Raw genomic sequence first — 116,315 nt, forward strand, 5'->3', positions numbered from 1 at the left:
AGGGATTCCAGTGGTTTTTCAAGAGCTCTTTTCTTTGTGCCAGGGGTTCTGACACCATTTATTCCCAGAGAGAATGCAGGCCAGCAGACAGTAGATAAAAAGAGGAATAACAAATACTGAGGAATCCTCAAGTCAAGGAAAGAAATCACTCAAAGACATCAGTTGAAGGTCCCTTGACTGCTTATCACCCACTCTCTTCTTTACATACCCATTTCCAATAAGGATCACATAACTTGAGCAAACATTGCATATTCACACTTAGGTGAGGAAATACACTCCAGAAAATGTCTAAAGACTCACAGATATGAACAAAATTTCAAGACTTAAAAGCTATTTGAGGAATTTCAATAGCATAACAAACATCTAACTTAAAAATCATAGAACTAATCCCTGAAGAATTAAAAACAGAAAAAATGTTAAATAGAACATCATCAGATAAATTTAATCAAATAAAAAGTTAATGGAAAGATGAAAAGCTTTTGTTAGTTAAGAATGTGGTTGCAAAAATGCTTTTAATAAACAGATATGCTGAGTAATAAAATAGCTTTGCCTGCAGGTTGACTTATTTTATCAGGAAGATTCAGGGGGAACAAGGGTTTCCACAAGAACAGAGTACAAAATAATAATGATAAAAACTGTAAACAAAGTTGAATGATATGGACAATAATTCTAGAAATTCTAGCAACTCTACCACAGGAGTTTCAAGGAGAGAGAAAAATAATCAAATGTATTAATAAGCAAAGGAAATGGAATAAATTTTTCCTATAATGATGAAAGATCCAAAGTACCCACCAAGTTCTAAGCAGGATTAAAGTGAAAAGACCGACACTCTCAAAATCTTGTGAAATGTGAGAACATCAAGGAAAACAAAAAAAGCCTAAAATGCTCTAGAAAGTTAAAAGGAAATTATAAAGAATCAGACTCAATTTAGAATAAATCTTTCCATACACAACGCTTATAAATGATAGATAATACTCAAGTAAAGCCTTCAAAAATTCAATTTGAAGGCAATTTTTTACTTCAATTTAAATTATTATTCTACACCAGATAAACTAGAATTTAAATATAAAATCAAAATATAGATATTTGGGGGGCTTCCCTGGCAGTCCAATGGTTAAGACTTCATGCTTGCACTGCAGGGGGGCATGAATTTAATCCCTGGTCCAGAAACTAAGATCCCCCCTGTGTCATGGTATGGCCACAAATAAAACAAATAAATATAATATAAAAAAATTTTGGACATGTAAACATTCAAACATTTTATAATATTGAAACCATTTCTGAAATAATTACCTGAAGAAAAAGTCCAACAAATAAAAATATATCCCAAAAAGGGAGAATGTGAGACACAAAAATAATGAGGTGCAAAAGGCAAGTAAAACTATCAAGTCCAAATATGACTGATAAGTGGTAGCAAAGCTTAAAGAAATTATCATTAGCTTTCATAAGGAAAGGGAAGCTAAAATTCTAGATGTTTTCAACAAAATCTGCAAATGATATAGAATGTAGGGAGTTCCAGCCTTTTGAGAGCTGTTGGTTTTACTCTCGTGTGTGTGTGTGTGTGTGTGTGTGCTCAGTCATGTCCGACTCTTTGCAATCCCATGGACTGTAGCCTGCCAGGCTCCTCTGTCCATGGGATTCTCCAGGTAAGAATACTGGAGTGGGTTGCCATTTCCTCCTTCAAGGGATCTTCCTAACCCAGGGATTGAATCCAAGTCCTTGTGTCTCCTGCATTGACAGTCAGGTTCTTTACAACTTGCACCATCTGAGAGGCTACCGGTACTAATTCCCATCTCTGATTATATGAACAGATAAAAACAATTACAATATAAACTTTGCTAATAAAACTTGATATATCACTTAAAATGAAACATCTTTCATTTTAATAGGAAAAGCAAAATTAAATAAAGAAAACTTGATCTCTCCAGTTAAAGACAATATAAAAGCATGAGGTCTATTAAGCATGAGATAAAAATCATCAAGTGAAGCACTATGACTTCTCATTTCCTTCAAATATTTCATGGGTTTTTAAAAGACGCACCTCCTGAATATACTATCCAATGACCAGTAAAGACCAAATAAATAGAAAAACTGAAGTGAATCGTGTACGAAAACCAAGTGCAGAATAACAATGACGAAAATTGCAAAGTGGTATAAACAATAGTTGTAATCAGATCAGATCAGATCAGTCGCTCAGTCATGTCTGACTCTTTGGGACCCCATGAATTGCAGCACGCCAGGCCTCCCTGTCCATCACCAACTCCCGGAGTTCACTCAGACTCACCTCCATCGAGTCAGTGATGCCATCCAGCCATCTCATCCTCTGTTGTCCCCTTCTCCTCCTGCCCCCAACCCCTCCCAGCATCAGAGTCTTTTCCAATGAGTCAACTCTTCTCATGAGGTGGGAGAACTGGACTACCTAGGACATCTGACACATCATATACACCAATTATAACTTTAAAAAAGAAGAAAGTGAAAGTGAAGTTGCTCAGTTGTGTCTGACTCTTTGTGACCCCATAGAGTGTAGCCCACCAGGCTCCTCCATCCATGGAATTTTCCAAGCAAGAATACTGGAGTGGGTTGCTCTTTTCTTCTCCAGGGGATCTCCCTGACCCAGGGATTGAACCCAGGTCTCCCGCATTGTAGGCAGACACCTTTACCATCTGAGCCACCAGGGAAGCCCTAAAAAAAGAAGGGTGCTCATACAACAGCAGCCTGGAGGGAATGAAGTCCCTCTCCTAAGAGCCATAAAACCCAATGCAGGACACCCAATGTTACTTGGTCATCTCCATGGCTTGTGATACAGCAGCAGGAGTCAGCCTCAGAGGAAATCAGCAGGCAGGTCCTCAGCAACCAGAGCTTCCCTCCACAGCTTCTTCAGCAGCAGAGGAGCATGGTTCAGGGTGGAGGCTGGGAAACTAACCACATCTAATAACACCCCAAGTCTGAAAGGCCACCATGTCTATATTCCACAGACAAGAATATAATACATTTAGATCAGTGCCTAAATGTAATAAAATCAAAATTGAACTTTATACCACATAAAAGAACCAAATTTGAAAGCAGTCTTCCATTAAACCACTATTAAATTTTTTGACATATTGCATTTATTTATTTACTTTTAATACAAATTTATTTATTTTAATTGGAGGCTAATTACTTTATAATATTGTATTGGTTTTGCCATACATCAACATGAATCCACCATGGGTGTACACATGTTCCCCATCCTGAACCCCTCTCCCACCTCCCTCCCCATACCATCCCTCTGTGTCATCCCAGTGCACCAGCCCTGAGCATCCTGTATCATGCATCGAACCTGGACTAGCAATTCATTTCACATATATTATATTATACATGTTTCAATGCCATTTTCCAAAATAATCCCACCCTCACCCTCTCCCACAGAGTCCAAAAGACTGTTCTATACATCTGTGTCTCTTTTGCTGTCTCTCATACAGGGTTATCATTACCATCTTTTTAAATTCCATGTATATGTGGTAGTATACTGTATTGGTGTTTTTCTTTCTGGCTTACTTCACTCTGTATAATATGTTCTGGTTTCATCCACCTCATTAGAACTGATTCAAATGTATTCTTTTTAATGGCTGAGTAATACTCCATTGTGTATATGTACCACTGCTTTCTTATCCATTCATCTGCTGATGGACATCTAGGTTGCTTCCATGTCCTGGCTATTATAAACAGTGCTGCGATGAACATTGGGGTACATGTGTCTCTTTCCCTTCTGGTTTCCTCAGTGTGTATGCCCAGCAGTGGGATTGCTGGATCATATGGCAGTTCTATTTCCAGTTTTTTAAGGAGTCTCCACACTGTTCTCCATAGAGGCTGTACTAGTTTGCATTCCCACCAACAGTGTAAGAGGGTTCCCTTTTCTCCACATCCTCTTCAGCATTTATTGCTTGTAGACTTTTGGATCGCAGCCATTCTGACTGGTGTGAAATGGTACTTCATTGTGGTTTTGATTTGCATTTCTCTGATAATGAGTGATGTTGAGCATCTTTTCATGTGTTTGTTAGCCATCTGTATGTCTTCTTTGGAGAAATGTCTGTTTAGTCCTTTGGCCCATTTTTTGATTGGGTCATTTATTTTTCTGGAGTTGAGCTGCAGGAGTTGCTTGTATATTTTTGAGATTAATTCTTTGTCAGTTGCTTCATTTGCTATTATTTCTCCCATTCTGAAGGCTGTCTTTTCACCCTGCTTATAGTTTCCTTTGTTGTGCAGAAGCTTTTAATTTTAATTAGGTCTCATTTGTTTATTCCTGTTTTTATTTCCAATATTCTGGGAGGTGGGTCATAGAGGATCCTGCTGTGGTTTATGTCAGTGAGTGTTTTGCCTGTGTTTTTCTTCTAGGAGTTTTATAGTTTCTGGTCTTACATTTAGATCTTTAATCCATTTTGAGTTTATTTTTGTGCAAGGTGCTAGAAAGTGTTCTAGTTTCATTCTTTTACAAGTGGTTGACCAGTTTTCCCAGCACCACTTGTTAAAGAGATTGTCTTTTCTCTATTATATATTCTTGCCTCCTTTGTCAAAGATAAAGTGTCCATAGGTGCATGGATTTGTCTCTGGGCTTTCTATTTTGTTTCATTGATCTATGTTTCTGTCTTTGTGCCAATACCACACTGTCTTGATGACTGTGGCTTTGTAGTAGAGCCTGAAGTCAGGCAGGTTGATTCCTCCAGTTCCATTCTTCTTTCTCTAGATTGCTTTGGCTATTCGAGGTTTTTTTGTATTTCCATACAAATTGTGAAATTATTTGTTCTGGCTCTGTGAAAAATACGTTGGTAGCTTGATAGGGATTGCATTGAACCTATAGATTGCTTTGGGTAGAATACTCATTTTCACTATATTGATTCTTCCGATCCATGAAGGCGGTGTATTTTTCCATCGATTAGTGTCGTCTTTGATTTCTTTCACCAGTGTTTTATAGTTTTCTATATATAGGTCTTCTGTTTCTTTAGGTAGATATATTCCTAAGTATTTTATTCTTTTCATTCCAAAGGTGAATGGAAATGTTTCCTTAATTTCTCTATTTTCTCACTATTAGTGTATAGGAATGCAAGGGATTTCTGTGTGTTGATTTTATATCCTGCAACTTTACTACATTCCATGATTAGCTCTAGTAATTTTCTGGTGGAGTCTTTAGGGTTTTCTATGTAGAGGATCATGTCATCTGCAAACGGTGAGTTTTTTTTTTGTTGTTCTTTTCCAATTTGGATTCCTTTTATTTCTTTTTCTGCTCTGATTGCTGTGGCCAAAACTTCCAAAACTATGTTGAATAGTAGTGGTGAGACTGGGCACCCTTGTCTTGTTCCTGACTTTAGGGGAAATGCTTTCAATTTTTCACCACTGATGATAATGTTTGCTGTGGGTTTCTCATATACAGCTTTTATTATGTTGAGGTATGTTCCTTCTATTCCTGCTTTCTGGAGAGTTTTTATCATAAATGGATGTTGAATTTTGTCAAAGGTTTTCTCTGCATCTATTGAGATAATCATATGGCTTTTATTTTTCAATTTGTTAATGTGGTGTATTACATTGATTGATTTGCAGATATTGAAGAATCCTTGCATCCCTGGGATAAAGCCAACTTGGTCATGATGTATGATCTTTTTAATGTGTTCTTGGATTCTGATTGCAAGAATTTTGTTGAGGATTTTTGCATCTATGTTCATTAGTGATATTGGCCTGTAGTTTTCTTTTTTTGTGGCATTTTTGTCAGGTTTTGGTATTAGAATGATGGTGGCCTCATAGAATGAGTTTGGAAGTTTACCTTCTTCTGCAATTTTTCTGGAAGAGTTTGAGTAGGATAGGTGTTAGCTCTTCTCTAAATTTTTGGTAGAATTCAGCTGTGAAGCTGCCTAGACCTGGGCTTGTGTTTGCTGGAAGGTTTCTGATTACAGTTTCAATTTCCAGGCTTGTGATTGGTCTGTTAAGATTTTCTATTTCTTCCTGGTTCAGTTTTGGAAAGTTGTGCTTTTCTAAGAATTTGTCCATTTCTTCCAAGTTGTCCATTTTATTGGCATACAATTGCTGATAGTAGTCTCTTATGATCCTTTGTATTTTTGTGTTGTCTGTTATGATATCTCCATTTTCATTTCTAATTTTATTGATTTGATTTTTCTCCCTTTGTTTCGTGATGAGCCTGGCTAATGGTTTGTCAATTTTATTTAGCCTCTCAAAGAACCAGCTTTGGGCTTTGTTGATTTTTGCTATGGTCTCTTTTGTTTCTTTTGCATTTATTTCTGCCCTAATTTTAAAGATTTCTTTCCTTCTACTAACCCTGGGGTTCTTCATTTCTTCCTTTTCTAGTTGCTTTAGGTGTAGAATTAGGTTATTTATTTGACTTTTTTCTCGTTTCTTGAGGTAAGCCTGTTTTGCTATGAATCTTCCCCTTAGCACTACTTTTACAATGCCCCACGGGTTTGGGGTTGTTGTTTTTTCATTTTCATTCATTTCTATACATATTTTGATTTCTTTTTTTATTTCTTCTGTGATTTTTTGGTTATTTAGCAGAGTGTTGTTCAGCCTCCATATGTTGGAATTTTTAATAGTTTTTCTCCTGTAATTGAGATCTAACCTTACCACATTGTGGTCAGAAAAGATGCTTGGAATGATTTCAAATTTTTGAATTTACCAAGGCTAGCTTTATGGCCCAGGATGTGATCTATCCTGGAGAAGGTTCCGTGTGTGCTTGAGAAAAAGGTGAAATTCATTCTTTTGGAGTGAAATGTCCTATAGATATCAATTAGGTCTAACTGGTCTATTGTATCATTTAAAGTTTATGTTTCCTTGTTAATTTTCTATATAGTTGATCTATCCATAGGTGGGAGTGGGGTATTAAAGTCTCCCACTATTATTGTGCTATTGTTAATTTCTCCTTTCATACTTGTTAGCATTTGTCTTACATATTGTGGTGCTCCTATGTTGGCTGCATATATATTTATAATTGTTATATCTTCTTCTTGGATTGATCCTTTGATCATTATGTAGTGTCCTTCTTTGTCTCTTTTCACAGCCTTTGTTTTAAAGTCTGTTTTATCTGTATTGCTACTCCTGCTTTCTTTTGGTCTCTATTTGTGTGGAATATCTTTTTCCAGCCCTCCACTTTCAGTCTGTATGTGTCCCTTGTTTTGAGGTCTCTTATAGACAACATATATAGGAGTCTTATTTTCGTATCCATTCAGTCAGTCTTTGTCTTTTGGTTGGGGCATTCAACCCATTTATGTTTAAGGTAATTATTTATTGATAAATATGACCCTGTTGCCATTTACTTTAGTGTTTTGGGTTCGAGTTTATACACCCTTTTTGTGTTTCCTATCTAGAGAAGATCCTTTAGCATTTGTTGGAGTGCTGGTTTGGTGGTGCTGAATTCTCTCAGCTTTTGCTTGTCTGTAAAGCTTTTGATTTCTCCTTCATATTTGAATGAGATCCTTGCTGGGTACAGTAATCTGGTTGATAGGTTATTTTTTTTATCACTTTAAGTATGTCCTGCCATTCCCTCCTGGTCTGAAGAGTTTCTATTGAAAGATCAGTTGTTATCCTTCTGGGAATCCCCTTGTGTGTTATTTGTTGTTTTTCCCTTGCTGCTTTTAATATTTGTTCTTTGTGTCTGATCTTTGTTAATTTGATTAATATGTATCTTGGGGTGTTTCGCCTTGGGTCTATCCTGTTTGGGACTCTCTGGGTTTCTTGGACTTGAGTGATTATTTCCCTCCCCATTTTAGGGAAATTTTCAACTATTATCTCCTCAAGTGTTTTCTCATGGTCTTACTTTTTGTGTTCTTCTGGGACTCCTATGATTCAAATGTTGGGGCATTTAACATTGTCCCAGAGGTCTCTGAGATTGTCCTCATTTCTTTTAATTCGTTTTTCTTTTTTCCTCTCTGATTCATTTATTTCTACCATTTTATCTTCTACCTCACCAATCCTATCTTCTGCCCCCATTATTCTACTATTTGTCCCCTCCAGAGTGTTTTTTATCTCATTTTATTGCATTATTCACTATATATTGACTGTTTTTTATTTCTTCTAGGTCCTTGTTAAACATTTCTTGCATCTTCTGAATTCTTGTCTCCAGGCTATTTATCTGTGATTCCATTTTGTTTTCAAGATTTCTGATCATTTTCACTATCATTATACGGAATTCTTTATCAGATAGATTCCCTATCTCTTCCTCTTTTGTTTGGTTTGGTGGGCATTTATCCTGTTCCTTTACCTGCCGGGTATTCCTCTGTCTCTTCATCTTGTATATATTCCTGTGTTTGGGATGGCCTTTCTGTATTCTGGCAGTTTGTGGAGTTCTCTTTATTACGGAGTTTCCTCACTGTGGGTGGTAAACCACTATTAAAATTTTAAGTAATGTGCCTAGAATTTTAAAATGCTTTTTTAAAAGAAAATAGATGAGTTTTCTTAATTAAAAAATGGTAATCTTTTTTAATTTACTTATTTTTAATTGAAAGATAATTGCTTTACAATATTTTGTTGGTTTCTGCCATACATCAATATGAATCAGCCATAGGCATACTTATGTCCCCTCCCTCTTGAACCTCCCTCCCACGTCCCACTATATCCCACCCCTCAGGTTAGGGGGATGAAGGAGCCATTGAAACAAATGGAGAGAGTAATACGGAAACACATACACTACCATATGTAAAATAGAAAGCCAATGGGAATTTGCTGTATGACTCAGGGAACTCAAACCAGGGCTCTGCAGCAAAAAATAATAATAATAATAATAATAATAATAATAATAATCTTTTTATTTGTAGAACTCTGAAGTTTATGAGCACTTCTGTGGCTATCTTATTATTTGACTCTCATAATCAACCCATACAACAAATATTTTAAAATTCATTTTACAGATGAGGCAAGTGAGAATCAGAACTGAAGGACTTCACCCAAATTTCCATTTCTAAGACATGGTGACGATTCCAACTCTTGCCTTATAACTTGTGAACTCTGCATTGGAAAGTATTTCAATTTGTTTACATTCCACATTTGTTGAGTAATTATGGTGTATCTTACAATCTCATTTTGGCATAAAAATCTGTTTAAAATTAGTTATTGAGCCAGTAATTTCACCATGATTAAATAAAAATGAGAGTTCAGAACAATTTGGCCCTTTGTAATATTTAGAATTTCAGGAAGCCAGGATCCAAAGATTCAAAGAACTTGATTTCAAAGAAATGCAGTTATTAGCTGTCCCGTCCCATAACTAATATCCACTGCTTTAGGACATTTCTGGTCTTGAAAGAAGAGTAGATTTTTTTAAATGATTATATTTCTTCTCTCACTCTCTCTCAATCTCTGGTACTGGAAAAATAGCAAATTTTAAAACAATTTTACTCTTCCTCTCTCTTTCTCGCTCTCTCTCTCAGCATCTCTTCTAGTAATTTTTTTGCCTAAGAAACTTGTGTCTTAACTTTTTCTATGCAATCTTTCTGGGTGCTCATATGCCTGGCCATTTTACTGTTCGTACAAAGAAGAACACATAGAAATGATTGAGGTGGAACAGATCTTAGAAATCACATAGTTAAATGCCTTATTTCCAAATTTAAAGAGCAATGTGACAATGGTTCAGAAAGGCAGACTTCTGCATCTAGTCACACAGTGGGTTAAAATCAGAAATGCCAGTTGAAAAGTCTTTGCTTCTCAAATATGTTTTAATCATGTGAATCTGAAGAAATTGTAAACATAATATTAAATGTAAGAAACACTTGCTATTAAATATTAACTTCTAGTACACAAACATGAGAAAGCTGAAAGGTTATGAAAGTTTGTGATAACCTGTCTTACTCCAGATAGTAGGGACCTTAAAGTTTAGTAGGCAACAATCTTTTACCAGATGCCCTCAAGCAGAGTTCAAAAAGCACTAGGTTGTTAATTGAAGACAAACTCTCTTGCTCTTTGCTCTCAGTGACCATCAAAACTCTTAAAGAATATGTGGAAATATTTGAGTACAGAATTTACTTTCTAGGTCTCTTACCAGGATTCTAATTTGTGAATAGGTAGAGGATGGGTATTGCTGCTGCTGCTAAGTCATCTCAGTCGTGTCCAACCCTGTGCAACCCCATAGACAGCAGCCCACCGGGCTCCTCCGTCCCTGAGATTCTGCAGGCAAGAACACCGGAGTGGGTTGCCATTTCCTTCTCCAATGCATGAAAGTGAAAAGTGAAAGTGAAGTCGCTCAGTCATGTCCGACTCTTAGTGACCCCAGCCTACCAGGCTTCTCATCCATGGGATTTTCCAGGCATTAGTGGAGGTTAAAAATCATGCCACCCCCCCAAGTCAGCAGTGTTCAGTGCCAAGAAGGAACATCCCAGCTAGAAAGAGGTCCCCTCACCAGGAAAGGGAGAGAAGACTGAGCAACAGGCTTCTCCAGCGTCTGGGGTCAGTGTACAAATGTCCTGCTTTGATTTCACTCTGCACAGACTCACAAAGCTGAGATGTATAAGGATGGTGAAGAACAAGAAGAAAAGCAGGGGTTACTAACAGCAGCCACATGGTGGGAGTCACTGCAGTTCATAATGACCTACTCAGGAGACAAACTCAGCAGATTTCACCACTGATTAAACCAACATGCTGCAAGCCACCTGGCATCTCCTGAAGATGAGACCAGCTTTTGAACCACAAGTATTCACTGTATTCACATTCACAATTGTGAATTCAAATATTCACAAATTCACAAGTATTTGCTGATTCAGCTACTAGAGTCTTTCCCCACTCCCTGTCCCCAGACCCCAGCCAGAGACCAAGAACCACAAAAAGCCAGCTCAGGTTTCTGAGGCTATGTGTGTGCAAGATGCAAGCCTAGACTCCCCTGGCTGATACCCACTGGTGGGCATACACTTAGACTAACCCAATCCCTCCAACTGAGCACTTGCATGCCCCCAATCTGAGCCCTGCCTGTGGTCTCCATTGCAGTGCACATGTCTAGGGGAAAGTTTGCAGCTGTGGGAAAGCACACTGATAGCCAGGACCCCTGCAACTGCCAGTGAGCCCTCAGTTGGCCCAATCCTTTCTGCCTACCCCAGCCCCCACGCACTGTATGTGTGCCTGCACCCAGCCTCTGCCCCAACTAAAGACCGCAACTGGCCCCTGCAGCTGAACCTGTGCCCACCACCAGCTCTGGCCACCACCAACGCCTGTCTTGATCCCTGGTTGCTGGGCCTTGAGGTACTACTAATGGCCGCTATTGCCCTTGCTACCACTATGGAAGCCCAGCAGTGCTCACTGAGGTTCATATAGTTGTCAGTGTTGTAGACTCCAGTGCCTGAGCTGAGCCTTCCCAGACACAACTGTATATCTTTTTTTTTTTTTAAGTTGGAGTATAATTGCTTTACAATGTTTCATTAGTTTCTGCTGTACAACAGAGTGAATCAACTCTATGTGTACATACAGCCCCTCCCTTTAGAGCCTCCCTTTGTTGTTGTTGTTCACTAAGTCATCTCCAAATCTTTGTGATCCCGTGGGCTGCAGCACATCAGACTTCCTTGTCCTTCTCTGTCTTCTGGAGTTTGCTCAAATTGATGTTCATTAAGTTAGTGGTGCTATCTAACCATCTCACCCTCCGTCACCCTCTTCTCCACCTGCCTTCAATATTTCCAAGCATCAGGGTCTTTTACAATGAGTCGGCTCTTACCATCAGGTAGCCAAAGTATTGGGGCTTCAGCTTCAGCATCAGTCCTTCCAATGAATATTCAGGGCTGACTTCCTCTAGGAGGAGTGACTGGTTTGATCTCCTTGCTGTCCAAGGGACTCTCAAGAGTCTTTTCCAGAATCACAATTGGAAAGCATCAGTTTTTTGGTGCTCAGCCTTCTTTATTTACGATCCAACTCTCACATCCATACATGACTACTGGAAAATCCATAGCTTTGATTATACAAACGTTTGTCAGCAAAAACGTGGTCCACTGGAGCAGGGAATGGCAAACCACTCCAGTATTCTTGTCGCCAGAATGCCAGAATGAACAGTGTGAACAGGCAAAAAGATATGACACTGGAATATGAGCCCCCCAGGGAGAAAGTTGTCCAAACGGTACTGGGGAAGAGCAGAGGGCAATTACTAATCGTTGCAGAATGAAGAGGCTGGGCCGAAGCAGAAATGACACTCAGTAAAGTAATGCTCAAAATTCTCCAAGCCAGGCTTCAGCAATACATGAACCATGAACTTCCAGATGTTCAAGCTGGTTTTACACGTGGCAGAGAAACCAGAGATCAAATTGCCAACATCCACTGGATCACCAAAAAAGCAAGAGAGTTCCAGAAAAACATCTATTTCTGCTTTATTTACTATGCCAAAGCCTTTGACTGTGTGGATCAGAACAAACTGTGGAAAATTCTGAAAGAGATAGGAATACCAGACCACCTGACCTGCCTCTTGAGAAACCTGTATGCAGGTCAGGAAGCAAAGTTATAAGTGGAAATGGAACAGCAAACTGGTTCCAAATCAGGAAAGGAGTACATCAAGGCTGTATATTGTCACCCTGCTTATTTAACTTATATGCAGAGTACATCACCAGAAATGCTGGGCTGGAGGAAGCACGAGCTGAAATCAAGATTGCCGGGAGAAATATCAATAACCTCAGATATGCACATGACACCACCCTTATGGCAGAAAGTGAGGAAGAACTAAAGAGCCTCTTGATGAAAGTGAAAGAGGAGAGTGAAAAAGTTGGCTTAAAACTCAACATTCAGAAAACTAAGATCATGGCATCCGGTCCCATCACTTCATGGGAAATAGATGGGGAAACAGTGAAAACAGTGACAGACTTTATTTTGGGGGGCTCCAAAATCACTGCAGATGGTGACTGCAGCCATGAAATAAAAAGAAGCTTACTCCTTGGAAGAAAAGTTATGACCAACCTAGACAGCATATTCAAAAGCAGAGACACTACTTTTCCAACAAAGGTCCATCTAGTCAAGGCTATGGTTTTTCCAGTAGTCATGTATGGATGTGAGAGTTGGACTATAAAGAAAGCTGAGTACCGAAGAATTGATGCTTTTGAATTGTGGTGTTGGAGAAGACTCTTGAAAGTCTCTCGGACTGCAAGGAGATCCAATCAGTCCATCCTAAAGGAGATCAGTCCTGAGTGTTCACTGGAAGGACTGATGTTGAAGCTGAAACTCCAATCCTTTGGCCACCTGATGTGAAGAGCTGACTCATTCGAAAAGACCCTGATGCTGAGGAAGATTGAACGCAGGAGGAGAATAAGATAACAGAGGATGATTGGATGGCATCACCGACTCAATGGAGATGAGTTTGAGTAAACTCTGGGAGTTGGTGAGGGACAGGGAGGCCTGGTGTGCTGCAGTCTATGGGGTCGCAAAGAGTCGGACACAACTGAGTGGCTGAACTTAATTGAACTGTGGATGTCTCTGGGAGTGAAAGTAAAGTCCAATGCTGTAAAGAACAATACTGCATAGGAACCTGGAATGTTTGGCCCATGAATCAAGGTAAATTGGATGTGATCAAGCAGGAGATGGCAAGAGTGAATATCAACATCATAGGAATCAGTGAACTAAAATGGACAGGAATGGGTGAATTTAATTCAGATGACCATTTGGAGATATGGTCAACATTTATACTCAGTTGAAGGCTGGAGGAGAAGGGGATGGCAGAGGATGAGATGGTTGGATGTCATCACCAACTTGATGGACATGAGTTTGAGCAAGGTCCAGGAGTCGGTGATGGACAGGGAGACCTGTCGTGCTGCAGTCCATGAGGTCGTAGAGTCAGACACTACGGAACGACTGAACTGAACTGACCTTAAACTGACACATTAATTCATTCTAGATGCATAATATCCCAATGAAGTAAGTACTGTAGCGAGGCATTACATTTAACAGATGAAATCATAAGAGTTACAGAGACTAACTGACATGCCCAAAGTCACATGGTTAATAAGCACCAGAGCTGGGCTTTGAATTGATGAACTGGCTCCAGAGTCTGACTTCTTAACTATTAAACAACCCAATGCCACCTCTAAATCAGATAGGTCTGAGACTTCCCTGGCGGTCCAGTGGTTAGAACTCCACACTCTCACTGCCAAGGGCCCAGGTTTGATCCCTGGTTGGAGAACTAAAATTTCACAAGCCACGTGACCAGTAAGTAAATAAGTAAATAAATAAGATAGTTCTGTGTGAACTGGTATGAAACCACCTCCAAGTTTTCCTGGTAACTCGAAAACCAGGGCACAGATCAAGAGGCATAATAAGTAACATTTATGACCAAAGATGCCTAATTTAGTTTGATAATTATTTCCCCTGAATTTTATGAAATGTGTTTGTTGGCATCCAATTTTCTCTTGTCCACTCGGAAAGCTTTCTGACTCAAAATCTTTACAGATGGTTAGATCACTCACGGGCATGCAGGCACTCATTCTCCGCCCCCACCCCCACCCCCCCCACCCCACCCCACCCCGCCGCCCTCTCTCTCTCAGAATTTTCAAGGTTTTGAATCTCAGCATCAAGCGTTATGATCCTTGTGCCTTGAGATATTTTTTTTCTTTCATTGTACTAACAGCTTGGTGGACACTTTCTGTCTAGATGTCAGTATGTGGAAATCTTTTCTCTAGAGCAATTTAGTTTCTCTAGGGAAAAAAAATCCTACAATCTTCTCTTACATAGTTGCAGGATTACTGGGAGCAGAATGGAGGAAGGGGCTAAGGACCTCAGAATTCAATACATACACATGGCCCAAGGTCCATATTTTCATCCCTGTACCTCATTCTGCCTTCACTCTGCCAACTGTCCCAGATCCTAGGTATCTTTATTCCCTCCCACACAATTTTTCCAGTTAATCCAGCCCCCACTTAAGTCATTCAGACCTTGCCCACCTCCATTTAAGTTCTCAAGTAAAGCATCTCTTTCCTCATTACTGAAATTTCCTGCACCATTGTCTGCTTTCTTCCAAGTAAAGTAAATTAAGTGTTAGTATCACTCAGTTGAAACTGCTCTCTTAATTAGGGCTAACTAGGAAATCCTCTTCAGAGAAGGCAATGGCACCCCACTCCAGTACTCTTGCCTGGAAAATCTCATGGATAGAGGAGCCTGGTAGGCTGAAGTCCATGAGGTCGCTAAGAATCGGACACGACTGAGCGACTTCACTTTCACTTTTCACTTTCATGCATTGGAGAAGGAAATGGCAACCCACTCCAGTGTTCTTGCCTGGAAAATCCCAGGGATGGGGGAGCCTGGTGGGAGGCCATCTATGGGGTCGCACAGAGTCGGACATGACTGAAGCAAATTAGCAGCAGGAAATCCTCTTAACCAATCCAGAGACCAATCAGGTGGAAAGTTCCCACTTTTTCAATTAAATCTTATTTATTCCTTCTTTTTAAAATATTTCTCCTCCATTGGCTTCTTTGGGTGGGCCTATCCAACTAATTCTGGTTCCTTCATCATCAAACTTAATCATCAAACATGAAAGTGAAAGAGGAGAGTGAAAAAGTTGGCTTAAAACTCAACATTCAGAAAACTAAGATCATGGCATCCGGTCCCATCACTTCATGGCAAATAGATGGGGAAACAGTGGAAACAGTGGCTGACTTTATTTTTCTGGGCTCCAAAATCACTGCAGATGGTGATTGCAGCCATGAAATTAAAAGATGCTTACTCCTTGGAAGGAAAGTTATGACCAACCTAGACAACATATTAAAAAGCAGAGACATTACTTTGCCAACAAAGGTCCATCTAGTCAAGGCTATGGTTTTTCCAGTGGTCATGTATGGATGTGAGTTGGATTATAAAGAAAGCTGAGTGCTGAAGAATTGATCCTTTTGAACTGTGGTGTTGGAGAAGACTCTTGAGAGTCCCTTGGACTGCAAGGAGATCCAACCAGTCCATCCTAAAGGAGATCAGTCCTGGGTGTTCATTGGAAGGACTGATGTTGAAGCTGAAACGCCAATACTTTGGCCACCTCATGAAAGAGTTGACTCATTTGAAAAGACCCTGATGCTGGGAAAGATTGAGGGCAGGAGGAGAAGGGGATGACAGAGGATGAGATGGATGGATGGCATCACGGACTCGATGGACATGGGTTTGGGAGGACTCGGAGTTGGTGATGGACAGGGAGGCCTGGCATGCTGCAGTTCATGGGGTCGCAGAGAGTCGGACATGACTGAGCAACTGGACTGAACTAAACATCATCACACTTCTCTGCACTTCCATGGCTGTAGTGGTTGTCTGGACCATCAAGATGCTATGTCTAGAAAATGCAGACCTCCATCATCCTTTGAGCTCCATCCTGACAATATTCCAAATCATTTTCAAGGACTCCTGAATAATTTCTGTCAAATATTATCTGTACCGACATTCTTTTATCACATCTTCTTGCTCAAATTTCTATGTAATCATGTAGCTGTTTGGTAGAAGCCAATGCAATACTGTAAAGCAATTATCCTTCAATTAACAATATATAAATTTTTAAAGTAATTAGCTTCCAATTAAAATAAATAATTTTTAAAATAAAAATAAATTTTAAAAATGGGTAACTAAAAAAAAAAAAAGAATATGTGTTGACCCTGCAATCAGAAAAAAAAATATTTCTACCTAATCAAAATAAAATTTTCTAACTCAGTATTCAGATTACTTCCTAAATGCCAGCTCCAACTTCATATCAACCCAAGCCCCAACTTTACCAAACCATTTAAAGCCCTTTGCTCCATCTACTCAGTCTCTTTGCCAATCTACTTGTCCAGAGTTCAGAATAGTTCTGAAATCCCCATCTGAAATTCCCTTTCCTGTCCTCCATGACCAATTTATATCATCACTTCTTTTAAGATTTCACTATGCTGGATCATCGAAAAAGCAAGAGAGTTCCAGAAAAACATCTATTTCTGCTTTATTGACTATGCCAAAGCCTTTGACTGTGTGGATCACAATAAACTGTGGAAAATTCTGAAAGGGATGGGAATACCAGACCACCTGACCTACCTCTTGAGAAATTTGTATGCAGGTCAGGAAGCAACAGTTAGAAGTGGACATGGAACAACAGACTGGTTCCAAATAGGAAAAGGAGTACATCAAGGATGTATATTGTCACCCTGCTTATTTAACTTATATGCAGAGTACATCATGAGAAACGCTGGACTGGAAGAAGCACAAGCTGGAATCAAGATTGCTAGGAGAAATATCAATAACCTCAGATATGCAGATGACACCACCCTTATGGCAGAAAGTGAAGAGGAACTAAAAAGCCTCTTGATGAAGGTGAACGAGGAGAGTTAAAAAGTTGGCTTAAAACTCAACATTCAGAAAACTAAGCTCATGGCATCTGGTCCCATCACTTCATGGGAAATAGATGGGGAAACAGTGGAAACAGTGTCAGACTTTATTTTTGGGGGCTCCAAAATCACTGCAGATGGTGACTGCAGCCATGAAATTAAAAGATGCTTACTCCTTGGAAGGAAAGTTATGACCAACCTAGATAGCATATTCAAAAGCAGAGACATTATTTTGCCAGCAAAGTCCATCTAATCAAAGCTATGGTTTTTCTAGTAGTCATGTATGGATGTGAGAGTTGGACTGTGAAGAAAGCTGAGCGCCGAAGAATTGATGCTTTTGAACTGTGGTGTTGGAGAAGACTCTTGAGAGTCCCTTGGACTGCAAGGAGATCCAACCAGTCCATTCTGAAGGAGATCGGCCCTGGGATTTCTTTGGAAGGAATGATGCTAAAGCTGAAGCTCCAGTACTTTGGCCACCTCATGGGAAGAGTTGACTAATTGGAAAAGACTCTGATGATGGGAGGGATGGGGGCAGGAGGAGAAGGGGACGACAGAGGATGAGATGGCTGGATGGCATCACCGACTCGATGAACATGAGTCTGAGTGAACTCTGGGAGTTGGTGATGGACAGGGAGGCCTGGCGTGCTGTGATTCATGGGGTCGCAAAGAGTCAGACATGACTGAGCGACTGAACTGAACTGGTACTCAATCACCAATTATAGCTTCACTTTAGAGTATGAGCTGCTTCTTAAAAGTTATGATTCTTTCATCCAAAATGTAAGAATACGTATACTCTGCCTTTCTTCAGTTAGGCCTCCACCACTTACAAAACAGGGACTGTGTTTTACAATTCAACAACATAACAAAACTGAAAATCTCCCATGATGCTTGGAGCAAGTCCATGCACACAGTAGCTGCTGAAAGTGCCTGTCACATAGTACATACCCAACCACCTAAATGCCTCCAGAAAGAATTAACTGATAAACTTTAGAAGTCAGTTCACATTTTCCCTCTTCCATTTTAACCAGAAAGAGTCAAAGAAGTTCCAATGATTGTTACTGTCCATGAATTTTTCTATTCATTTAACTCTCTACAGTACAAAACTATTTGAATCAGCAATATTGCTAAATAACTTATTATGGCTTCCCTGGATATGGTAAGCTTAATAGAAGAAGCCTCACGTATCTATTTTTTTACATAAACTTATTGAGCACATTTATACCTACACCAAGCACTGCACAAGGCTTTGGGACTCTGAAAGTAGATATTGACAAGGTCTCTACCCTTGAGGCAAGATTTTTACTGTGCATATAAGATAATTCTCTATACTGGATATTTTTGGGGGGAAAAGACTAATTAAAAGCAGAATCATTTCTTACACTAGTATATCATTTTGCTGTCTATAATTAATTCACTCCAATTGTTTCATTTTTTAAATCAATTGTTACACAACCCTGAAATATTCAGTTCAGTTCAGTCACTCAGTCGTGCCTGACTCTTTGCGACCCCATGAATCGCAGCATGCCAGGCCTCCCTGTCCATCACCAACTCCCGGAGTTCACTCAAACTCACATCCATCGAGTCAGTGATGCCATCCAGCCATCTCATCCTCTGTCGTCCACTTCTCCTCCTGCCCCCAATCCCTCCCAGCATCAGAGTCTTTTCCAATTAGTCAACTCTTCCCATGAGGTGGCCAAAGTACTGGAGCTTCAGCTTTAGCATCATTCCTTCCAAAGAAATCCCAGGGCTGATCTCCTTCAGAATGGACTGGTTGGATCTCCTTGCAGTCCAGGGGACTCTCAAGAGTCTTCTCCAACACCACAGTTCAAAAGCATCAATTTTTCGGCACTCAGCTTTCTTCATAGTCCAACTCTCACATCCATACATGACCACTGGAAAAACCATAGCCTTGAACTAGACGGACCTTTGTTGGCAAAGTAATGTCTCTGATTTTCAATATGCTATCTAGGTATTAGCTGTTAGGAATTATTACAGTGCAGAATTAGCAGATAAAAACAGGGAGTTATAAAAATTGTGCAACTCTCTACAGAGCACATAGCTAAATTAGTGTTCTTTCTATTTCTACAAGATGACTCCGGAAATGGAATCACATTTCAGAAATAGGAAACTTTCTAAGATGTCATGAATTCCAACCTCAGATGAAGCAACCATGGACCACAGTAGATAAGTGATTTCTCTTGGATCACTTAATTACTAATTATGTAGAGTACAAGCATGTCAGGTCAGCACAGGGTAAAACTGTGACATGTGCCTCTGATTCCAATATACCCAATCATTTTAGCATTTCCCAACCCAGCTACATACTTGGAGGCTGCCAAGGTCCCAGCTGGAGCATCCCAACCCAGTCTAAGTCAGTATCACTTCCCCCAAAGTTTCTCCTTCCCCAAAGCTCAAGTGTCCTCTGTTTTAAGATGGAGCTTCCTGCTCTCTGGGGTAAGATCAGTTAAGTAGTTTGAAGATCAGGTATCTGAAATGTTGTTTAGAAGGTAACCTCATGGAAATGGAAGCATTTCAACAAGGTTATTGGGCCACTACAGACTGGTCTAGGCAGTCCTTTGAAAGTCCAAGAATACTTTATGGAGCCTTGGAGTGAAAGTGAAAGTTGCTCAGTCCTGTCCAACTCTTTGAGACCCCATGGACTACACAGTCCATGGAATTCTCCAGCCCAGAATACTGAAGTGGGTAGCCCTTCTCTTCTCCAGGAGATCTTCCCGACCCAGGAATAGAACCAGGGTCTCCTGAATTGCAGATGGATTCTTTCTGGTGAGCTACCAGAAAAGCAGAGCCTTGGAGTAGGGTGGAAAAATTAACAGAAGGCCTATAGTCTTGGGTTATAGCCCTATTTCCTACTCTTGTTTTCTCAAAAAACTTTAAAATATTTGCTTCATCTTTCCAAGAGTTAATTTCTTTAACCATTAAAGAACAGAATTAAGTATCCCCAGGGTCTTTTCCATATGGTTGCCTCTGAGCTCTGAGCAGGAGTTTTGTGTTAAAACACTAGAAGCCACAGGTTGGTTTAGATAATATTTAGATTTGGACAAGATGAGAATATGAAAGTTGCTCAGGAAGAAAATGACTTGGCCTCACTTGGACTCATGGCAAGCTCAGAATCTTGATGCTTTCAGTTAGTAATTTCTTTATCAAGCTAATAAAACTTTATAATGACCTTTATAATCAAAATGGTTCTGAAAAATACAGGAAACAGATCACACTATAGGTAACATAGTTCAGGAGAAAAAAAGCAGGATCAAAGAGTGAGGTAAAAATAGTGAAAAATATTTCTTTAATGCAATAAAGCATATACTGTAACTCTGTCTTTCAATTATTAACTTTTTAAACTCTAAAGAAATATCCACTAAAACAGTCGCATATCACCAAAAAAGTTAACGTGAATAAAAGCATATCAACTTTCCTTTAAACTTCAATTAACTGATCCATCCTTGCTCTTTTAATTTTGGTCTTCCAAATACCCATTCACACATTCTGCCTTATATTTATATTATTCTGTAACCAAAAGCTATCTGCAAGGCAAAAAAAAAAAAAACAACAAGTATTAAAAGAAGCTACTCTTTTAATTCCTCATACAAAGCAATTACATCTATCACCAAAGACTCATGGCTGTTTGCAAATTCTGGAAGCAATTAAATATTGATATAAGAAAGAACAGGAGAGTTAAGAATTATGAAACCTTTTAATATGCTGAGAACTGAAATAACTGAGGGTAGGTCTAGAAAGGAGGAGAGTAAAGAGAGAAAAAGAACGATGAAGTCAGACATCTGAAAGATTACAAGCTAGAAAGTAAAAGTTGTGCCTGTTGCTCTAGGAGAAAAACTAGGAAGAATGAGAAGAAATTACTAAAAGCAAGTTTATTTTTATTTTCATCTTTGGTACAAAAAGAAAGTAAAATAAGATGTTTTGTTTTGTCTTTTTGAACTACAAGCATAGATAAGAAAAGGAGGGGTAGGAAGCATTCTGGTTTTCTTGTTTCAATGAAGCAAAAAGCATATTGCCTTTCCAGGTCCTTTCAATTCTGCTTTAAAGGGAAGTGCTCGCCATCTTCTGAAATTTTAGGATATTGCCACATAGGCCCATTACCAGAACACAGTGATTTTAAACGCTTTAATACAGTTTAAAACTTGACCTTAATTTTAGCTTAATTCCTCTTTTTACAGACAAACTTATAAGGAATAAGAAAAGGTTCTTTTGAATATAAATTGCTTACCAGTGAGGAGAGGGAAACAGAGAAGGGCAATATAGGAGCACAGGATTAAGAGGTACAAACTATTATGTAGATTAAAAAAAAAAAAAGAAACGCTACAAGGATATACAGTACAACACAGGAAATATAACCAATATCTTATGATAACTATAAATGGAGTGAAAGTGAAGTCACTCAGTTGTGTTCAACTCTTTACAACGCTATGGACTGCAGCCTACCAGGCTCCTCAGTCCATGGGATTTTCCAGGCAAGAGTACTGGAGTGAGCTGCCATTTCCTTCTCCAGAGGATCTTCCTCACCCAGGGATTGAACCTGGGTCTCTCGCATTGTAGGCAGACACTTTACCATCTGAGCCACCAGGGAAGACCCAATAAATGGAGTGTAACCTTTAAAAACTGCAAACCACTATATTGTACACTTGTAACTTGTCTAATATTGTACATCAACTATACTTCAATTTTTTAAAGACTTTTTTGGAAAAGTGCACCTGTAAAGTATCACTATAATAATATGCTAGAAACTGATTTTTACTATCTTCCTTCATTTAGATTGAAAAATGAACTCAAAAAAGAGGAGGGACAATTTGGAATGCAAGACAACAATCAGAGCAACTATGTGAGTCAAGTCCAGATCCTTGCCTGAGCAAGAACCATATGGGTTATTAGAGTTGGTCTTGGGGGCTAAAACATTACCACTAAAGTTTTAACCCATTATCTAGTATGAATGTAAGATAAGCAGTCCTGATACTAGAACCAAATTATAGACCATGAAGAAAGTGAAACCAATGATTCTTAAATATATACATTTATACCCTGGTATTTATTAGTGAGTAATCAAATAAATTTGTTATTAATTTTCTTTTAAAGAAGAAAAAACACATGATTAGGTTTGCCCTGACTGGTACCTAGACAACTAAATCCATTGAAAGTTACCATTCCTTGTTTAGTTAGTAAGCCTGTCCAATTTTTGCAACTCCATGGACTGTAGCCCTCCAGGCTCCTCTGTCCAGGGGATTTCCCAGGCAAGGATACTGGAGGGGGTTGCCATTTCCTCCTCCAGGGGGTCTCCCTGACCCAGGGATTGAACCCTGTGCCTCTTGCTTGAATTCTTTGACACCAAGCCACCTGGAAAGCCCCAAAAGGCACTATAATTTGGCACCAAATCACCATAGGCGTAGACACAGAGAAAAACATGCAAACGTGTGTCTGGTCATACAAGTACAATCTTAACATAAAAGGTGGTAAATGCATCTTGTGTATATGCTTGTTTTATGCTTATCAGGATACGATAATGTCATTCCAACAATTTCCAAAAAAATAGTCACAGGTAGCTAACACAAAATTATTCTGTAAGAATACAGAACTGTATTCTGTAACTGTTGTGAAAACACATTCAGCTCACTTACTGGTGTCCAGGGAACTAAATAAGGCACTGGGGCTAACTCGCCAGCTGCCTACACCAGACAAGACTATCGTCTGCATCTGCCATCCAGCTAGAGCACGTGGTCCCTTGAGGTGGCCCTGGGCACTGCAGTGCTCCACTGTGCCCACCATCTTCAGAAAAGCCGCAAAGAAATAAACCAGAACTGGTCAGAACTAATAAGGCCTAAGATGGTGGAAGATTTGCCTTCTAGCAGACCCTGAGCCTTATTGTGAGCTCATTGTAATACATTAGCATATGTTAAGTGACACACCCACCAGCGCTAAGATGATGGACAATCGCCATGCCAACAGCTGGAAATGCCCAGACAAGGAATGAAAAGGAGTATTGCCTCAGTTCCCGTCCAAACGACACCTCTGTTCTCAGATTAGTCATGAATATTCCTCCTGCTACTTCCAGTTCCCCTATTTTACCTCAACTCTCCTATATATATGGTGTCTCCTCCCAAAGCTAGTTGAGAAGTTGATTTGTGAACCAGGTTCCTATTCCATCCTTGGCCATTGAATAAAGCTTGTGTCCTTCCAGTCTTAGCATCGGTTTCGTTATTGGCTGTGCAAATATTATGGAAAAAAGAACTTCCCTGGCCAAGACAAGGGGTGTTGGTGGGTGCTAGGACACTGGCGTGGGTCCAACCAATTTGGTAACAGATCAGAGTTTCAAATTCACAGTAAGAGGTTTTCTCTGTGCTGAAAGAGGTACCTAAAAAAGGTACCGTTGACATGAGACCTCTGTGGCTGCTCAGAACTCACTTCCTGTGCAGCCTGCCCTGGGACTTTTGTGTCGCAGGTGCCAGGCCCAAGGAACCAGGGCCCCCTTCTCCCATCCTGGCAGTCTGGGCCTGATTAAGAACTGAGTGCACGATCAAGTGTGTTTTATGGAGCATCTGGAAGGTGTCACCAACAAACCAGAAGCAGAAGATGTCCCCATAAGAACTACAGCTCCATTATTTCAAGATGCATGATTGTAATAGCAATAATTTGCTTGATGGCCTAGAACTCTTCACAGCCATCATTCATGTCCATAAAAAGGAAGGGAACAAACAGGTACCACTGTTATTGAGCCCAAGTTCCTTCCGCTGGTTGCACAACAGGATAATAAATCAGGAAACCAGTTGTTCGGACAAGAATTAATAACTTTAATCGGAAAGCTAGGAGACCAAGATGGCAGACTAGCATCTCAGAAAACCATCTTCCTTCAGTCCAAATTCAGGCTCCTTCTGTATACAAGTGGGGGGAGGGGCCCACTTTGGCACCATCCAGTGGCTAAGCCAAGCCACCAAGGGTAACTGTGCTGTGCTAAGTCAATTTCAGTTGTGTCTGACTCTTTTGAGACCCCATGGATCCTAACTTACTAAATTCTTCTGTCCATGGTATTCTCCATGCAAGAATACTGGAGTGGGTTGCTGCCCCCTCCTCCAGGGGATCTTGCCGACCCAGGGATTCAATGGAGTCTAGGCGGGATCTTTACCACTAGCGCCACCTGGGAAGTTAGTTGACAGTTGTTCACTAACTGTTGCTTGCTTGGGGGAGGGGCCCACTGTTGCGCCAGCCAATGGATGAGCAGGGCCGCTACAGCTGGTGCCTGCTTCACTGCCACTGCACGTGGAGCAGAAAGGGGCGGCTCCAGAAAGCAGCTGGGTAGAAAGAAGCACCCCGGCCCTTCCAGCAATGTCAGCTGCCAGCCCTTGGTGGAACCAGGCATGCAAGCGGCCAAGACCATGGTGGCCACAAGTAGAGGTTCTCAACTAGTCCATCAATCATGATCACCGTCTGAGTCAGTGAGTGCTGTGGACTCAGCCCACCTCTGACCCCAACAGCCAGTCTTTGACGTCCGAGGTGGCCCCAAGCTGGCGCCCCCCAGAGCGGAGCTCCTACCGGCTGGCTTGTGCAGGGGGTGAGCAGCAGGAGCTGGCCAGTCTGGTGAGATAGCAGCAGCTAGGTACAGAGACGTACCTCGACAGAGTGGCCCCTGACTCAACGGAACACATAGGTGGGCCCCAGGAAGGGAAGGGCACATCAGGCCTCGGGTTCTGATTTGGGAGGCCACCACTGTACCACCAATGAGAGAATATGAACTGATCAACTTAATACATGGTGTTTTGAGAGACACTGACAAAAAAAAATGACAGATACATTGACTATACCCAGTTCATAAATCATGAAGTAAGCATGATTTGGTGATAACTTTCCTCCTTACATGCAAATGCTGCTGCTGCTGCTGCTGCTGCTAAGTCGCTTCAGTCGTGTCCGACTCTGTGTGACCCCATGACGGCAGCCCATCAGGCTCCCCCATCCCTGGGATTCTCCAGGCAAGAACACTGGAGTGGGTTGCCATTTCCTTCTCCAATGCGTGAAAGTGAAAAGTGAAAGTGAAGTCGCTCTGTCGTGTCTGACTCTTAGTGACCCCATGGACTGCAGCCTACCAGGCTCCTCCATCCATGGGATTTTCCAAGCAAGAGTACTGGAGTGGAGTGCCACTGCCTTCTCCGTTATATGCAAATATAACCCATTATAATGTGTTGGAACGCTTTCAAGTAACTCCAAATAATTCTGTTCCAAAACACTGCTCAGATATTTTCATAAAGACTTGGAGCAGTTTGTTACAGTAGGGTGAGAAAGAGAAACCAAGAAAAATAAAAGGAGAAATGGGATATATTGTAGTCTCCAAGCACTATTAAATCTCTTATTGGGCAAAGGCTTGATTCAAGAAACATTTTAAGAAGATTGGACAGGGACTACCCTGGTGGTCCAATCATTAGAACTCTTTGCTTCTACTTCAGGGGGCCCAGGATTCTATCATTGGTTAGTTCAGTTCAGTTGCTCAGTCGTGTCCAACTCTTTGCGACCCCATGAACTGCAGTACACCAGGCCTCCCTGTCCATCACCAACTTCCGGAGTCCACCCAAACCCATGTCCATTGTGTCAGTGATGCCTTCCAACCATCTCATCCTCTGTCATCCCCTTCTTCTCCTGCCCTCAATCTTTCCCAGCATCATGGTCTTTTCAAATGAGTCAGCTCTCCGCATCAGGTGGCCAAAGTACTGGAGTTTCAGCTTCAACATCAATCCTTCCAAATGAACACCCAGGACTGATCTCCTTTAGGATGGACTGGTTGGATCTCCTTGCAGTCTAAGGGACTCTCAAGAGTCTTCTCGAAAGGAGGAGCCAATATGGCCGAGGAGTAGGACGGGGAGAACACTTTCTCCCCCACAAATTCATCAAAAGAGCATTTAAACGTCGAGTAAATTCCACAAAACAACTTCTGAATGCCGGCAGAGGACATCAGGCACCCAGAAAAGCAACCCAACTCTTCGAAAGGAGGTAGGAAAAAATATAAAAGACAAAAAAAGAGACAAAAGAGGGAGGGACGGAGTTCCCTCTCGGGAAGGGAGTCTTAAAAAGAGAGAAGTTTCCAAACACCAGGAAACCTTCTCACTGCCGAATCTGTGCCGAGCTTTGGAAGCACAGAGGGCAACATAACAGGGAGAAAAAAATAAATAAACAATTAAAAATCGCAGATTGCGAGCCCTACGGTAACTCCCCCAGCGGAGAAGCAGTGCAGACGCCTGCGCACGGCATTAGCAAGCGGGGGCTGGGCAGGGAAGCGCGGCACGGGCTGCGTCGCTTAGAGTAAGAATCTGGCCCGAATGTCCTGAGCGCTATCTGAGCGAAATAATTTGGGCTAGCAAACCAGACTGTGGGATATCTACCACGCGAAAAGCCAGCCCTAACCTAAGACATCGCCAGGCCCGCGCATGGAACAAAGGACTGAACTGAGATAGCCGGCTGCAGACCTTCCCCCTCCGGTGACAGGCAGCAGGAGCCGGAAGGGGGCAATCGCAGCCCCAGAGAGACACTATCTATAAAACTGTAAGCAGGCTTCTTTGCTAACTAAAACTTCTTGGGGGTCTGGACGGTCAACATCTGCCTGAGAAGGTGCACTGGTTTTACACCCAGATAACCGAGTGGCGGGGAGGCGATAAGTCGCAGCATTGGCGCTCGCCAAACACCTCATCACCTGAGCTGCTCGGACCTGGGAAGAGCACAAAACGCAGGCCCAACCGAGTCTGCACCTCTGAGGACTACCCGAGTGCCTGAACCTGAGCGGCTTGGACCTGGGAGCTCAGCCCAGGGCCGGCCTCAGATTGTTCCTGGTGGAACAACCTAGAGCCCGAGCAGTGTGGGCAGGGAGGCTACATGCGCCGTGAGCGGGGGCAGACCCAGTGTGGCTGAGGCACTGCGAGTGCACGCCAGTGTTATTTGTTTGCAGCATCCCTCCCTCCCTCCCCACAGCGCGACTGAACAAGTGAGCCTAAAAAAAAAAAAAAAAAAAAATAGTGTCCTCCACCGTCCCCTTTGTGTCAGGGCGGAAACCAGACACTGAAGAGACCAGCAAACAGAAGAAGCTATAACAGAGGGAAACGCCTTGGAAGCTACAGGCCATAGATTAAAACCCTGTGGTTACTATGGACTACATAGGAAGGGGCCTATAGATCTTGAGAAATATAAGTCGGACCAAGGAACTAGCCAAAAATGAACTGAACCCACAATACTCACAACAAAACCAGAGAAAGACCTAGATATATTTTTACTATTTTTACAATCAATCTTTCTTTTTTGTTAAAAAAAAATTTTTTTTAATTTTAAGTCCTCTATTGTCCTTTAATTTTCACTTTTATAACCTATTACTTTGCAAAAAAAAAAAAAAAGACCCTATTTTTTTTCTTCTTCAGCAAACTTCATATATATATTTTATAATTTTTTGACCATGTTTTGTTTTTTTTTCTTTTTCATCTTTTCTTTAACATTGTATTTTTGAAATTCCAAACTCTACTCTAGATTTTTAATTTTAGCCTTTTGGTATATGTTATCAATTTTGTACCTATAGTTTTTTTTATAATTTCTGTGACTTTTTTTTCCCCCCATTTCTTTCCCCTCTGTTTCTTTCTCTTCTTCTTTTATATAACATCGTATATCTGCAATTCCCAACTCTACTCAAGATTTTTAATTTATGCTTTTTGGTATTTGATATCAATTTTGTACCTGTATTTTCTTTATAATTTTTGTGACATTGTTTTTGTTGGTTTGTTTGTTTTCTCTCTTTATTTTTCTTCTTCTTTTTTTAACATTGTATTTTTGAAATTCCAAACTCTACTCTAGATTTTTAATTTTTGCTTTTTGGTATTAGTTATCAATTTTGTACCTGTAGTTTCTTTATAATTTTCGCAACCTTGTTTGTTTTTCTTTGTTCGTTTTTTCTCTCTTTCTTTTCCTTCTTCTTTTCATTAACATCGTATTTTTGAAATCCCAAACTCTACTCTAGATTTTTAATTTTTGCTTTTATGTATTTGTTACCAATTTTGTACCTTTAAGAACCCAATCTTCAGGACCCATTTTTCACTAGGGAGCGAGATTACTGGCTTGACTGCTCTCTCTCCCTTTGGACTCTCCGTTTTCTCCACCAGGTCGCCTGTATCTCCTCCCTAACCCCTCTCTACTCTACCCAACTCTGTGAATTTCTGTGTGTTCCAGACAGTGGAGAACACTTAGGAACTGATTACTGGCTGAATCTGTCTCCCTCCTTTTCATTTCCCCCTTTTATCCTTCTGGCCACCTCTGTCTCCTGCCTCCTTCTTCTCTTCTCTGTATAACTCCGTGAACATCTCTGAGTGGTCCAGTTGTGGAGTGCACATAAGGAAGTGACTACTGGCTAGCCCACTCTCTCCACTATTGATTCCACCTCATCTCATTTGGGTCACCTCTAACTCCCTCCTCCCTCTTCTCTTCTCCACGTAATGCTGTGAACCTCTCTGAGTGACCCTCACAGTAGAGAAACTTTTCATCTTTAACGTAGATGTTTTATCAATGGTGCTGTATAGAAGGAGAAGTTTTGAAACTACTGTAAAAATAAGACTGATAACTGGAAGTAGGAGGCTTAAGTCCAAACCCTGACTCCAGGGAAATCCTGACTCCAAGGAACATTAATTGACAGAAGCTCATCAAACGCCTCCATACCGACACTGAAACCAAGCACCACACAAGGGCCAACAAGTTCCAGGGCAAGACATACCAAGCAAATTCTCCAGCAACAAAGGAACACAGCCCTGAGCTTCAAGATACAGGCTACCCAAAGTCACCCCAAAACCATAGACATCTCATAACTCATTACTGGACATTTCATTACACTCCAGAGAGAAGAAATACAGCTCCATCCACCAGAACATCGACACAACCTTCCCTAACCAGGAAACCTTGACAAGCCACCTGTACAAACCCACACACAGCAAGGAAACGCCACAATAAAGAGAACTCCACAAACTGCCAGAATACAGAAAGGACACCCCAAACTCAGCAATTTAAACAAGATGAAGAGACAGAGGAATAGCCAGCAGATAAAGGAACAGGATAAATGCCCACCAAACCAAACAAAAGAGGAAGAGATAGGGAATCTATCTGATAAAGAATTCTGAATAATGATAGTGAAATTGATCCAAAATCTTGAAATTAAAATGGAATCACAGATAAATAGCCTGCAGGCAAGGATTGAGAAGATGCAAGAAAGGTTTAACAAGGACCTAGAAGAAATCAAAAAGAGTCAATATATAATGAATAATGCAATAAGTGAAATTAAAAACACTCTGGAGGCAACAAATAGTAGAATAACAGAGGCAGAAGATAGGATTAGTGAATTAGAAGATAGAATGGTAGAAATAAATGAATCAGAGAGGATAAAAGAAAAACGAATTAAAAGAAATGAGGACAATCTCAGAGACCTCCAGGACAATATTAAACGCTACAACATGCGAATCATAGGGGTCCCAGAAGAAGAAGACAAAAAGAAAGACCGTGAGAAAATACTTGAGGAGATAATACTTGAAAACTTCCCTAAAATGGGGAAGGAAATAATCACCCAAGTCCAAGAAACCCAGAGAGTCCCAAACAGGATAAACCCAAGGCGAAACACCCCAAGACACATAGTAATCAAATTAACAAAGATCAAACACAAAGAACAAATATTAAAAGCAGCAAGGGAAAAACAACAAATAACACACAAGGGAATACCCATAAGGATAACAGCTGATCTTTCAATAGAAACTCTTCAAGCCAGGAGGGAATGGCAAGACATACTTAAAATGATGAAAGAAAATAACCTACAGCCCAGATTATTGTACCCAGCAAGGATCTCATTCAAGTATGAAGGAGAAATCAAAGGCTTTTCAGACAAGCAAAAGCTGAGAGAATTCTGCACCACCAAACCAGCTCTCCAACAAATACTAAAGGATATTCTCTAGACAGGAAACACAAAAACGGTGTATAAATTCGAACCCAAATCAATAAAGTAAATGGCAACGGGATTATACTTATCAGTAATTACCTTAAACGTAAATGGGTTGAATGCCCCAACCAAAAGACAAAGACTGGCTGAATGGCTACAAAAACAAGACCCCTACATATGTTGTCTACAAGAGACCCACCTCAAAACAGGGGACACATACAGACTGAAAGTAAAGGGCTGGAAAAAGATTTTCCATGCAAATAGGGACCAAAAGAAAGCCAGAGTGGCAATACTCATATCAGATAAAATAGACTTTAAAACAAAGACTGTGAAAAGAGACAAAGATGGTCACTACATAATGATCAAAGGATCAATCCAAGAAGAAGATATAACAATTATAAATATATATGCACCCAACACGGGAGCACCGCAGTATGTAAGACAAACACTAACAAGTATGAAAGGAGAAATTAACAATAACACAATAATAGTGGGAGACTTTAATACCCCACTCACACCTATGGATAGATCAACTATATAGAAAATTAACAAGGAAACACAAACTTTAAACGATACAATAGACCAGTTAGACCTAATTGATATCTATAGGACATTTCATCCCAAAACAATGAATTTCACCTTTTTCTCAAGCGCACATGGAACCTTCTCCAGGATAGATCACATCCTGGGCCATAAAGCTAGCCTTGGTAAATTCAAAAAAATAGAAATCATTCCAAGCATCTTTTCTGACCACAATGCAGTAAGATTAGATCTCAATTACAAGAGAAAAACTATTAAAAATTCCAACATATGGAGGCTGAACAACACTCTGCTAAATAACCAACAAATCACAGAAGAAATCAAAAAAGAAATCAAAATTTGCATAGAAATGAATGAAAATGAAAACACAGCAACCCAAAACCTGTGGGACACGGTAAAAGCAATCCTAAGGGGAAAGTTCATAGCAATACAGGCATACCTCAAGAAACGAGAAAAAAGTCAAATAAATAACCTAACTCTACACCTAAAGCAACTAGAAAAGGAAGAAATGAAGAACCCCAGGGTTAGTAGAAGGAAAGAAATCTTAAAACTTAGAGCAGAAATAAATGCAAAAGAAACAAAAGAGATCATAGCAAAAATCAACAAAACCAAAAGCTGGTTTTTTGAAAGGATAAATAAAATTGACAAACCATTAGCCAGACTCATCAAGAAACAAAGGGAGAAAAATCAAATCAATAAAATTAGAAATGAAAATGGAGAGATCACAACAGACAACACAGAAATACAAAGGATCATAAGACAGTACTATCAACAATTATATGCCAATAAAATGGACAACGTGGAAGAAATGGACCAATTCTTAGAAAAGTACAACTTTCCAAAACTTGACCAGGAAGAAATAGAAAATCTTAACAGACCCATCACAAGCATGGAAATTGAAACTGTAATCAAAAATCTTCCAGCAAACAAAAGCCCAGGTCCAGACGGCTTCACAGCTGAATTCTACCAAAAATTTAGAGAAGAGCTAACACCTATCCTGCTCAAACTCTTCCAGAAAATTGCAGAGGATGGTAAACTTCCAAACTCATTCTATGAGGCCACCATCACCCTAATACCAAAACCTGACAAAGATCCCACAAAAAAAGAAAACCACAGGCCAATATCACTGATGAACATAGATGCAAAAATCCTTAACAAAATTCTAGCAATCAGAATCCAACAACACATTAAAAAGATCATACACCATGACCAAGTGGGCTTTATCCCAGGGATGCAAGGATTCTTCAGTATCTGCAAATCAATCAATGTAATACACCACATTAACAAATTGAAAAATAAAAGCCATATGATTATCTCAATAGATGCAGAGAAAGCCTTTGACAAAATTCAACATCCATTTATGATAAAAGCTCTCCAGAAGGCAGGAATAGAAGGAACATACCTCAACATAATAAAAGCTATATATGACAAACCCACAGCAAACATTATCCTCAATGGTGAAAAATTGAAAGCATTTCCTCTAAAGTCAGGAACAAGACAAGGATGTAGCATCTTCTTTTAAAAAAAAAATTATTTATATACTTATTTATTTGGCTGCACCAGGTCATAGTTGCAGCATGTGGGATCTAGTTCCCTGACCAGGGATTGAACACAGGCCCCCTGCATTGGGAACATGGAGTCTTAGCCACTGGACCACAAGAGAGGTACCCTATGCTTAACTTTTAATTGGTGGTTGACCAGTTGGACTATAAAGAAAGCTGAGTGCTAAAGAATTGATGTTTTTGAACTGTGGTGTTGGAGAAGACTCTTGAGAGTCCCTGGGACTGCAAGGAGATCCAACCAGTCCATCCTAAAGGAGATCAGTCCTGGGTGTTCATTGGAAGGACTGATGTTGAAGCTGAAACTCCAATACTTTGGCCACCTGATGCGGAGAGCTGACTCATTGGAAAAGACCCTGATGCTGGGTAAGATTGAGGGCAGGAGGAGAAGGGGACGACAGAGGATGAGGTGGTTGGATGGCATCACTGACACAATGGACATGGGTTTGGGTGGACTCCAGAAGTTGGTGATGGACAGGGAGGCCTGGTGTGCTGCAGTTCATGGGGTCGCAAAGAGCAGGACACGACTAAGTGACTGAACTGAACTGAACTGACCATTTCACTATTTCTTGTCTTTTTTCGAAAGAATCAATAAAGTCTAACAACAAGCATCCAATTTCACTGTTCTTACAATTACAGAGTTGCCCATGTTTTTCCAATGCTTTGTGCATTCCTTTCCACAAATAAGCCAAACCCATACTCCACTGGTGAATATTTTAATAACTGCCCTTCTCTATTGCATCAGAGCACCTGCACTGTATACCAGCAGTGACAGGGCACTCATTTCCGGACGGACAGCAGGTGAGCCAGCTCTAAATCCTACCTTAACATCTGCTTTCATGGACCACTCCCAATACATTGTCACGGGTTACTATATAGGTTTATTAGGGAGGATTTTTAGGATCCTCACCGTGGATAGGAGATAAAGTCAGGCCAAGCAGAAAGACAGATGAGCTGCAATGCAGCTTAACAAAGGTGTGGGGAACTCTGAAGCTATCACAGGCTTCCAGAGTCACCTAAAATTGGGATCTTGGCACTTTACACCTCGATATTGATCAATCATTGCATGTGTTACTCAGGAAAAGGGAATGACATTGGGTAATGAAAAGAGGGCTGATAGCTGATGTCTGTCAGTTGGCAGCACATCCAAAAGCTGGGCAAATAAGCCCTTTAGTCCTGATTGAAGACAGATTGGGACAGCATCACCCAGTACCTATTGCAACAGTCTACAACAGGCCTGGCCCTTGGGTTCCTCTTCAAAAGCATCTCCAACAACACTCCCTTTTTTCATTTCCTCTGGGCATATTCGCTTCCCTCTTGTCCCTGAAACACACCAGCCTCAGGGCCTTTGCACGTCCTGCTCCCTCTGCTTTGAATGCTCCTTCCCCACATGGCCCTGTGGCTCCCAGGCTCAGATGTCCCTCCTCAAAGAGGGTACCTGACCTTCAGCTTAAAACAGTCCACCCATCCATATCACTTTTCCCCTTGCTGTGCTCCGTCCTTCTCCATGTTGTTTCTCACTCTCTTACCATGAATTATACTTGTTTCTTTATTGTCTGTCTCCCCCTGCAAAGCAAGCCCCATGAGGGCCAAGCTGTGACCTATCTTGTCCACTATTATGGGTCCTTCCCTGGATCAGTGCCAGGCACAGGGTCAGGACTCAGCAGAAGTTAGGGAAGTGGATCAAGTCCCTCTCTCCTCCTCACTGAACCCTCGGGATGCTCCTATGAGGTTAGAGACACCCCCGTGTCTGTGCTAGGGAAATGGGCAACCTGACTTCCTGGGCCCAGGTCACCTCCTGCCTCTGAGTCTCAGCTGCTTTATCAGAAGCCACCACTCACTGAGGAAGAGGGACAGGCTGCCCAGTGGAGCCAAAGAGGAACTACCAGGTTGTGGTACAGTTTGTCAATAGAGATGGGTCGGTTTGGATGTAAATAAATTGTAATTGGTGAGAACTAAAGGCAGCACGCCAGGCTTCTCTGTCCTTCACCAACTCCTAGAGCTTGCTCAAACTCATGTCCATTGAGTTGGTGATGCCCTACAACTATCTCATCCTCTGTCATCCCCTTCTTCTCCTGTCTTCTATCTTTCCCAGCATCAGAGTCTTTTCCAATGAGTCAGTTCTTCACATCAGGTGGCCAAAGTATTGGAGTTTCAACTTCAGCATCAGTCCTTCCAGTGAATATTCAGGGTTGATTTCCTTAGGACTGACTGGTTTGATCTCCTTGCAGTCCAAGGGACTCCAACCTTCAAATAACACAACAGCCAGGTTCATGTATGATACACAGAGTTTGCACTTGCAAGTACTTACTTACATGGGAAAGTTATACTGAAGGAGATGTCACCCTAAACTAGCCAAGATAGGGTTCTTTTGACCTTTGGTGGGGTTTTTTTTTGTTTGTTTTTGTTTTGTTTTGTTTTGTTTTGCATATACAGCTAGAGAAAGCCAGCTATAAAGTCAGATAGACTGAATGAAATGTTTAGTTTGATTATATTTAGCTTCTAAAAGAGGAAATGATAATGTAATTTCTTTGTAGGACACCAACAAAAACCTGCTTGAAAACATATCAAAATTTCAAAAGGCCACTGATGCAGGCCGGGCCCCTCCTTCTGTTCCTCCCAGTTCCTCTAAGTGTCCACAGTATCCTCTCCTCCTTGCTATCCACCTGGCCCTGAACTTCCTTTTTATAACACTGAAACTGATTCCTCTCAGAAGGCAACAATATTTCTAAAGCACTGATTAAAATGTCTCTGATTCAGAACTACAACAAAAAATTTCACAATTCATATGGAAACACAAAAGACCTTAAATAGACAAAGCAGTCTTGAGAAGGAAGAATCAAGCTGGAGGAATTAACCTTCCTGACTTCAAATTATACTACAAAGCTACAGTCATCAAGACAGTATGGTCCTGGCACAAAAACAGAAATATAGACCAATGAAACAAGATATAAAGCCCAGAAATAAACCCATGCACCTATGGGTACCTTATTTTTCACAAAGGAGGCAAGAATATACAATGGGGCAAAGGCAGCCTCTTCAATAAATGGTGCTGGGAAAACTGGACAGTTACATGTAAAAGAATGAAACTAGAACACTTCCTAACACCATATACAAAGATAAACTCAAATGGATTAGACACCTAAATGTAAGATCAGAAACTATAAAACTCTTAGAGAAAAACATAGGCAGAACACTTGACATAAATCAAAGATCCTCTATGACTCATCTCCTAGAGTAACGGAAATAAAAACAAGAGTAAACAAGTGAGACCTCATTAAACTTAAAAGCTTTTGCACAGCAAACGCAACTTTAAGCAAGGTGAAAAGACAACCTTCAGAATGGGAGAAAATAATAGCAAATGAAACTGACAAAGGATTAATTTCCAAAATATACAAGCAGCTCATAAACTCAATACCAGAAAAACAAACAACCCAATCAAAAAGTGGGAAAAAGACCTGAAGAGACATTTTTCCAAAGAAGACATAAGATGGCTAACAAACACATGAAAAGATACTCAGCATCACTCATTATTAGAGAAATGCAAATCAAAACTACAATGAGATATCATCTCACACCAGTCAGAATGGCCATGATAAAAAGTCTACAAACAATAAATGCTGGAGAGGGTGTGGAGAAAAGGGAACGCTCTTGCACTGTTGGTGGGGATGTAAATTCATACAGCCACTGTGGAAGACAGTATGGAGATTCCTTTAAAAGCTAGAAATAAAGCCACCATCAGTTCAGTTCAGTTCAGTCTCTCAGTCGCTCAGTCTTTGTGACCCCATGGACTGCACTACACCAGGCTTCCCTGTCCATCACCAACTCCTGGAGCTTACTCAAACTCATGTCCATTGAGTAGATGATGCCAGCATATGACCCAGCAATCCCACTCCTAGTCGTATACCCTGAGGAAACCAAAATTGAAAAAGACACACGTATCCCATTGTTCATTGCAGCACTATTTACAATAGCTAGAACTTGGAAACAACCTAGATGTCCATCGCCAGATGAATGGATAAAGAAGTTGCAGTACATATACACAATGGAATATTACTCAACCATAAAAAGGAATGCATTTGAGTCCGTTCTAATGAGGTGGATGAACCTAGAACCTATTATACAGACTGAAGTAAGTCAGAAAGAGAAAGATAAGTATCATATTCTAACACATATATATGGAATCTAGAAAAATGGTACTGAAGAATTTTATTTACATAGCAGCAATGGAAAAACATATAGAGAATAGACTTATGGACATGGGGAGAGGGGAGGAGAGAGTAAGATGTATGGAAAGAGTAACAGGAAATTTACATTCAGTTCAGTTCAGTCGCTCAGTTGTGCGCGACTCTTTGCGACCCCATGAATCGCAGCACACCAGGCCTCCCTGTCCATCACCAACTCTTGGAGTTCACTCAGACTCATGTCCATCGAGTCAGTGATGCCACCCAGCCATCTCATCCTCTGTCATCCCCTTCTCCTCCTGCCCCCAATCCCTCCCAGCATCAGAGTCTTTTCCAATGAGTCAACTCTTCACATGAGGTGGCCAAAGTTCTAGAGTTTCAGCTTTAGCATCATTCCTTCCACAGAAATCCCAGGGCTGATCTCCTTCAGAATGGACTGGTTGGATCTCCTTGCAGTCCAAGGGACTCTCAAGAGTCTTCTCCAATACCACAGTTCAAAAGCATCAATTCTTCAGCACTCAGCCTTCTTCACAGTCCAACTCTCACATCCATACATGACCACAGGAAAAACCATAGCCTTGACTAGACGAACCTTTGTTGGCAAAGTAATGTCTCTGCTTTTGAATATGCTATCTAGGTGGGTCATAACGTTCCTTCCAAGGAGTAAGCGTCTTTTAATTTCATGGCTGCAGTCACCATCTGCAGTGATTTTTGAGCCCAGAAAAATAAAGTCTGACACTGTTTCCACTGTTTCCCCATCTAGTTCCCATGAAGTGATGGGACCGGATGCCATGATCTTCATTTTCTGAATGTTGAGCTTTAAGCCCACTTTTTCACTCTCCTCTTTCACTTTCGTCAAGAGGCTTTTTAGTTCCTCTTCACTTTCTGCCATAAGGGTGGTGTCATCTGCATATCTGAGGTTATTGATATTTCTCCCAGCAATCTTGATTCCATCTTGTGCTTCTTCCAGCCCAGCATTTCTCATGATGTACTCTGCATAGAAGTTAAATAAGCAGGGTGACAATCTACAGCCTTGATGTACTCCTTTTCCTATTTGGAACCAGTCTGTTGTTCCATGTCCAATTCTAACTGTTGCTTCCTGACCTGCATACAAATTTCTCAAGAGGCAGGTCAAGTGGTCTGGTATTCCCATCTATTTCAGAATTTTCCACAGTTTATTGTGATCCACACAGTCAAAGGCTTTGGCATAGTCAATAAAGCAGAAATAGATGTTTTTCTGGAACTCTTGCTTTTTTGATGATCCAGCAGATGTCAGCAATTTGCTCTCTGGTTCCTCTGCCTTTTCTAAAACCAGCTTAGGGAATGGCAAACCACTTCAGTATTCTTGCCTTGAGAACCCCATGAACAGTATGAAAAGGCAAAATGATAGGATACTGAAAGAGGAACTACCCAGGTCAGTAGGTGCCTGGAGATCAGTGGAGAAATAACTCCAGAAAGAATGAAGGGATGGAGTCAAAGCAAAAACAATACCCAGTTGTGGATGTGACAAGAAGCAAGTGATAGAAACAAGGTCCGATGCTGCAAAGAGCAATATTGCGTAGGAACCTGGAATGTCAGGTCCATGAATCAAGGCAAATTGGAAGTGGTCAAACAAGAGATGGCAAGAGTGAACGTTGACATTCTAGGAATCAGTGAACTAAAATGGACTGGAATGGGTGAATTTAACTCAAATGACCATTATATCTACTTCTGCAGGCAGGAATCCCTCAGAAGAAATGGAGTAGCCATCATGGTCAACAAAAGTGTCCGAAATGCAGTACTTGGATGCAATCTCAAAAATGACAGAATCATCTCTGTTCGTTTCCAAGGCAAACCATTCAATATCACAGTAATCCAAGTCTATGCCCCAACCAGTAATGCTGAAAAAGCTGAAGTTGAATGGTTCTATGAAAACCTACAAGACCTTTTAGAACTAACACCCCAAAAAGATGTCCTTTTCATTTTAGGGGACTGGAATGCAAAGGTAGGAAGTCAAGAAACACCTGGAGTAACAGGCAAATTTGGCCTTGGAATACAGAATGAAGCAGGGCAAAGACTCATAGAGTTTTGCCAAGAAAATGCACTGGTCATAGCAAACACCCTCTTCCAACAACACAAGAGAAGACTCTACACATGGACATCACCAGATGGTCAACACTGAAATCAGACTGATTATATTCTTTGCAGCCAAAGATGGAGAAGCTCTATACAGTCAACAAAAACAAGACCAGGAGCTGACTGTGGCTCAGATCATGAACTCCTTATTACCAAATTCAGACTTAAATTGAAGAAAGTAGGGAAAACCACTAGACCATTCAGGTATGACCTAAATCAAATCCCTTATGATTATACAGTGGAAGTGAGAAATAGATTTAAGGGCCTAGATCTGAGAGATAGAGTGCCTGATGAACTATGGACTGAAGTTCCTGAAACTGTACAGGAGACAGGGATTAAGACCATCCCCATGGAAAAGAAATGCAAAAAAGCAAAATGGCTGTCTGGGGAGGCCTTACAAATAGCTGTGAAAAGAAGAAAAGCCAAGAGCAAAGAAGAAAAGGAAAGATATAAGCATCTGAATGCAGAGTTCCAAAGAATAGCAAGAAGAGATAAGAAAGCCTTCCTCAGCGATCAATGCAAAGAAATAGAGGAAACCAACAGAATGGGAAAAACTAGAGAGCTCTTCAAGAAAATTAGAGACACCAAGGGAACATTACATGCAAAGATGGGCTCGATAAAGGACAGAAATGGTATGGACCTAATAAGAAGAGGTGGCAAGAATACACAGAAGAACTGTACAAAAAAGATCTTCACGACCCAGATAATCACGATGATGTGATCACTCACCTAGAGCCAGACATCCTGGAATGTGAAGCCAAGTGGGCCTTAGAAAGCATCACTACAAACAAAGCTAGTGGAGGTGATGGAATTCCAGTTGAGCTATTCCAAACCCTGAAAGATGATGCTGTGAAAGTGCTGCCCTCAATATGCCAGCAAATTTGGAAAACTCAGCACTGGCCACAGGACTGGAAAAGGTCAGTTTTCATTCCAATCCCAAAGAAAGGCAATGCCAAAGAATGCTCAAACTACCGCACAATTGCACTCATCTCACACGCTAGTAAAGTAATGCTCAAAATTCTCCAAGCCAGGCTTCAGCAATATGTGAACCGTGAATTTCCTGATGTTCAAGCTGGTTTTAGAAAAGAGAGAGGAACCAGAGATCAAATTGCTAACACCCGCTGGATCATGGAAAAAGCAAGAGAGTTCCAGAAAAACATCTATTTCTGCTTTATTGACTATGCCAAAATCTTTGACTGTGTGGATCACAATAAACTGTGGAAAATTCTGAAAGGGATGGGAATACCAGACCACTTGACCTGCCTCTTGAGAAATTTGTATGCAGGTCAGGAAGCAACAGTTAGAATTGGACATGGAACAACAGACTGGTTCCAAATAGGAAAAGGAGTACATCAAGGCTGTAGATTGTCACCCTGTTTATTTAACCTATATGCAGAGTACATCATGAGAAACGCTGGGCTGGAAGAAGCACAAACTGGAATCAAGATTGCCAAGAGAAATATCAATAACCTCAGATATGCAGATGACACCACCCTTATGGCAGAAAGTGAAGAGGAACTAAAAAGCCTCTTGATGAAAGTGAAAGAGGAGAGTGAAAAAGTGGGCTTAAAGCTCAACATTCAGAAAACGAAGATCATGGCATCCGGTCCCATCACTTCATGGGAACTAGATGGGGAAACAGTGGAAACAGTGTCAGACTTTATTTTTCTGGGCTCAAAAATCACTGCAGATGGTGACTGCAGCCATGAAATTAAAAGACGCTTACTCCTTGGAAGGAACGTTATGACCCACCTAGATAGCATATTCAAAAGCAGAGACATTACTTTGCCAACAAAGGTTCGTCTAGTCAAGGCTATGGTTTTTCCTGTGGTCATGTATGGATGTGAGAGTTGGACTGTGAAGAAGGCTGAGTGCTGAAGAATTGATGCTTTTGAACTGTGGTGTTGGAGAAGACTCTTGAGAGTCCCTTGGACTGCAAGGAGATCCAACCAGTCCATTCTGAAGGAGATCAGCCCTGGGATTTCTGTGGAAGGAATGATGCTAAAGCTGAAACTCTAGAACTTTGGCCACCTCATGCGAAGAGTTGACTCATTGGAGAAGACTCTGATGCTGGGAGGGATTGGGGACAAGAGGAGAAGGGGACGACAGAGGATGAGACGGCTGGATGGCATCACTGACTCGATGGACGTAAGTCTGAGTGAACTCCGGGAGATGGTGATGGACAGGGAGGCCTGGCATGCTGCGATTCATGGGGTCGCAAAGAGTCGGACACGACTGGGCGACTGATCTGATCTGGGATTAAAATAAAGGCTTTGATACAACACTATCTAAGGTTGGATAGGTCAAATGAGCCCCCTCCAATCGTCCCCCCAACATTAAAGGGCCCAAGCAAGTCCTCTTTATTTACCCCAGTTTGGAGAAATTTTAAAAGCTGGAAGAGGAAAAAATTACACTGAGAAGGAAGAAAAAATTACACTGAGAAGGCTAACAACAATTGCTTGGGACAACAGTTATTTAGACCAATTAATCAAGTTAAAGATTGAAGAGCCTGGGTCCCTTGACTCGACCCCACAAAGCCGTTTATATAGGAGTGGATAAAATGGGGGATAGAAAGGAAAAGTTTCTTGAACTCCTTTTAAGACCAAGACTTTTGATGGGATCCTCATGGAGACTAAAGTTAAAGGTCTAAGAGCTGATGGAACTGAGATATGAAGCTTATAAGAAAATTGGTGTATTTGAACAGGCTTTATGTTAAGATGATTGGGCTTCCCTTGTGGCTCAGCTGGTAAAGAATCCGCCTGCAATGCGGGAGACCTGGGTTTGATCCCTGGGTTGGGAAGATCCCCTGGAGAAGGGAAAGGCTACCCACTCCAGTATTCTGGCCTGGAGAATTCCATGGACTATACAGTCCGTGGGGTCGCAAAGAATCGGACACAACTGAGCAACTTTCACTTCAACTTTCACTTCATTGTGAAGACAGACCTTATGTCTCACTGGGAATTGCTTCCCCTGCCTTATAAAACATGGCATTATAAAACAGGGCATACAAATATGCCCTTCAGGGAGTGTTAATTAAAAATACTGAAGGGGAGCAATAGAGTTACCTAAGGCCAGTGTGAAGTAACAAACAGGGGCTAATATTCAGGGGCTATTAGAAGCAATAACAGAGACTTTTACTCCTAGTATAAATTTGTCTGGGTTTGATTTGTGTGCTCAGTAGAGAAGGCCTTTATTAAATGCCTTGTTCAAACTTTTTGAAGGCATGATACACTGAACTCTGAAGTTCTAGAACATAGAAATCGTTTTACTTCCATTTTAGTCAGAGATCTTCCTGCTGATAGAAAGAAGCAAATTAAAGACAATGTAGTTGAGCAGATCAATCTTTTGATGTCATTTGGGGGGCAGTCCAGTTCTTTTTTTTTTTTTTTTTTTTTTTTTTTTTTTAATGGCTGTTCTGGGTCTTCTTTGTTGCGCACAGGCTTTCCCTAGTTGGAGTGCTTGAGCATCTCATTGTGGCGGCTTCTCTTGTTGCCGAGCATGGGCTCTAGGGCAGGTGGGCTTCAGTAGCTGTGGTGCACCGGCTTAGTTGCTCTGCAGCCTGTGAAATCTTCCCGGACCAGTGGACCATGTCCACTAACCACCGGACCACCACTGAAGTCCAGTAGTTCAGTTCTTTCAAGAATTAAAAGCAACTATATTCGTCCTGCAAATCTCTACAAATCAGAGATGTAAATACAGCCCACAAGAACCTGAGCCTAGTTAATATAATCAGGTAACGTAAACAAAAAAGCCTGGGGTTGGAGGTAGGGGGATAGGCAAGGGAGAGGAGAGGGCATTTTAAAAGTTCAAACTGCTGAAAAGACTCCCTCATGGAAAATCTAACTGACAGAGCTCTAATTAACCGGCTTAAATGTAAGCACTTATGAATTATATTTCTAAACGTAGTAAAAGCTAACCAATTGTTTTTCAAGTTCACATGACCTAAGATTAATCTCTAGTAAAGAAAAGCAAATTTAAAGTTATTGATTTAAATAGACACGGCTATAGAGTTATCAAATTAAAAATAAAATGTTTATTCTACCTGGGTTTACTAGTTAAGTAAGTTGTGTTATCTCTGTTACAACAATTAACAGCTTGGGATGATGGTTGACCCTGTTTAATGTTTCACGAATTTTCTTTGTTTTGGTTTGTTTTTCCATTTGCAGAGGCTGTTTATTGGCATTGATAGTCTGAGTTTTCTCCCCCTTTCTCTCTTCTATTTTTTTTTCAACTGAAATAGAGTTGATTTACAATGTTGTATCACAAAGTTTTCATGGGTAATCAAAACATAATTGTTGAGAACAAATAAATATAAATGGGATGGGACTTTTTAGTTGAACTCTTTAAGAATAGTTATGTTTTATGGTATGCCTACTTAAAGAGGGAGAGGACATAGGTACACCTATGGCTGATTCATGTTGATGTATGGCAGAAACCAATGCAATATTGTAAAGCAATTATCCTTCAATTTAAAAAAAAATAAATTAAGAAAAAACTAGTTTCTCCAAACCTTTTTTGTAACTTGAAACTTTAGAGTGTTGATGAAAAACTTAATCAGTGGTCAATCTAAGAAAGAAATGGAAATTTTACTCAAGCAAACATGAGGATTATAACCCAGGTAACAGTCTTTCCTAGAGCTCTCAGGACTGATCCAAAGAGGTAAGAGGGGAGACCAGTATATGCATGATTGTGGCAAAGGGGTATAGGCAATCAAGCACACGTCTTGGTAGAAGTTTTCTGCTATTCACAAGGAACAGATATCTTGATTAATGGTTTTAGTGCTCTTCTAAGTATGAGGAGATGCAAAAAAACTGAGTTCATAAAATTTTCTGCTGGAAATGTGTGTCTGAGGGCAGGTTCTGTCAGTTTTCCCAGAGCACAAAGTGCCTTATCCTGATCTTCACCTGGAATTCCTTTCAGAATGTGTTGTGGGTCTGTGACTGCAGCGGCTTATGACTTGATTTGTTGAACTGAACAGTGAACAACATTATTTTACAACCCATCTCTTTTGGTCTTAATTTCTACGAAGGTTTGGGAGACATTTACTAGGAATGTTCATTCCCAGGTTAGGTGAGGAGTTTGTTGATAGGCTGCTCACTGTGCTATTTATTACCGAACTGACTAGGCTCTGTTAACAGTAGCCAAAAGCCTCTGGACTGCCTATCTTACTATCCTGTTATGGTCCAGAAAATGGTTCCCTCTTGTTGCTTCTTCCCCTATCTAGAGTTGTTGTTGCCGTTGTTTCATTGCTAAGTTGTGTCTGACTCTTTTGTGACCCCATAGACTGTAGCCCTCCAGGCTCCTCTGTCCATAGGATTTCCCAGGCAAGAATACTGGAGTGGGTTGCCATTTTCTTCTCTAGGGGATCTTTCCAATCCAGGGATCAAACCCAAGTTTCCTGCGTCAGCAGGCAGATTCTTTACCACTGAGCCACCCAGAAAGCCCTATCTAAAGTTACACACTTACAGCCATCGATCTTATAGGATTGTATATTTGGTCAATCGTTTCAAGTCACCTAGCCATCATGATTTTTATCAGAAGCTCAGTCACACATTTGGTAATGCAAGAAACAATAATCTGTAAAATAAGGCAGAATACAAATAATATAGCTAGTGACATTCATAAGTAAGAATTTAAGCTGAGATCTTCCATTAGGTGCAGCCCAGCATACGTCCAGATCATCTGACCCAGTGCTTTCAGTACTAATCATTCTCTTTAAGGGAAATGATACATTGGCATTGTCCATAAATTTCACCAAAGATATCCTCATGTACAAGGTGAGTGATGTGTTGCCCTGACCACTTTCAGGACAGAGGAAGTGCACACCTTCTAAGGAGTTACATGGCTGGTTCCAAAAGGAAAAAAAATGTGTCTTTAAGGTTGAGCAAGTATTAAGTATATGTAATTAAAACTACTAAATTAATAAAGAAAGCACCTTCTTATCCAAGGAAGTTTTTTTTTTTTTTTTTAAGATACAAAGAATGGAGATGCATTTTGTTAAGGGAAAGAAAGGTAATTTATCCTAAAGATAGCTCTGAGGTATTTCTGCCATTGGAAGGTCTGGTTGATGCGTAATACAGATGGACAATGCACAAAGGAGGGACGAAGGAAGTCTAAAGGGGTGGAGAAAAAAGTTATGTTTAAAGTTTTCTGGTCTTGCCTTAAAATATGAATTTTATTTCATCAAGAGTTTTGCTAAATTAAACAATGAACATTTATTGAATATCTAGATTATTCCAAAATTAAATAAGATATTGAAACATTAACTACTAAACATAGGCTTCTTTTCAGAAAACCTAAAGATATTTTGGATTATTAATAAATATGTTCAGTGCTGCACTGAAAATTTTTCTATAAGAAAGCACATGACTTTTTAAAAATTATAAATAGCATTTATGTTTTCAGTTCTACAGAAAGCTAATGTAAAGGCAGTCCATAATTGCTTACTTCTTAATTTTCACTAGAAATTAAGGTATTTAAAGATTTCAACTGAGAAAAACAAAAACAAAAACAATGTAAGAGCTATGAATTAAGCATTATTCAGTGTCTTACTGAAGATTAGAGCCTGGAAGACAGACTCTCAGATAGCTCTGAGGAACTTCTCTGAAGAGGTGAAAGAGGAGCCAACGTATTAATACATATGAATATCTTGGTTGGGAAATATATGTAGTCAAATATACAATATATATTAAAAAAAAAAAAAAAGAACAGATATCAAGTTAATGTTTTTAGCACTTATCTATGTGTATATGGGAAAATGCCAGACTCTGGGGTCTTTGAAATTCTTCCTTAGATTACACACCTTAATTATCTAGGGACCCATATATCCAAAACACAGACTACTTCATCCTGAATCCCTTTCAGGGTGTACTTGTAGGTCAGCAATTGAAGTGGCTAACGGCTTGATCCTTGTAGTATAGGAACGGTGGGCAATGCTCTTTGTTCAAAAGGTTAAAAACTCTAGTTAGTATATGTAATTAAAACTACTAAATTAATAAAGAAAGCACCTTCTTATCCAAGGAAGTTTTTTTTTTTTTAAAGATACAAAGAATGGAGATGCATTTTGTTAAGGGAAAGAAAGGTAATTTATCCTAAAGTTTGTTATTTCTAAATGGAAAAGAAAATAAGGAATGAACTAATAGGGAAATAGAAAGCTGTAGAAGGTCTGTGAGGGGGAAAAAAAAAAAAAGAATCTTTAGAAAGGAATTTTATATGTGGTCAAGGCTGGCTAAGATTGAAATAAATCTAAGTGAATGAGCTTTTTTTTGTGAATGAGTTTTAATGGTAAATGCAAGATGATGCAAAACCTACGTTTTTGTTTTTCTCTGTTAAGAGAGCAAAGTTTTCTTAGACTATTGATCTACTTTTGATTACAGATTGTAAAGTTTCTTTATCCTTTTACATAATCTGTTGCAACTTTCTGTATTGGCCTTTGAAATTACTTTTTGCCACATTGGTTAAGTAAACAAGTATTGTTTCATAGTGATTTACAATCCTATCTGACTAAGTATTTTAAAATTTGTTGACACCCTTGACAAACTTTCTGAAATCAAACTCTGATTTTGATTCTTTTGATCTTTAGCTAAATTTGGGATGCTCCAGAATTTCCCTGAAACATCTCAGAGAGAGATTAACTAGGCTTATTTGGCATGTTGAATTACATGGGAAGAATTGTCAAATGAGTGATGATAAAACTTCTTAGGTTATATATTAATATAAATGTTCTAGAAATTATATGAAATTCCTAAAATTGGATATGTCCTGGCATAATGCTATGTCATAATTTTAGTTATTATCTTAATATGTTATATGTTGCATAAATAACCAAACTTCTTTGTCAATTGAATTGTAATCAGGTCCTTAACCATGCCATTTTAAGTCTTTGACATTAATATCACTCTATTTTACAAAAATGAAGATCTTCAAGAAGGTTCATAGAAAGGACTTTTCTTTTTACAAGTTTCTGATAACTTTTAGATCATACCACTGAAATGGGTAAGAAATTACAGACTTCTAGAGGAAAACTGATGGTTTCAGAAACTCCTAACAAGAGATCAAGATCAACACGAATTAATTAAATGGGACTGAATAAATTGGTGAATATGATTTTAAGTTTCATGACTTTTTGTCCAAAATAGTACTGGCTTTTAATATTTGTTCTCCAGATATGAGGAAACCTTTCCTCTTATATGCCTAAGTCTAATATACATACATATTTAAATTCTATCACATATTACCACTGTTATACATTTTTTTTAGTTTAGAGTTACCCCCCACATATTTAATTTTATTCCTGCTTCTCTACTATGTTATCTGGGATTTTCTCCCATCTTAAAAAATATTTACTATCACCCTTTAGTTTGTTTTGCTAATAACAAATCTGTTATTATTTATTTGGCCAGGCTGTGTCTTAGAATGGCACTTGGGATCTTTGATCCTCATTGTGGCATGCGAACTCTGAGGTGAGGCATGTGGGATCTAGTTCCCTAACCAGGAACTGAACTAGGGCCCCCTGCACTGGAAGTTCAGACTCTTAGCCACTGGATCACAAGAGAAATCCCTAGTTTTGTCTTTCTCTAAATGATTTCATTTCTAAAATATATTTTTTTTAATATTTTATTATTCCTATTTTGTTAATTTTTATATTTTGGCCATGACACACAGCATGTGGGATCTTAGTTTCCCAACCGGGGATTGAACCCACATCCCTTGCAATGGAAGGGCAGAGTCTTAACCCCTGGGCCACCAGGGAAGTCCCTAAAGATATTTTTGCTTGTGTACAATTCTTAGGTTTATTATTATACCCTTGTAGCACATTAAAGCTACCTTCCATTGAGGTCCAGTTTCCATTTTTGCTTTTGCAAAATTAAATATTGATTTTAAGTTTTTCAAGTGGAATCTCTTTCCTTCTTTCTTCCTTTTTTCCCTTTCCCTCTCCCTTCCTCCCTCCCTGTCTTTCTCTTTCCTCTTTTTACTCCTTCCTGACTAAAGTATACCTATGTAAACAAAGATGAAACGTTTATCTTTTTCTCTCTACCTGATTTATCCAGAATTTGGCTTCTTCAGTGGGCCCTTCTGAACGCGTTGGCTTACTAGTAACCAGATTGCAACCAGTTATACTAATCATTGTTCTAAATTTTTCTCTTTGTTGTTTTTAAACTGTTTATGCTTTGTCTCACTGCTGTACTATAGTCTTACTAATGCTATTACTTATATCCTGCCTATTTTATAGGATTCTTGTTTCTTGCATTACCATCATGTAACCAGGTCTCTGACTAAATTAGCAATGGCTAAATATCTTGAGGCAATTTGTCACATATATAACTCTCTGTAAAATTAATTGTAATAGTGTAATTCTAAATATTATGAGTTTGAGCAAGCTCTAGAAGTTGGTGATGAAAGGGAGGCCTGGCATGCTGCAGTCCATGGGGCTGCAAAGAGTTGGACACAACTGAGCAACTGAACTGAACTCTAAATATGGGGAAAAGCAACATGGGAGAAACATTTCTTGGATCACAACAGTCTAGTAAGATAGATGATACAGAGACTCTATAGGATAACAGGGCCTAATTCAATATAGCATATGAATAGCCAATCAATGGAATTCTTATCCTAGGAATGAGTCTTCCTAGCCCATGGGACAAATTGGTCATGAAATGCCTCCCACACCTTGGTCAAATTTATGACCCAAAGTGGGAAGTGAACCAAAAAGAACAAAGAGCATCACTCATCACCCAGTTAAACTAGTGGGTTAAATCATAACCCACTGCAGTTACCTACCAACAGTGTACCCTGAAGGGAATTCACGATGAGAAAAACAGGATGAGGCACTCTGTGCTTTGGCCTCTAGATAATTAAATGCATGTCCTGGGAAGAAGTTCAAGGACTCCAGATTCTTGCATCTTCACATATGTAGAAAAGTACTGAAATCACTAACTTGAGATGTCTGTTCTTCATGATTAGCAGTGATCTTTTACCAAGATGTATGCTTACTACTTGTATTTCCCAGTCATAAAATTCACATATATACTAACTTCTCCCTTACCTCTTTGGAGCAGCTTACTCAGAGCTACTGATTGACTGTTTCCTGGGCAGTAGTCCTCACTAAGACTCTGAATAAAGCTTAAGCTCACAGCTCTCAAGTTGTGTACTTATAAGTTGACATAGGGTTTGACTGGAGAAAACAACAGGATGCTTTCAAAATAGCAGTGGAGAATGGGCAGAATTGAGAAGCCAGAGTGCAAGGCAATTAGAAGAGATCTGGGACATATGAGAACAAGGAAAAACATGATACCTAGAAGCAAAACAGAAATCCAAGATGTCTTGTTTTAAGGAAGGTGCAGGTTGTGTGGTCTAGCAAAGGTAGCCAGTAGCTGCATGTGCCTATTGAGTATTTGAAATGTGGCAAGTGGCATAGATTAAAATAACACTTTGGATATATGGTACTAAATACAATGTATTATTTATTTATTTAGGCTGTTGTGGGTCCTTGTTTCTGCACTCAGATTTTCTCTAGTTGTGGCTCGCAGGGGCTACTCTTGGTTGCAGTGTGGGGGTTTCTCATTGAGGAGGCTTCAGTAGCTAGAGCACACAGGCTCAGTAGGTGTGGCACACTGGGCTTAGTTAATCCGAGGCATGTGGGACCTTCCCGGACCAGGGATCGAATCTGTGTCCTTTGCAATGCAAAGCGGATTACTAACCACTGGACCACCAGGGAAGCCCAAAACAATGTATTATTAAAATTGATTTATTGGTTCTACCTTTTCCTTTTTCATTATGGTTATTAGAGAGTTTTAAATCACATATGTAGCTTGCACTGTACTTTGGACAAGGATGAAGCATACATTTACTGATTTGTTCACCAAATATTGGTGGACTATCTCCCTGCTCAGTTGACAAAACTGATAAAGACAGAATAGCTCCTATGCGGGCTTCATTCCTTTCAGAAGACTGATTATGTGATGAATCACATGTGATGTGTGCCCTTGAGGTGTGCCCTGGATACGTGGGCACATCAGATCCTAGGCGTGGTGAACCAGCAGAGAAGCCTGTCCGGAGGAGGCTTTGTCCTGGACGACCACTGATGTTAACTAACTAAATCAAGAAGTAGAAGAATGTTGCAAATCAGAGGGAATCACTTCATCAAAGTCTGTGACTCTGTTTTTCCTCTTCAGGAAGTTGTCGAAAGGCATAGCATTTAAGGAATGATGGAATATTAGAGATATTCCAATACATTCCTTCTATTTTTGCCCTCATTTTAGATTAAGCATGACAGAAGAAATAAAATCACATGAACATGGTAGGCAAGGACAACAGGCCAAACCTTAAAATTACTCTTGGCTAAAATAATTCTATAAACCAATGGCTGCAGGAAAAGAGGAGTTCTTGGCCATAAAACAACTTGTACTGAGGACAGTAAAGCTGGCACCCTGTTTCATTTTCTTGGGAAGTTAATTAGCCTTGGAGGCTGTAGATAGTGGCCACAGTGGTCACTTGACACTCTCAGGATCTGGCCTCCACTGGAAGGGAGGCACCCTGCACCTCAGATCCCCTCCTAAGAATAATACTGTCATTAAACAAGTGTCAGACAGTTGGCACATTATCTGAGGAAAAGAACTGGAAAAAGTTCTAAGAGTGTAATACCCATTCATCCTTTTCCAATCAATAAACCCAAATCACAATTGTTACTGTATTTGTAAATCCATCAAACTTGCTGTGGTTCACAGAGCTTTCATTCTGTGTAGATTTGCCCAAATTAAGAACTTTCAATCATCTTGCCTTTTACAAACTTAATAGAAGAGAGTTTAAAGTAACAATTGTGCCCAGCAGTGTCTGACTCTTTTCCACCCCATGGACTGTAGCCCACCAGGCCCCTCTGTCCATGGAATTTTCCAGGCAAGAATACTGGAGTGAATTGCCATTTCCTCCACTATGTGATCTTCCCAACCCAGAGATTAAACCCATGTCTTTTGTGTCTCCAGCATTGGCAGGTGGATTCTTTATCACTAACGCCACATCGGAAGCCCAAAGTAAGAACTAACTGCAAACAGAAAAGAAAAATCAAGAACTTCAAAATAGTTTTCTGCCTGAAAGTTTTGCTTCAGGTCTTATAGACTAGAACTACTTATGTCTAAACTGTCCCTGGTGCGTCCAAGTTTCAGAGAACTGCAAAGTTAAATCCTAGCACTACCATCTAATTAGAATCCTTACTCTTGGAAAGCTAGTCCATAAAGGACATCATCCACAAAAAACATCAGCTATTACCCATGGTGGTGAATACTAAAGGCAGACGATTTTCTCTTTCAGAGTAGGGTTGGTGGAATGACCGGTCCATCTCTTAACAAATCAGTCTCTAGAGTGATGAGAGTGCCATTGTTTGAGCAAATGACTCCACAAGTGGTTAGTCACCAAGAGATGACCTTTGGTAACCTCAACTATGGTTTTTCCAGTGGTCATGTATGGATGTGAGAGTTGGACCATAAAGAAAGCTGAGCGCCGAAAAACTGATGCTTTCGAACTGTGGTGTTGGAGAAAACTCTTCAGGGTCCCTTGGACTGCAAGGAGATCCAACCAGTCAATCCTAAAGGGAATCAGTCCTGAACATTCATTGGAAGGACTGATGTTGAAGCTGAAACTCCAATACTTTGGCCACCTGATGCGAAGAGCTGACTCATTTGAAAAGACCCTGATGCTGGGAAAGATTGAGGGCAGGAGGAGAAGGGGATGACAGAGGATGAGATGGTTGGATGGCATCACCAACTCAGTGGACATGAGATTGGGTGGACTCCGGGAGTTGGTGATGGACAGGGAGGCCTGGCGTGCTGCGATTCATGGGGTCGCAAAGAGTCGGACACAACTGAGCGACTGAACTGAACTGATGCTGGGAAAGATTGAAGGTGGGAGAAGGGGATGACAGAGGATGAGATGATTGTATGGCATCACCAACTTGATGGACATGAGTTTGAGCAAGCTTAGGGAGTTGGTGATGGACAGGGAAGCCTGGTGTGCTGCAGTCCATGGGGTCGCAAAGAGTCGGACACAACTGAGCGACTGAACTGAACTGAACCTCAGATCTCTGATGCAAGGCTCCTTAACACCCAGGGTTCCCCGTCTCTTCTTTGAGGAGAATGCATTTGCTACTTCCCTGAGCAATCTGCAGGTTTAGGGCTGCTGGCCACCTTTCTGAGTTTACTTCCCTTCATAAAGGAGAGGCTGTAAAGGCAGCAAACCAGCCTGGGGAGGGACTTACTAGGGAGTATTTTAAGGCCATTTGGAAAGCATTCATTTCTTCAGGTAAGTCCCAAAACAGCCAGATGTAAAGAAAATATTCTGTTACAATACAACTATCTTATATTAGCATCAGAGAATAATTTGGAGTAGGCTGCAAAGAAATAAAGGAATATGGCTGTTGGGATTTCCCTGGTGGTCCTGTGGTTAGGACTCCATGCTCTCACTGCCAAAGACCTGGATCCCATCCCTGGTTGGGAACTAAGATCCTGAATGCTCTGTGGCAGGGCCAAAAAAAGAACATGGCTGTTTCAAATGCCAATGTTCTCACACCTGGAGGAAAAGGCCTGCACATCTCAAAGGAGTGGAAACCCCAAAACAAGAGGAAAGGCCTCAGAAATCTCATCTGGCTTGAGATAAGAAAGAGGACACTTGGTCACATGGTAAAGAGACACCACACTGCCTTTAAGTCTATTAATTTATTGAGTAAAAATGAAATCATCATCAGACATACTAAATTCAGTTTGGTTTGAATTTGGCTGATGTCCATTTGCAGCAGAGATGAATGAAGGGAAAGAGAAGACACAGTGACGCTGGCAAAGGGAAACCAAACAAGGCCATTTCCCATTAATTATAAAAGCAGGCATCACACAGCCAGCCTGAGTCATTAGCAAAGGGGGACATGATGCTGAATGAGCAGCGACAAAACCAAAGTAAGCAAGAACTCGGAAGAAGAGAGAGGCCAGAGCTTTCAGAGGACAAAATGCAGCAGGGGCTGCATGGAGAGCAGTGCTGGGCGGGAAGCTGCCCGCTCACTTGGGGAACACCGTGATCACGTCATAGCCCTCAGGTGGAGTGACCCGTTCCCGGGCATGCTTTTCACAGTAGATCTGATCCTCCACGAAGAAATGGCCCTTCTGTTTCAGGTTGGTGCCACAGTCGGTGCACACGTAACACTCGGGGTGGCGGTGACGTTCCCGCAGCTTCACGAACACGCCGCTGCAGGAGTGGGGAGAAGAGGTGCTCCATTAGTGACGAGAAGGTGACAGGCTGGAGGTCCTCCCAAGGGCTCCTTTCCAAGGGCAGATCAGAGCCTCCTCATTGGCCTCTAGTCATAAAGGGGCTTCTCCTGCCTGGAGGCCAGAGACATTCCCCCTGAAGAATTCCGGAAGTCCCTCCCACTTCAACAGAGCAGCCCTGCTTTTTCTGGTTTTACATGTTCATACCCTAAGGGTTTCACAGCCAAGGAAAGCCTTCACCACCTGGCTCTGGGACACAGGACCAACCTCGCCTCTCTGCTCCATTTTCCAGGCAGGAGTTTTTCTCCATCACGCCCACAATGGGCAACATGCAGCACTTTCCACATTTTCATGGTTTACACAACCTGCGGGGCCACTGATGCCTGGGGAAGGCAGATACTCACACAATGCCAGTGCCACATTTGTCACACATGGGCAGCTTCTGGGCATTTCCAATTGAAGCAGCCACTTTGGTGACTGGAGCCTTAACACTTCTGAATCCTGAGGGCTTGTTGGGATCCCCTAAAAGGAGGAAAACATTTGGGTTAGCCAGGAAGGGCAGGATTGTATAAGCATCATTTAGCTCTTTCAGAGTCACTTATATGTATGTTCCAGCAAGGTCATGGGCACCAGAATCAAACAGACTTGACTGCTGTGTGATCCTGGGCAATCCTTACTTAATTTCTCTGGTCCACAGTTTCCTTTTCTATAAAATAGGAGAAAGTTTCCCCTTCAGGGTGGAACAAAATGGTTGAAAAAGACACATGTAGCCCTCCCTGGCATATATGGTCAGCCCTCAAAACAAATTACATTACATGCTGATTAAATACATGCAAACACATTGATATGGGACTTAAAAATACTTTACATAGATGGAAAAAATTTAAAACACCTGATAATCAAATGGCAGTGTAGTCAGAGGCCAAAAGAAACCCACATTACAAGGACAACAAAATCATTATAGTACAGAATGCTAGAAGTCAGATAAAAACCACCTGCTGCAGAGCAGACAGTAGCAGCCTTCCTGCAGTCAGCTTTCTGCATGAAAAACCAGCTCCTAGTTTCCAGAGCTCTGCCTACAGCCCAGTTCATCACCTATGTAGGTAGCCGTGAATAATAATGGTAAGCTACTATTATTGCTATATATTTGGCTGGCTGTTTCCACATCACTTTTTTTTTTTCCTGTGATGTTGGCCCAGTTAAGTATTGTTATGTTTGTCAGCTATTTACACATCTCTGTCTGGACTACAAATTACTGGACCACCAGAGCTCTGTTTCATATATTTTTTCAATACTCCACAGAGCCTACCACAGGCTTAGCAGAAAAGAATGGTGGGCTACAGTCCATAGGGTCGCAAAGAGTCAAACATGACTGAAGCAATTTAGCATGCAACATGCACGGCCCAAGGTATCACCTTGCCTTTCCAAACTTTTCTCCCTTCCTTGGTCACAGTCCCAGCTTTGTTTATTATAGAATCTTTTTTTTTTTTTTTTGCATTAATTTTATTATAAAATATTGCACTCAAGTATTATTTCTGTCTTGATTATCAAGTTTTGGGGTACCAACTTAAATTCTGAACCCAAAGCAAATGCCTCCCTCACCTTATCCTAAATCTGGCCCTGCCTGAAGGGATCTCAGAGGGGCCTGGCTGGGAAGCCTCATGACTCTGAGTGTCCCAAACAAGCTCCTTCACTTTCTGGCTGGAACCAGCTGGGCTGTCTACCTGCTGTGAAGACAAGGAAATGGCATCTTTGCATACCTGGAAAGCTTGGTCAGAAAATCGGTAGTTCTAAGGGAGCCAAACCTATATGAGGTCAGGTCTCTTATGTGATGGACTGTTTTTCACAGAAAAATTACCAGCAAAGGTAGGAAGTGCAGGAGGAGAGAAGTAACATGACACATGAGCCCCACTTGGTAGGAGAACCCACATCTCTTTTTGGAACAGAGAGAAGTGAACTGATGGAGCTGGGCAAAGTGTGAGTAGAGGAGGCTGTGGGCTGCCTGATGCTGACCTCGCTGCAGCTTATACAGCCCTGCAGCACCACCTGCTGGCTTGATTTTCTTCTCTTACCTAGTCAGCCAACACTGCAAATGCAAAGAAAATTCCACATCTTTTTTCTGTCCACTTCATTGTTCAACAACACTCAAGGGCTCCATACTGCTTACAGAATCAAATTCACGGTCCTTAACCTCACACCTGGTGGTCCTCCATGATCTGAACCACAGATCACCTAAGGAGTGTCCTGAAACCCTGGGGACCTGCCAAAATGAGCCTAGATACCTTCTGAGCAAGCCTCCAGCTGAGTGCACCTGGGAAGTCCTGTATTAGATATATTGAAATCACAATTGGAAAAAAAAAAAAAAAAAAAGACTCCTTCTCCCTGCAAATTTTAGAGTTTGACCTAGAGCAAGAGGAAGTATGAGGAATCCTGGACCCTTTCTCCCAGTCCAGATGCTAAATTTCACCCCAAATGAGAAGACCCACATTGAGTCTGGAGAATTATCACCAAGCCCTGCTGCAGCCTCATGGCTCAGATGATAAGGAATCTGCCTTCAATGCAGGAGACCCAGGTTCAATTCCTGGATCGGGAAGATGCCCTGGAGGAGGGAATGGCAACTCACTCCAGTATTCTTGCCCAGAGAATTCCATGGACAGAGGAGCCTGGTGGGTTATAGTCCATGCGGACACGACTGAGCAACTAACACTTTCACTTTTTTCACCCGCTAGAGCCAAACCTCCCACCGGGGCCTCACTGACTGTGTGCCTGGCACTTTGCACATGTCATTTCCCTCCAGGCTTTAAACCACCTGTGAAGTAGCCATTATTAGCCTCACTGGACATGTGCAGAGACTAGGACTTAGAGAGACGAGCCACTCCCTCAAGGTCTCGTGGTGAGTCACGGGCAGAGACTGGACCCCAGTGCTGGTGGTGCAGGCTGCTTCATGAGCCACAGGCCTTCTCGAATGACAGCAACCCTCACCGAGTGCTTTTACCATGCACCAGCCACTGCCCTGAGCTTTGATCATTATCTCTCAAATGAAAACAGGCATTTGAGCTCCCTCACTTGAGAGCCTTCTGCATGTGGTAGATGTCTGGACTGGAACTTATGCTATTTCTTTTGTGAAAATTTAATGCAAGTGCATATTAAGAGATAAAGGAGAGACCACAAGATCTATCTCCCTTTTCATTTTTAGCAAAATTTTTATTTTATTTGGCATAAGAAGATATCCAGTCATCCAACCCAGGGGAGAAAAACTATAATTCTCAAACTCTCTTACAACTAGATAGGGCCATGTGACTAAATTCTGGTCAAAATATAAATGGAATAGTCATATGGGACTTCTGGGAAAAAGAAAGCTGGTTCATCTGGAAGATGGATTCCTCGGTTAGCCTTCCTGGTGCCTGGAAGTAGACATGATGGCTGGAGCACTAGCTGCCAACTAGCACCAGGAGGTAGCCTTGAGAATGGAGACCACTGGCTTGGCAGACAGAATATAGGATGCAAGGGGTCTAGATATTGATGAGCAGGGAACTGCCACCTCAGGACAGTTCAGTGATCCTGGGCTTCAGGTCCTTCTCTGTGACCTCTGTGACCTGAGGGCATTCAGCGAGCTGAGCCCTGAAAGGTATACGTTCTACTTTGGGTTGGAACAGATTGATATTTCCTTTCTTAAAGGATTTTACACCCATTTATTCAGAATAGAGTTGTGATTTCTCACATTTTGAAAAATCATCATCCTCTAGGGTTGGACCCCGAGACTTCGGTCAGTTGGTCTAAGACTGGAACTTAATATAGAGTATATGACTCATTCCTTCCAAACTGCACAGGTACTCCAAGCAAAGGGGGATATTGTTGGCAGGGATAATATCCTTCTAGCATAAAAGAAAGGAGAAAGCAATGGCAACCAATTCCAGTACTCTTGCCTGGAAAATCCCTTGGACGAGGAGCCTGGTAGGCTGCAGTCCATGGGGTTGCGAAGAGTTGGACACGACTGAGCGACTTCACTTTCACTTTTCACTTTCATGCACTGGAGAAGGAAATGGCAACCCACTCCAGTGTTCTTGCCTGGAGAATCCCAGGGGCGGGGGAGCCTGGTGGGGAGCCGTCTATGGAGTCGCACAGTGTTGGACACGACTGAAGCGACTTAGCAGCAGCAGCAGCATAAAAGAAGTATTTTCCTAACTTCCTGTGCCTCTAAACTGCCAATTTCTTTAAGGAACCCACCAAAGTGGGGAGGAAGCCTGGGTGCTGGGTGTGTTCAGCAGGGGACTTTCGGCTCAGGAAGGACTCCTGGGGAGCCGACTCTGCAATTGGGGACTTTCAGGAGGAAGGGGACTCTTCCAGAGGCAGCTCAGTTCTGACCCTCACTGGCTGCCCTGGGCAAAGAGCCAGCCCCTCTGGAGCCTGGCTGAAGTGGATCTCACAGAACCACTACATGTCCCTCCCAGAAGTACCAACTCTCTCTTCACAAGCAGGCACACTGGGAGCAAGAGAGCAAGAGAAGGCAGGACTCCAGTAAGCCTCAGGGAAAAGGACAGTGCAGTGTGTGGAGGGCTGCAAACCCCAACTCTCCAGACGTCACTGGTAGCTAGGTTGACAGAGAATCAGAGGAGCTTATGAATGACCACCTGGGAGGTGGATGAGCCTGAGAGCTGTGGCTCACAGGTCACCTTTTTGAGAAGGAGGAAAAGCCTCCCTTCTACAGCACACCCGTCTGCCAGGAATTTCTCACTGTTGTTGCTACAAAGCTGAGACAGCTTGCTGCCATCCGCTTGAAAATTATCATAAGAAACAAACAGTGTCTGATGTATACAGGGCAAAGACCATATCCTGAGACTTGCAGAGCCAAACAGGTAGCCCTGGGTGCCTCGAGCTTCAGATCTCACGTGTGGACAAGCCAAGGCTGGCCTGGAACCTCTTGATGAGGTTTCAAACATCGTCACAGTTATGAAGCACCTACTGTGTGCGCCAGTCACAACTCTGGGTGTTTTGTGTAATTTGATCGTCACACCAATCTTAAGAGGAAAGGATTTTTATCCCCGATTGACAGATGAGCAAACAAGTCTAGAAAGGTTCAAAGGGTTGCCTAAGGTCAATTCCGGGGTATGTTGCCACACCGGGGGCCCTCGGACTTTGAAGAGGCCGTCCACCCTAGAGCAAGAACAAGAGCATGGCCCCAAAGTGAAGCCCAGAGCCTGGCTTCCCTGTGCTGCTGATTCATTCACTCTGCTGTCACAGCCCATGACCTTCGCCCACTCACACGTGCCAACCACCACAGAAGCGCGGTATGTGGGCTCAAACGAAACTAGTGGCCAGCGGACACCCCCACAGAACGCCACAACCGTCAAGTTCACCCCCGCCTTCAGTCTCCCTCAGTGCCTGCGACAGGAAACAGCTAAGCAAGTGTGGCTGAGAGCTCATTCAGTCCCCCTCTTTTTTTTGAAAGAGCTTTTAGCATTTAAGAGGACAGCCTTCCAAAGCACACAGTGCTCTCTCCACCCCTCAGGCTGTGTTCACCTGTGTTTCAGCAACGACTACCCCTCAGCCCAGGCCTCAGACAACAGCTTCTGACCACACACACAGCTGATTACCTTTCTCCTCAGACTCCAGGATTTCCTGCAAAACCAGGAACGAAGTGGACTGTTTCGGAGGCTCATTTAACTCCTGTTTCTCCTGAAGCATCTTGTAAACTTCAGATTCTTTATCGATGACGAGTCCGCTTGGGAGCTGAGAATGGTCTAAGCTGTAAAGAATGTTTGCAAGTTCATTAGGACACGTCAGGAGTTGGGGGGGGGGGGGGAATCCACCAGGCACCCCCTCCCAAGAGAAGACACCCCTGTGTCAAAGAGTGAAGAGAAACTATCCCAATGGATGAAGCCAGCTCCTAATGCAGCCACGGACCCCCCTGATGATACGGTGAGGTGTCTGTAGGCAGGGCTGGTTGCTGCTTCAAGTCAGTAAGAGGCTAGAGTGGGTGATTCAACTACTCTTTGGCCTAATCCCATGGAACAGGAATGCTGTGCTTCTTTCAAAATTATATAAACAACATTATGTCGAAAGAAAATTTAGAAGAGGGAAAATGTCAACCACAACTGAGCACTGAAAACTCAGCTGAGTCCCCTTAGTCCAGGCCTCATTCTTTCCCCAGAGCAGAAATCAGTGTTTCCTGATGATATCAAAGTGCTCTCTCTATCTCTATAAACTCTCCTCATTCTCATGGCAAGGAGCTCTGGTCTCTTCACCTACCATACAGAGGTAACAGTATATGCCTTGTCCAGTTCACAGGGGTGGCAAGGATGAGAAAATAAGTACTTTGTTTTTTTTTATTGGAGTACAGTTGATTAAGAATGTTGTGTTAATTTCAGGTATAGAGTGAATCAATTGTACATATACATATATCCAGTCTTTTTTAGATTGTTTTCCCATCTAGGCCATTACAGAGTATTGAGTAAAGTTCCCTGTGCTATACAGTAAGTCCTTATCAGTTATTATTTTATTTACAGTAGTGCATATATATCAACCTCGATCTCCCAATTTATCCTTTCTCCCACCCACAAACCCCTGCCTTTTCCCTCTGGTAACTATAAGTTTGTTTTCTACACCTATGATTCAGTTTCTGTTTTGTAAATAAGTTCATTTGTACCATTTTTTTTTTTTTTAGATTCACATGTAAGTGATATCACATGATATAAGCCTTTGTCTGACTTGACTTCACTAAGGCAATCTCTAGGTAAGTACTCTGTAAACAATACAGTGCTGCTCTGTGTAAAGGAGATGGGGGCGGGGGGGTGACAGAGGCCTCAGCTCAAGCCTAGGGACAGGGCAAACCAGGCCTTGCTGCCCACACCTCCCCTTGTCCCTCTGGGCTCCCCATGACAGGATGAGACAGGCAAAGTTGGGGCCTCTTTCCTCCAGAGCCCGTTTTCCAGGGGAGGCACTGCTGCTGCCTGGTCTGAGGGAGGGCGGAGAGTGAAAGGGAGGCAGACTCCAGTGAGCTTTACCTCTGAAGTCTGTCCTGAGTCCCACCCCCTCCACTGCCTGCTCTAGCCATGCTATCCATTAACAGCCCAGCTGACCAGCTTTCTAACTTGTCCCCTGGCTGCCACTCAGCCCCTGGAACTGTCTTTCCTCCGACCGGAGGCCAGAGAGAGATTTTAAACATAAGAATCAGACTGTGTCGTGATGTGGCTCAAAGTGTTCTCATCTGACTCAGAACCAAATATTTACAGTTTTAATAACAAAAACACAAGCTTAACCAAATTCATCTTCTTTGGAGTAAATATTTGCTACAAAAAGTACAAAGGCCATAAAAGATGTGGCTCTGCTCCCCTCTCCAAGCACATTGCTTGGTACCCCCTGCTCACTCCAGGCAGACAAGCCTTCATGGGGTTTCTGGGACACACCAGCCTCAGGGCCTTTGCACATCCTGCTCCTTCTGCCTGGAATATTCGCTCCCCACACAGCCCCACGGCCTCCATGCTTCACTCACGTCTCTGCTCGGATGTCCCTCCTCAGAGGGGTCCCCGACCCTCAGCTTAAAACACTCCACCTCATTCACATCACTTCTCCCCTTGCTCTGCTCCATCTTTCTCCACATGTTTCTAACTCTTTTACCATGAATTATACTTATTTCTTTATTGTCTATCTTTCCCTGCAAAGCAAGCCCCACGAGGGCTGGGCTATGGCCTGTCTTTTCCATCATTGTGGGTCCTGCCCTCAATCAGTGCCTGGCACAGGGCCAGAGTTTGACAGGCGTTAGGGAAGTAGATCAAGTCCCTCTCTCCTCCTCACTGCACCCTGTCTCTGCTCCTGTGGGGTCACAGGGAACGCCCCCCAAGGCTGTGCCAGGGAAATGGGCAAACCAGGTTCCTGGGTCCTGATCACCTGCAGCCTCTGAGCCTCGGCTGCTTTTTCAGAAGCCGCCACCCGCTGGGGAAGAGGGACAGTGTGCCTGGGGGAGCCAAAGAGGAAATACCAGATGGTGATGCAATTTATAACCCACCCATTGTATAATCAGTTTACATTCCATTTTAAATGTGCCTCAAGTCACAAGGTCACTCACGTCAGTGAAATTCGGGGTTTTTGCTTTGACTACACAGCCAGGTTCTCACAGTTGAGGACAGAGCCCTCCAAGAGTGACAACCGCTCTGCTGCTCTCAGGGAAGGTCAGCATGTAGGAGAGAGACGCATCAGCATGTAACGGAGAGAGACGCATCAGCATGTAATGGACAGAGACGCATCAGCATGTAGGAGAGAGACGCATCAGCATGTAATGGACAGAGACGCATCAGCATGTAATGGAGAGAGACGCATCAGCATGTAATGGACAGAGACGCATCAGCATGTAATGGACAGAGACGCATCAGCGGCGGGCCACCTGTGCTGGCCGTGGGCGTGGGAGGGGGTGGCCACCACCTCCGTCCGTCCACAGTAGGTGGCCCCGGCACTTGTCTCTCTCTTCCATCTCCCCAGGCAGGTGATGGGCCACCCTCAGGACTGACAGTCACCAAGAGCCATGGTCTTCCTCTGGCCCAACTTTTCAGCCTTATCATTTGAGTTATACGCCAGACTCCTTCTTTGGGTCTTGAGTTCTGAGCTGGCCCTGTACTAAATGAATTATGTTATTTTGACAAACGTTTTTTTTCTGTTACACTTAGAACTATTTTAAAATCAAGATCAGACCGTGGAATGTTCTTGGGGAGAATTTTTCCCCTTCTTTGGCGTATGTTGTTATGTCTGGAAGCCACCAAGGGACCGCTAAAAATGACAGACCCCAAATTACAAGGTCATCACATATTCTTCCAGCAAACTGTCTTGGAAAATATCTCTGTGATTAAAAAAAAGAAAACAACTTAGTGTTTCTTCTTAAATAATGACAATATCTTTCTACCACCTGACAATTTATAAAGCACTTTCAATATCCATCGCCTCATTTGAAGCTATGGTTTGCCTCATTCAAAAATAAAATCCTAAGACCCAAGTCTTAAGACATTACACTATCAGATATGGACAAATGACATCACCATATCTTAAAAAAAAAAATTCTAGGACAAAAATATGCATGAGTAATGGAGTCCTAAAAAAAAGCATTCTCATTCTGTACATATAGTAACAGCATTGAAAGGAAGAATTCTAAAGTGATAAGTTTTCAAAAAATATTAGGTATATGACTAGAGTTACCAGGAGAAAAACTTCTGAGGGTGGGTCACTAAAAGCGCAGTCTTCTAAACTCAGTCTTTACAATTTTAAAAACCAAATACAAGAATTTAATCAATTTAACTCCTTCAGAGTAACTATCCATTACACTCTTCGTATTTCCCGATTCTTGTTTCTCCCTGTCAGACTTGATGCTGAATGTATACCACCAGTTCCCTCAGTGTTTAATACTTTCTTCCAGTCTCTTAGGCCCTGACCACAGGACCTGTCTCCCCAGCAATAGCCCAAGCCAGGCACTCTCTGCCTGATGAAGTAGCTGACATAGCCGGGTGTTTAAGGCCAGTGGTTTTTTGAACATGAGGAAAAAACTCCCTTTGAGTTTGTCTCAAGAGAAGGATTTCAGAGGCTAAGCCTGCAGACCTTAAGAGAATACACAAGCCTGTTCCAGTCAAAAGAGGAGCTGGGATGAAAGTCGGAAAGTCAAGGAGAACAGAGAAAAAGCACACCTATGGTTATGGGACAGTAACCTTGGGAAGAGAGTCTACTCCACCAAAATAGCAAAGTGACCAGAGTGGACATAAAAGACTGTCAATTTTTTTTTTTTTTTTTGCACCATCACCTGCAGCACAACTTAATAATCTGTATATAAATCTCAACTAAAACAAAAAAGCCATAAGAAAAAATCCCACTGCTGCTATAACCTTAATGGCATCATTTTTCTCACATAGTAAGTCAACTTTGGTTCCACACTAAAACTGCCTTTTTGTGTGACATATTTGAGACAAAAAGAGAGACAACTTGAATTATAAGATGCATCCAGAAAAAGAAGATATTCTCTTCATAAAAATAATTTTCCAGGACATCCCTGGAAGTCCAGTGGTTAAGACTGCGCTTTCCAATTCAGGGGGTGCAGGTTCCATTCCTGGTCAGTAAACTACAATCCCACATGCCTTGGCCAAAAAAACAAAACATAAAACAGAATTTTTGTAACAAAATTCACTAAAGACTTAAAAAAGTGGTCCACATTAAAAAAAAAAAATCTTTAAAAATAAATAAATAAAAAATAAAAATCATTTTCCCACTGGGGAAGATGGAAGTAGGCATAAGTGTCCCTATTCTTTCCGCTAAGTACATCTAAACACCTGGGCATCAAATATAAGATGAACATAAGATGCAGAAGAGGGACAGGAGAAGGCAGGCCAAGCAGAAACCCTGGGACCCAAGGAGTGACAGTGATGAGTCTCCAGGGTTTCCTTTTTGCTTCATATATTTCAGATGTGGATCTAAATAAGGCAGCAACCCAGAAAGGGCAACAAACTCAGATAAGACAAGTCTCCAGAAAAGCGTGCCCTCTCCAACAAAATGATGGAGAAGGCGACAGCCAGGATGGTGCAAGACTCGGAAACAATAACTACTTTTTTCCAGACAAATGGAGGAAGAAAAAAAAGGTCAGTGCAGAGTCTAGACTTCCACCCTCACTGGGCTGAAATGAGATGCACCAACCACCCCACTGGGATACTGGAGAATGACCAGTAGGAAGCCTGTATGTCATCCCTACCCAGCTGAATGAAGACAGCCTAGTGGGCAGCCTTGACTTTCACTACCACCCAGCAGTGAATAGGCCACCACTCACCCGCTATGAGTATCTGGAGGCCATGTGGGTACCCACAACTCCCACTCCAGCAACAATGAACAGCCCCCAGTAACCTCCAGTATCAACACAGAGAGAGTGGGGAAACTAAACTTCTACTCCCAACTTGGTTAAAACCACTCATCCAGGTGGCCCATCACCCACCCGGGGATGGGAGGCTCCCACAGTTCCCTGTGGGTGGGAGGAAGACAGACAAGGGCAGAGACCAGGAGCCGTGGATGGGCAGGGGTGGTGGCTTCCTTCCCCCAGTTGCAGCCTGGGCAAGTGACCAGCTGATGAGTCTCTTCTACGTAAATTTTGCCCTTCCCTGAGACCACAGAGCATGTTCATTCTTTGAGCTTCACTGATGTGACTAACCCCAACATTCTAACTTTCAGGATGTTACCAATGATGGAAACTGGCTAAAGGGTACAGAGGATCTCTCTGTTTTGCTTTCTATAACTGCAGTGTGCATCTATAATTACTACAAAATAAAAAGTTAAGTATAAGAAAAATTTTCTCCAAATGATGAAGGTTAAACACTAACTGGAAATGATGTAGAGATTTTAGTATGTGATTTTTACATAGGTGGTGAGGATGCAGGCTAACTCAGATTCTTCGTGTCTGAGATGCCCCAACCTGGTTACCCCAATGTTCACCAAACATGTAATTCTGAGAAACCCAATGGAATCATTTTTGAAAGGGGATCCTGGCCAGAAGGCTCCCTAAGTTCTAGTCTTCAAAGGCCTAGATGCTGGACCTAATGAGATGAGTAATTATGGCCACCAGGAGAAGAGGGTGGACTATCCAGAGCTCAGAGCCCAGTCTGTGGGCCATGGACAAGTTTAGTTAGAGGAACAGACAGCCACCTTCATGAAGGAGATTTTCTTCTGACCCAGTTCCAATGAGTCAGGGCTACTATAGTCCCTCTGGAATCACTGGAACAAAGAACAATGAATGTACTCCCTTATTTCTACTATACTGGTTTAGAAATCTGCCTCATGAGTTTATGGGGGGATTGCCTGAGAACACAATTAGGAAAAACTAGTATCTTGGGGCTACTATGTTGGTTGCCTGCATGCTAAGTCCTTTCTTTGTGATACAATGGACTATAGCCCGCCAGGCTCCTGTCCATGGGATTGTCCAGGCAAGAATACTGAAGTGGGTTGCCATGCCCTCCTCCAGAGGATCTTCCCAACTCAGGGATCAAACCCATGTCTCTTAAGTCTCCTGCATTGAGTTCTTTACCATTTTACTACCTGGGGGAGCCCAAATGATTATTCCACAAAGAGGCTACAACTCTATCAGAAAGGTAATCAACTGTGCTGGTTGGCTGAACTTAAGCTACAGTGCTGGGAAATATTGAAGCATACAGTAAGTTACAGCGAAATCTTCTCCATGACATTTGTCTTCATGCTTCCACTCTACAGAGCTCCTAGTACTTGGAAGTAATGGGTATGGAGCACTTCATCCATGCTGAAATCTATAGTAAGTAGCATTTATAGAGCACCACCAGAGGCCAGGCCCCATGGTGGATATTTTTTGCACATCTCATTGAAACTTCTCAATAATCTGGTGGTCAGGTAGTTGTATTATCTGCTTTATAGATGAAGAAACAGTTTTAGAGGTTGTGTGGTTTACCCAAGGTCCCAACAGCTAGCAAGAGGCAGAGCTAGAATTCAAGCTCAGGTCCCTCTATCAAGCTTGCACCTTTAAGAAAGTATCAAGTGGCATCATATATATACATTGAAATCTAGGCCCAAATCACCAGAAAATGACCACAGCCCCTAAACTCAGTGGAAAGAGGTCAGAGGGCAGGTGAAAGTTTTCTTTTGAACAGAGCAGAATTTCCTCCACCCTTGGTACACAGTAGGCAGTCAATAAATGACTGTTAAGCTAACTGACCCAGAGGCCCTCCCACTCAATCTTGTGTGTGTGTGTGTGCTGAGAGGACAGGCGGCAGATGGTACCTTTCATATGCCTTACCAGGTTAATTTGGAAATGGCAAGGCGCCTATGTTCTTGTCTGATGGAGATGTGGCTCTGGGAAATCCTATAAGACACACACACCAGGCTATTTTGAAGTGCATGCGACAAAGAAACTCAGAGTGCACCCCAGGGAATCAGTGATGACCTCAGATGCAAAGTATGAAGTGAGCCAATTCTGGAACCTCAGTGAATTTCACAGACTAAACAGTGGAGGGGGTGAGCACTTGCGACTTCTGCTGACGGAGCAGGCAACAAGACCCAGTGGCTGCTGGGTTTGCACAAGACTCTTCCTTCCTGATAAGCACAACTGGCCTCTCTTGGAATAGACCAGTAAGCAGAGACCTATGCAGAGGGCATTTCCTCTGCCAGGGGCTGCCAGTATTTCCACTGTTTCTGGATTCATCCTCAAAGAGTTTGGATGGAGCAGAAGCTGGGCCCCTCTCTGCTGCGAAAATCTGGAAGGAGACTGGTGATAAAGACTCAGAGGCCACTGTAGCCAAAAAGTCTGCAACAGGAGGGGACAGGGCCTGGAGGACAGGCTTGCACAGCGTCCAGACAGTAGAGATTTAATTGTTTCGGATTGGAAGGAGGGGGCAGGCGGGAAGCATGAGAGAAGATAGAAGACACGAATGAAAGAATAACGGCCAAGGCCATACTAAAAATACTCCCCAGGCACATACTTCTCCCAGTGCATAGCAGCCTTTCAGTGAAGGATGTGTCATTTCCTGGGTTATTAAATCCAGATCATGGAACATTCCACTCTGGGACTGTAAAAGAGGGTCACGTTCTCAGTCTCCCTCAGCACAAAAGCACCAAAGAATGGAGATCACAGCTCTCGGTGTTTCACCCCCAGCTCCCCATTGAGCTGCCTGAGAGAAAGCTTCACTTCAGAGTCTGGCCATGGAAAGCTTAGGGGGGGCCCAGCGTGGCACTCTTTCTCAGGCACCCCAGAAGTTCCCACAGTCACCTTGAAAGGCACCCTCATCTCAAGCCTGTAGGACTCAGAATTGGAGGACAAAGAGTGTTAATAGCCACTTTGCCTTGGTATACTACAGCAAATGCTTGTGACCATTAACATCTTGCAAAGCCAAGTCACATCACAAGAAGTCTCCCCTAATAGGGCCTGTGAAGCTTAAAAAGAAATCACAGAGCCCTCTTGGTGCTGGGCCCAGGGGCCTGCATGCAGCCAAGTACCCCATGATGTCTGTCTTTCTCAGGGAGAAGGACCATATGATTAAGTATGATCAAGGAGCTCTCGAGAGGGTCCCCACAATAGCTCTTTTCAAACATTTAAGTAGTTCGCAACCTCTCATGCCTTAACCTGTCCTAATCTGCACCTGAAGCAATGGGTTTGCCATTTAATCACCCTAACAGCCAGGCAGTCTTGCTGAAGGTGAACTGCAGAGAAACTGAACAGCAAAACTGGCTTCAGAGCTAATATGAGAACTGAGGATTTCAACTCTAAACGAAGACAAAAAAACAGTCTAAGGAATGAGAGAAAATATTTGCGAGCAATGTGACCAACAACAACGGGTTACCTTCCAAAATATGCAAACATATTTTGTTCATACGATCAACAAACAGCTCATACGATTAACATAAAAAAAAATAAAAATCAAAAAATGCGCAGAAGACCTAAACAGACATTTCTCTCCAAAGATGACATACAGATGGCCTACAGGCACATGAAAAGAGGCTTAACATTGCTAATTATTAGAGAAATGCAAATGAAAACTACAATGACGGACCACCTCACACTGGTCAGAATGGCCATCATCCAAAAGCCCACAAATAACAAATGCTGGAGAGGATGTGGAGAAAAGGGAATCCTCCTACACTGCTGGTGGGAATGTAAATTAGTGTAACCAGTATGGAAGACAGTGTGGAGGCCCCTTAAAAAAACTAAACCTAGAGCTACTCCTGGGCATATATCTAGAAAAGAGGAAAACTCTAATTTGAAAAGATACATGTGCCTCAATGTTCACTGCAGCTCTATTTATAATAGCCAAGTGCCTAGCAACAGACAGTTGGTTTAAGAAGATGTGATACACACACATACACCAGAATATTACTCAGCCACTAAAAAAATGAAATATCGCCATTTGCAACATGAATGCTGCTGCTGCTGCTGCTAAGTCGCTTCAGTCGTGTCCAACTCTGTGCGACCCCATAGATGGCAGCCCACTAGGCTCCTCTGTCCCTGGGATTCTCCAGGCAAGATACTGGAGTGGGTTGTCATTTTCTTCTCCAATGCATGAAAGTGAAAAGTGAAAGTGAAATCGCTCAGTCGTGCCCGACTCTTAGCGACCCCATGGACTACAGCCTACCAGGCTCCTCCGTCCATGTGAATAGACCTAGATAATATCATACCAAGTGAGACAGAGTCAGACAAAGACAAATATTATATCACTTATATGTGAATAACACAAATGAATCTATTTAAAAAACAGAGAGTCACAGACGTAACAAATTTATGGTTACCAAAGGGGTAAGTGGGGGAGGGATAAATTAGGAGTGTGGCATTAACAGATACACACCACCATATAGAAAACAGATAAACAATAAAGATTTACTGTGTAGCACAGGGAACTATATTTAATATCTTGAAATAACCTATAATGAAAAAAGAATCTGAAAATATTTAAATACATACATATAGATAAAAAACTCAATCACTCAGCTGTATACCTGAAACTAACACAAGGTTGTGAATCAATTAAAAAGAAGAAAGAACTGAGGGTTCCAAGGAGGAAAGATCCTCTGAGATCAGACAAGTTTGGACCACATGATATTTTCCAACAAATTTGACTGTCACTGACATCGAAAAATCAAGAGATTTCAGATGAAAAACTTGCTGACTTCTGTTTTGATGCAATTATCCATCAGAAATGGAAATCCTAGGTCGGCATGTGGGGTCTGACTGGAGTCAAGGAGTGGTTTCCTTCTGGGCTGGGCATGCACTGTACCGCTCCCATGAGCTGCCCTGCTCCCCCGTGTCTGCACCCAGAGCTCTGTCCTCAAGTCCTCGTCTTCCCTGCCACCTTTGGGCAAATGAGGTGACAACTTATGACCTAGTCCCTCCTGTATTCCACCGCACAGAACTGATCCCATCTCTTACTCTCTCTCCATTCTCAAACCCAGTTCTTTGCCATGGGCTGCAGGATTCCTTGTGTTTTTGGATTCATCTTCAAAGAGTTTGGGAGGGAGTTGATACTGGGCCCCCTCTGCTGGGAAGACACAAAGGATCCTTTAGATGAAGACTTAGAGGCAGCTGTGGCTAAAGGGGACAGGCCTCCCCAGCCCTGAGCAAAATGTCTCCTTAGACCTCCCCACCCTGGCCAAGCCCTCCTCTATCCCAGATGAGAATCTGTTCCAATGGACATTTATAAGTGCACGGACATCTCTTCTTCCTATCGTTTCTACTGGTCCACTGGAGGGAAAAAAGCAAACATTGCTTCACCAAAAACTGCATCATGAAGTACCCATCCCTTGCCCAGATCGGATGGTGAACACAAGCAGAGAGCCCCAACTCTAAACACTGAAGAATTTTTCAGGAAGCAGCAGGGCTGTCAAGAAAGGAGGATGGTCACTTGGAAGCAGACAGTGACCACAGAAATCAGAACAATAACAACAGGGTCTCAGTGAAGAATCAACTGGACATTTTACAGCTTACTTCTTATTTCACAACAACCCTACAAGGCAGGTGGTGTCACCCCGTTTTCAGAGACGAGGAAAATGAATACAGAAACAACTGTGCTAGGGACTTCCCCAGTGGTCCAGTGGTTAAGACAGTCCCGTCCACTGTAGAGGGTGAGGGTTTGACCCCTGATTGGGTAACTAAGATTTCACATGCAGCCAAAAAAGTTAAAAAACAAAGACAGTGCTAAAGAAGACGTTTTTCTCTGGGCCAGTGGTTGACCCTTCTCCACGCTGCCTGCACAGGCATGTCCTGGTGTGGTAAGCCTCTCCCAGGACTGGCCCAGGGCAGACTGCATGGGCCTACTCACGCTCTGCCATTCGTCTCCTGCCCACTGGCTGCTGTCTTTGACTCCAAGGCGTTGTTGAAGCTGGAGATATTTTCAGAGGAGTAGAGGCCAGCTGGGTTGTTGTACTGGTTTGTGATGACCCTGGGGGCAGAGCTGGAGGCGGGTGAGGCAGTAAAGGGCACGGCACTCCGGTTGTGGGCGCTTCCTATGTGGAGGGCCTCCTGCAGACAGGGATCAAAGGAGAGATCAAAGCGGTGTCCAGTGTGTACTACTAAGTACATCCGGTACTGAGGTCCAGCAGAACCTGATCTCCTGCTGGATACCCCTAGGTAGGACATCCCTTGATGCCCTAGGCTGTCCGGATCCAAGTCAGAGCTGAAACACCCTTTCAGGACACATTCCAGAGGGATTAAGTACCAGGAGGAGAGGAACCGGCATCACTTCAGTGCAGAGCAGGAGATGATAAAAGGTAGAGATAAATTCCCCAGAAAGGAAAGGTTTAGACAAGCAAGATAAAAGGGTTGTGGTGTCAACACTGAAGCGGCTGATGACTAGGCAGACAAGCCTGGGTGCACTAGCAGAAGCAGGCTACAGAGAATGACTGAGCTGTTGTTTCTTGTGAGGGAAGGCCAAGCTGATAAGATGGAAGGCTGGGGGATACCTATTATGGGGCCATGCCCAGGTAGCTGCAGGAAAGGACTTTAAATTCCTCCTGTGCTCATCCCCCTCTTTCTGTAATTTGGGGAAGCACCCACCATCCACCTCCACTCTAGACTGCCAGGTCTCAGTAGATAATTACTACAGCTACACCACCTCAGAGCTACTCTATGAACACCCCTCAAAAGCTTTTAAACTAACGTTCCTTTTTAAGAAAAAAAAAAAAAACTCACAACTTTTCTGATGACTCAGCAAGGTGCTTTCTGCACAGGCATTCTGGGTCAACCCCTGCTCCTAGCTGAGAGCGTGCCCTGTGCAATCTATTAAACATGATGTGCGCCCTATTTTCTGGGCTTCCCAGAAATCTTCCTGAAACCTGGACTCCTCGTTAACACTCAGACCCAGAACAACTGCCCTAAGAGCTCCTGTCCTTTTTTTTTCCCTCTTTCTTCACTAAACCTTAAAGTCTTTCATGCTTTCTCAGAATTGATGATGAAAACCAGTAGCTTAATTCACTGTGTACTGACTTAGCTCAGTCAGTAAAGAATCAGCCTGTAGTGCAGGAGACCAGGGTTCGATTCTTGGGTTGGGAAGATGCCCTGGAGAAGGAAATAGCAACCCACTCCAGTATTCCTGCCTGGAGAATCCCATGGACAGAGGAGCCTGGCAGGCTACTGTCCACACAAGAGTCGGACATGACTTAGCGACTAAAACACCACCACTGACTTAAAAGACAACATGAAAATGTGTTTATGATGATTCAGACAGGCTCCCTCTTTGACATGTTGGAATCAGTGAGGTTTTCCTGTATACCTTACACTGAGCTGACTTGATCCACATTGGACAAAAGTTCAGTACATGTAGTGTTCACCAAAGGGAAGTATAATTAGTTCTACAAATAACTGAAGCAAAGTTGTAGGAAAGTTTTTACTGCACGAGGAATAACAATGACATAAGAAGTGGTCTTTAACGGCAGCAGACTTCCCAAGGGGTGGTCTGGGACCCTGCAGCTCTGTAGGGCAGTCGCACAAGCGGCAGCCAGGATGGCAATTCTCCTCTCTCCTTCCCTGTAGCAGTTGAGGAGCATCTCTTGATGCTGAGCACCAGGAAAGAGCCCTCATACTCTGCCTCCGCTCAGGTTCTTCCCTGTTGCCTCCTGTTTGGCTTTGAGCAAGTTAATCTCTCTTAGCCCCTGGATTCCGCCTGGTACCACAGCAGTCAACCAGCGCCATTCCCTTCTCCCTCCACAGAAACCCACGTTCAACTGCAACGCAAGTCAGTGGAAAATGCAGGTTGGAAATTCTGATTTTTCACTCTACAGAGAATCTCCCAAGAATGTATCCGTTTTGTACATAAAAGGAGTATCTCTAACCCCAAGTGAATACTGGTCTTTCCAGAAGTCAGGCGGTTAATTCAGGGCCTGCCTTTTGGAAGGGATGATGTCATTGTTTGGGCTTTGTATTTATCAGTCTCCAAGGAAATTCAATAATGAGGAAATATAAACTAGGTGTGTAACTACACTGACCTCAGATAAGCTGGGGTGTGGGCTGGCCTTACATGAACGAACAGATCCTTCAATTACAGATGAACTCTGCTCTTACTCACTCCTCTATTTTAGAGTGACTGGAAGTGGAAGATTTTGGGAAAATGAGAGGTGGGAAGTTTTTCATATGAACAAAGAATTACTGGAATTCAAAAAATATATAGTCAAATTAAATGCTAAAGTGTTTGAGGTTTTTTTTTTTTAATCTGAAGAAAATTACCTTCAAAAGACTAAAGATAAGTACTCATGTTTAAGATGGAAATTCAAGTATAATACATATAAAAAGTATAACTGAAATTTAAGTATTGCCTTCCTGAAGTGAAAAACTAGGATTTTAGAAAGACTGCACTAAAACAAAATCATTCCTGATATATTATAAAACATACGATGACTTAACAGATTAAAACTTAACATTTATAGTAAACTTAATGAAGTGGCTGAGAACTCCCTAGGAAACTGGAATTGACTGTGGCATATTTTAAATTAGTTTGCACAGCTGCCAATTTATAAACTGAATGCCATTTCATGAACTTTCCTTAGAGGAGCTGTAGAGAATAATACAGTCATGTCAGTTTTGAAATGGCAGACGCAAAATGATCCTTAAAGTGACTGTTAGGACTAAGTATTATTTTTATTAACTAATGGGAAAAATTTTGTGTGATTACATTCCTGACATTTTAATGGAAGACATTTGAGAAATACCATTCACATACAACCACTAATTTACCCACGCTAATGTACCAGTGAGTTCAATTTCACACCAGTTTCTGTTTTAGGTATAAAAGATAACTAGCTATATTTTATCTTTTGATTATATCTTGCTGCTGCTGCTAAGTCACTTTAGTCGTGTCTGACTCTGTGCAACCCCACAGATGGCAGCCCACCAGGCTCTGCTGTCCCTGGGATTCTCCAGGTAAGAACACTGGAGTGGGTTGCCATTTCCTTCTCCAATGCATGAAAGTGAAAGTGAAGTCGCTCAGTAAGTGTCCGACTCTTCGTGACCCCATGGACTACAGCCTACCAGGCTCCTCCGTCCATGGGATTTTCCAGGCAAGAGTACTGGAGTGGGTTGCCATTGCCTTTTCCAGACTATATCTTAATATACCATAAAAATGATACACTGCCTGAAACTGAGAAAAAAAAATTAAACTTCAAATCTTCAATTGGGGCTAAATGTATGACAATCACAAACCATTTTAGAAGTTTTCAAAAGCCATTATTGACTTACTACTAACATACCACTAACAACTCATTCATTTATCCAACAGACACACTGTGAAAAGTAGCCTACCAAGTGCGAGGAGTTTTACAAAGATGTTCTAAACATTCTTCTTTACATTTCCTGTCCTTATTGCTAAAGAACATCCATCCATTCATTGTAGAGAAGAAATAAAATCATTATTAATGATTCCAAATATGGGATCTCCAGACAATTTTCCACCCCAGGAAATTCTATTTGGCCAACAAACTGTGCATTGACTCCCTACCCTATTTTCCAATATGAACCACCAATTAATTTTAGTAATTTTAAGGAAAACTAGAGCACTTAGCATTTCCACCCTAAGACTCTCAGAAACCAGGTAGTGGGATGAAGGGTGGCCAGGGATATCTGGGTCCACTACTACATGTCCCTGCAGTCCGCTAAGTTGTAGGCCTCGGGACCCAAACTTCTTTCCATCTTTAGCACATTTGCATCAGCGGTCCATCATGAGCTGAGTCAGTGATTCTATTTTGCCGTGGTTCTGCCACTCTGTTCTACACAGGAAAGCTTCCACCGGCTTCCGTATCCCCTTCCTAACCCCAGTGTCCAGCCCAGGCCCTGACGTCACTGCTCTGGGGTTTTCCAGCCCTTTCATCCTGCAGTTCCCTTACGGGAAGAACCGAATAAGAGCCAGGTCCCAGATGTGTCAGTGGAGGGCCCTTCCTGCGTCCTACCCCCAGCATCCAGGGCAGGAAAAGCAGAGGTGAGCTGAGCTGTGTCAAAAGTGGAAATGTCCCGGGATGCTAAAAGCAAGAGCGCTGGTGAGCAAGTACTTACTTGGGGTTCAGAGGCTAAATTCATCTTGTATGGGTGACGTTTCCCTTCCTCTGTCACCAGAGGAGACCAGATTTTCTGTTCAGATCTGCAACAGATTGACAAAGCTAAGCTGTTTCATGCATGCCAATAAATAATACACACTAAAAATGGAGTTGGGTTTTGTCCCCTCTTACCCAGCTACTAGCACTCTGCTCCCCGGCCTCCCCTCTGTTTTACCACTGATGTGATTTTCGGAAGCATCAACCTCATGACATCATGTCTGATTGCTACTCTGACAGCTGCCCACTCAGCCCTGAGGGATTTCCCAGGCTGCTGGCCCTTCGTCCAGCCTCAGCCCTCCCCCAATACATTCTGTGTTGCTGACCCAGCTGCACTGGCCTCCTCCAGGCCTCCTGAACCTGCCTGATGCCACCCCACCTCTGCTCAGGACAGAATGAGCTTCTCTGTCTCATCCAGTGTTCTTGATGTAGACCAGACAACCAGCTTGATCATGGTGCCTCTTCTGAACTTGGAAAAACTTGTCTCCGTACCATTATACAGCAACGCTCTAGGTCTCCTCTAAGTTATCTTTAGCGTTTTTGTTTTTCACTCTTACAGGTACAGAATATTTGTACTTATCCTTCTATGGTCAGATTGCCTAGCACAGGGCCAGATATATACAAGATGTAGCTGCTCAATTTAATGGTAAATGGATCAAAAAATCAATCTATGAATGAATGTCTAAAAGGAGAAGAATGCACTGAGATAGGAATGGAGAATGAAGGGTAAATGTGCTCCTGAGGGGATAGAAATAAAACAGTGCACCTCTCATGAGGGCAGGGCTCCAAAACATATAAGCATGTAAGATGCTTTGGCATCCTGCCCCACACTTCGTCTTCCTGCCAGTCCTGGTACAAGGTAGAAGAAAGCCATAAAGCTACTTTGCAGAGGAGACCAAAGGGTTCACGATGAAGCACTGTGCAAGCTAAGGTTAATGAGGCATTCAAGACAGGCAAACAGGAGATCCGAACGAAGAATGTAAACTTGATCCAACAGGAAACAGGGAGCTATACAGGTCGAACCAAATCATTTCTGAAACCATGCCTTTACAGGACCCCTTCCAAAACTAAATGGAAGAGAAACGGGAACTCTGCCCCAATTATGACTCCCAGAGCATTCTTCTCACTCATCAACTTTAGCTCTCCTTTCTTAAACTTTCAGCACTTTGTCTAATGTGCTCAATGAAGTCTGTCTCTGTAACTGTAATCTAGTGAGCATCCAGGGCTCAGTGTTGTGTGGCGGGAGCAGTAGATGCTCAGTGGTTTCATTTCATTATACCTGACAGTATATAATTGATTTTACTTCCTCAAGATTTTGGTTAGTTGTGTTAGATCAAGTGACAATTCAAGTATCTTAGAAAAAGATGCCCACACAGTGAGAAGCACTGTAAAATCAGAGAAGAAGATGAGCAATCTGAAAATCCAATTCCACAGACCTTCAGCCTACCTATACCACACATGGCACTGAGCTGGGGGTATAGGGAATTCTGAAATAGGTGAGGCAGTCCCTGCTCAAAAGCAGCTTCTGGTCGCTCGGAAATGAGAGAGCATTTCCTCCTCACCTGGCTACTGTGAGAGTCATGTTGTCTGTGCAGCCTTTGATTTTGTTCTGAGCTTCCAAGTGTGTCATATTGCTGGTATTTTCCCCATCGATGGCTGTGATTACATCTCCAACACATAAATTACCTATAGCAGCCTTGCTTCCGGGAGTAACCTGGGAAAAAAAAGGAGTGAGCAGGTTTAGGTACCGTTTGCCTCCAAGGAAACCACTGAGTAAGTTACCACTGGGTTAAGGACACACTGATATGATTCAAAGCATTTAAAAAGTAAAGAAGGCTAAAATTGTAAGTTATAATGATACTGACCCCTTAAAGTTACGTAATACATTGAGGTTTACTAGTTGTTTCTATAAACCATTTCACTGGACCCACACAATAACCTTGTGAGAAAGGAAGGCAAGTATCAGTCCCAATATGGTCCCCATTTTAGAGACCAGGAAACTTAGGCTTTGAAAGATCTGTGACTTACCTGGGATCAGCCAACTAGTATATTACTATGTTACTAGTCTGGACATGGAACAACAGAGTGGTTCCAAATAGGAAAAGGAGTACATCAAGGATGTATATTGTCACCCTGCTTATTTAACTTCTATGCAGAGTACATCATGAGAAACGCTGGACTGGAAGAAACACAAGCTGGAATCAAGATTGCTGGGAGAAATATCAATAACCTCAGATATGCAGATGACACCACCCTTATGGCAGAAAGTGAAGAGGAACTAAAAAGCCTCTTGATGAAAGTGAAAGTGGACAGTGAAAAAGTGGGCTTAAAGCTCAACATTCAGAAAACTAAGCTCATGGCATCCAGTCCCATCACTTCATGGGAAATAGATTGGGAAACAGTGGAAACAGTGTCAGACTTTATTTTGGGGGGCTCCAAAATCACTGCAGATGGTGACTGCAGCCATGAAATTAAAAGACGCTTACTCCTTGGAAGGAAAGTTATGACCAACCTAGATAGCATATTCAAAAGCAGAGACATTACTTTGCCAACAAGGGTTCGTCTAGTCAAGGCTATGGTTTTTCCTGTGGTCATGTATGGATGTGAGAGTTGGACTGTGAAGAAGGCTGAGCACCGAAGAATTGATGTTTTTGAACTGTGGTGTTGAAGAAGACTCTTGAGAGTCCCTTGACTGCAAGGAGATCCAACCAGTCCATTCTGAAGGAGATTAGCCCTGGGATTTCTTTGGAAGGAATGATGCTAAAGCTGAAAACTCTAGTACTTTGGCCACCTCATGAGAAGAGTTGACTCACTGGAAAAGACTCTGATGCTGGGAGGGATTGGGGGCAGGAGGAGAAGGGGACGACAGAGGATGAGATGGTTGGATGGCATCACTGACTCGATGGACATGAGTCTGAGTGAACTCCGGGAGTTGGTGATGGACAGGGAGGCCTGGCGTGCTGCGATTCATGGGGTCGCAAAGAGTCGGACAGGACTGAGAGACTGAACTGAACTGAAACCAAATTGTTCACAATATTACATTTCTGTAATGTTTTTGATTTTCACAGTGAGCTTAGAGTACTTTTGTAACTGAAAAAAAGCAACAAAGAATATTTTAAAGTATGAACCAGTATACACTGGTTCCTCCTAGCCAAAAAGTTAACTATTAGGGTCAGCCCCTATAGGTGGCCACCTTCACGCCAATGTTTCTAAAACAAGGGGTTCCAAATTTATGGGCCACCATGCTTGGGCGAAGCCAGCCAAAGACTTCCGTGGGTCATCAAATCCATCTGCCTGCTGAGCATTATGTGTGACCTGAATAAATATCATGCCTCAGTTGGAGTTGTACAACTATTTTTCAAGTGAATACAGACACTATTGTGATGAACAAAGTACAAACTCATTTTGAAGCAGCACTAACCTCAGAGATGTGTTTTACTATTTAAGTATTTTTTTAAACCAAGGTGTATTAAAAAATCTAGTTTTTCAGGTGGTGCTAGTGGTAAAGAATCTGCCTGCCAACGCAGGAGATGTAAAAGACACAGGTCCGATCCCTGGGTTGGGAAGATCCCCTGGAGGAGGGCGTGGCAATCCACTCCAGTATTCTTGCCTGGAGAATCCCATGGACAGAGGAGCCTGGTGAGCTACAGTCCACAGAGCGCAGAGTCGGACACGACTGAAGGGACTTGGCAGCATACTAAAAACAGGATCATCATCCCAAGGTCAGTCATGACTCTGGCATTAAAAGACCTGCCTCGATGGAAGTCCAAGCCCTCTGGGAGCAGACTACACCCAGGCTCCCAGCACCCACAGGGTTCTGGCCTCACCTTGGAAAAGGCCTTTGACTCCTGGGAGCCCAGTGAGGAAGATTTTGTAAACACTTGAGGGTCTCCATAAGGCTGAACCACAGAGAAGAGGCCCAACACACCAAATTAGGACACAGGCTTATGCCCTGAGCCTCTGTATCTGATGCAGTTTTCAGCAGCCACAGTTTCCAATCAGCCCTTGCCAGAAGGAAACACTGACCTCCTGAGGTGGCCAGTGTTATGTTGCTGTCAAGGTTTTCCCCTCATCAGTGCCTGGACCCCACAAAATAAGGGACGGATGACTTTGGTCCCCAAGGTTCCTTCCGGTTCAGACATGTTATGACTTTATCAGGCAAAACTCTCCTGGAATGTAGCAGGATGTGGAAACCAGTGCAGAGATCCTGACCTCCTAACCTTCCTTTCTGGCTTTCCCATCATCCGTTTACCAGAGATCTGGCCTTTAGAAAATGAAAGCCCCCAATCTAAGGTTCGGACCTTCTTCCCATGCAGCCACTGGGAAAAGAAATTTAATACAGGCAAGCATGGCCGCTCTCCTTTCAGTCGACTTCAGGGAGTTAGCTCTGAGTCACCCAGTATGTGCAGTAAAAACAAATTCCTCTCATTTTCTGCTTGTCTTCCTGAGAAGACTGACCTGGTGTGACTTCGTATATGTTTTCCCTTTTCTAAAGAACAACACAGACCCCTTGTTTTAAAAATGGCACTAAGCATCACTTTATTTACTCTGTCTCCAGGGAGAGCAGCCTGATGAACTCATTTGTCATAACCAATTCTCATGATGTTAAAGAGAAGTTCCCTTGGATAAAATCCAAAATCACTGATGAGTTCCCTAAGGCCCAGGCCATCTCCCTACTAAGCTCCGGCTACAGGGGCCTTCCTTCCTTCTTTCCTGCCTCAGGGCCTTGGCACCTGCTGCAGCCACTGCCTGATTAACTTCTGGGCTTAAATGACCCTTCTCACAGAAGACATTCCTGATCTCCAGTCTAAATTAGGTCCCGTTGTCAACCTTTTCATACATTCTCTTCTTCACAGCACTTGTTACATTAAGTCTGTAAGTCTGTTTTCTGAATTTGTTTATATATAATGCTTGAGAGCCTACTAAATGGTAAGTGTGAGAGCAGGCTTTTGTCTGCCTTTTGCACTGTGATGTCCTCAGGTGCCTAGCTGTGACCAGCACAGTATGTGGTCAGTGAATATGTGTCCAATGAATGATTGAATCCAAAATACCTTGCGTTGTTAAATATGTAATCATGCTGCTTCGTTTCATCCTTTTTAAAAAAGTGACTATTTCAAAAGGAATCAAATAACCATCTTCCCCAGCATCACTATCCTGGAATGTGACCACTCACAAAACTAAAATAAGATGGGGGTTGGGGGGACAAAAAGCTTGAGAAAAAGAAAAGAGAGTTTCCTTTTACTTTCATATGCTCAGCTGCTAAGAACTCCGGAATTTCCAGCACTTGGTTTAAACTGTCTTGAAGGTGAGACACTTCTGCTCAAAACATCCTAACAGATTCTGGACGAGCTAGAACCAGTCTTAAGAGCCCTGAGCCTGAGTAATCAAGGCCTGGCCATCCCCTCTTCTGGTCTTTTTTTTAAGCCAAATTAATGGGAAGTTAAAAGAAATCTCAGAAAGTTATAAAACACTATCATCAGATGGAACTTGGATGTAATCACACACAAATAAAGTCCATATTCTTTTATGAGCTGTTTATTTCTAGGGGAAAAAAGTGGATTTAAATGAAATTACGGGACTTGATTTTTACAAAGCTCTTTCACATACTTTCTGCTACTTGACTTAATAATGACGATGAACTCACCATTAACATATAAGATAATTTTACAGATGAGGAAACTGAAACCCAGAAAAGCTGTGACTGACTCAAGTTCACACTGCTAAAGGTTGGAGCCTGAACTTGAAACCAGAGCCTCTCATTTAACCAAACTCTATCCCTTTTCTGCTTTACCACAGTGCCACCAGCAGAAGCTCCAAACCCAAATAATTGTCAGAGCTGAAGACAAATCCAGAATTGAGGAGATTCATCTGCTGTGGCTTTCAACACAGGGAACTGGAGTGTCCCAAACTCCTACCAAGGCCTGGGTACCTCCTGCCATCTATTAACCATCTCCACTGGTCTGTGCTGAGCTGGGACCCAGTAACACCTTCCCTTATAAAATACTCAAATCAGAAATGAAAAGCCCTCAGGAAAGAAGGCCTGTGTCTCCTCTGGTTAGCTCCCATCTTGAATGGAGGACTCCAATCCTTATTGCACATTAACTATTCATCACAATCACAGCAACATTCATCAGCTAATGAGTGCTAATTATGTGTCAAACACAGTGTAAGCGTCTGGCAAGGGTTAATTCACCAATCCTCCTGCGATGCTATCAGGTAGCCAACATTATTGACATCATCACAGAGAAGGAAGTAGAGTAACAAGGGTTAAGCAGTTTGCCTGAGGTTACACAGCTGGTGAGTGGCAGGCTGTGTGGCTCTGGAGTCCTTCCACTTAAACCAGTCTGCCACACTGTCTATTCTAATTTCCTCCTGACCATCAAATTCCATCAGAACCAGCTCATAAAGGAGTCAGCTTCAGCTTCTTAAAGAGAAGTCCTACACTCTCCTCCAAAGAGACAGGCCCATTAATTATTTCAATGCTGCTGCTAAGTCGCTTCAGTCGTGTCTGACTCTGTGCGACCTCAGAGACAGCAGCCCACCAGGCTCCCCCATCCCTCGGATTCTCCAGGCAAGAACACTGGAGTGGGTTGCCATTTCCTTCTCCAATGCATGAAAGTGAAAAGTCAAAGTGAAGTCGCTCAATCATGTTTCTTAGCGACCCCATGGACTGCAGCCTACCAGGCTCCTCCATCCATGGGGTTTTCCAGGCAAGAGTAGTGGAGTGGGGTGCCATTGCCTTCTCCGAATGGACATCCGCAAAACCCTCTTCCAGCTTTCTTCCTCAAAGACCATATAATTTGATCACAACTTTTCCTGCCTGAGAATAAATGGGGTTAAGCACAATTTCCTCTAATGAACAATCTGCCATTCTCTGCAGAATTCACTCAAGTCTCTCACCCTTTGCCCCGCCAGGCAGACACTTTGCTTAGAGGCCAACCTGCACATCTGCCCTTCACTGCATCATTAAATCCTGTGCACTGCCGTCAGACTCCAGAACACAAACGAAGATGTACTGAATTTCACTTCTAAATGGCACAGATTAGGATTATGTTGGGGCTCACCCGTTTTCTTCAATTTACAAGCCCTTTTTTTCAATTTACATCACAAAGAGTCGGACACAACTGAAGTGACTTACCACACATGCTGCTGCTGCTGCTGCTGCTAAGTCGCTTCAGTTGTATCCGACTCTGTGCAACCCCATAGACGGCAGCCCACCAGACTCCCCCGTCCCTGGGATTCTCCAGGCAAGAATACTGGAGTGGGTTGCCATTTCCTTCTCCAAGGCATGAAAGTGAAAGTGAAGTCGCTCAGTCATGTCCAACTCGCAGGGACCCCATGGACTGCAGCCCACCAGGCTCCTCCATCCATGGGATTTTCCAGGCAAGAGTACTGGAGTAGGGTGCCATTGCATGCACATCTAAATAACTAATGCTCTTATATAAACCTGGATGCATACCCACTGGCCATCGCAAATGAAAAGATGACTTTCTTCCTCTGTATTATGGCATATACCTATTTTATCCGTCCTGTTACCTCCTTTCTCTCATTCATTCACTCATCAGACAGACATTCCTTAAGTACTTTCTGAAAGACAGTGTAGCTTATTAAGATGTGGCTTCTGAAGTCAGATAGCCAGGAATCAAGTCCTGGCTTTGATGCTTATGAGCTAAGTACCCCTGAGTGGGATATTTCACCTCTGTGTGCCTCCCTCTTCTCACCTATGAAATAGGAGTGATAACTGTCCTGGTGTCAGAAAGTTGTCGTGAGGATTATACAAGATGCCCCAGGCAGAGAACACTCTCAAGTTCACAGCCTCCTGGGGCAGACAGGCATGTACTGCAGCCAATGCTAGAAACAAGTAAAGACGCAATGAGAGCCTAAAGATGGAATCAGGGAAGACTCCCTGGAGGAGGCATTGCTTAAAACTGTGCAAAGGCACTACAGGAGGCAGAAAAGAGCATGCCGGCTTATAGGAACTGCATGTGGACTGGCATAGATAAAACACAGGAAGCAAAGCTGGAGGAAAGGGATGAGTCTGGAAATATAAAAACAGATCTGGCTGCAAGAGTTCTGTTATTTTCTTTTTAACAAGGCTTTATCTGTACTTTATCTGGAAAACAATGGGGAACAACAAAGGAATTTAAACATAGCCTCTGACTCAACTGTCCAGTTACTGCCAAGAAACAACCACTTAGACCTGGCTTCTACTGACATTAAGGTGACTGCCTTTACAGATGGTCCCTAACAGCAGTTGAGAGAAGCAGAATCATTCAAGGGTCAACCATTCAGCCTCTAGGACAGCCATTCGGAGCCTGGCTTCCCCTAGAGGACTTGTCTGAAGGCACTTACACGTAAAGTTACCTGTTCTATTGACAGCGAGAAGGGATTCCTTTGATCCCTAGGCTCAGGATTGAGGGGGCCCAAGAAATGAACCTCGCCTACTATCTCGGCTTTTTAATTACTCTGCCTGCTTTAGCTGAGGCAGACACTCTCCATTCAATTAGTCCACGCCATGCTCCTCTGTCCCCAACACAGAAACCTGGAACCAGTTGCCATTTATCATCCTTCTTGCTGCTATTAATTTTTCCATTACCTCACCCTCAAGTCAAAACCCTTTTGTTGCCTCCCAACCCCTTCAGGAAAACATGCTTGTGACCACTGGCTTAGTTAAAAAATTCTATGTAGAAAGTTTTATAACCAAGACTATAAGACACCCTGGTTTGTCCAGGACAAAACCTGTTTTCCCAGCTTAATTATCAAAAGCACCCTATTTCACTCTCAACAGTGTTCCAGCCTGGATGACAAATTGTACTGCCACTCCTTTGACAGAGATGGAGGTTTTAACCAAATATAATACTTGTCAGTCAGTTGAAACAACTCTGATGCAAAGCCTCCACTGGCCCCCACCCCCAACCCTGCAAAGAAAAAATTGTCCCTATTCAAAAGGTTCTCTGACGTTTATCTGTGGACAGAAATACAGGTGAATTTCCTGAATGTTCACAGAACACTGTTAACCTTGACCTTGAACATTGACCCTACGACACTGATAAACATCCTTAAATGCAAGTAGAGTTACTGCACAAGTCATTTCATTCCAGGTGCCTCAACAACTTAACATGATTCCTATTATGCCTCAGCCAGAAAACTCACAGCTAAATGTAGTATGTAACTACAGAAACCACCTGATATAAAGGTCCTGGAACACCTCTTTCTTCTTTGTTCCAGTTTTTTGTTACATCTTCTGATGTGTGTTTTTATGTTTGAAATTTTGTAGCTATGTCTTTTACTGCTGTAAATTACCTTAAACCCATCTTACAAGTTGGCTGTATTAATTAAATATTAAACAATGATAGTTTAGCATTTTTAACATCATAGAAAACAAGACTGAACTAAAGAAATGTGGAATTCAAGGTCAATCTCAGTGCCATGTACCTTGAGGGACAACCTCCTTTGAACTAGCAGCTGTGTCAAAGTATTCAGATATATAAATTTAAAAGACTCTGAGTTGAGTGACATAGCAGAGCCCAGCCCCACACTATACCATTTAGATGTGGAATTTGAACTCTCCTTATTCAGACTTCTGACTCAATTTGTTTGTGGGTTGAGGTTATGGCACAGACTTTGAAGCCACATTACAGCCACAGAAGCTGTATGTGCTTAGGCAAGTCGGCCTGAAAACCCCAAGAATGTTTCAAACTGTTCTTAGTTACTCTATAACCATTTTTCTTAAGAAAATGAGGCAATAAAGTAGTTCAGGTCCTTGTAGGTGAGCTGTGCCTTAATCTAGCTTCACTTCACGGTTCAGTGCAAAAGGAAACTATTAACGCTAAGGGGTGGCCAATTAGAGAGAAAGCTCTCCTAGTCTGAAAGATCAACCATTATTTCTCACATAGGAATAGAATTAAAACGCAGACAGCAAAGTAGAATACCCTGATTAATTGATCAAGAAGTCATCAGTCTCTCAAAAGTCCTCATACAAGTCCCTCTGAACCCCATATGCTTTTTCTTTTTTTCAATATTTATTTATTTGGCTGCATCAGATCTTAGCTGTATCACTTGGGACTCTTCACTGCAGCACGTGGGCTTAGCTGCCCAAGGCATGTGGGATCTTAGTTCCCCAACCAGGAATGAAACCTGCGTCCCTGCACTGGAAATCGGGTTCTAACCACTGGACAACCAGGGAAGTCCCAGTAACAATCACCCACAACCCAAAGCCTTACCATTCACTAAACACGTAACCTTGAGCAGTTATACTTTTTGTGCCCAGGCTTCTTCATTTACCAAATGACTTTTTTTCTGTGCTCCACCACTTGGCTTGCAAGATCTTAACTGCCTAACTAGGGATGGAATCCAGGCCACCACAGTAAGAGCACTGAGTCCTAACCTTTGGACCACCAGGGAAGTCTCTATCAAATGAAATTTATAATAGGATCAACCTCATTCATGGTTCAATTAAATGAGATTACATTTGTAGTTTAAAACAAAGTCTGGCCCATAATAAGTGCTCAATATGCACTGCTGCTGCTGCTGCTAACTCGAGTCAGTCGTGTCCGACTCCGCGTGACCCCATAGACGGAAGCCCACCAGGCTCCTCCGTCCCTGGGATTCTCCAGGCAAGAACACTAGAGTGGGTTGCCATTTCCTTCTCCAATCCATGAAAGTGAAAAGTTAAAGTGAAGCTGCTCAGTCGTGTCCGACTCTTAGCGGCCCCATGGACTATAGCCTACCAGGCTCCTCCATCCATGGGATTTCCCAGGCAAGAGTACTGGAGTGGGGTGCCATTGCCTTCTAGCTACCATTAATATTTTTTAATAGTACCACTGCATCCCAATGCCTTCCGTGTGTTAGTCAAACTGCTAGGATCTATCTATACACCATCTTAATCCTCACCACAACCTTTGAAGACAAGTACTATTACTCCCACACTGAGGTTTCAGAGGCTGACCCCTCAGCTAACACAGGGAGGAGACAAGTTTTAATCCTGGTCAGGCTGATACCGAGATTTCATTTTCCCATGACATCAAGATGGCTTTAATTCTTGATTTGCTACATTAAAAACAAGGCAGAAAGCAAAAGCAATGACATCCAAATATTTCATCATGACATGGTAATTTGATTTTTAAACTGCTACATGAATGGAAAAATGTCTGAAAAGTTTTGCAGCAAACTGTTAAACAGTGTTTACCTCTGGGAAGTAAGATTGGGAAATGGTGTGGGGAAGGCTTTTTACCATGGGCTGTCCACATTTTTATACTACTTGATCCTATATACAAAGCACAAGAGTTTTAATGTAAGCATTTTATTGAGGCATATCACACAAACAGAAAAGGACATGATTTGTGAATAAACAACTGGATGATCACAAACAAAGCAAGTCCATGGAATCAGAATCAAAGAAACTGAACACTACCAGAACTTCCAAAGACCCCCTCGTGCCTCCTTCCATCACTAGCCTTCTGGCAAAGGTTACCATGATCCCGACCATAGATTAATGCTAGTTAACACTATAGATTAATTTGGCTTGATTAGTCTTCTATAACTCTAATGATGTGGTATTTATGTGTTATGTCTGGCTTCTTCCTGTCAACACTGTATGTCTGTCTGATCCATATTATCATGCATGGTTGTAATTCCTCCATTCTCACTGAGGCAGTGTTTTATTTCATTCTTTGTTATAAATATATGTATATATACCAGCATTTATTTTTCCATTTCACTTTTGTTAATGCATTTGAGTTGTTCCAAGTTTGGGGCTATTGTGAATAGTACCTCTTTGAAGATTCTTGATATGTCTTTCATGCCATGTGGACACTTTTCTATTGAGCAGTTAACTGGAGAATTGCTGAGTCATAGGGTCTGATTGTGACTTCCCTGGTGGCTCAGTTGGTAAAGAATCTGCCTGTAATGCAGGAGACCCAGGTTCGATCCCTGGGTCAGAAAGATCCCCTGGAGAAGGAAATGGCAACCAACTCCAGTATTCTTGCCTGGGAAATCCCACAGACAGAAGAGCCTGGTGGGCTACAGTCCATGGACTTGCAAAGAGTCAGACACGACTGAGCATATACAGTCTAATCACATTAAAGCTTTGAAAGTGTAATTTTTAAAGAAATGGATGTAAATCATTGGTACATCACCTTAATTTCATCTATCTGTATGCATTTGACCTCTTTACCCTATATAGGTCCTACCTATGTCCGTATCTTCTTATCTGAGCGAAAGTGAAAGTGAAGTCGTGTCCGACTCTTTGCGACCCCGTGGACTGTAGCCCACCAGGCTCCTCTGTCCATGGGATTCTCCAGGCAAGAATACTGGAGTGGGTTGCCATTTCCTTCTCCAGGGGATCTTCCCAACCCAGGGATCGAACCCAGGTCTCCTGCAATGCAGGCAGATGCTTTAACCTCTGAGCCACCGGGGAAGCTTATCTGAGTAGTCATCTCTATTAAAATTAGGCCAAGTCTTTGGTCAAGAACCTATCCTTCTACAAGATCAGAGTGTTCTTCAGAAAGTTGTCTTTCAGGTTGACAGCATTTCCTGAGAAGGCAGTGTACTATACACATGAAAACACACCACAGACCTCAGTTACAGATGACCTTTCCAGTTCACCACACTGGCGCTAATAACAGTATCAACAATCACAAGGGGTGCTAAGTGCCACATAGAAATTACCTTTTTCATCTCAGGTTTTCATGGGTACATTTCGTCCTGGACTTGACTCAGCTCCCACTTTACAGGCCCATCCTTGGCTGGGCAAGGTGGATCTGTCTACTCCCTGGTAATCTTCATTTGTCATAAAAACTGCCCCCAAATCCCCTCCTGGCCACCCAGGCAGGCTTTTCTCTGGCAAATCATCCAATTCCTCTGCTCTTGTGTTCTTCCCTGCCCGTATGGCCATGGACTCCCATGGCTGGACTGTCCAATTCTCCCAGGTGGGGCCATGGCTTCTGGCTTTTCAGGAGGAACAGGAAGGGGAGTTGCTATTCTCCGAGATGCTCTGAGCTCTAAGAGCACTAGGGCTGAGACCAGACCAGCAAACCGCCCTGGGCACAAGGGTCTCAGGGGTGAGGAACCCGGGAGAATCCTACCCCTCATGATGATACCTGTCCCACGATTAGCACTTCTCAGACCTGGGTGCTGGGTGATACTTTTACCAATGAAATACTGATAGTTATGGCTTATCAGAGAGCAGAATACTGTAGTTAAAGCCGGCCTGGGAGTCAATCTGCCTGGTTTCAAATCCCAGTTCTGCAATTGATCGTGTGTCCTGTGTCCCTGGGTTGTGAAGAAAAAGATAATGTAAGTGCACCCCTAGCACAGAGTAGGCACTCACAAAATAACAGCTACTGTTACAATACTATTATGATACAGAGGTTAAGGCCATGGCCTTTGAAGTCAGATCACTCAGTCAAAATCCAGCTCTATCCACTCACTACTGCATGACAAGGGCCAAGTATTTAACATGTCTATGACTCAGTTTTTTTCATCCATAAAATGGGCATCTTAATTGTATCTGCCTTACAAGCATCACAAGGATTATTGAAAGAATATGTTCATATTTAGAACACTGCTTAGCATATAAAAATTCTTATGTATAGTTTAACTAGATTAACCATGGTCATTGTTGCAAGTCGATTAAATAAATATTCTCATACAAACCTGTCAAGTGTAAACAGAGGCTCTTGTGATTAACACAAGAGTCATTTAGGCATAGATATTCACAGATGAATAACGCAACCCAAATTCACTGGAAAACATTTCTGAGTTCATAACACATTTTCTCAATCAACTGGTAGTTAAAGATAGAACCAATGCCATAGGAGAGGCTGGGACACTTTTTAACAATAAAAAGGGGGGCCCTCATATTCAAAGGGTACAAAATCAATGGTTTGCTCATTTGTTTCTTTATTTTATCCTCACAGAGAACTGAACCCTAGAGAAGGCATGTGACATACCCAGGGTCACCCAGTGTGGTGTTCAGGACTGGAGGTCAGCCTGAGTTCCTGTCCCAGGCACTCTACCATGCAGCTTTTCAGGCTCTCCTCTGAGACACAATGCAAGTCAAATTATCCTTTAAAAATTAATTTTATAACATTTGCTCATTTTTAATGAGCCTTTACCTTTTCCTTTACAAAGAAGTTAAGAAATAGTTCATTCACTGAAAAATCTGTAAATTCAAATTGCCTGACCTTTGGGCATGGAGCTTCTCACCTGTAAAATGCAAAGCTTACTTGGTTCCCTCTCATCCAGGGAGCAGTGACAAGGTATGCCAAGGAATGAGCACAGCTTATAAAACAGCCCCAGGACAAGACGAATTATGGTGCTTCTCCCAGTCTTGATCAGACTAGGAAAGTGACCTCAGTGGTTTGATAACTTCCTCTCAATTATCTATCCCATTGCAATGGCTGCAGTCCACAGGGTTGCGACTTCACTTGCAATACCTTAACACCATTCTCCGCTCTCTCCTCTTCAAAGACAAGCCAACAGGCTGGCACCCAGGAGTTGGGGTAACATGCAGAGTCTCTGGTCAAAGGGACATAACACAGCTTAGACAGTTTCATGCCATAGGCTCAAGCATTCACTTCCATGACATTCCCTGTAATTCGTCCTCTTCCTCCACTCCTTTGACCAGCTGGAGCAGCTAATATTTCCTAGGTGATCAATTTCACAGAATGAGGGAGCACACAGCAAGGACCATTCATGCATAATGAGCCTTTATGGACAATTCTGGCTTTTCACAATCTGACAGATAAGCCCTGCTCTTTCACCCTTAAGGACATGATGTAAGCCCTTGAATGTGGAAATAACACTCTTAAAAGTCAGAAAAGACCTTCTGACTACAGAGTATCCATTATTCAGCACCCCTTAGGATGCACAAGCGAAAACCAGAGGCTCTTAACAGAGGCTTCCCCAGGACTCAAGAAGCAAATGAGCAGCCTCCTACCAACAGCATCCCTTATCTCTGGCTCCACCCCTTCCTGTCTTTTGTCAGTTGCTGGGAGAGGAAAAAGAGTCAACATAAACTCAACAGCAATTTTGGCCAGGGTGTAGATCCTCTGAAGGCTTCCCTTGAAAGCAACTACAGGAAATAAGAAATTGACATGGGGGAAAAAAATCTCAAGGAGATAGACAACTGTAGATCTGACTGAGGAAAAAAAAATCTCAGGGGACAACTGCAAATGTGTATCTGGATAAGTAGGGAGTCCAAGGTAGAGGCTTAAATGAAAAACTGGGAAAAGGAAGAAAGATAGTTTTATCCATTCAAATTTGGAGATCTGGGTTGAAAATTTATCACAAAAGCACAGATGAAAATACTGAGGAATAAAAGCAGCTATTCACACACATACAAATGTATTCTGTTTGTTTCTGTTCTGAAACTAGTGAAAAACAAGGAGGCAGGTTAGTGAGCTGCTGCAGTCTGGCTGTTTTTTTTTAATTGGTGGGAAATTGCTTTACAATGTTGTGTTGGTTTCTACAATACAACATCACGAATCAGTCATAAATATATATAAATCCTCTCCCTCCTAAGCCTCCCTCCCCATCCTCTGGGTCATATTTTACACACTATCATGTGTAAAACAGTGAGAAGTTGCTATGTAACACAGGGAGCCCAGCCTGGCACTCTGTAATGTTCTATATCTTGACTTGGGTAGTAACTCTACTGGTTATTTATAACCACTTGCTGTGCATTTTTAGTTTATGACTTTTTAATTTCACAATAAAAGCAAGTTTAAAAAAAAAAAATTTCAAGTACCCCAGACTACAGAGTTATATTCAGGAACTTCAGTAGTTTAACAAAAGGATGGAGCCAATACCAGAATAATTCATTCAAGAGAAAGCAAACATAGCTATTTAAGTAAAAGGCACTCCTCTTCCAGCTTAATTTTACGGTTTGCTTTGGTGTGGAGACTCAAAGTCTGCATATACAAAACCACAGCAAACTGTATCTGCCCCGATGATAAATGTAGCACACCTACCAACCAGGTGTGTATAACTTTGTGGACACTCACACCTCAATACTGTTCACTGTTTACAGAGCAATCTCACAAACCTTAACCCGCCAGTGGCCAGAGTTATCCCCATTGTGGAGATTAAAAAAAAAAAAAAAAAAAAAGACAGCCTCAGACAGGAGACTCCCTCCAGGTACAACTCAAGTAAGAACCAAATATCAAACCTACACCAGATTTCACCCACCTGGGGACCCTTTATGACAATGACTTTCCCATGATCAGGAAGTTCAGAGGTCCATGTTTTTTCCATGTGGAAATAATGAGGTGAATAAACGGGTAAATAATTGTCATCAAGAGGATGTCACCTCCTCTGAATCACCTTCACTTTTCAATCAAAGGACAGCCCAGAGTGTTATAAAGATTAGCTTTCCTCACTAAACCACAAACATCTTGAGAGTGGAGCTGTGTCTTCTCATTTCTGGAACTCTAGGGCTTTGCATAGTTTCTAGAATATGGGACATGCTCATGACACTTGTGCTAATAAAAAAATAAACAGATAAGGGTACAGACTACTGAATGCACAGGACTGTGGCTTTCCACCCCTACCATCATTCCTGCACAGCGCCACTTGCATTAAGCCTTTTCAAAACAGCTAAAATGACAGGCAGTAATGCCCTTTCAACAGATGACCAGTAAAATCTCTCTTCCCCTCCCTTTAGAGTTTTTTTAGTTTTTTTGGTTTTCTTGTTTGTTTTAATCACCGCTACTCTGTTCTCCTGCTCTGTCTTCCGTTCTTAACAGGAGCCATATTCTCCAATTCTAAAGAAAAGGTTTCATGTGATATATAAATTCAGAAGCTGAGAGGGCTGACAGGTTAATTATAGACACAAAGAGTGGGGATAAATGGACTATGAGGTAAGCGAGTCTAAATGTCTCTCCCCTGGATAAGCATTTATTAATATGCCTGCAAAGATTTACTAGGCACAGCCAGGTTCAGCTCGGTGCCAAGCTTGGGCACGGGGGTCCAGATTTGGGAAAGGTAGTTTCTGCACTTGAGGAATCTGGCTGGTGCCTAGGAAGATAGCATGTACCTGGGAATACTCCAAGTGGCCCCCTGGGGACAAGAGGTGGAGGATAGGGAGGAGACAGTGCCTAAGAACTGAAACACCTGTCCCTTCTAGGAGTGGGATGGTTAAAGAAGACCTCATCAGTTCACTAGGCCCACCTGGAAGGAAATGTAGGTAGGACTATGGCTGGACAGAAGACCAAGAGGAGGCCCTGATTCCTTTTCTCCTGTACCTTCCATATTTTTTCCGGGGCTGGAAGCAGGGACTTAAGTCAAAAGGACCTGTAGGTATTCCCCTCCCTCTCCAAACTGCCCCTCTAAAAAAGAGGAATGTTCAGATGACTGGAAAGGCAGGTCTAGGGTCACCTTCAGCAAGCAGATGAGCCCAAGAATGGAATGAGAAGCCTAGCAAAGAGTGATACCAGAGTGCTTTTGGCTCCCCTTTTAAATTTAATCCAAAAAATTTCTGGGCCAGCTTCCAGGTGGCACACTGAATTGTGGCACCTCTCAGTGGGACCTCGAGCTTGCCTTTGGCCCAGACTAGATGACCAAACCTGGGCTTCCAAACGCTAAGTCTGGATCTCCCTCAGGTTTCCACTTTATTTGGGAATGATGGGCTCTCTTAGAATTTTTCAAACACCACTTCCCCCTGACATACACATAAAGTAGGACCCTCATCGCACCCCTCCCTGTTTAAAGCTTATCGGTTGATAATCCCGAAATGCCAGGCGAAATATGTCACAGCCATCTCCCGCGAAGGAGTGGAATATCCAAGAGGGTTTATTCGGGTGGTAAAATCCCGCCATTTCTCCAAAAGACATTAGAGAGGTAAAACTTGGCCATGAATGAAGTCCAATGAGTTAGACTTCCACTGTTGTTAATTTCACTCGTCCCCCGCGGGCCGCCCCCACCACCACCCCCGGCCTAGTAAACCTCCCACCCGCTACACCTCAGTTTCTAGGTGGTTCCTGCTATTCCCAAACTGCTTTCGGCCGCTTTACGGCGTGGTTCTAACAGTGGAGTGCTATCTCCCAGCGAGCGGGATCTGCGGGAACACTGAGCCCCTCGCCCGCTGACAAAGCGCGTCCACACGCCCGCCAAGCTTTCAAGGCGAAGGAACGAAAACTGGCCCCCGCTGTCCTGCAGACGCGGTAAGTGGATGCTCCGCAGGTCCTGGCTCGCCTGCGAGCCGGGCGTCCGGCAAGGGCGGCGGGCCCGAGACGTGCGGAAAGCGCTCCGCGCACCTGGCGCACCTGGACGCGCCCGGAGATCCCAGCTCCGTCCCGGGCTCCGAAAACCACCGTCTCCGACCGCGCCCACGGGGCTCCGGCCGCCCCAGGTCCCCTCCAGGGCACGCCACTCCCCAGCCCGGGATGGCTCCGCTCCCCGCGCGTCCCGGGCTCCTCTTACCCGGGAAATGGCGAGAGGCTGCTCGAAGTCCTTGCCCCCCACGAGGCGGAAGCCCCAGGGTCCCGGGCCCTGCAGGACTATTTGCAGGGTGGTCATGGCGCGGCGACGGCGGGTGGCGACCCGAGGGGACAGACGGGGCAAGACGCGGAGTGGCGAGCTGGGCTCCCTGGCAGCTGTCGGAGAAAGAGCGCGCGGCGCGGGCCGGTGGAGCCTGCGGCGGGCGGGAGCCGGGCGGGAGGAGGGCGGGGGCGGCTCCGCCCAGGCCGCGTCGCGGCCGCCAGCCCCTCGCGTCCTCCCGCCCGCGGTCCGCAACCCGCGGCCCGGGCAGAGAGTCTGGCCCGAGAGCCGGGGGTCAGCTCAGGGTCTAGGGATCTAAACAGCCCCGCCCCGGGCGCAGCCCGGCCGGACTCCCAGCCCCACCGCGGGCGCTAGGTGAGAGGCGGGCAGGTTCCGGCGACCGCGGAGGAGTCTACGCTTGAAAACCAGTTTGAAAGTGCTTTACAAAGTCACCCCTTTGAGGTCAGCTCCATTTTCACATTTGCTTTCATGTAAACGACAGTGATGTTTTAAAGATGCTGTCCAGTGATCTCGCTAGAAAATGTGAAGCAGTCAGGGCATTTATAGCTCTATTTTACAAATAAATTAGCTGAGTCGGCCTGAGATTAGAAGCCTTGCCCGAGGCCACGCAGCTGACAGTGGTGTAACTGGACCGTCGCGCAGGCTCCCCTTGCTAAAGAACCCGACACTGGAACTTTGTTAATGCTAATGAGACCATCGCGTGAGTTTGTAAGGAACTTCAAAACCTTCCTAGAAACCTCTCCTACCGGCTGGATTCGCCGTAGATTCTGACCTTCCCAACAATTCAGACCTCAAGTCTGAGGCAGACCAGCTGCGTGTAGAGGTAACCGGGTTGAGTCCAAACACCTGGGTTCCCAGCGCGCCTCTATCCTCCTAAATGGGCTCTGTCGCCCTCGCCCTGGAGTACATTCGCCAGGCCAGATCGCACCACGTCTCATTGCCCACTTACTCTTGAGTGAAGCTGAATGCCTAAGATGCTTGTAGGGCCACCCACGGAATGGCACCAGCTCCCTTTCTGATCTCATCTCCTTGTGCCACTCTCAGCCCACACCGGCCTCTCGCTCCAGCCTCAAGGCCCTGCATCAGGGCTCCTGGAATGCTTTGCTCCAGACATCCTAAGGCTCGCCCTTTGTTCAGATGTCATGGTCTCAGTCCGGTCATCTCCGAGAGCCCTATTTAAAACTTCCTCTCTAGAACACCGAGTCACCTTCCTCTGCTTTTCTTTTCCCATTATGTTTATCATCATCTGACAAAATAAGTATTTCACTAATTTGCACCCGGCCCCCACCCCTAAGGTTTAGTTCCCCAGGGGTAAGGGTTTTTATCTGTTTGGGTCACTGCTGTATCCCAGAGCCTAAGAATAGTATTTAATGAAGGCAATACATTGGCCAACCTTATGACCTTTGAATCTCAGGTTCTTCATATTTTTCTTGGCTCCAATTCATACTGCCACCTGAGCCCCAGTGTTCTGTCTCCTCGTGATACTGGCCTACCTACCCAGATGCCCTGTGCAGAGATTTACACATATAGGGATCATCTTACTTGTCCAATTGTGTCACAGGACAAGTGACTGGTTTGGGAATGGTTTGCTTGAATTTAGAAATTAAAGTGGATTTATGTCATCTATCCATCCCTCTCATTTTGCACCCTGATATTCTTTTTTTTTAATTGAAGTTTAGTTGATTTTCTATTCAGACATATGTTCTTTTGCAGATCCTTTTTGAAGTTATAACAAAATAATGAACATAGTTCCCTGTGCTATACAGTAGATCTTTGCTGTTTATCTGTTTTATATAAAGCAGTGTGTATCTATTAATCCCAAACTCCTAATTTATCCCTTCCACCCACTCCCCTTCCTGATATTCTTGGATGTGAGAAAAAAGAATAGTTTTACCACCAGGAGCCAGCTACCTGCTCCATCAAAGCCAAAAATTATCTTTTTTTTTTTAACAAAGATGAATATTTTTAATAATAAAAGGTATAATTCCCAAATAATATAGATATTATAAACCATTAGACACCTAACAACAAATAAACAAAGATACATAAAGCAAAAATCAGAAGAAATATAAAGGAAAAGAAAAAACATAATCATTGTGAGACATACTAACATTTCTCAGAGAATAATTTATCAAGTGCAGAAAAAATAAGATTGGGAGCATCTTGAATGATGCTTTTAATAATTTAAATCTAATAAATTAATATTTACATTAACTTTTATTAATCTTATATCCTACACAAATATATTTAAATTTTTGTATCTCATACACTGTTATTAGATAAAATTATACCATCTTTGATTAAGATTCTCCTGATTTAAAAACATGCTTGTGTTTCAAGTCCCTGCAGAATTTAGGAGACTAACCAAATTCTGGGTCTGCCCTAAGATGGGGAGCGGTTTTGAATATTTTGTGTCCTAGGAAGAGAAAAAGGTTGAAGAGCCACAGCTCTTGTGCTCCCAAAGTTGGAAACTGCCTCTCATTGATCCCTAGGTGTCCTGCTGGGAATGTATAGACCTGATACATCGTGAGTGCCAACAGTTCCTATTCTATACAGTATTCTTTTTGGATATAGGGCACTAGTACATAGGTTACATCATTTAGTTTTTAAACGTTGTCAGTTGTAGTCTGGCTCTACACAGCAAGAGCTAAAAACAGTCAGCACTCTGACCAGGTCATTCCCTTTCTGGGCACTGATTCCAGGATGTAATTTAAAAGAAAAAGCTATATGTACAAAGATATTTATAGCTGCATTATTTATAATGACAAAAAAAAAAACAAAACTGGAATTAAGCAGCAACAGAAAAGTAGCTAAATATGGTATGGCCATGTGAAGGAGTAGTACACAGCCTAAAAATGATAATCATGAAGTCTATGAGAAGGCATGGAAATGTGTTTTCAAGATTATATAAAAAAAGAATGAAACAAAATTATTTCTAAACCAAGTATTATTTGTAAACAAAATTATTTATAGAGTTTATAAATAAAAAATAAAAATTATGTCTACCTACTGCCAAAAATTAGGAGACAGTACAAAAACTTTGAGAGATGCAACTGGAGAAAAAAATTTTTAAATATTGGGTTGGCCAAGAAGTTCGTTCAGATTTTTCCGTAAGATATTAAAGAAAAACCCAAATGAACTTTTTAGCCAATCCAATAATTTCTTCTAACATGATGTAAAGTTTTCAAAATAAAAATTAATTAAATGGCCTCAGCTCCTTGGATGGAGACTAAATGCTAATCTTTCTCCCGGTGGGGGCCCTAGTCTTCTATCTTTTTGATCTCCTTCCCCCTGCTCCAGTGAACTAGCTCTGAGTTGGACACACAGCCTCTATTCAGAAAATGCCCAGTGATGGATTGACAACTCTGACCCCCAAAGACAAGCAACCTTGTTTTATCTTAAAACCATTACTTATTAATTCAAACTCTACAGTTCCCTCAGACTCTTGACTCCTGCAGAGTACTAGTTGAATGGTCTTAACCTCTCTAAACTTCAGTTACCTTGTTTATTATTATTATAATGAATTCCATGGAAATCTAAAAGATCAAAAAACTAATAGTTTTTTAGATCAAAATACCTGTGCATGAGGGGGTGGGGGTAAGGTAGAGAGGATGCTGAAGAAATGGAAGCAAGGAGGATGGGAAAAGGGCAGAGGAGCAGTGATCTAGGAAGTCAGGGAATAGTGGGCCTTTCCAACTGTTCAGTTTTACAAGTGGACGGAACAGGGTGGGTGGCTGTCCGCTGGTGGATTCCCCAGTGAACAGGCCCACCCCCCTCTTGGCTTCTGCAGAGCTGTCTACTCCCACACCAACGGTGCAATTGCCAGGACCCTTCAAAACCACTGCTTCCTGGGATAGCAGCCTCATTCCTTTTTTTAATTAACTTAATTATTTTTAAATGCATTTATTTATTTATGTTTTGCTGTGACGGTCTTGTGAGACTAGGGCTGAGCTAGGAGTTACAGACGGTCTTATTTAATTTCCAGGACAAGTCCTGGACTAGCTCAGGGGACTACAGAGCTCCCATTCCTGGAGATCGTGGCCATGATCCCTCCTCTGGGACTCAAGACGGGGCGTAAGTGACTCCCGGATTCCAAGCCTACACTGAGATCTGAGGCGGCTCTGTCCAAGGGTTAGAGAGCCGGAAGCTCTCATCTAGCCGCCTGGGGCGGGGCTGGGGCGCGCGCAGCCGCAGCACCCCTATCCCCAAACCAGTGCAGCTGCCCGGGGCACCCTGATCTAAAGACATCAGGGCAACTTGTTTCTTCTCCCGCTGAAAAGAACTGAAACACTGAAACCCAAGCTCAGAGGTTCGCAAAACAAAGACATCTTTTCCCGCCTGTTCTATCCGGCTTGTCTGGCCCCGCAATTCGCGACCTCACTCCCAGGGTCAGCGTCCTGTACTCAGTACGGTGTACTGGGATCCCACGCGCCCGTCCAGGACCGCCGACCCGGGGGAGTTGCCCTCCGCTGCGCCAGGAACTGGGCAGGAAGTTCAGCTCCCAGTTCTTTCCTTTCTCCAGCTTTTTCGTTCAGTCTGGGGGTGGGGGTGGGGAGGTGGAATCCTGAAGTGGCCGTTAGGGATTGGGCGGCTCTGGGATTCCTGTCGACAAAGAGCATGCTTCAGGGAGCGGGGAGCGTGGGCCCCTAAGGACACCTGGACACCGGAACTGGCTCAAGTCCCCTCCTGGCTGATAAAGGTGTGGGCAGATGAGCTGGGGGATCTAAGGCCTGCCGTGTGCCTAGCAGACAAGCAGCTATTTTGTCCACCTGCTTCCTGGCTCCCTGAACATGTGGCACAAAAATCTTCAAATCATCAAAGAGGCCAGACCACTACCATTTCTCAAGCATCCCTGAATGTTCAAAGAAGAGGGCATCCCTCGTGGCCCAGTGTTAAGAATGCACCTGCCACTGCAGGGGAACATGGGTTCGATCCCTAGCCTGGGAAGATCTCACATGTGGCAAGGCAGCTAAACCAATGAGCTGCAACTGCTGAGCCCACACACCTTAGAGTCCCTTCTCCAAAACAAGAGAAACCACAGAAAGAGAAGCCCATCCACCCCAAGAAACTATAGTCCCTGATAACTACAACTAGAGAAAGCCCGGAACACGGTAATTAAAATCCAGCACAGCAAAATAAACTAATTAATTATTTTTAAAAAAGAAGAAATTCCAAAACAGAATCATAGATAAGGTGGCTCCTATTAAACCTCTGTATTGGAGAAGACAAAAAGATAATGTCATAGAGTAGTGTTGTTCACAAGATAATGGATTGTTTAAAAAATATAATTTATCTGCTAAGACCTGAATTTGAAGTTGGGTGATTAACATATTTCATTACTGTTATTATATTTCAATGAACTTTTATGTAACCTCATGAGGAAAAACTTCAGAAGTCTAAATTTGAGTCTTAGTGCACTTGGACCCACCTCTTGGTCACCTCCCCAAAAGATGAAAGGTAGCGTGGGGTCAGAGTTACCCAGCTGATCCTAGCCCAATATTCAGAAAATAAACTTGGTCTTCATTACTAAACAAGTCAGAATGTGTACTAGGAACTTGACATATATGGTTGTATTTATCCAGAGAAGAGCCCAATGAAGTGTCATGATGCCCTTATTATAGGAAAAAGCTGAGGCACCGCTACATTGCCCAGTTCTCTCTTTGTGGAAGGACTTAATTTTCCAGCTCCTGGGAGATGGACACCCTTTAGCTTTTAGCCCCCTCAGGGACTGACACTCCCCAGGGGCATGCCTGTCCCCAGGCTGTGTTCAGTGACTGATCTTAGTGGGGATAAAGGACCAGCCATTTGTCCCAAAATGGGACCTCTCTGATGGGTCATTATGGCTTGGCTCCAGGGCTCCGTGGAGCTCAGCTTCTCCCTCTGCCCAGTCCAGCTTCCTGTCACACCCTCCACCAGGCATAGAGCCCAAGGGCCCTTCTTAATAAACATCCTGCCTAGAAACCCTGTCTCTGGAACCAGAGAACTCAGCCTGCACAGAGAAGTTAAGAGACTTCCCTAAAAGCACTCAGTAACCAAGTAACAGAGAACAGTCTGGGCTGGGGAGGCAGAGGAGGAGCTATAGTGTTCAGGAGACTTTGTAACAGAAAAGGGAGGGACAGGAGGTTACTCAGGGATTCTTAGGGTCCCAGAAGATTCCCCATGTTCCCAACTCACAGAGGGCCCAAGGCACAGGTCTTCTTTCTTCACTAACAGGGTCACCCCCAGCCCACGTGTCAGCAACTTGATTAGAAGTCTTTGGTGGGATGGCGTTTTGGACTTCTTCCTTGGAGGAAGTAGAAATTGAGATAAGCTTTAAACCTATGAGCAAATGAGGAGGCAAAAAGGCTATACTAAGTAGCAGAAACAGAACAAAGTAGTAGGAAGGGTGGGGGATGATCTATCTAAATGACATTACTAAATGATCGGCAGCATTGAAAATTCTGTGGGGTGGGTTAAGTGCCAGTGACCTGCTGTGATGTGCAGTGGGGACAGGCAAAGTCTTTCCCTCCATCTCATTCCTCTCATCCTACCCATTCTCTGTGTGTGGGACATCCTCCCCCAAATCCATTTCCTCTCAGGGTTTGCCCATGCTGCTGGTCTGGTCTGGCCATGGCTGATACTGAAACCAACTATTTATAGACTTCAAGGACAGATGGAGTGGCAGGGCCAGTTTCCATGACGCCAGGGCTCCTGGAGGGTGGCTTCCTCTCTGCTGGGTCTCCACCTACCCCCTCTGGGTCTGTTTTCTCTCCTATCTCTCCGAAGCTCTACTTCCATGTGGTCATTCCTTGGGTAGCATCAGGGCTGCCACTAGGTACCCTAGCAATGATAACTCTAGGTACCACCACCTGGTACCCACTTTCTGCTTTAGATCACATTCTAGGCTGAGGAGAGGTCTCAGCCATCACCACTGGGTGATGGGCCTGGGGGCTTCTCCTGTTCCCAGGACTAGTCACTAGTCACCTAGGAGCCTTCAGCTCCTACCCACTGATCACCTGAGTTTATGAATCCCAGAGGGTCGTAAGAGAGGATACAAATTACAGATGTCTAGAGTTAAAAGACGTCAGAAATAATGGAAAAGAATATGAAAAACATTATATATTATATATACATAGGTATATAAACTGAATCACTCTGCTGTATACCTGAAACTAACACAACATTTTAAATCAGCTATACTTCAATGAAATAATTAAAAACAAAAAGGTAAAAAAAAATTAAGATGGGAAAATGACCATGAAGATATCTGCTATCCTGCCAGATGCTAGTTCCTACATTGGGTCTTGGAAGCATGATAAAGAGAGGGCTGTGTTATTGGTCAGCTGTGAGGATTCGGCAAATTATTTAGCCTGTTGGGGCTGTTTCTTCTGTTTTGGTCAACAGCTGTCTGTTGACTACTTCCCATTTGCTGCACACTATTCTGTGCACTAAAAAGTCAACAGCAAACAAAACAGATGAAAATTTTCTCCTCTGTTTGGGATGGATATGTATACACTGCTATATTTAAAATGGATAACCAACAAGGTCCCACTATATAGCACATGGAACTCTGCTCAATGTTATGTGGCAGCTGGGGTGGGAGGGGAGTTGGGGGAAAATGGATACATGTATATGTATGGCTGAATCCCTTCACTGTCCACCTAAAACTATCACAACATTGTTTGTCAGTCAGCTATACCCCAATAACAAATAAAACAAAACAAATTTTCTCCTTCATGAAGCTTACATTTTAGTGTAAGAGATAAACAATAAGATAAACAAGTAAACCCTATGGCATGTTTTGTGGGTAGGTATGTATTTAAATGTGTGTGTGCTGCTGCTGCTGCTGCTTAGTCGCTTCAGTCGTGTCCGACTCTGTGTGACCCCATAGATGGCAGCCCACTAGGCTCCTCTGTCCCTGGGATTCTCCAGGCAAGAATACTGGAGTGGGTTGCCATTTCCTTCTCCAAGGCATGAAAGTGAAAAGTGAAAGTGAAGTCGCTCAGTCGTGCCTGACTCTTAGCGACCCCATGAACTGCAGCCTACCAGGCTCCTCCGTCCATGGGATTTTCCAGGCAAGAGTACTGCAGTGGGGTGCCATTGCCTTGTCCGAAATGTGTTTGTATGTCTATGTTATTTGCATGTGTGTTTTCCTGCCCAAAGGGCCTAAGAGCAAAGATGCTCCAGAGCAATGAGTACACTTGCTTTCCTAACCTTGTTTTTTAAATACCATAAGAGGAACCAGGGCTTCTCAAGGAAATTCTAGGGCTGCAACAGGATAGGTACAAGAGGAACCTGGAATAGCTTTTTATGCACAAAAGTATGAAAGTACCTGAATAAGTGGTGGATGCATTGCAGGAGAGGGAAATGTCACATCCTGGGACCTGTGGGAGTCCTTAGGACGGACCACCAAATGAGGATTCTTGGCTTCTCAAGCAGGGAAGAAGTCAAGAGCAGCCATAATGAAGGGAAAGCAAGTTGATTTAGGGAGAGACACATTCCATAGGCGGAATGTGGAACCGTCTCAAAACATGAATGCAGTCCTGTGGCATGGGGTCATAGGTTTTTATAGGTTAAGTATAGATAGTTTCATAGGCTGAGTGGGAGAAATCGTCTTGCTATTTCAGAGTAGGATGGAGGTTTCCCAGGAATTGGACCACTGGCTACTTGGCTTTTTTTGGTCCTGTCATGGTGTAAAGGGGAGCGGTTTTAGTGTCTCAGTGAAGGTATAATGAACTCCAGGTCAATGACCAGACTATTCTCAAGGCCACCTTGGTTTTAACTGGTTCCAGCTGGTCTTTATCACATCTGAACAGCTGTGCCTCTTCTTCATTATCTAGTGTTGGTGTCCTGCCCCTTCTCTCTCATTCTCTGCTCAGAGATTTTTACTTCCTATTCTTGTGGGAAGCAGAAGGTTGGTGGTCCATCTTCTATAGTTGCTTCTGGGCTGAGCAGGGGCATCAACCCTGCCTGTGAGGGAGTAAAAGTCTCTGGATGCCTGGTATAGGGGGTCCCAGGGGCAGGACAACTTCTTGTTTTAAGTCAGAGGGCAGTATGGGTCGGAATCCTTGCACGGCCATCATTTTAATGTGGAACTGTTGTAAGCCAGAAGACAGGAACTTCACCAAGGGATTAAAGAGGCATGATCCAAAGAGGAGGAAGAGAAGGATGACCATGACTGAGCCCAGGGCGGGTAGGAACCGAGGAAGGCTAGGGAGAGAGGGCTTCCTTACTGGTGGACCAGATGATACTAGGGTCTGACCCCTGGTTGTAGCTGTGTAACCATGATGCTTGCTCATAAATCTTTTTGATGCCCACCTTGATCTGGTCCAAATAATTAACAAAGGTACAGCAGGTTTTGTTTATAAGCACACAAACACCACCCTGCTTCTCTAGGAAGTAATCCAAGGCCAATCTGTTGTCTATGACCACATTGACCAGTGAGTTTAAAGAAGTTGAAAGTCTATTTAGGGCATTTCCAGTGGTCAGGGTTAGGCTCTCTAAAGTGTTGGTTATATTTTCCAGGGTTACCTCATGGTAAGCAAAGCCTCCTCATGGAGCTGCCAACCCCCCTTCCAGTCGTATCCCTGCCAGTATTAATCTGATGGCCCTCCTGGGACTGTATTGAGTATTGTTATGTGTTGTGACTGTGAATGGGACTCAATGTCCTAATATACAGGCTCCCTTGTGCCACACAGTGTGGATATAAGGAGAAGCATTTACATAGGGGTCAAATTTTCCCTGGGGTGCCCTTGTCTTTGGGCCCTCATTCTAGGGAGTGCCGCATGTGCAGACATATCCTGAAAGTACAGATATCTAAGATGTCTGGGAACCGAAGACTTTCACAAGTAAGCAGCCATTCAGATCTGTGAAAGGGACAAGTTACGAACACAATGCACAAGGGAGAAGAGCCCACTGTTATATTCAAAATAGTAGAACCCCGGCGTATTCAATGCCCTCAGCTTAGATGAGATGGTGTCGTAAGAAGGTATTTTTATTTTATGTATTTATTGGGCGGCACCAGCTCTTAGTTGTGGCACGTGGTATCTTCAGTCTTCACTGAAGCATGTGGGTTCTCGTGTTCAAGCCCTCTACCTCCTTGCTGGTAGTCCCAGTGGGGACTGCTAGCGGTAGGACAGTGGGGGTCCTGGTTGGGGATTGCACTCCCCACCCCCCACCCAAGGTAGATTACATATCCTTGATTTGGGGCTGTGAGTTCATCAGTTCATCAGGACCGGCTTTTCTCTTTAGAGGTGCAGCAGGTAGAAAGGTGGAGATTGCCCCCAAGTAGGATTCATGGGTTCGCAAAGAGTCGGACATGACTGAGCGACTGAACTGAACTGAAGTCCATAGAACATTGTCAGTGTAGTGAATTGCTCTGAGAACTAACTGGGGTCCTTGGGAAAATGTCCAGATTTCTCTTTGCAAGTCACAGGAAAAGGGACGTGGACTCTGTTCCTCTGTCAGCAGTCGGCACTTCCCTTAAGGGACAGAGTTTGGTATTGGGAGGCTGATAGGTAGCCGTGCTTCCTGTAGTACTGGCGGGACTCAGCTCTGCTAACAGAGGATTCAGGACAGGGCTGGAAGGATAAGGTGGTAGGGTTTCCAGGCACCCAGGTGGGGCACTAGAGGTAGGCGGTCTGGAAGCCTGCCCCCTATCAGAATTGGAGTTGGGAGCAGGAGTTCCCTGATGTGGACCTCAAGGAGGTGGGCTCATAAGGACATCATCTAAAGCATGAATGCCAACTAGGAAAAGGAGATGGAGTACAGGAGTTTGAAAACCATCTTTTTGTAATATCATTGTCAAAATTAACTCCAGCAAGAATCATCATTGATGCAAAATCTAGGGTTTGATGAGGAAGAGGATGTTGGTATGGTCTTAAAGTATCTCCCCACAGATTGCTTATCAGATGCAAAGAAAAAACAAAGAAAGAAAGAAACCAATACATAGTGACCAAGCAAGACTTCCTTTTTTTAAAAAGTATTTATTTATTTGGTTGTGCTGGGTCTTCATTGCAGCATGCAGGATCTAGTTCCCTGATCAAACCCCAGTGCCCTGCATTGTGAGCACAGAATCTTAGCCACTGGACCACCAGGGAAGCCCCAGGACTTGCTTTTGGTGACACCTCCCCCAACCCCTTTTATTTAGTAGAGGGTTGTCTGATGTTTCCTTGTGATTTGGTTCAGGTTATGCTTTCCTGGCTGGAATGTCGCATAGCAATGCAGCATCCTTCTCAGGATGTTATGTCCAAGTCACAAATTGTTCTTTGGCCTCTCACAGTTCAGTTTAGTTGCTCAGCCGTGTCTGACTCTTTGTGACCCCATGGACTGCAGCACGACAGGTCTCCCTGTCCATCACCAACTCCCAGAGTTTACTCAAACTCATGTCCATTGAGTTGGTGATGCCATCCAACCATCTCATCCTCTGTCGTCCCCTTCTCCTCCCGCCTTCAATCTTTCCCAGCATCAGGCTCTTTTCCAATGAGTCAGTTCTTCACATCAGGTGGCCAAAGTATTGGAGTTTCAGCTTCAGCATCAGTCCTTCCAATGAATATTCAGGACTGATTTCCTTTAGGATGGACTGGTTGGATCTCTTAGCTGTCCACAGGACTCTCAACAGTCCTCTCCAACACCACAGTTCAAAAGCATCAAATCTTCGGTGCTCAGCTTTCTTTATAGTCCAACTCTTACATCCATACATGACTACTGGAAAAACCATAGCTTTGACTAGATGGACCTCTGTTGGCAAAGTAATGTCTCTGCTTTTTAATATGCTGTCTAGGCTGGTCATAACTTTTCTTCCAAAGAGCAAGCATCTTTTAATTTTATGGCTGCAGTCACCATCTGCAGTGATTTTGGAACCCAAGAAAATAAAGTCTGCCACTGTTTCCACTGTTTCTCCATCTATTTCCCATGAAGTGCTGGGACCAGATGTCATGATCTTAGTTTTCTAAATGTTGAGTTTTAAGCCAGCTTTTTCACTCTCCTCTTTCACTTTCATCAAGAGGCTCTTTAGTCCTTCACTTTCTGCCATAAAGGTGGTGTCATCTGCCTATCTGAGGTTATTGATATTTCTCCTGGCAATCTTGATTCCAGCTTGTGCTTCATCCAGTTCAGCATTTCTCATGATGTACTCTGCATATAAGTTAAATAAGCAAGGTGGCAATATACAGCCTTGACGTACTCCTTTCTCTATTTGGAACCAGTCTGTTGTTCCATGTCCAGTTTTACCTCTTGCTTCTTGACCTGCATACAGATTTGTCAGGAGGCAGGTCAAGTGGTCTGGTATTCCCATCTTTTGAAGAATTGTCCACGGTTTGTTGTGATCCACACAGTCAAAGACTTTGGCATAGTCAATAAAGCAGAAGTAGATGTTTTTCTGATGCTAATTTTGATCTTCTGGCAAGGTGGTGTTGAAGTTTGCCATGTTGTTACCAAACACAAGTTTCCTGTGCCCAGTGAGGCCAAACACCACCAAAATGTTATGTTGGAGTTTGGAGCAGAGAAAGGCCCTTGCAGGGCCATACAAGGAGACAAGTGGCTGATACCCCTCAAAGCCCAAACTGCCTGAAGGGTTACAGCAAAACAATTAAAGACCAGGTAAGGGAAGGGTGGTCACAAGGTACGTGATCAGCTCATGCACAACTCTCTGATTGGTTGGATGTTAACAGGTGCTTAACATTAACCAGTTCTTAGGTGCCAGTAGGTGAGGGCTTCGTGCTCATTGTCTGCAGGCAGTTAATTTCTTCCGTTAAGTGAGTGAGTGAAAGTTGTTCAGTTGTGTCCAACTCTTTGTGACCCCATGGACTCTACAGTCCATGCATTTCTCCAGGTCAGAATACTGGAGTGGGTAGCCTTTTTCCCTCTCCAGGGGATCTTCCCAACCCAGGGATCAAACCCAGCTCTCCCACATCGGATTCTTTACCAGCTGAGCCACAAGGGAAGCCAAATTTCTTCCATTTGGTTGTGGTTTTAGCATCTGAAAAACACAGGAAATAAATGCTTGAGATCCTATTAGCTGGATACTTCAGAGAGGAGCTGTAGCAGATGTGGGGAAGGGTCTGATCCAGGAAGAACCCATAGGGTCCTGCTCAGTTACAGATGAACTATAGTCTTCAAAAATGGTAATGTCATAATAGACAAAGGAAGGTTTTGCATATGCTTCAGATTAAAGGAGAGTAGAGTCAGACAATCCAAATGTTATATATCTGATAGTAGACTTGTCCATGGGGTCGCTGGGAGTCGGACATGACTGAGTGACTTCACTTTCACATTTCACTTTCATGCATTGGAAGAGGAAATGGCAACCCACTCCAGTGTTCTTGCCTGGAGAATCCCAGGGACGGGGGAGCCTGGTGGGCTGCCATCTCTGGGGTCACACAGAGTCGGATACGACTGAAGCGACTTAGCAGCAGCAGCAGACTTGACCTTGTACTGGAGAGAAACATGGATACAGATGGGAGAAAAGCCTTGTAACAATGTTACATTTACTGGCTGATAACTCTGGTTGTAAAAGAGACTATCCCTACCTTTAGGAAATATATGCTGAATTATTTAGGGATAAAGGGCCAGATGTATATAACCTATTCTCAAGTAGTCCAGGAAAAAAAGTTGTGTTTTTGTGATAGTGTGTGTGAAAGAGAGAGAGAGAGACAAAGAGAATGCAAATAAAGCAAATGGGATAAAATATTAGCAATAAGTGAATTTGGGTAACGGCTATATGGATGTTCTTTGTACTGTTCTTATTCTTGGAACTTTTCTGTGATTTTTGAACTTAATTCCAAATAAAATGTTTTCTGAGGAAAAAATATATAGCATGATAGATGGTGTTATGCTCTGTGGAGAAAAATAAAGCAAGGTTGCAAATACCAAGTGATGAGGGAAGACTGAGCAGCAGGACCCTATGTCCCACATTCTCTGCTTTAGCTCTTCTCTGAAGTACCTAGATAATAGTATCTCATGTTTTTCAGATGCTAAAACCACCACCAAATGGAGGAAATCAGCTGCTTGATGATCAGGAGCCTGTAGCCATCGGCCTTCTGGTGCCTATGGATTGGTCACCATCAACCAATCAGAGAACCATGCACAAGTTGAACGTGTTCCCTGGGACACTCGGCTCTCACCTTGCTGAAACCCTTCAGGGAGTTTTGGTTTTTTTGAGCAAGACCCATATGTTCTCCTTGCTTGAAAGTTGCTCAGTCATGTCCAACTCTTTGCAGCCCCATGGACTGTAGCCTGCCAAGTTCCTCTGTCCATGGAATTCTCTAGGTCAGAATACTGGAGTGGGTAGCCATTCCCTTCTCCAGGGCATCTTCCCATGGCCCTGCAGTAAACCTTTCTCTGCTCCCAAACTTCATGAACTTGCCTTCAGTAACAAGACTTCAGGAAAGTTGTTGAGTCAAGACCTGAGCTAGGTGAGTGAGCAACCCGTGTAGCTGTTTGGGGGAAGAGCATTTCAGGTGGAGGAAATAGTAAGTTCAAAGATGGAGACAAGCCTGGCACCTTCATTGGCAGGGAGGCCAGTGGGGCTGAAGCTGAGTGAGGGAGGGGAGGAGTAGGAGATGAGGTCAGAGAAATAACAGAGAGCCTAATGGGCATTTGAGAACCACTAGAAGGAACCACTTGAAAGAAAAGTTATGACCAACCCAGACAGCTGATTAAAAAGCAGAGACATTACTTTGCCAACAAAGGTCCATCTAGTCAAAGCTATGGTTTTTCCAGTAGTCATGTATGGATGTGAGAGTTGGACTATAAAGAAAGCTGGACGCTGAAGAATTGATGCTTTTGAACTGTGGTGTTGGAGAGGACTGTTGAGAGTCCCTTGGACAGCTAGGAGATCCAACCAGTCCATCCTAAAGAAAATTAGTCCTGACTATTCATTGGAAGGACTGATACTGAAACTGAACCTCCAATATTTTGGCCACCTGATGTGAAGAACTGACTCATTGGAAAAGACCCTGGTGCTGGGAAAGATTGAGGCAGGAGGAGAAGGTGACGACAGAGGATGAGATGGTTGGATGGCATCACCAACTCAATGGACATGAGTTTGAGTAAACTCTGGGAGCTGGTGATGGAAAAGGAGGCCTGTCGTGCTGCAGTCCATGGGGTCACAAAGAGTCAGACACGACTGAGCAACTAAGCTGAACTCAACTGAAAAGGAAGAGGGACAGTCCTAAGGGCTTTGCAAGGAGGATTAAGATGTTTTCAACACTGCTTGCTGTGTTGAAACAGATGGAAGAGGAGGCAAGAGCAGGAGCAGGGGAGCCGTAAGTGGGTTATTGTAATAATCCAGGAGAGAGATGATTATTGGCTAGGACCCAGGGTGGATGCAGAGGAGTCTGCAAGCAGTATTTGGATTCTGGCTGTATTTTAAAGCATTTGCTGATGGATAGGAAGTGAGATAAAGGAGGGGTGTCAAGCATGACTCAAGTGTTTTGGCCTGAACAGCAGCAACAAGGATGGAATTTCCATTAACTGAAATGGGGGAGCCTGTGGGAGAGGCCTCTTTGGGGATATACTGAGGAATTTAGTCCTGGACATACTTGAAGTTTCCGACACCCATGCAGTATTTCAGTGGAGGGGTGGATAGGAATCAGGCCATGGGAGAGCCCCAGGCAAGAGAAGAGCATATAGAGGACTTTTTAAAGACACGAGAGTGGATGAGGACACTGGGGAAGTAGAAAGGGAGGCAACATCCAAGGATTGGGCCTGGGAACGCCAACTGCAAGCTGCTAGCCTGGCAAATGAGGAGGAACTACCAGAGGAGGCTGAGAGAGGACGGCCAGTGAGGAAAGAGAAGAACCAAGAGGCGGTGGAGTCCAGGAAGCCGAGGGAGGAGGAAGGTGATCAGGGGTGTCCAATGCTGCTGACAAGATGAGGGAGCTGGGATTTTTTTTTTTAATTTGGCTACTCCAGATCTTCTTTGCAGCATGCAGGATCTTGCTCACGGCATTCTGGCTCTTAGCTGCAGCTTGCAAAATCTAGTTCCCTGACCAGGGATTGAACCCAGGGCCGCTGCATTGGGAGCTCAGAGTTTTAGCCACTGGACCACCAGGGAAGTCCTAGGGATTTAGATTGAAAAATTAACTTCAGGGTGTAATGCTCTTAAGGTCCTTGAGGGTCCTGATGAAAGGGTTTTGTTGGCATGTGGGGGCAAAATCCTGATTGGAGTAGACTCAAGAGGGAATGAGAGGGGAGGAATTGGAGACAGCAAGTAGAAACAGCTCTTTTGAGGCCTTTTGCTGTAAAAGGAATGAGCGAAATGAGGCAGTAGCTGGAGAGGAACAGGATCAAGAAAGGTTTTCCTTAAACGAATATAGCAAATTGGTGATTCTTTGCTGGGTCCTCGAAAGGGACTCCATTGTTTATTATTCTCTCTCTGACCTGACCCTGCTCCCAGTTGACCCTGTAAAGCACCACCCCACCCCCCTCCCCGCCTCCACCACCACCAACCCAGGGTAAAGTTTAACTTGCTGTCTGTCCTGTTTCTTCCTACAGCTCTTCCTGAATGCTCTAAGCTCTCTCTTCCCAGAGGTCCTCTTTCCCCGTCTCATCTGGCCTGTTTCTCCCGTAATTTCCTACAAGTGTCCTCTTAGACGCACACCAACTGCTCTGCCTCATCCCCCTTTATGATGGCTGGCCTCCTGGACTCTCAATGCCCTAGGTTTAAGGAGCCCCACTTTAATCTTTTGGAAACTTTTCAAAAATACTTGAGACAGTCCATCTGCAATGTATTCCCACCTCAAAATCCACAATCATTCTGTGGGTAGGAAGTATTTTATCTCAGAAGAAGAGATTTCAGGAAGTGGTATCAGTTGAGGGTGGAGTGGGGCATAAGACGATGAATTCTTAGTGACAGAGAGGAAAGAACAAATCCAAGATAAGTTCCAAGGAAGAACTGGTAGATATTGTCAACAGTTGTATGACAATATGTGTGTGTTGAAAGCCTTTAATACAGTATACTCTTTGATCTGGCAATTCCACATCTAAGAAATTAATCTAGGAGGAAAAGTAGACAAAAAATATGCCAAAGGTTGTTCATCATGTACTATCCATAGTTGCAAAATACTGGAGACATCCTAAGCATCAGCAGTAGAGGGCTGCTAAGTAAACTGTGTGATCACTAAAACAATGACATAGAGGTGAATGTTTTGTCAAAAATGGTGCTTGTCTGTTTACAATAGATAGGACATGGAAGCAACCTAGATGTCCATTGGCAGATGAATGGATAAGGAAGTTGTGGTACATATACACTATGGCATATTACTCAGCTATAAAGAAGAATGTGTTTGAGTCAGTTCTAATGAGGTTGAAACTGGAGCCTATTATACAGAGTAAAGTAAGTCAGAATGAGAAACACCAGTACAGTATATAATGCATATATATGGAATTTAGAAAGATGGTAACAACGATTCTATATACAAGGCAGCAAAAGAGACACAGATGTAAAGAACAGACTATTAGATTATGTGGCAGAAGACGAGGGTGGGATAATATGAGAGAATAGCATTGAAATGTGTATATTACCATATGTAAAATAGATAATCAGTGCCAAGTTCAATGCATGAAGCAGGGCAGGCACTCAAAGCTGGTGCTCTGGGACAACCCAGAGGGATGGGGTGGGGAGGGAGGCGGGGAGGGGTTTAGGATGGGGGGACGCATGTGCACCTGTGACTGAATCATGTCGACGTGTGGCAGGGGCCACCGCAGTGTTGTGAAGTCATTGTCCTCGAATTAAATAATTTTTTTTTTTAAATAAAGATGCTTGTGGTAAGTAAAAAAGCAGGTTGCAAACACATGCGTTACACACATGCTTATGTGTGGAGAACATATCAAGATGTTATATCTCAGTGGCAGTAGTTATGCAGGTGCTCTGTTTTACTTCAATAACTTCATATTTTTTTAATTTTCTTTTTCATTTTTTATTTTAATTTTTTATTGAAGTATAATTGATTTACAATGTTAGTTTCAGGTGTACAGCAAAATGACTCAGTTATACATCTATATATCTATTCTTTTTCAGATTCTTTTCCCTTATAGGAAAAGAAGATACAAAATATTGAGTATAGTTCCTTTTGCTATAGAGTAGGTCCTTATTGGTTATCTATTTTATATATAATAGTGTGTATATGTTAATTCAAAACTCCTAATTTTTCCCTGCCCCCTTTCCATTTTGATAACTATGTTGGTTTTCTGTATCTGTGAGTCTATTTCTGTTTTGTAGATAAGTTCATTTGTATCTTATTATTTTTAGATCCCACATACAAGCAGTATTATATGATATTTGTCTTTCTCTTTCTGACTTACTTCACTTATTATGGTAACCTCTAGGTCTATCCATGTTGCTGTAAATGTTATTATTTCATTCTTTTTTATGGCTAAGTAATATCTTTGTTTTCTACATCTGTGACTCTGTTTTGTAAATAAGTTCATTTGTACTATTATTTTAGGTTGCACATATTAGTTATAACATATATTTGTCTTTCTCTTTCTGATTTACTTCACTCAGTATGACAATCTCTAGATCTATCCATGTTGCTGAAAATGGCATTATTTCGTTCTTTTTTATGGCTGAGTAATATTCCATCATACACACACACACACACACACACACACACACACACACACACACACACACCCCACGTCTCCTTTTTTTGATATTTATTTATTTGACTGCACTGGGTCTTAGTTGAGGCTTGCAGGATCTTTACTGGGTCACACAGGATCTTTTGATTGCTGCACATGGACTCTGAGGTTGTGACACGTGGGCCCGGTAGCTGCGGTGTGCAGGTTCTTTAGTTCTGGTTTGCGGGCTCTGGAGCACAGGGGCTCATTAGTTGCTCTGCAGTGGGAATCTTAGCTCCCTGACCAGGGATTGAACTTATACCCTCTGCAGTGAAAGCATGGAATCCTAACCAATGGAACACCAAGGAATTCCTTTCATCTTTGTTTTCCTTTCTCAAGATTGCTTTAGCTATTCAGGGTCTTTTTTGCTTCCATGCAAATTTAAAAAATTTTTGTTCTAATTCTGTGAAAAACGTCATTGCTAATTTGATAGGGGTTGCATTGAATCTGTGGATTGCTTTGAGTAGTATAGTCACTTTAACAAGATAGATTCTTCCAGTCTAAGAATGTGGTATATCTTTCCATCTGGTTTGTGTCATGTTTGATTTCTTTCATCAGAGTCTTACATTGCTTGGAGTTCAGATCTCTTTACTTCAATAGATAAGTTTATTCCTAGATATTCTTTTTGAAAGAAGGTGAGGTGAAAGTGGAGTTGCTCAGTCGTGTCTGACTCTTTGCAACCCCATGGACTGTAGCCTACCAGGCTCCTCTGACCATGGGATTTTCCAGGCAATAGTACTGGAGTGGATTGCCATTTCCTTCTCCAGGGGATCTTCCCGACCCAGGGATCGAACCTGGGTCTCCCGCATTGTAGACAGACACTTTACCATCTGAGCCACATGGTAATTTAGGTGGTTTTCTTAATTTTGCTCGTTTTTTGTTGTTAGTGTGTAGAAATGCAACAGATTTCTACACTATTAATTTTGTATCCTGCAAGTTTACCAGGTTCATTGATGAGCTCTACTAGTTTTCTGATATCTTAGGATTTTCTATCTATAGTATCATGTCATATACAAAGAGTTTTACTTCTTTCTTTCCAATCTGGTTTCCTTTTATTTCTTTTTCTTCTCTGATTGCCGGGGCTAGGACTTCCAAAACTATGTTGAATAAAAGTGGTGAGAGTGGACATCCTTATTTTGTTCCTGATCTTAGAAGATATGCTTTCAGCTTTTCACCATTGAATATGATTTTAGTTCTGTATTTGTCATATATGGCCTTTATTATGTTGGGGTAGGTTCCATCTATGCCCACTTTCTGGAGAGTTGGGTTTATTTTTGTTTGTTTGTTTTTTAATATAAATGGGTGTTGGGGACTTCCCTGGTGGTCCAGTGGCTAAGACTCTGCACTCCAAATACAGGAAGCCTGGATTCCATCCCTGATCGGGGAACTAGACCCCACATGCTGCAACTCAAGAGTTCAAGGGCTGCATCTCAAGATCCTGTGTGCTGCAGCTTTGGCCTGGAATGGCCAAACAAATAAATGGGTGTTGAACTTTATTAAAAGCTTTTTCTGCATCTATTGAAATGATCATATATATATATTTTAAGAGGGTTAGAAGGTACCAGGCTGGCATGTGAGTGGCTTCTCTGTCTGACAGAGTCAGTGAAGGCCCCACTCAAAATGTAAGGTGTGAGCAGAGGTCTGAGGAAGAGAGGAAGTGTCTGGACTGTACTGGAATATCATATGGTTTTTATTCAATTTGTTGATTTGGTATATCACACTGATTGACTTGCAGGCATTGAAAAACTCTTGAATTCCCGGGATAGATCCCACTTGATCATTGCATATGACTTTTCATGTATTATTGGATTTGGTTTGCTAGTTTTTGTTGAGAATTCTTGCATCTATATTCATCAGTAATACTGGTTTGTAATTTTCTTTGTTTTTTTGTCATCAGGGTGACGGTGACCTCGTAGAATTAGTATGGAATGGGAGTGTTCCTTCCTTTGCAATTTTTTGCAGTAGTTTCAGAAGGATAGGTGTTAACTCCTCTCTAAATGTTTGATAGAGTACATCTGTGAAGCCACCTGCTCCTGGACTTTTATTTGCTGAGAGTTTTAAAATCACTGATTGAATTTTAGTGCCTATAATTCATGTGCTCATATTTTCTGTATTCCTGGTTCAGTCTTGGGAGATTGTCCCTTTCCAGGAATTTGTCCATTTCTCCTAGGTTGTCCATTTTATTGACATATAGTTGCTTGTAGTATTCTCTTATGGTCCTTTGTATCTCTGTGGTGTCAGTTATAACTTCTCCTTTCTCGTTTCTAGTTTTATTGATTTGTACTCTCTCCCTTTTTTCCTTTAAGTCTGACTAAAAGTTTAATAATCCTGTTTGTCTTTTCAAAGAAGCAGCTTTTCGTTTTGTTGATCTTATCTATTGTTTTGTTAGTCTCTATTTCATTTATTTCTGCTTGGATCTTTATGATTTCTTTCCTTCTACCAACTTTGGGTTCTGTTTTTTCTTATTTTAGTTGTTTCAGGTATAAATTTAGATTATTTGAGATTTTTCTGATTTCCTTATGTAAGATTATATTGCTATAAAACTCCCTCGTAGAACTGCTTTTGCTGTGTCCTATAGGTTTTGGATTGTTGTGTTTTTGTTTTCATTTGTCCCTAGGTTTTTTTTTTTTTCTTCAATGATTTTCTGATTTCTTCTTTGATTTCTTCAGTGACCCATTGGTTGTTTGGTAGCATATTGTTTAGCCTCCATGTGTTTGTGTTTTTGCAGTTTTTTTCCTGTAGTTGATTTCTAATCTATAGTATTGTTTGGAAAAGACACTTGATATTATTTCAGTTTTTAAAAATTTACTGAGGCTTGCTTTGTGGTCCCACACATGATCTGTCTTGGAGGGAAGCAGGTAATGAGAAAAAGAAAAACTCTGTCTTATGTCCTGCTTCTTGCCTTCAAGTATAGTTGTATGAGGATGTGAAGCTTGGAGTGGCCATCGTTGCCAGCTGATAGTGATGAGAGGCCAGGAGAATCAAACACTAACCCAGAGCCCTGTCTGCTTTCCTGTGAGATGTAAGACATATCTGTGTCCCATAAGCTGCTGCTTTGCATCACCTGCTGCTATAGCTGAAGTCATTCTTAACAGATGCAGGCAATATGGAGAAGCACAAAGTTCTTGGTAGCCTTTGAGTTTTGCAGGTCCGCAACACTACATACTGCAGCCAGTGACGGGTCTGTGTGGCAGTGAGGAGGCACAGGCAGTGAGGCTGGACCACACTTTTGAGAGGCTTGTGAGTGGTAAAGAGTAAGATGACATGGATTCCTGAGGGATGCATGAAGATTTTTTCTATGCCACTGATACTGTTGTTGGCTCTGGCAGAGGACTGAGGAGGGACATACTGAATTTTCATTCAGGCATATAATAGGTGCTCATCAAATAGTTGTCTTTATTCCATGAGGTTACTCTTGGAGATGTTGTAATCTTTGAGTATACTTTAGATGTTCCAGAGGTATACTGGTCTGCAGACTGGTCCTTGATGGCTGTCCTTGAAAGCAGTAGAATCAGTGGAAAGGACCCTGGCTTTGGAGTGAGACTGAATCCACTTACTTGCTGTAAAACCTTGGGCTGAATTTCTGAGTCTCAGGTTCCTCACCTATAAATGGAGATAAGAATATCTACTTTATAGTTTTGCTATGAGAAATAAATGAGATAATGCATGAAAATTACTGGTATACAGTAAGCACTGGAAAAACTGGAATGCAGGTTGCCCTTCAAACATCACTTCTTGTTCCTTCTTCCTGACAGAACCCCCACTTTGGTCCAGATGTCTCCCCCTCCCTGATGAAAAAACCCAGGCTCAGCTTAAGTGACATTTCCGAGGTTTCATAACCTAGTATCAGAGGCAGTACTTGAATCCAGGTGTTCTGACTTGCAGCCTATTGTTTTTTAAAATTTATGTTTATTGAAGTATAGTTGATTTACAATGTGTTAGTTTCCAGCATACAGCAAAGGGATTCGTGTGTATATATATATATACACACACATATTTATATATTTTTTCCATATTCTTTTCCATTATGGTGTCAACTGAAGAAAAAAAAAGAGCACACCTTAGAAGCTGATAGTTCTGTCTTATTCAGCAGTCTTTTGGAGGACATCAAGCCTGGGAAACAGGACTCTCAGGTCACTCTGAAGGACTGCTCCCGGGCAAATTCCGATCTTAAACAAAAGCCTTGTGGGGGGAATTTGCATTTCTCTTCCTGTGTCTTTGAGATGTAAATGTTCTACCTGATCTTAGGGTGGTGTGTGTGTGTGTGTGTGTGTGTGTGTGTGTGTGTGTGTGTGTGTGTTTTGAAAACTTGACCTCTGCCGTGCTATTTTAGGGAGTAAACTTTCTGGATTCTTTTCAGTTGACATAGTCCCCATTCTCTTATGGAGAAATCAATTTTGTCTTAGTGGTTTGAGTCACTATTAATATGTATCTCATTAATAGCAGATGATAGATGCTTTAAACTGGAGAAACTTCTAAATTGGTAGATTTTTAGAGAACTCTCATTATAAGCACCTGTCTTACTGGTGCCAATGAAAAAAATCAAAGGTGAAAATATAAATATATCCGTATCTCTAATAGTTAATCTAAAAACTCCTTTAGTTTAGATCAAACAAGAAAAACTGGTTTAGAAAGCCTTATAGTGTTCTTGGCTTCCACTCAATGGGTCTTACAGATGCTTATAAAAACATTAAATTAGGTCCATTAACAGGAAAGAAAGAACTTTAGGGAAGGTGTAGAGACATTTCCCCAACAAGGTAGAAATTTTAAAGGTACTTATCCCAAATAGATAAAGAAATCTTTAGGTAGTTATTTTAAGTGGGATAAATAAAATGGGCATTTATGGAATTAAAACACAAGGTTTTGATATTACACATGTTTGGGTGCTAAGTCAATCATGTCCGACTCTTTGCAACTCCATGGACTGCAGCACACCAGCCTACCCTGTCCTTTACTATCTCCCAGAGGCTGCTCAAACTCATGTCCATTTAGTCAGTGATGCCATCCAATCATCTCATCTTGTTGCCCCTTCTCCTGCTCTCAATATTTCCCAGCATCAGGGTCTTTTCCAGTGAGTCAGTTCTTCGCCTCGGGTGGCCAAAGTATTGGAGCTTCAGCATCAGTCCTTCCAATGAATATTCAGAGTTGGTTTCCATTAGGATTGACTGGTTTGATCTCCTTGCAGTCGAAGAGATTTTCAAGAGTCTTCTTCAACAAAACAGTTAGAAAGCATCAATTCTTCGGTGCTCAGTCTTCTTTGTGGCCCAACTCTCACATCCATACGTGACTACTGGAAAAACAATAGCTTTGACTAGACAGACCTT

The 116,315-nt window shown here is 42.7% G+C and overlaps 1 protein-coding gene and 2 long non-coding RNA genes across 4 annotated transcripts; 2 read left to right on the plus strand and 1 right to left on the minus strand.

Annotated features, from left to right (window-relative positions):
- Positions 1–42,400: 42,400 nt before the first annotated feature.
- Positions 42,401–61,702, plus strand: LOC123331457. Its single transcript, XR_006548113.2, has 3 exons — positions 42,401–42,475; positions 59,513–59,581; positions 60,951–61,702. It is a non-coding gene; the product is annotated as an uncharacterized LOC123331457 (long non-coding RNA).
- Positions 52,294–92,604, minus strand: PDLIM1 (PDZ and LIM domain 1). The gene is made up of 7 exons (XM_006067832.4): positions 92,311–92,604; positions 75,450–75,601; positions 73,850–73,934; positions 69,633–69,832; positions 58,443–58,594; positions 53,253–53,370; positions 52,294–52,828 (listed from the first exon to the last, which is right to left on the minus strand). The coding sequence occupies exons 1-7, from the start codon at positions 92,404–92,406 to the stop codon at positions 52,642–52,644; spliced, it is 990 nt and encodes a 329-aa protein (XP_006067894.1). The 5' UTR covers positions 92,407–92,604; the 3' UTR covers positions 52,294–52,641.
- LOC102390247 lies at positions 91,068–97,696 on the plus strand. Of its 2 annotated transcripts, XR_006548114.2 has the most exons (3): positions 91,068–91,184; positions 91,855–92,051; positions 96,374–97,696. It is a non-coding gene; the product is annotated as an uncharacterized LOC102390247 (long non-coding RNA). The 2 variants fall into 2 exon arrangements; XR_006548115.2 differs by lacking the exons at positions 91,068–91,184; positions 91,855–92,051 and adding an exon at positions 92,718–93,211.
- Positions 97,697–116,315: the final 18,619 nt, after the last annotated feature.

This window comes from Bubalus bubalis, chromosome 23 (genome assembly GCF_019923935.1).
Source record: "Bubalus bubalis isolate 160015118507 breed Murrah chromosome 23, NDDB_SH_1, whole genome shotgun sequence".
Classification (NCBI taxonomy): domain Eukaryota; kingdom Metazoa; phylum Chordata; class Mammalia; order Artiodactyla; family Bovidae; genus Bubalus; species Bubalus bubalis.

What these genes read in the sequence shown, in the direction of transcription:
- PDLIM1 (XM_006067832.4), bottom strand. Translation starts at nt 92,406, where the DNA reads ATGACCACCCTGCAAATAGTCCTGCAGGGCCCGGGACCCTGGGGCTTC. An exon ending in AGCCTCTCGCCATTTCCCGG is followed by an intron (nt 75,602 to 92,310) that starts GTAAGAGGAGCC and finishes TTTTTTTCCCAG; the next exon opens with GTTACTCCCGGAAGCAAGGC. An exon ending in CAGGAGACGAATGGCAGAGC is followed by an intron (nt 58,595 to 69,632) that starts GTGAGTAGGCCC and finishes CATTCTTTACAG; the next exon opens with CTTAGACCATTCTCAGCTCC.